This window comes from Amblyraja radiata, chromosome 5, assembly GCF_010909765.2.
Source record: "Amblyraja radiata isolate CabotCenter1 chromosome 5, sAmbRad1.1.pri, whole genome shotgun sequence".
Classification (NCBI taxonomy): Eukaryota; Metazoa; Chordata; class Chondrichthyes; order Rajiformes; family Rajidae; genus Amblyraja; species Amblyraja radiata.
In genome coordinates, this window is record NC_045960.1 from 108,589,320 (window position 1) to 108,733,498 (window position 144,179).

At 48.0% G+C, this 144,179-nt stretch overlaps 4 protein-coding genes and 1 pseudogene across 12 annotated transcripts; all 5 read left to right on the top strand.

The window, feature by feature from the left end:
- Positions 1-4,498: 4,498 nt before the first annotated feature.
- LOC116973671 (BEN domain-containing protein 3-like) lies at positions 4,499-29,775 on the top strand. The gene is made up of 5 exons (XM_033021951.1): positions 4,499-4,511; positions 11,590-11,595; positions 13,488-13,597; positions 15,808-16,013; positions 27,313-29,775. The coding sequence occupies exons 3-5, from the start codon at positions 13,495-13,497 to the stop codon at positions 29,458-29,460; spliced, it is 2,457 nt and encodes an 818-aa protein (XP_032877842.1). The 5' UTR covers positions 4,499-4,511; positions 11,590-11,595; positions 13,488-13,494; the 3' UTR covers positions 29,461-29,775.
- A 6,898-nt stretch (positions 29,776-36,673) lies between these two features.
- On the top strand, positions 36,674-53,176 carry LOC116973668 (annotated as a pseudogene).
- A 5,686-nt stretch (positions 53,177-58,862) lies between these two features.
- On the top strand, positions 58,863-101,400 carry LOC116973664 (BEN domain-containing protein 3-like). Of its 9 annotated transcripts, none has more exons than XM_033021938.1 (5): positions 58,863-59,029; positions 63,867-63,976; positions 66,242-66,450; positions 76,808-76,946; positions 99,198-101,400. In XM_033021938.1, exons 1-5 carry the CDS (start codon positions 58,890-58,892, stop codon positions 101,219-101,221), a joined length of 2,622 nt encoding a protein of 873 aa, XP_032877829.1. In that variant the 5' UTR covers positions 58,863-58,889; the 3' UTR covers positions 101,222-101,400. The 9 variants fall into 9 exon arrangements, with proteins under 9 accessions (XP_032877829.1, XP_032877830.1, XP_032877831.1 ...); XM_033021939.1 differs by having other exon boundaries at positions 66,245-66,450; XM_033021940.1 differs by having other exon boundaries at positions 66,248-66,450.
- On the top strand, positions 76,952-79,271 carry LOC116972881 (BEN domain-containing protein 3-like; the record flags this gene model as incomplete). The annotated part of the gene is made up of 1 exon (XM_033020468.1): positions 76,952-79,271. A coding segment is annotated over one exon (2,004 nt), but the record flags the coding sequence as incomplete, so codon positions are not given.
- A 10,507-nt stretch (positions 101,401-111,907) lies between the features above and the next one.
- Positions 111,908-125,918, top strand: LOC116973670 (BEN domain-containing protein 3-like). The gene is made up of 4 exons (XM_033021950.1): positions 111,908-112,106; positions 114,327-114,436; positions 118,124-118,323; positions 121,788-125,918. The coding sequence occupies exons 2-4, from the start codon at positions 114,334-114,336 to the stop codon at positions 123,993-123,995; spliced, it is 2,511 nt and encodes an 836-aa protein (XP_032877841.1). The 5' UTR covers positions 111,908-112,106; positions 114,327-114,333; the 3' UTR covers positions 123,996-125,918.
- Positions 125,919-144,179: the final 18,261 nt, after the last annotated feature.

The window sequence follows — 144,179 nt, forward strand, 5'->3', positions numbered from 1 at the left end:
GCCACATGCCGACCAATCCAGGCCCTCCAGCCCCCCCCCCCGCCGCTGTGGATTAAAGGCGCAGAGAGATCGAGAAACTTCTGCAGAACAAACGTTCTACAGCTCCGTTCCACTGTAGCTTGTTTGTTCTACACATCTCGGGGCAGCGACTCCTCGCGCGCTGAACCCTATCATCACTGTTGGCGCAGCTCGTGAAGCCTTGCGCGCTCATTCCAGCTGTGGGTTTACAGAGTCAGAAGCTGCTTCTCGCTCTCTTAATTTGGCAGCCCGGCTCTCCTCCACCCCCCCCCCGCTGCCTGCACCATGCCAAGTACGCTCGCGCCACGCCTCCCTCAGCTCGACTCCCGCCCGCCCGCTCACTCCAACCCACCCCTTCCCCCCACTTAACCTCTCTTCCCCATCCTCCCCTTCACCCCCACTCGCCCCCTCCCCCCAGACAGTGCAGAACGCCAGCTGTTGCCAGAACCGCAGCCGCAGTTTTTCAGCTTCTGGAAACTGTGCCCGACCGACCTGCTTCAGGGGAGAAATCGTGTGTGTGTGACTGTTTGTGGGGCGGGCACGCGCTCTCCATTCAAGCAGACGTTCTCATCTGTTTGTGGGGGCGGGTGCTTAGTGTGTGTGACGACACACGCTCCTCCCCCCGAACTCCAGAGTCTTCACTGACATGTTACAAAGGATCCGCTGTTTGTCTGGGCGGGTGCTTAGTGTGTGTGACGACGTACGCTCCTCCCCCCCCAACAGCTTTGGTGCACGAGACGTGCGGAGCATCTCCTCTCTCTTCCCCTCCACTCTCTCTCCACCTCTCCCCTCTCTCCTCCCTCTCCCCTTCTTCTCCCCCATCACTCTCTTCTCACATCACCCTCTTCCCCTCTTCTCTAGCGCTAGCGATTTCACTTTTATATTCGCTCATCCACTCATTAAATTTAGTCGTGTTCAAAAGGGAACTGCAGATGCTGGAATATCGAAGGTACACAAAATTGCTGGGGAAACTCAGCGGGTGCAGCAGCATCTATGGAGCGAAGGAAATAGGCGACGTTTCGGGCCGTCTGAAGAAGGGTTTCGGCCCGAAACGTCGCCTATTTCCTTCGCTCCATAGATGCTGCTGCACCCGCTGAGTTTCCCCAGCAATTTTGTGTACCATTAAATTTAGTCATTTTTCATAAAATCCTTCAACCCCCCCTCACTCATTTTTTCGCCTCACGCTGGGCACCTTCTCATCGCGTGTCCCGCGCGACTATAACGGCTGCTGCCGCCCGGCTCTCCTCCAAAAACACCGATATTTCTACCATTTCACTAGCGATTTTACTTCCTCCACTTCACCCCCCACCTTCCCAGGCCCGGCTCTGTCACGCTGGTTGAAGCCAAAGGTCGCCTGGTCCTCCTCGCTGGCGGCTCGTAGGCTTGCACTGTTCGAAAATGCCGCGCATCAACGGCCTGTCAGCCGTGGGCGCATTGAGGGCATACGCAGCGTCTCGACGGGCGTACGCAGCCTCTTGACGTCGTACGCAGCGTCTTGACGGCGTACGCCTAGCGCGTGGCGTTGCGCGATGACATCAAGCCGCCCCCTCCCCTTGCAACCACGCGTTGTGGGAACAGACCCAACGGGTCTGCACTTGGTCTAGTACATATATTGAGTATAGGAGCAGGGAGGTTCGACACCAGAGATGGGGCGATCGCTCTTTGCAGATGATGGCAGCCTATGGAGAAAGGGGAAGAATATAGATTTTATCGTGGGAAGAATGCAGCAAGGGATAGCCCAGGTGGAAGAGTGGGGAGTGAAATGGGGTTTTAAATTCTCTATAGAGAAGACAAAGACAATGGTTTTCACAAGGAAGGAAATTAAAGAGGATGTCCAGTTAAAACTATACGGCAACAATTTGGAAAGAGTAAAACATTTCCGTTTCCTGGGAGTCCATTTTGACTCCAGATTAACATGGAGGGTCCACATTACAAAAATAATTGGAAAATGCAAAAAAGCCATCAATGTAATGAGATGCTTAGCAGGTTTAGAGTGGGGAGCAGATATATTATCTCTTAAACATATCTATGTATCACTGATCAGATCCAGACTAGAGTATGGCAGTATAGCTTATGGATCAGCATCTAAGTCAGTGTTGTCTGAGTTGGACAAAGTCCAAGCGGAAGCTCTAAGAATCTGTATAGGAGGTGTGCGGACGTCACCTGTATGTGCACTACAGGTGGAAACTGGGGAGATGCCGTTGAGACTGCGCCGCAGACAACTAATGGCTAATTACTGGCTAAGCCTTAAGGGTCATGGAGAGAACCACCCAACAAAACAGGTAGTACAGGAGTGCTGGGAGAGAGGGGTGGCTCAGTCTGGAAGCTTCGGCTGGGTTGGAGGAGGTGTGGCAAGGGACATGGAAGTAGAGGACAAAGAGTTCTGCCCTGCAGTATTGTGGCCATCTGTCCCAATATGGTTACTAAACATCCCAAAAGTTGATCTGGAGATATGGGAGGCAAAAAGGAGGGGAAAAAATTCGGACCTAAAAACAGAATACCATAACCATATATATAATAGATACAGGGAACACCTCTTAATCTTCACAGATGGATCAAAGGACCCAGTAGCTGAAACAACAGGGGCAGCTGTGGTAGTGCAAGGGATGAATGTTGAGATTTGCAAAAGAACAAATAACTATTTGGCAGTGTATACAGTGGAACTGTACGCTATTTTTATGGCAGTTCGGTGGATAGAACAGGTGCAACCATGCAAAGTATTAATATGTAGCGACTCATTGTCTGCAATCCAGAGTATTGGGTCTGGTGCATCCCATAGGCGGCCTGACCTAGTGTATGAAATTCTACTACTATTAAGCCAAGTAACAAGGAAGGGCAGTGACGTGACTTTGTTGTGGGTCCCAGCACACATTGGTGTGCTAGGAAATGAAAAAGTGGATAAATTAGCAAAAGAGGCCGTTAAAAAAGAGAACATAGAGGTAAACTTACAATTATCCAAATCTGAAGGAAAACACATTGTGTGGAAGAAAATAAATCAGGAATGGCAACAATACTGGGAACAGGAGACAAAGGGGAGACACCTCTATTCGCTACAAAATAGAGTGGGCATTACAGCAAGAAGAGGGGGGAACAGGAGAGAACAGGTAGTATTAGCAAGATTGAGGATAGGACACACTCACCTGAACAGCACATTAAAAATGTTGGGAAACCCTACTGGGCTGTGTGAGGAATGCCATCAGCCGGAAACAGTTCAGCATGCTCTAGTTGCATGTAGAAGATATGAAACAGAAAGAAGAGTTTTGATCAGTGAAATGAAGAAAATTGGAATGACAGATATATCAGAAAAGAACATTCTGGAGGGGAAGGAAAAGGAGTAAATGTGTTGTTTAATTTCTTGAGGGCCTCTGGCCTTATAAAAAGGATATAATGTAAAGACATGAGGACTGTGGAGTGAAGCCAGAAGGTGGCAGCAATGCAACATTGTGGATGCCGGCTGCCGTAAAACTCCAAAGAAGAAGAAGAGAGGAAGGGAGGTTCTACTGCAGTTGTACAGGGTCTTGGTGAGACCACACCTGGAGTACTGCGTACAGTTTTGGTCTCCAAATCTGAGGAAAGAAATTCTTGCCATAGAGGGAGTACAGAGAAGGTTCACCAGACTGATTCCTGGGATGTCAGGACTTTCATATGAAGAAAGACTGGATAGACTCGGCTTGTACTCGCTAGAATTTAGAAGATTGAGGGGGGATCTTATAGAAACTTACAAAATTCTTAAGGGGTTGGACAGGCTAGATGCAGGAAGATTGTTCCCGATGTTGGGGAAGTCCAGGACAAGGGGTCACAGTTTAAGGATAAAGGGGAAATCCTTTAGGACCGAGTTGAGAAAAACATTTTTCACACAGAGAGTGGTGAATCTCTGGAACTCTCTGCCACAGAAGGTAGTTGAGGCCAGTTCATTGGCTATATTTAAGATGGAGTTAGATGTGGCCCTTGTGGCTAAAGGGATCAGGGGGTATGGAGAGAAGGCAGATACAGGATACTGAGTTGGATGATCAGCCATGATCATATCGAAGGGCCGAATGGTCTACTCTTGCACCTATTTTCTATGTTTGTTTCTATATATATGTGTGTATACTTGTGAGTATGTGTATACACACACTGAACTTTTATTTTCTCGTTTATTATATTGTTCACAGTGTACTATGTGTACACTGTGAACAATATATTTACATATTCTGTTGTACTGCAGCAAGTAAGAATTTCACAGTTCTATCTGGGACAAATAACAATAAAACACTCTTGACTCTCCACCTTTCTCTCACTCCCCCCCCCCCCCCCCCCATTCTCTCACTTCTTCCCTCCCTCCCAAGGCTGCGGAAATGACACAAAGCTACATCACGGAGCGGAAACCACGGAGAAAAAAAACAGGCAGAGAGAAAGAGAGAAACACAGAGACAGTGATCGCTGCGCTACAGGGAGCTCCCGCCCGCCCGTCCTCACCCACCCACTGTGGGACAGGTGTGCAGCAGGTAAGTGTCGGCCCCGCTCCGATGCACCTTTCAGGGGCCAGAGACAGAGGATTGTGTGCGACCAACGACACGTCCCGCAGCCTCATGGCGCCACGCACTACGTGTCACGGCATCGGCTTCCCTTCGCATTTCACCCGCTCCTGCCATCAGTTTGTGATCACAGTGCAGTCGGCTCACTCCCCCTCACCCTCTCACTCACTCTCACCTCCCCCTCACGCTCCCTCTACCCCGGGCAGACAGCCTTGGCGCTACCGTCGGGCACATGGTGTAACTATCTCCTCTATTCCTCCCAAAGACCTTATAGCGGAGCCCCCTCTCTTTCTCTCCCCCTCTCCCGCTGCCAGTCGGGGCGGTCACTAAACCAGCCCGCCCCCAGCACGTCGCATGAAAGGCCACACACACATTCACACACACACACTCGCATAAACACACACTCGCATAAACACACACACATTCACACACACACACTCGCGTAAACACACACACACACACACACTCGCATAAACACACACTCGCATAAACACACACACTCACACACACACACACTCACACACACACACACACACACACACTCGCATAAACACACACACACACATTCACACACTCACATTCACACACACACTCGCATAAACACACATTCACACACATTCACACACACGCATAAACACACACATTCACACAAACACACTCGCTTAAACACACACATTCACACACACACTGCATAAACACATACATACACTCGCATAAGCACGCACACATATACAGACAACACACAGGAATACACAGACACGCACAAACCCAAACACAGGCACCAACATATGTTGATGAGTGAAAATAAAGTTTTCCCTCAAAATAAAAAAGTTTCAAAAGAACAATATAACTCATTTGTTTATCTATCCATTTATTGATTGATCAAACGACCTATTTATTTATCTGTCTTTATTTATTTATTTATCTATTTATTTATGGGCCGAATGGCCTACTCCTGCACCCATTGCCTATTTGTTTAGTTATTTATTTATTAAACTGCCACCACGCCGCCTGAGTTCAAGAAACAACAGCATTTTCATTTTAGTTGATTAAAGGTTGACCAAGAGTCAGTTTACTCTCTTGGCTAAGTTACTCAAGGAGTGAGTTATCCTCCGGAAACCAATTTCTGAAGAGTTTCCATGTGGAAAATTTAGGGCTGTTTAGTATAGTTTAGACATACAGCGAAGAAACAGGCCCTGTGGCCCACCGAGTCCGCGCAAAACAGCGATCCTCGCACACTAACACTATCCTACACACTAGGAACAATTTACAATCTTTACCAAAGCCAATTAACCTACAAACCCGCATGTCTTTGGAGTGTGGAAGGAAACCAGAGTACCCGGAGAAAACCCACGTGGTCTCGGGGGGAATGTACAAACTCCGTACAGAGAGCACCCATACTCAGGATGGAACCCGGGTCTCTGGTTCTATAAGGCAGCAAGTCTACCGCTGCGCCACCAAGACTGTGTTGATTTTTAATCTGAAGAGTTTGATTGAGCTTTTTCAAGCACGTTTGATATGGCGCTGCGGACGGCTCGATTGGAATCATGTATTGTCTTTCCGCTGGCTGGTTAGCACACAACAAAAGCTTTTCACTGTATCTCGGTACACCTGACAATAAACTCAACTAAACCGAGTGTTTAAGAAGGAACTGCAGGAAAAATCGAAGGTAGACAAAAATGCTGGAGAAACTCAGCGGGAGAGGCAGCATCTATGGAGTGAAGGAATAGGTGACGTTTCGGGTCGAGACCCTTATTCAGATTGATGTGGAGGCGGAGGGGCGGGAAGAAGAAAGGAAGAGGTGGAGACAGTGGGCTGAGGGAGAGCTGGGAAGGGGTGGGGAAAGAGGGAGAAAGCAAGGACTACCTGAAATTGGAGAAGTCCAATTTAGGTGGGCCTCACTGTGGCCATGGAGGAGGCCTAGGCCAGAAAGGTCAGATTCGGAATGGGAGGGGGAGTTGAAGTGCTGAGCCACCGAGAGATCAGGTTGGTTAATGCGAACCGAGCGGAGGTGTTGGGCGAAGTGATCGCCAAGCCTACGCTTGGTCTCACCGATGTAGAGCAGCTGACACGTAGGGCGTGCAGGTGAACCTCTGCTGCACCTGGAAAGACAACTTAGACCAGGGATGGGAAACCTGCGGCCTTCTAGGCCGTTAAATGCGGCCTTTTGAATGAATCCAAATTTTGTAGGACAAATCCTTTTATTTTTTATTAATATGTTTTTGTTCATCTTTTATTATTTTTATTTTAATCTTAAAATGAACGTATTTAAAATACCAAAGAATAAAAGAAGATTCAACAAAATAATCCTCCCCGACTGACGGCCACAATTAGTGTCATGAGGGCTATTTTAACACCTGTTATGCTCATGATTTAGTTCTAATGCGACTCTAGAATGTACGTTAACCTCCCTGCCTGACTAGTGCCACCACTGCCTGAGGCTGGTTGACGAGAGGGAAAATGTCTTCAGTATTATCAACTTTTGATAGTGGTGCACGTGGCTTTCCGTTTGAAGTTGAATTTGAGAATAGTTAATGTAGATGATATATGCATGTGACCCTTAATATAGTTACCTCATCACTACTAACCACTCCCTATATCACAAGTATAATTACAACCTCCCCACCCACATATCGCTCTCTAGTTTCGTGACAGACCACGTACAGCTAGTGCTCTCTGTAATGCCACAGTATGAATAAAAGAAGTAAAGTCACAGTGTGTTGATAACTAATCTTTACATGGTGTCAGAAGTGGGATGCCTGCAATTGGACCAGGGACCTTCTGGTTTACGGTCTCCGTGATGAAAAGCTAAGGGCTGAACTTTTGCGCAAGCCCGACCTGTCTTTTAACGAGGCTATGCATGCCTGCCGTTTAGCCGAAGCCGTCACTTCGGCAGTGTCTCCGGCTGATCAGGACATTAACTTTGCCAGCGTTACCCGCCCTTGGCAGAACCCTACCCCGCCACGACCCCCGAGGTCCGGCACTGCTCCCGGGGGACGTACCCAGCTAAGGTGCCCCAATTGTAACTTTGCCACTCATCAGTACAATGTATGCCCTGCTTTGGGCAAAACGTGCAATTACTGCAAGAAACTAAACCATTTTTCTGCTGCCTGCCGTTCCCGTGGGAAGCCTCCTGCTGCTCCAAGGCGTATGTTAAACAACTTGGAGCAAACTGATAGCGAGCTCGGTTCCCAGTACCATCTCAACGAACTCCCTGTATCTGAATCTGGGTCCTCTCAGGGGGAGACCAGCATTTTTTCTGTGTTGGATGCACCTGCAGTGATAACAGACCCTTCAGTTCGTGTAACTGTGAACAACTCGACCTTCACCGCGAAGTTAGATACCGGAGCTGTTGCGAATGTTATGTCAACAATCCTCTTCAATAAGATTAGGTCTAATGAGCAAGTTACTTCTGATCGCTCCACTTTGCACGCATACGGGGGAGGGGTTCTTGTTCCTGTGGGAAAGGCAACTGCGCTGCAAGATACTGGAGACCTCTCGGCCCCTCACTTTCTATCTTCTCGATTCCAACTGCATTACCCTGTTGGGCAACCAAGCATGCCAGGACTTGGGCCTGGTCTCCTTCCACCGTGACATCCACAAGGTGCAAGCCCTAATGGACCCGTTGACTGAATATCCTGACCGCTTTGATGAAGAGCTGGGCAAGCTGCCCTACAACTACAAGATTGTAGTCGACCGCAAGGTCGAGCCAGTGGTCCGTGCGCCACACCGTGTTTCCTTCGCCATGAAGGACAAAGTAGAATCGACGCTGCACAGCATGGTAAAAATGGGCATCCTAAAGGCGGTCAGCGAACCCACCAAGTGGGTCTCCACCATGGTTGTTGCCGCGAAAAAGGACAAAAGCGAAATACGCATTTGCATCAACCCCAAAGACCTAAACCTTGCCATCAAACGCCCGCACTACCCCATGAGAACAGTAGAGGACGTCGCTGCACAGGTTGGTCCGGCCACAATCTTTTCTGTCCTCGATGCCAAGAGCTCCTTCTGGCAGATACCGCTTGACGAGCATTCCTCCAACCTGACAACTTTCAGCACCCCCTTCGGCAGATTTAAGTTCCTCCGAATGCCATTCGGAATCAACTCTGCCAGCGAGGTGTTCCAACGGACAATGGAGCAACTGTTTGCCGGTCTACCGTGTGCCATCATCGTTGACGACATCCTGGTCTACGGTAAGGATGTCGCTGAGCACGATTTCAACCTCCGCCAAGTCCTAGACCGGGCCCAGAAGATCAACTTGAAACTCAACCCCAAGAAGTGCCGATTCCGCGTCCCCGAGGTCACATATGTTGGACATGTATTCACAGCCTCAGGGCTGAAACCCAACCCACAGAAAACGGCTGCCATCTCCGAGATGTCATCACCCACTGATGTGCCCAGCCTGCAACATTTCCTGGGCATGGTAAACTACCTGGGGAAGTTCATCCCCGACCTCAGCGAGCTGAGTGCACCCCTGATGGATTTGATAAAGAAGGACACGGCCTGGGCTTGGTTCCCTCAACACCAAAAAGCTTTCGACATCCTTAAGTCCAAGCTGATCAGTACCCCCACACTTAAATTTTTTGACCTGCAACGTCCCATTATTATCACCTGCGACGCCTCTCAGTTCGGGCTCGGTGCCGCTTGTCTACAGCTCCATGACGGCCTGCAACTGCCAGTCTCCTACGCGTCCCGTACCATGACCCCTGCCGAACAGCACTACGCACAGATCGAAAAGGAACTACTGGCCGTGGTGTTTGCCTGCTCCAAATTCAAGGACTATATACTATGCAACACTTTCACCATTGAAACAGATCACCAGCCGCTTGTCACCATCCTCAACAAGTCGATCCATGTTGCCTCATCCCGACTGCAGCGCATGATGCTGCAGCTCCAGCGTTTCACTTTCAACGTCGTTTTCCGAAAAGGCAAAGACATGTTCGTGGCCGACACGCTATCCCGCGCCCCGCTAACATCCACCGATCGCCACCCCTATGAAATGTCTGACCTGATGGTGCTCAATGTCAATATTGTCCCTTCACAGCAGATGAAGTCCCTGGTCGAGCACACTGCCGATGATCCTGCCCTGCAACAGCTTGCTGCCATCATCCAGCAGGGCTGGCCCGACCGTTGTTCCGCTCTGCCGGCTGGCGCCGTGCCCTACTTCCTGGTCCGTGATGAGCTCGTACTCCACGACGGCGTGGTCGTGAAAGGACACAAGGTGGTGGTGCCTGCTGCTCTGCACGACCACTATTTTCAGGCCGCTCATAACGGTCATACTGGGGCTGAAGCCACCTTGTCTCACGCCCAGAGCCAGTTCTACTGGCCTGGTATGGCTCAATACATCCGGGAGAGGGTCTCCTCGTGTTCCACCTGCAACAGTCTCGCCCCCCACCAGCAACGACAGCCGCTTCTGCAGCAGCCTGCACCCGAACTGCCCTGGATGGCGGTTGCCACTGACATTTTCGAGTGGTGAGGCAAACACTTCCTGGTACTTGTCGACTCCTACTCCAACTGGTTCGAGGTTGACCAGCTGCACTCCCCTCACCTCTTAGGCCATTGTCGATAAGCTGCGCCGCCATTTCTCTACCTTTGGCACCCCGGCCAGCCTGCAGTCGGACAACGGCAGCCAATTCACGAGCTCCGAGTTTAGGGCTTTCGCAACCAGCTGGAACTTCCGCCACTTCACCAGCAGCCCTGAGTACCCGCAAAGCAACGGTCTGGCCGAGCGCGCCGTTCGTAGTGCAAAGAACTTACTGGAACAATGTCGTTTGTCCAACTCTGACTTCTTTCTAGCCCTCCTCAACCTTCGCAACATATCCCTGCCATGGGCTCCCCTGCTCAGCGGCTCATGTCTCGCACTACCAGACCTCCGATCCCGGTGGCCCAGCGCTCACTCATCCCCTCTGTCCTCAAGCCCGCTGCTGTTCAGGAGCGCATTGCCTTTAAGCGCGATGTCCAGAAAAACGTTCCCATGACAAGTCCTGCCGCCCCCTGCCGCGCCTTTTCCCTGGTCAGGTTGTCCGCATGCAGACCCCCACCGGTCACTCCCGGCTCGCTACCGTAGTCGCCTCTGCTGGGTCGCCTTGGTCCTATCTCGTCGACCATGCAGGAACCATCTACCGCCGGTCCCGCCAACATCTGCGCCTCGTCAACGAGCCGCGACCACCACCCGCAGATCCTTTTGCTCCCCCGCTGCAATTTCAGCCTCCAGGCGATGCTCGGCCCATCGCTCCTCGCATGCCACGGTCTCTACCCTCCCAGCTCTATCCGTCCGATCCTCCTCTGGTTCACCCTCCCTCGCCTGCCCGCGCGCAGTCCACTGCGAGCCCCGCATCCCCTCATGCCCTTCTACCCTTGTCTTCTCCGTCCCCTCCCGGCTCCCCTGTTCCAGTTCGGCCGTCTGCACCTGTTGCCGTACTGCCTCCACTTGTTCCTGCAGGGAGGGGAGATGGCGAGATGCGAACCCGGTCGGGACGTGTTGTCAAGCCGCCTGTCCGCTATGGCGATGTTGCTTAACCATTTCTAGCGCATGAGACGTGGTCGCCCTGTCACTACTTTGTTTGTCTTTCATTTCCAAGGGGAAGGATGTAGATGATATATGCATGTGACCCTTAATATAGTTACCTCATCACTACTAACCACTCCCCATATCACAAGTATAATTACAACCTCCCCACCCACATATCGCTCTCTAGTTTCCGTGACAGACCACGTACAGCTAGTGCTCTCTGTAATGCCACAGTATGAATAAAATAAGTAAAGTCTCAGTGTGTTGATAACACTTCTTTACAGTTAAGCAGCCTATTTGTTCAACTATTTTTTTTTAATTCTGTCTGACTAACAGCCCATCATGTCAAAGAAAACCAAGAGAACGCTGAGGGAAGAAAAAAGAGTTTTTAATGAGGATTGGGAATGAGAACTACAATGTTATCTTGTTTCTGTTAAAAATAAGACGATTTGCTAGCTTTGTGATACTGCAATATCAACATTGAAGAAATTCAATGCTCATCAGCATTATGCCACTCATAAGAACCACAAATATTTCAAATTCGAGAGTGAGGTGCGAAAGGTTGCATTGCAGAAATTAAAAGATGAAAAGCAAAAGCAGTTATTTCAAGCAGCAGTAAGACCCGGAAATAATGCTACTGTTGCTTAACATAAAGTAGCTTATATATGCGTGGAAAAAAGGGAAGCCATTTAGCGATGTAGAAATCGTAAAAGAATACATAGTCGCAGTTGTAGGATGCTTAGACCTCGATAGGTTTCAAAGTGCAAACAACTGCCCCTTTCAAGATGATCGGCAGCATGAATTAGCCCTCAATGTAACAGAACAACTTCACGCAATACTCCAAAAGGAAAATATATATTAATCGATCGCTTTGGATGAATCAACTGATACTACTGACTCAGCGCAGGTTTTATACTTCATTCGGGCCGAAACAGAAGATTTTCTTTGCTACGAAGAGTTACTCGCTTTGGGCACTCTTACGGGTAGAACAAGGAATAGATTTCTTCAACAACTTTCAAGATAAATGTCGTGAAGTTGGAGTGGATTTGGTTAATTTAGTGAGTGTATGTACAGACGGTGCACCTTCCATGACAGGAAAACATGAAGGGTTTATTGCACAGACAAAAAAGGTATTATCAGATCCAGATACTCATTTATTTTCATTGTACCTTACATCAGCAAAATCTCTGTGCTAATTGTAAGTGACACTTTGCAACAAGTTATAAGTACTGTTAACTATATTCGTGCAAATGCAACGTGGCATCGTCAGTTTCGTAATAAGCTAAAATTGGACGATGAGGCATAGAGTGTGGATTTGCAGTATCATTGTAAAGTGCGTTGGCTATCGCAGGGACAGGTGTTAGCAACATTTTTTATCTGCGAGAACATAGTTAAATTTCATGAAGAATAGAATCAGCCATGTGAATTATTGAAAGAAGATTTCTATAGAAATACTGCATTTCTCTGTGATATCATGTCAAAGCAAAACGACTTGAATGTTTCTTTGCAAGGCAAAACTAATATGTGGAAAAAAATACAAGCATTTCGAAAAAAGCTATCTTTTTTCAAAACTTCTTCAAAATGAAATTTCGGATGAACATTTTCCCCAGTTAGCGAAGGTCATTGATGAGCAGGAGGATTCTTGTAAATCATTTGAAGAATACGCAGCTGTTATAGACTTATTAATGAATGAATACAATGAAAACTTCAGACTTTGAGAATCATGACATCACACTCAAATTAGCATTTCAACCTCACCTAGTTGTTGTATCCAAGGCTCCTAATGAACTACAAATGGAATTGATTGAGCTCTCAGAAGATTACATTTTAAAGTCCTTATTTGACGCAAAGAAAGATCCGATTAAAATATGGGAAAATGCAGTAGAATACCCACGTCTTCGGCAACATGCATGAAAAATGCTTACTTGTTTTTCAACCACATTGCTGAGAACCTACATTCTCCGACCTAACCCAAATCAAGACGCCCTTAAGGTCACAAATGACGGATACCCATCTAGAAGATCAGCTGAAACTGCGTACCTCCATGTAGCAACCAAATTTTCAAATGCTTTCCCACAAAAGGCAGTCATAACAAACTCATTAAAAGTTTAGTTAACTTTAGAATCAACAAAATGTTTTCATTTACTTGAAGTTAGTACATAGTAGTTAGATTTTTACAAAATAATGTACATTTTGATGTATATCTAATTGAAGTTTCTTGGATGCGGCCTTATTAGATTACATGCGGTATTCCAACATGATAAGGTTCTCCACCCCTGGCTTAGGTCCTTGGATGGAGTCAAGGGGGGAGGTAAAGGGACAAGTGTAGCATTTCCTGCGGTTGCAAGGCAAAGTACCAGGGGAGGGGGTGGTTTGGGTGGGAAGGGACAAATTGACCAAGGAGTTACGGAGTTGTCGTTTATCTGTGGAATTCTTTATTGCAGGTTTACAATGAACAGCACAGAAAAGGATGATGAGAGTGAAATCAGAACACCGTTCAGAGGTCTAAACCCTTCAGTCAGTAAGGATGAAGAATTGGAAAATGGAAACACTGGTAAATCCCTTTACACACTTTGTTTTTAGATAAGGAGAATAATGAGTTTAGTTTATTGTCACGTGTAGTGAGGTACACTGAAAAGCTTCTGTTGCCTGCTAACCAGTCAGCGGAAAGACTATACATGATTACAATTAAACCATCCATAGTGTACAGATACATGTTGAAGTGAATAACATGAATAATATTTAGTGCAAAGTAAAGCCAGTAAAGTCCGATCAAAGATAGTCCGAGGGTCTTCAATGGGGTAGATAATAGCTCAGGACTGCTCTCAGTTGCTGATAGGATGGTTCAGTTGTCTGATAACAGCTGGGAAGAAACTGTCCCTGAATCTGGAGGTGTGTGTTGTCACACTTCTACACCTTTTGCCCAATGGGAGAGGGGAGTGGTCAGGGTGCGAATCATCCTTGATTATGCTGCTGGCCTTGCCAAGGCAGCGTGAGGTGCAGATATTCTCATTGAGAGAGACTCGGTAATGTGTGGGCATGGATTATGAGGCAGAGACATGAATGGCTTTATTTTCAGACTCCTTTTATTTGTCAGAGCTCAAAGTAACATGCAGTTACATTAGTCTTTCTTTGTACTGGCTTTAGGTTTATTATTGTCCAGTGTCATGAGGTAAAGTGAAAAGCTTTATTTTGCATAGAGTCATACATCGTGGAAACAGGCCCTTCAGCCCAACTTGCCCACACCGACCAACATGTCCCATCCACACTGGTCCCATCTGCCTGCGTTTGGCCCATATCCCTCCAATACTGTCTAATTGTTTCTTAAACGTTGCGATAGTCCCTGTCTCAACTACCTCCTCTGGCAGCTCGTAATAGGAACCTGAGAGGTAGGGACAATTTACAATCTTTACCGAAGACAATTAACCTACAAACATGTAGTTAACTACAAACATCTTTGAAGTGTGGCAGGAAACCAGAGCTCCTGGAGAAAACCCACACAGGTCACTTGGAGAATGTACAAACTCCATACAGACAGCACCTGAGGCATGTTGGTTGGTGTGGGCAATTTGGGCCGAAGGGTCTGTTTCCATGTTGTGTTGAAAGAGCTAATAGTCAAATCTAATAGTCAAATCTAAAATGGAGTTGTTCTTCTACAAAAGCATGGACTAGTAGAACAAAAGAATGGCTCGGTGCCTAGTCTGAATTACATTGTAAATTATATGGAACACAATATGGAGGACAGGTTGTCTTTTCAATAAAGACATTAAGATGGCAGCCTGTAGTAATAACATGTGCTTCTTTTCCAAGGCCATAAAGAAGCCAAGATTAATTTTTTAAAAGCTGACGCCCCAGAGATAAGTAACAACTTGTTATTGGATGAGCTGATTTGGACCCAGTTTTCCTATATTGTGAAAGGCTACAAAATCTTTCAGTCATGCCATATTCAGACTTGGTAGGAGTGTTTTACTGATAAGAAAAAAGTATAATTGAGCTAACTCTTCTTTGTTCTGTAAGTGGGAGCCCGAGAAGCACTGAGCAACGTTTGTGCTCATTGTACATCGCCACTCCCGTCTGACGATTTGATTAAAGATTGCCATGGTTTTACCTTTAACAATTTTGTTGCTATCTGCTTTTAAGAAACAAACTTTCTCAGTGTGACTACACTGTAAATGGATCGATTGTAATCATGTATAGTCTTTCCCCTGACTGGATGGTACGCAACAAAAAAGCTTTTCACTGTACCTCGGTACACGTGACAATAAACTAAGCTCAACTATCCAGAAGCCTCCACTGTAGCCTTCCTACGAGGCATCAGTATGAAGTGAAATCTGAATTGAATAATGGATATAACTGAGAAATCAATGCATGTTATAGTTTAGTTTAGAGATACAGCGTGGAAACAGGCCCTTCGGCCCATCGGGTCCGCGCCAACCAGGAATCCCCGCACGTTAAAACTATCCTACCTACACCAGGGACAATTTACATTTACACCAAGCCAATTAACCTACAAATCTGTACATCTTTGGAGTGTGGGAGGAAACCGAAGAGTTTGGAGAAAACCCACTAGGGTCACAGGAAAAATGTACAAACTCCGTACTGACAGCACCCGTAGTCAGAATCAAACCTGGGACTCTGGCACTGTAAGGCAGCAACTCTACTGCTGCGCCACCGTGCCGCCCTTATAGTGGAATGATCAGAATAATAGACTGGTGCTTTCTGTCTGTCTGTCTGACTGTCTGTCTCTCTCTCTCTCTCTTGCAGTAACAAACGTCAATATTGAGGTGGTCAAGACCGAAGTAAAGATGGAAGATGATGAAGATGAGGGTGGTTTTAGCCCAGACACAGCTGCAGAAAACAGCATTGTACCCAACGCACTAAAACGGAAGCAGATACACAATGGGTTTGGTGAGACGACCATGGACCATGAAAGCCCCATCATCTATAAATGGAGAAGACTTAACTGTGAGGTAATGTCATCCACACTGCAATCTAGCTTAACCGTACAAAGTTATTTTAATCTTAATGCTCTTTGACACGAACAAATGCAGCATCCACCTATCACTTGCCTGACTTTGTCCTGGCCTCGTCTCTTCCATCTTTTATTGCCCCACCACAATCACTGCAAACATGGGCGTCACGATGGTGCAGCGGTAGAGTTGCTGCCTCACAGCATCGGAGACCCGGGTTCCATCCTGACTACTGGTTCTGCCTATACGGAGTTTGTACATTCTCCCTGTGACCGCATGGGTTTTCTCCGGGATCTCCGGTTTCCTCCCACACTCCAAAGACGTACAGGTTTGTAGATTAATTGGCTTTGTTAAAGATTATAAATTGTCCCTAGTGTGTAATGTGGTGCTAATGTACGGGGATCGCTGGTTGGTGTGGATTTGCGCTGTATCTCTAAACTAACCTAAACTAAACAATCAGTCTGATGAAGGGTCCCGACCCAAATGGTCAGCTCTCCATGGTTTCTATTAGAGATACAGCAGGGAGACAGGCCCTCTGGCCACCGAGTCTGCACCGACCAGCGATCACCCCGTACACCAGCACTATCCTACACAATGGAGACAATTTAACCAAAACTAAATTAACCTACAAACCTGTACGTCATTGAAGTGTGGGAGCACCCGGAGAAAACACACATTGTCACGGGGTGAACGTGGAAACTCCACACAGACAGCACCTCTAAGACTTTACCAAACAAAGATCTTTTAGTCTTAATGTTCTTTGACACAAACAAATGCACTATCTTCCTATTATTTGCCAGAATTTGTCCTGCCATCACCTCTCTTCCAGCTTTCATTCCCCTACCATAATCAGTTGGAAGGGTCCCGACCCGAAACATCACCTCTCCATGTCCTTCAGTGATGCTGGTTGACGCATGGAGTTACTCCAGCACTTTGTGTGTTTTGTTTGATAACCAGCATCTGCAGTTCTTTATTTCACTGGTATTTGTTACTTTCTCATGTTCATAAGACACAGGGCAGAATTAGGTCATTCAGCTCATCAAGTCTACTCTGCCATTCAATCATGGCTGATCTATCTCTACCTCTCAACCCCATTCTCCTGCCTTCTCCCCATAACCCCTGACACCCGCACTACTCACGAATATGTCAAACCTTGCCTTAAAAATACCCATTGACGTCCTCCACAGCCGTCTGCGGCAATGAATTCACAGATTCACCACCGTCTGACTAAAGAAATTCCTCATCTCCTTTCAAAAGGCACGTCGTTTAATTCTTGGGCTATGACCTCTAGTCCTAGATTCTCTCACTAGTGGAAACATCTATATAATTAAGTCTCATCTTCACCTGTTTGCACTGTGCTTTGATTTTAGAAATAACGCTACCACATATGGCTGTGATTTTTTGGCCATCTTACTCAGAGTCCTCCCCTGTGCAGGCCCCAAGGATTTTTCCCATTGATGAAAAATAAATGACTTATTAGTGGTTAAAGAATCTTGAGATTCTCTCTCCTGTCAATCACTGCCATGAAGGCACGCCCCTTCTGATGGGAGGGGGGAGGGTCTGTAAGACCCGGAAGTGTGGGTGTGGCTCAATCTGTCTGCAAGATGGCGAGGGAGAGGTCACGACTCTCTGTCTGAGCTGGGAAACTACGGAACACTGAGTATGCAATGTACTGTACAATAAATGATTTGTTAGCCCTTAATGAAAATGAAATAATTTGTTTGGCCTGCCTTGTGCTTGAAACTGCAATGGCAATGGAAATGAAGTGAAAATCCAATGAGCTGTTTGGCTGGAGCCTGCCCTGTGCTTGAAAGTGCAATGGCAATGGAAGTGAAGTGAAAATGCAATCAACTGTTTAGCTTGAGCCTGCCATGTGCTTGTAACTGCAATGGAAATGTAGTAAAAATGCAATCAGCTGTTTGGCTTGAGCCTGCCCTGTGCTTGAAAGTGCAATGGCAATGGAAATGAAGTGAAAATGCAATGAGCTGTTTGGCTTGAGCCTGCCCTGTGCTTGAAAGTGCAATGGAAATTAAGTGAAAATGCAATCAGATGTTTAGCTTGGCCTGCCCTGTGCTTGAAACTGCAATGGCAATGGAAGTGAAATGAAAATGCAATGTGCTATTCGTCTTGCCCTGTGCTTGAAACTGCAATGCAATTGGAAATTAAATTAAATGAGTTGTTTGGCCTGCCTGAAACCACAAATATCGGCCCACAAGGCCCCTATTAGCCGAGAAACTAGTCACTTCTGTCTAAAATGCCCGTATTAGCCCAGGAGGAGCATTTTGCCCCAAAAGGCCCGTGCCAGGCCAGAAAAAGTCCAGAAAGAGTGCCTTTCACTGAGATTTCACTCTTTTCTTTTTTTTTAGAAGAGCCCCTTTGGCCCATCAGACCTGTACTAGCCCAGGGGTCTCTTTGGCCCATCGGTAAGTATTCCCCCTGCAAGTATTAAACCTCACCCCAGTATTTTTCTCCCTACCTTCATTTGCTCCATGTGAGATCCAGGTCAGGATAGACTTTCTTCCTTCATTGCTGTGATCTGCAGAAAAAGATGAAAAATGTCTAAAGTTGATTCTCCACCCTCTCCCCCTTCTCTCTCTCATTGAGTCTCTCACCTGTTTTGGGCAGAATTTCTGGCAGTGTCTGAGCTGCAAGCCCACCAGGCCTGAGTGACTGAGCTGCCAGCCCACCAGGCCTGAGTGACTGAGCTGCCAGCCCTCCAGGCCTGAGTGACTAAGCTGCCAGCCCAAGAATCCATTCGGCCCACAATCTCCATACTAGCCCTCTGGAAATCAGTCCCTTCGGCCCACAACATCCATACTAGTGCTCCAGAAAGCCTCCCCCCCCCCCCCCCCCCCACTGGCCAGCAATATTGAAATTGGTGGAGAGGTGGAATATTGTGTTGCGGGACCAGCCCTCTCGGGACTCAACGGGTCCCACATAATCTATTCCTCTTTACATCTGCTCTACCCAAGTCTTTTTTATGCGGCTGTGACGATTAAATATAATCAATGATTCAATTATACTTTATTGTCACATGTACTTGGGTACATTGAAATGCTTTGTTTTGCGTACAATGGTAAAATCATATAGCAGACCTTATATACTCTTCCAGGCCAAATGCAAATTGGAGGAACAGCACTTCATATTACAGCCCAGCGGTATGAATAATGACTGCTAACTTCATACAAGCCTTGCCTTCCCTCTCTCTCCATCCCTCCTGACCCTAGTTCTCTGACTAGTTTCACTATCCTTCTGATTAATTTTACTGTTTGTTTGCCACGTTGTCACCTTCCCCTCAGCCAACAATGACCATTGTACATTTCCTTGAGCAGCATCTGCTTTGATCTGTCCTTTTCACATCTTACTCTTCCATATCTCTAGACTCTGCCTGTCCCGCTGAGTTACTCCACCATTTTGCGTCAAGCTTTAGTGAATATTGGGAAGCAGTGGCTGCACGTATGAGAAGATAGACACAAAATGCTGGAGTAACTCGGCGGGACAAGCAGTATCTCTGGAGAGAAGGAATGGGTGACGTTTCGGCTCGAGCCCCTTCTTCAGACTGGTTAGGGATAAGGGAAATGAGAGATATAGATGGTGATGTGGAGAGATAAAGAATAATGAATCAAAGATATGCAAAAAAGTAATGATGATAAAGGAAAGGAAGGAATAGGTGACGTTTCGGGTACGTATGAAAAGAACAAATCAAAGCCATCAAGGATGATCAAGAAAAGGTGGAGCCCACAATGGTCTATTGTTGGCTGTGGAGAAGGTGATAACGAGGGGGTAGGAACAGTGAAACTAAGCAGGACAGCAGTGAAACTAGCAAGATGACTAGGGTGGGGCAGAGACGGAGTGAGAGGGAATGCAAGGGTTATTTGAAATTCAAGAAATCAATATTCATACCGAAGATAGACACAAAATACTGGTGTAACTCAGCGGGACAGGCAGCATCTCTGGAGAGTATGAATGGGTGACGTTTCAGGTCGAGACCTTTCAGACTGAGAGCCAGGGGAGACGTGTGAAAACCTGAGATCAAAGGGGATGAAGCTCAAATAAGATGTAGAATAGATCATTGTTAGCTAAGGGAAGGTGACAACGAGGGATACAAACATTAAATTTAATCAGGAGACAGTCAAACGTCGGAGAACTAGGATGGAGAGAGAGGGAAAGCAAGGATTACATGAAGTTGGAGAAATCTGTACTAAAACTGTCATCTTGTCCTCTTCGAGTTTACGTTTTTAAATTTGCGCAAAAACGTTACCATATATCGCAAGGATTTTTTTCACCACCTTACTCACCGTTCTCCTCTGCTCCAAGTGCACCAGGTTTTGTTCCGATCGGTGGAATATTACAAATGTTATGAAGGTTTATAAATCGTGAGATCAGCAGATTGGTCTTCTCGCCTGTCAGTCACAATGAAGGTAACGCTCCTTCCGGCAGCGGCTGTCAATCACTGGGGCGAGGAGAATATAACCGCGGAGGCCGGGCGTGAGTCCAGACGTCGGGCGTGAGTCAGTCAGCCCGTAAGCCGCGAGTGAAAGTCGAGTCCTGCAGCCGTGAGTGAGTGAGCTGTGAGTCACAAAGTCGAGTGAGTGAACTTTGAGTCCATAAGCCGTGACTGAGTGAACTGTGTCCAGAAGCCGTGAGTGAGTGAACTGTGAGTCCAGAAACCGTGAGTGAGAGAGAGTCGAGTCCAGCAGCCGTGAGGGAGTGAACTGTGTGTCCAGAAGCTGTGTGCAGAAGCCGTCAGTGAATGAACTGTAAGTCCAGAAGCCATGAATGAGTGAAGTGTGAGTCCAGAAGCCTTGAGGCAATGAACTGAGTCCAGAAGCTGTGAGTCAGTGAACTGTGAGCCCAGAAGCCGTGACTGAGAGAACTGTGAGTCCAAAGGCCGTGTGTCAGTGAACTGTAAGTCCAGAAGCCCTGACTGTGAGAACTGAGTCCAGAAGCCCTGAGTCAGTGAACTGTTGAGTCCAGAATCCGTGACTGAGTGAACTGTGAGTTCAGAAACCGTGAGTGAGTGAACTGTCCAGAAGCCGTGTGAGTGAACTGTGTGTCCAGAACCCGTGAGTGAGTGAACTGTGAGTCCAGAAGCCGTGACTGAGTGAACTGTGAGTTCAGAAGCTGTTACTGTGAACTGTGAGCCCAGAAGCAGTGACTGAGTGAACTGTGAGTCCAGAAGTCGTGACTGTGTGAACTGTGAGTCCAGAAGATGTGAGTCAGTGAACTGTGAGTTCAGAAGCTGTGAATGAGTGAACTGTGAGTCCAGAAGCTGTGAGTGAACTGTGAGTCCAGGAGCCATGAGTGAGTGCACTGTGAGTCCAGAAGCCATGACTGAGTGAACTGTGAGTCCAGAAGCCGTGACTGAGTGAACTGTGAGCCCAGAAGCCGTGACTGAGTGAACTGTGAGTCCAGAAGCCGTGACTGTGTGAACTGTGAGTCGAAAAGCTGTGAGTCCAGAAGCCTTGAGTCAGTGAACTGTGAGTCCAGAAGCCGCTAATGAGAATTGTGAGTCCACAAGCCCTGAGTCCGAAAACTGAGTCCAGAAGCGGTGAGTGAGTGAACTGTGAGTCCAGGAGCCGTGAGTGAACTGTGAGTCTAGAAGCCCTGACTGTGAGAACTGTAAGTCCAGAAGCCCTGAGTCAGTGAACTGTTGTGTCCAGAATCCATGACTGAGTGAACTGTGAGTTCAGAAGCCGTGAGTCAGTGAACTGTGAGTCTGGAAGCCGTGAATGAGAACTGTGAGTCCAGAAGCCCTGTGTACGTGAACTGTGAGTCCAGAAGCTGTGAGTGAGTGAACTGTGAGTCGAAAAGCTGTGAGTCAGTGAACTGTGAGTCCATGAGCCGTGAGTGAGTGAATTTTAAGTCCAGGAGCCATGAGTGCGTGCACTGTGAGTCCAGACGCCGTGAGCCAGTGAACTGTGAGTCCAGAAGCTGTGATTGAGTGAATGTGAGTCCAGGAGCCATGAGTGAACTGTGAATTTAGAAGCCGTGACTGAATGAACTGTGAGCCCAGAAACCGTGAGTGAGTGAACTGTGAGTCCAAAAGTCGTGAGTGAGTGCACTGTCAGTCCAGAAGCTGTGAGTGAACTGTGAGCCCATAAGCCATAACTGAATGAACTGTGAGCCCAGAAACCGTGAGTGAGTGAACTGTGAGTCCAGAAGCCGTGACGGTGAGAACTGTGAGTCGAGAAGCCCTGAGTCAGTGAACTGTGAGTCCAGAATCCGTGACTGAGTGAACTGTGAGTTCAGAAACCGTGCGTGAGTGAACTGTGAGTCCAGAAGCCGTGAGTGAGTGAACTGTGAGTCCAGAAGCCGTGACTGAGTGAACTGTCAGTCCAGAAGCTGTGAGTCAGTGAACTGTGAGTCCAGAAGCCGTGAGTGAGTGAGTGAACTGTGAGTCCAGATGCCGTGACTGTGTGAACTGTGAGTCGAAAAGCTGTGAGTCAGTGAACTGTGAGTTCAGAAGCCGTGAATGAGAACTGTGAGTCCAGAAGCCTTGATTCCGTGAACTGTGAGTCCAGAAGCCGTGAGTGAGTGAACTGTGAGTCCAGGAGCCGTGAACTGTGAGTCCAGAAGCCGTGACTGTGAACTGTGAGTCCAGAAGCCGTGACTGTGTGAACTGTGAGTCAGTGAACTGTGAGTCCAGATGCCGTGAGTGAGTGAACTGTGTCCAGGAGCCGTGAATGAGTGAACTATGAGTCCAGAAGCCGTGAGTGAGTGAACTGTGAGTACAGAGGCCGTGAGTCAGTGAACTGTGAGTCCAGAAGCCGTGACTGAATGAACTGTGAGCCCAGAAACCGTGAGTGAGTGAACTGTGAGTCCAAAAGTCGTGAGTGAGTGCACTGTCAGTCCAGAAGCTGTGAGTGAACTGTGAGCCCATAAGCCATAACTGAATGAACTGTGAGCCCAGAAACCGTGAGTGAGTGAACTGTGAGTCCAGAAGCCGTGACGGTGAGAACTGTGAGTCGAGAAGCCCTGAGTCAGTGAACTGTGAGTCCAGAATCCGTGACTGAGTGAACTGTGAGTTCAGAAACCGTGCGTGAGTGAACTGTGAGTCCAGAAGCCGTGAGTGAGTGAACTGTGAGTCCAGAAGCCGTGACTGAGTGAACTGTCAGTCCAGAAGCTGTGAGTCAGTGAACTGTGAGTCCAGAAGCCGTGAGTGAGTGAGTGAACTGTGAGTCCAGATGCCGTGACTGTGTGAACTGTGAGTCGAAAAGCTGTGAGTCAGTGAACTGTGAGTTCAGAAGCCGTGAATGAGAACTGTGAGTCCAGAAGCCTTGATTCCGTGAACTGTGAGTCCAGAAGCCGTGAGTGAGTGAACTGTGAGTCCAGGAGCCGTGAACTGTGAGTCCAGAAGCCGTGACTGTGAACTGTGAGTCCAGAAGCCGTGACTGTGTGAACTGTGAGTCAGTGAACTGTGAGTCCAGATGCCGTGAGTGAGTGAACTGTGTCCAGGAGCCGTGAATGAGTGAACTATGAGTCCAGAAGCCGTGAGTGAGTGAACTGTGAGTACAGAGGCCGTGAGTCAGTGAACTGTGAGTCCAGAAGCCCTGACTGTGAGAACTGTGAGTCCAGAAGCCTTGAGTCAGTGAACTGTGAGTCCAGGAGCCATGAGTGAACTGTGGGTCCAGAAGCCATGACTGAGTGAACTGTAGGTTCAGAAGCCGTTACTGAGTGAACTGTAGCTTCAGAAGCCGTTACTGAGTGAACTGTGAGTCCAGAAGCCGTGACTGAGTGAACTGTGAGTCTAGATGCCGTGAGTCAGTGAACTGTAAGCCCAGAAGCTGTGAGTTAGTGAACTGTGAGTCCAGAAGCCGTGAGTGAACTGTGAGTCCAGAAGCCATGAGTGAGTGCTCTGTGAGTCCAGAAGCCGTGAGTGAGTGCTCTGTGAGTCCAGAAGCCGTGAGTGAGTGCTCTGTGAGTCCAGAAGCCATGAGTGAGTGAACTGTGAGTCCAGAAGCCGTGACTGTGAACTGTGAGTCCAGAAGCCGTGACTGTGTGAACTGTGAGTCGAAAAGCTGTGAGTCAGTGAACTGTGAGTACAGAAGCCGTGAGTCAGTGAACTGTGAATCTAGAAGCCATGAGTGAGTGAACTGTAAGACCATGAGCCTGTGAGTTAATGAACTTTGAATCCAGGAGCCATGAGTGAGTGAACTGTGAGTCCAGATGCCGTGACTGAACTGTGAGTCCAGAAGCCGTGACTGTGTGAACTGTGAGTCAGTGAACTGTGAGTCCAGAAGCCGTGAGTGAGTGAACTGTGAGTCCAGGAGCCATGATTGAGTGAACTATGAGTCCAGAGCCGTGACTGAGTGAACTATGAGCCCAGAGGCCGTGTGTCAGTGAACTGTGAGTCCAGAAGCCCTGACTGTGAGAACTGTGAGTCCAGAAGCCCTGAGTGAACGTTGAGTCCAGAAGCCGTGAGTGTGAACTGTGAGTCCAGAAGCCATGACTGAGTGCACTGTAGGTTCAGAAGCCGTTACTGAGTGAACTGTGAGTCCAGAAGCTGTGATTGAGTGAACTGTGAGTCCAGGAGTCATGAGTGAACTGTGAGTCCAGAAGCCGTGACTGAATGAACTGTGAGCCCAGAAACCATGAGTGAGTGAACTCTGAGTCCAGAAGCTGTGAGTGTGAACTGTGGGTTCAAAAGTCGTGAGTGAGTGCACTGTCAGTCCGGAAGCCGTGAGTGAACTGTGAGTCCAGAAGCCATCAATGAATGAATTGTGAGTCCAGAAGCCATCAGTGAGTGAACTGTGAGTCCAGAAGCCGTGAGTGAGTGAAATGTGAGTCCAGAAGCCGTGAGGCAATGAACTGAGTCCAGAAGCCGTCAGTGAACTGAGTCCAGAAGCCGTGACTGAGAGAACTGTGAGTTCAGAAACCGCGAGTGAGTGAACTGTGAGTCCAGAAGCCGTGAGTGAACTGTGAGTCCAGAAGCCATAACTGAATGAACTGTGAGCCCAGAAACCGTGAATGAGTGAACTGTGAGTCCAGAAGCCGTGACTGAGAGAACTGTGAGTTCAAAAGCCGTTACTGAGTAAACTGTGAGTCCAGAAGCCGTTACTGAGTGAACTGTGAGTTCAGAATCCATGACTAAGTGAACTGTGAGTCCAGAAGTCGTAAGTGAGTGAACTATGAGTCCAAAAGCCGTGAGTGAGTGAACTGTGTCCAGAAACCGTGAGTGAGTGAACTGTGAGTCCAGAAGCCGTGAGTGAACTGTGAGTCCAGAAGCCGTGAGTGAGTGAACTGTGAGTCCAGAAGCTGTGACCAAGTAAACTGTGAGTTAAGAAGCCATGACTGAGTGATCTGTGAGTCCATAAGCCGTGACTGAGTGAAATGTTAGTCCAGAATCCGTGACTGAGTGAACTGTGTTCAGAAACCGTGAGTGAGTGAACTGTGAGTCCAGAAGCCGCGACTGAGTGAACTGTGAGTCCAGAAGCCGCGACTGAGAGAACTGAGTTCAAAAGCCGTTACTGAGTAAACTGTGAGTCCAGAAGCCGTTACTGAGTTAACTGTGAGTTCAGAATCCATCACTAAGTGAACTGTGAGTCCAGAAGTCATGACTGAGTGAACTGTGAGTCCAGATGCCGTGAGCCAGTGAACTGTGTCAGTGATCTGTGAGTCCAGCAGCCATGATTGAACTGTGAGTCCAGAAGCCATGAGTGATGGCACTGTGAGTGCAGAAGCCGGACTGAATGAACTGTGAGCCCAGAAACCGAGAGTGAGTGCACTGTCAGTCCAGAAGCCGTGAGTGAACTATGAGTCCAGAAGCCGTGACTGAATGAACTGTAAGCCCAGAAGCCGTGAGTGAGTGATCTGTGAGTCCAGAAGCCATGAGTGAGTGAACTGTGAGTCCAGAAGACGCGAGTCAGTGAACTGCGAGTCCAGAAGCCGTGAGTCAGTAAACTGAGTCGAGCCGTGAGTGAGTGAACTGTGAGTTCAGAAGCCGTGAGTGAGTGAGAGTCAAGTCCAGCAGCCATGTATGAGTGAACTGTGAGTCCAGAAGTCGTGAGTGAGGGAACTGTGAGTCCAGAAGCCGTGAGTGAGTGAACTGTAAGTCCAGAAGCCGTGACTGAGTGAACTGTGAGTTCAGAAGCCATGAGGCAATGAACTGTGAGTCCAGGAGCCGTGAGTGAGTGAACTGTGAGTCAAGAAGTCGTGAGTGAGTGAACTGTGAGTCCAGAAGCCGTGAGTGAGTGAACTGTGAGTCCAGAAGCCGTGAGTGAGTGAACTGTGAGTCCAGCAGCCATGACCGAGTGAACTGTGAGTTAAGAAGCCGTGACTGAGTGATCTGTGAGTCCATAAGCCGTGACTGAGTGAACTGTGAGTCCAGAAGCCGTGAGCCGGTGAACTGTGAGTCCAGATGCCGTGACTGAGTGAACTGTGAGTCCAGAAGCCGCCCGCTGCACGGAGGCAGCCCGGAGTGCGGAGCCTGCCCGATTGCTGCAAACTCGAGATCCTGGGGAATTGAGGAGTGAGAGTTGGGGGATTGAGGGAGCCGGGGGCTGGCGTTGCCAGGCCGTCCCCACCCCCAGGAAAAGAACGCTCCCTACGGCCCCCAACTGAAGACTCCCCATCCCCAGCTGCAGGACTAGCCGAAGAATCCATTCGGCCCACAATGTCCATACTAGTCCTCTGGGACCCAGTCCCTTTGGCCCACAACACCCATAGTAGCACTCCAGAAAGCCCCCCACTGGCCACCGCCGGCTGCAGGACGCTCCCCCCTCACCCACCGGCCCCTGACAGCCCTGCCTCAAGCTGTGAGTTCAGAATCCATGACTAAGTGAACTGTGAGTCCAGAAGTCATGACTGAGTGAACTGTGAGTCCAGATGCCGTGAGCCAGTGAACTGTGTCAGTGATCTGTGAGTCCAGCAGCCATGATTGAACTGTGAGTCCAGAAGCTATGAGTGACGGCACTGTGAGTCCAGAAGCCGGACTGAATGAACTGTGAGCCCAGAAACCGAGAGTGAGTGCACTGTCAGTCCAGAAGCCGTGAGTGAACTATGAGTCCAGAAGCCGTGACTGAATGAACTGTAAGCCCAGAAGCCGTGAGTGATCTGTGAGTCCAGAAGCCATGAGTGAGTGAACTGTGAGTCCAGAAGACGCGAGTCAGTGAACTGCGAGTCCAGAAGCCGTGAGTCATTCAGTTCCTCCAGTTTGCGCTGGGCCTCACTCTGACAGTCGAGGAGGCCCAGAACAGGAAGGTCAGTGTGGGAATGGGAGGTGGAGTTAAAATGTTTAGCAACGTGAAGATTGTGTAGGTCGAGGTTCATTGAAGCTTTTTCATGTTATTTCCCCAAGGACATGCTTGCCAGTTTGAGGGGCTCCAGCTCTTCCCAGAGGTTCCTGGAGGGTACAAGCAGGATGAGGGAAACCAGCGGTGCTCCGTTGCTGGAGAACGACGAGACTGTGGGAGAGCAGCAGTCGGCCACTGATGGAGGTTTCTCCAACAGCCTCCTCCAACAACACCACCTGCCCGACGGCCACAAGAACTACTCTAGCAACCTGTCGCCCCAGGCCACTGGAGCCGAGCCCACCCCTTACTCCCTGATCCACAAGATGTCCTTCACCCTCAACACGCTGAACTCCACCATGACCCAGCTCCACAGCAAGATCGACCTACTGTCGCTGGAGGTGGACCGCATCAGGAGGCACGTCAGCCCAGGTGAGTCGGTGCTGGACTTCCCACCGCCGGCCAAGTACCGCCTGAACAACAGTGAGCTGAAGCAACTCTTGGAGCAGAGCTCATCCCCGGGGGACCTCTCCTGCCGCCTGCTCCTCCAGCTCTTCCCGGAGCTCTTGGCCGAAGACCAGGCTGACGTGCGTTGCCGAGCGTGCAGCGCCGCGCCCAAGAGGAAGCTGGACACCCTCCACCTCCAGCTCATCCGAAACTACGTGGAGGTTTGCTACCCGTCGGGCGGGAATGGCGACGTGTGGAGGGCGGACTGCCTCCCGCAGCTCAACGACTTCTTCAACAGCTTCTGGGCACAGAGGGAGATGGAGAGCAGTCAGCAGAACTACAAGGTGGTCAGCATCGACTGGGAAGACCATGACATGGGGCAAGCCCAGTCTAACAGCTATGTGGAGGACAACCCGCATGAGGAAGCCCTGTCCTTGGACTCCCCCAGCAGCGTCAACTCGGACTTGGTGCTGGAAGCCCAGGAGATCAGTGAGTACCTAGAGGGGGCCTCGTCGCCCGGTGAATTTGCTGCCTTGCTCCTCCACCGCCTCTTTCCGGAGCTCTTTGACTCCAGGCGCTTGGCGTCACAGTACAGCTGCCGCGGCTCTCCGGGCAAGCTAGCCCTGGACCCCCAGAAGATGCAGGTGGTGAGGAGATACTGTGAGATCTACTACCCCGAGGTGCGGGACGAGGAGGCATGGACGGAGCTGGTGGAGCGACGGCTCGACCAGGAGCTGGAGTGCATCCACTCTGACGACAGTGACTCGGACAGGCAGAGGGACCAGAGCATTGGGACCTCCAATGCCTCAATGGTGGGCAGTCAAGAGGACCTCGAAAGGTCCACGCCAAATTTCTGGCTTGTGGACATCAAACCGTTGGAGATACCTCCTCCGGACTTCGAAGTGCCCTGCCCGCAACACATCCTCGAAAAACACCAGTTGAAGAACATCTACGATAACAGCCGGTCCTTCGGCAACTTTGCCTCCCGCCTGTTAGTGCAGTTTTTCCCCAAGCTCTTCACGCCGGAGAATCTGAGGCAGCAGTACAACTGCACCGGGTCCCTGGGCAAGAAGCAACTGGACCCCGTGAGGATCAAGCTCATCCGCCACTACGTGCAGCTGATTTGCCCCAGGGCGAAATGCGACAAGACCTGGAACCAAGAGTTTGTGCCCAAGTTGAATGAACGCTGCCGTCGATGGGACATGGCGCAACGGCGCGTCTACCACTTGGACATAAAGAAGCCCACCTCCTACAGCGACGGAGTGAAGGAAGAGCAGATGCTTGCAGCAACCCAGTCAGAGCAGGCCAAGAGGGACTCCGTTCATCCACAACCACAGGCAGCACAAGACCGGGCAGAACGCTCCAAGCAAAACTTCCGTAAAGTCCCCCTCCACCAACTCAACATCCCCACTGTCGATTTCCGCGTGGCCACCAAGTATCTACTGTCCACTGAGGATCTAATGGACATAGTCGAGGACAGTCAGTCTGTCGGGAACTTCAGCGCCCGGCTTCTGGTCAGGATCTTCCCTGAGCTGTTTACGTCCGAAAACCTCAGGCTGCAGTACAACCATTCGGGGGCGTATTACAAGAAGCAACTGGACCCAGTGCGCCTGAGGCTGATCCGCCACTATGTGAAGGCAGTTTACCCTCAGGCCAAGAGTGATCGGGTGTGGCGCCTGGAATGTATTTCCAGCATCAACAGGAGGTGTGGAAGACCCAACAGGAGGAAGTCCAAGGTGACCGCAGACTCCAAGGATAAGAAACGCTAAACGTGACACAGACACAAAAAGCTGTAATAACTCAGCGGGACAGGCAGCATCTCTGGAGAGAAGGAATTGGTGATATTTCAGGTCGAGACCCTTCTTCAGACTTTCAAACATTAAAAGTTTCTCCCTCAGCCCTATCCTTCGAAATATCAAACTGGGGTTTTCTCTTCTCTATGAGGAGGTTCACCACAAAATAGTGACTCATTTGTAAAGTTGACCGCAGGGCAGATAAGTTACGAATATCTTCTATACTATTACTAAAACTCTCATCTTGACTACTCTGGTCTTCGTTGTAAATACATTTGCGCAAAAACGCTACTGTATATTGCTTGGATTTTTTCGCCATCTTACTCACCATTCTGCTCTGCTCAAATCGCCCCAAGTTTTGTTCCGATCGGTGGAATATTAGAAACGTTATGAAGGTTTAAAAAAATCATGAGATCAGCAGATTGGTCTTCCCGCCTGTCAGTCACTATGAAGGTAACGCCCCTTCCGGCACCCGCTGTAGAATAATGACCCGCAGGCGTGGCTGAGTCCATGGCCGTGCACCTGCTGGGAGTCCCTATCGCACCCCCAACCCCTTCCCCTCTGGTCCCCCTCGCTGGCTCCTGCCCCCCTCCCCCGTAATACCGCAAAACCCCCATGGCTCTTCCACCGTCTTTTCTCCGAACTCTCTCCCCTTTGCTCCCACACCGCTCCCTTCGCCCCACACTGCCCCCTCTGCCCCACACTCCTCCCCCCCCACACCTCAACCCCCCTCTCACACACCCCCTCCACAACCCCTCTTCCCATACACATCCCAACACCTCACCCCGCCCTCTCCCCCACGACCCCCCTCTCCCCACGACACCCTTCTCTCCCCACGACACCCTTATCTCCCCCACGACCCCCCCCTCCCCCAACACAACGCCCCTCCCCCAACCCCTCCCTCACCCACAAACCCCATCCTCCACAACACCCTCTGCCCATAACCCCCCGCCCACATCCCCCTCCCCACACAACTCCACTGTCCACATACCTCCCCTCCACACACACCACTCCCCCGCACACATACCCCTCCCCCAAACCACCACCAACATCCCCCCCTCCCCGTCCACACCACATCTCTCCTCCCCCCCACATCCCTCGTCTTCCCGCCCCCTCGCAAACCCCTCCAGCCCAAATACACACTTCCTTCGCACCCCACTCCCCCCCACCACACACCCCCCATGGTGACTGGGATCCAACAGGTCCCACAGTCTAGTATGTTTTAAACTTCAAAAGAACCATGAGTGCCGGCTCTATAGAGACCCCGCAGAGGGAGTTACCACCCACCTGATTGTTTCACCTTAGATTAGTTTAGAGATACAGCACGGAAAAAGGCCCTTCAGCCCACTGAGCTCACGCCGACCCTGTACATTAGCACTATACTACACACTAGGGACAATTTACAATTTACTGATGCTAATTAGCCTATAAACCTGTACGTCTTTCGAGTGTGGGAGGAAACCAGTGCACCTGGTGAAAACCCACGTGGTCACAGGGAGAATGTACAAACTCTGTACAGACAGCACCCGTAGTCAGGATCGTACCCAGGTCTCCGGCGTTGTAAGGCAGCAACTCCACTGTTGTGCCACCTTGCCACACTGTTTAGTTTAGTTTGGAGATACAGCCCCTTTGGCCCACCGAATCTACGCCAACCAGTCATCACCCTGTACACATTAGTTCTATTCTACACACTAGGGACAATTTACAGAAGCCAATTCACCTCCAAACCCCACGTCTTTGGGATATGGGAGGTAACCGGAGCATCTGGAGAAACCCAGGTTACTGTTTGGGTTTGGAGATCTGGTTTCAGATACAAGAGGGAAAGATGGGAGTGAAGCTGGTCCCTCAATGGGACTTTAATGCTCATGTTCATACATTCTATGAGCAGAATTAGGCTCCCAGACAGCCCATCAATGTCTACTCCATTCAATGATGGCTGATCCACCATTCCCTCTTAACACCATTCTCCTGCCTTCTCCCCATAACCCGACGACTGTACGAATCAAAAATCTGTCAATCTGCGCCTTAAAAATATCCATTAACTTGGTCTCCACAACCTTCTGTGGCAATGAATTCCAGATTCACCACCCTCTAACTAAAGAAATTCCTCCTCATCTGCTCTCTAAAGGCATGTCCTTTTATTCCGAGGCTATGACCTCTAGCCTTAGACTCTCCCACTGGTGGAAACATCCTCTCCACATTCACTTCATCCAGGCCTTTCACTATTTGGGAGTGGGGTCTGTTGGAAGAGATGGAGTGGAATTGGTTCCTCAATGGAATGAGGTCATCTGGGAGAGATGAAGTGGAGTTAGTCCCTCAATGGAATGGGGTCTTGTGGAAGAGATGGAGTGGAGTTGGTTCCTCACTGGGAGTAGGGACCACTGAGCAATGGGTGAGCTTGGTCCTCTTCCCACCAAGCAGGGCTGCTCATTTCCCTCGATGGGAGTGGGGACCAGGGTCTGGTATAGTTGGCATGTCAAGGTCCTCATACTGGAATTGGAAAATGGTTCCCACTATACTGGGATGAAAGAGCATGAGAGCTTATAGTAGACACAAAGTGCTGGGGTAACTCAGCGGGTCAGGCAGCATCTCAGGAGAGAAAGGGTAAGTGACAATTCGAGTCAAGACCCTTTGTCTGAAGAAGTGTTGTGATCTGAAACATACATGATACAATATGATATGATACAATTTATTTGTTGTCATTTGAACCTCATTGAGGTTCAAAAGAAATTTGGTTTCTGCAGTCATACAAACAAGTAGAAGAACCAAGACACAACACAATTTACACAAACATCCATCACAGCGAATCTCCTCCTCGCTGTGATGGAAGGCAAAGTCTTACCTGCACTCCCCATTCTCCACCCGATGTCAGTGTACAAGCCCCCGGCGGGCGATGGTAAATAAGTCCCGCGGTCATTAAAGAAGCGCCGGGCGATGTAAGGCCACGCTCCAGGTCTTGGTGTTGGAGCCCCCGGCGGGAGCTGGCAAGTCCCGCGGCCATTTAAAGCCGCGCGGGGCGATGTAAGGCCCCGCTCCAGGTCATCCTCAAGCCCGCAACTCGGGCAGGACAAGTCGCCGTTGCGGATGCCCCGAAAAGCGGTCTCCCACCAGGGCTGGAGCCCTCTGAATCACCGGGGTCGGGCGGCAGCAACGCGCTACCACAGCTCTCCACACTCCGAACTCGGCCAGCTCCGCGATGGTAAGTAGTTCGCAGGCTCCGCGACTGGAGCCCAGGTCGTTCCGGTTGGAGGCCACTCCACGAGGCAAGGCCCCAACGACAACGGAGACCCGAAAACCCCCCCCCCCCCCCACACACACACACTCAGTTAAAAAAAAACTATAACTACACTCTTAAACGAGACTAAAAATAAAAAAAGACAGACCGACTGCAGAGGCCATTGAGTCGCGCCGCCCACCCACTTTGTGCCCATCTTTGCTCTAAAGCAGCATCTGCAGTACTTTGCTCCGATGAGAATGAGAGTGTAACTGTTCATTTCTGAGATACTTGAATGTTTCTCAGTTGATAAACTCATCGCGTTTGGCCTCATTGTTTACTCAGAGGAAACATTTTGAATGCATAAATATATAAAAATTATCATGTACCAAAGCTACCAGTAACAAATCAGCACCCTTGAGACTAGTTTGTCGATTTTTGTACTGAAAGAGTTCAATTTTAGTGATTTTAAAAAGACTTGTAATCTGAATGTTCATGTTCAAGGATCAGAATTAGGCCACTTGGCCTATCAAATCTACTCCACCATTCAATCATGGCTGATCTCTCTCCCCTAACCCCATTCTCTTGCCTCCCTATAACCCCTGACACCCGTACTAATCAAGAATCTGTCAATCTGCATCTTAAAAATATCCATTGGCCTCCACAGCCTCCTGTAGCAATGAATTACACAGATTCACCACCCTCTGACAAAAGAAATTCCTCCTCATCTCTTTTCTAAAGGTATGTTCTTTTATACTGAAACTATGTCCTCTGGTCTTGGCTCTCCCACTAGTGGAAACATCCTCTCCACATCCACTCTATCCGGGCCTTTTTCTTTTTAATTTTATACAGTTTATGCATTTTGACTGCCAAAACCAGCACAAATTTTAGGATTTGATTATCACGACACTTGGATATAGTCACAGAATGCTGTAGTATCTCAGCGGGTCAGGCAGCATCTCTGAAGAGAAGGAATGGATGACGTTTTGGGTTATAACTCTCCAGTTATGCTGCCTGTCATGCTGAATTACTCCAGTATTTTGTGTCTATCTTCGGTGTAAACCAGCATGAATGAATGAATAAGTTTATTGGCCATGTATTCACACACAAGGAATTTGCCTTGGTGCTCCTCCCGCAAGTGACAACATACAGTGACAGTTAGGAATGACACATAAAACATTAAACATTAAAAATATAACATTATTGATTAAACATGTGAATTAAATAAAATACCAGAGCAAAAGGAGGCTGCAGATTTTTGGTTATTGAGTCAAGCTACTACTCGTGGAAAAAAAGCTGTTTTTATGTCTGGCTGTGGCAGCTTTGACAGCCTGGAGTCGCCTTCCAGAGGGAAGCAATTTGTGGCCAGGGTGAGAGGGGTCAGAGATGATCTTAACCGCTCGCTTCCTGGCCCTTGCAGTGTACAGTTCGTCAATGGAGGGAAGGTTGCAGCCAATAACCTCAGATGATCGGACGATTCGCTGCAGCCTCCGGATGTCGTGCTTGGTGACTGAGCCAAACCAGACCATGATGGAGAAGGTGAGGACAGACTCTACGATGGCCGTATAGAATTGGACCATCATTGCCTGTGGCAGATTGTGCTTCCTCAGCTGCCGCAGGAAGTACATCCTTTGTTGTGCCTTTTTGACTGTGGAGTCGATGGTAGCAACCTATTTAAGGTCCTTGGAGATGATGGTTCCCAGGAACTTAAAAACTCCACAGATGTGACTGGTGTTGTTGATGGTGAGGGGAGGGGGAGCTCTCCTAAAGTATATAATCAATTCCACTGTCTTAAGAGCATTGAGCTCCAGGTTGTTGCGATGGCACCAGGCCGCCAGCTGTGTCACTTCCTGTCTGAAGGCAGATTCTTCCCCATCCTGGATCAGTCCAATCAGGGATGTGTCATCCGCAAACTTGAGAAGCTTGACAGAGGAGTCAGTGGAGGTGCAGTCATTGGTGTAGAGGAGAGGGGAGAGTACGCAGCCTTGCAGCTCTCCTATGCTGAGCATCTGCGGGTCCGAGATGTGCTTTCCCAGCCTCACATGCTGCTTCCTGTCTGACAGGAAGCTGGTGATCCACCGACAGAGGGGTTCAGGCACAGTTAACTGGGAGAGTTGAGTGCAGTAGCTCTGGCACAATGGCGTTGAATGCAGAGATAAAATCAGCAAACAAAATCCTCGCATACGTCCCCTGGCGGTCTAGGTGCTGGAGGATGAAGTGCAGGCCTGGGTTGACTGCGTCATCCACAGATCTATGGGCCCGATATACAAACTGCAGAGGGTCCTGCAGGGGGTTTGTGATATTTTTCAGCTTGGTCAGCACAAGCCTTTCAAGGAACCGCAGTTTCTTCCGACACATGACACTTGGATATGCTATATAGCTATATATCGTTTAAGTATATTTATGTGTGTCAGTTATCTATAACCAACTCACACAGATAATGTTTAAAATAGATTTATTGCCTATATAGAAAAATCTGTATTAAAAAATAGACATTAAATTGTACATCTTCTCGTGGAACTGTGAACAGTTGCCAAAATCCTTCAAATTTTTCTCAATATTAAACTATGGCATTCAGTATTAAAGATCGTCAAATGTAACTTGACATTATATTGAGTGCTTTCCTTTATACAAAATAATTAAATATGCCTGAATAAAAAAATAATTGTAGTTTCGAAGGGCCAAATGGCCTCCTCATGCACCTATTTCTTAGTTTTATGCTTCACCTTGCCCTCCCTCCCTCCCTTAATTCCCCTTTCCTCTCTTTTCACCCTCCCTCCCTTCAGCTCTCGATTTCACAGAGAGTGGTGAATCTCTGGAATTCTCTGCCACAGAAGGCAGTTGAGGCCAGTTCATTGGCTATATTTAAGAGTTAGATGTGGCCCTTGTGGCTAAAGGTATCAGGAGGTATGGAGAGAAGGCAGGTACAGGATACTGAGTTGGATGATCAGCCATGATCATATTGAATGGTGGTGCAGGCTCGAAGGGCCGAATGGCCTACTCCTGCACCTATTTTCTATGTTTCTCTCCTTTCCTCCCTCTCCCTCCCTCCCTCCTTGAACACTGCCCAGTCCATCATCAGCTCTGACCTCTCCACCATCGAAGGGATTTATCGGAGTCGCTGCCTCAAAAAGGCAGCCAGCATCATCAGAGACCCACATCACATTGGCCACGCTCTCATCTCACCCCTGCCACCGGGAAGGTACAGGAGTCTGAAAACTCTAACAGCCCAGGACAAGAAGGCTCTGCAAAGAGTAGTGCATTTGGCCGAACGCACTATGGGAACTTCACTCGCCCCTCTGCAGGAACTATACATCAGGAGGTGCAACTCCAGAGCCAATAAGATCATGGGAGACCCCATCCACGGACTCTTCCAGCTGCCACGGTCAGGCAAACGCCTCCGTTGCCATGCTGTGAGAACGGAGAGGTTGAGAAGGAATTTCTTCCCAGAGGCCATTAGGACTGTAAACTTCTATCTCACCAGGGACTAACTTTACTGTAACACTACTGGGTTTTTTTTTAATTGCTGTTTTTGGGGGGGGTTTTCCCTTTTTCCTTCCGCCCACAATATGTAAAATAATATGTGATTCTGTTCCATTCTGTTTGTAGTTTTTTTTTTTTGCACAAAGTCCGCGAGCATTGCCATTTTTTATTTCATTGCACATCTTGTATGTGTATGTGACGAATAAACTTGACTTGGCTTGTGAGTATGTGTATATACACTGAACTTTTCTTTTCGTATATTATATTGTTTACAGTGTACTATGTTTACATATTCTGTTGTGCTGCAGCAAATAAGAATTTCATTGTTCTATCTGGGACAAATGACAACAAAACACTCATGACTCACTCTCCCCCTCTCTCTCCTTCCCTACCTCTCTCTTCTGTCACTCTCTTCCTTCTTTCACCCTCTCCCTCCCTCCTTCCTTCCTTCCCTCCCTGCCAAGGCTGCGGAAATGACACAAAGTCACGTCACGGAACGGACACCACGGAGGAAAAAACCACGCAGAGAGAGAAAGAGACAAACACAGAGACAGTGATCGCTGCGCTACAGGGAGCTCCTGCCCGCCCGTCCTCACCCACCCACTGTGGGGCAGGTGTGCAGCAGGTAAGTGTCGGCCCCGCTCCGATGCACCTTTCAGGGGCCAAAGACAGAGGATTGTGTGCGACCAACGACACGTCCCGCAGCCTCATGGCGCCACGCACTACGTGTCACGGCATCGGCTTCCCTTCGCATTTCACCCGCTCCTGCCATCAGTTTGTGATCACAGTGCAGTCGGCTCACTCCCCCTCACCCTCTCACTCTCCCTCTACCCCTCTCTCTTACTCGTATTCTCCCCTTGTCTCTCACTCTCCTTCTCTTCCCCCTCCCCCGCGCAGTCAGAAATCTCCTCTATTTCTCCTCTCCTCTCTTTCTCTCCCCCTCCCCTCCCGCTGCCAGTCGGGGCGGACACAGAACCAGCCCGCCCCCAGCTCTGCATTTAGCCCGCAGCACGAATCGTGATCACTCACAAAGATCTTATAGCTCCGCTATAGGATCTTTGTCACTCACAGGCAGCGTCACATGAAAGGCCACACACACACACATAGACACACATAGACACACACACACACATAGACACACACACAGGAATACACAGATACGCACAAACAGACACAAACACAGGCAGCAACTTATGTTGATTGAGTAGAGAAAATAAAGTTGTTCTCTCAAAAGAAAAAAGTTTCAAAAGAACAAAATAACTAATTTGTTTATCCATCCATTTATTGATTGATTAAGCGATTTATTTATTTATCTTTAGTTATTTAGCTATCTTTATTTATTAAACTCTGCCACTTCTGCCTGAGACCAAGAAACAACAGCAGAATTGTTTCAGATTTCATTGGAAATCATTTTCAAGGAATGCATTTAGTGTGATCATCTGACCACTGTGCTGACATCTTTAGACAGCTCAGGCAACAGTTTTGATGTTATTTACTGTTGTCAGGCACCCTGAAATCTTGAGATGCACTGAGAGCAAGTTTAGATTTATTACTGTTACATGACCATTGTACAGGGTGTGTTTTGCATTCTATTCACTCAGATCAGATAAAACCATACATAAATACAATCAAGTCAAACTCAAGTACAATAGGTAGATCAAATAAGTTCATAAGGTCATGTGATAGGAGCAGAATTAGGCCATTTGGCCCATCGCATCTACTCCGCCATTCAATGATTTATCTTTCCCTCTCAACCCCATTCTCCTGCCTTCTCCCCATAACCCTTGACACCAGCACTAATCAAGAATCTATCAATCTCTGTTTTAAAACTATCCATTGAATTGGCCTCCACAGTCGTCTGTGGCAATGAATTCCACGGATTCACCACCCCGACAAAATAAATTCCTTCTCATCTCCATTCTAAAGGTACGAATGGTTACAAAGGGGAAGATACAGAGTGCAGAATATAGTTCTCAGCATTGTAGCGCATTAGTTCCACAGACAAAGTCCAATGTCCCCAATGAGGTGAATCTGACAGTACCCTAGCTTATGGAAGGACCGTTCAGAAGCCTGATAACAGAGGGGAAGAAACGTTTCCTGTCTGGTTTCCAGCTTCTGTACCTTCTGCCGGACGGGAGCGGGGAGAAGAAGAAATAACCGTAGTGGGACAAGTCTTTGATGATGTTGTCTGCTCTCCCGAGGCAGCGTGAAGTGTAGATGGAGTCGATGGGGGGGGGGGGGGGAGTCTGGTCTGTGTGATGGACTGGGTTACATCCACAACTCTCTGCAGTTTCTTGCGGTCTTGGACAGATCTGTTCCCTGCAAAGCAGTGACTAGTGAGCAGTAGTTTCATGTCCATTGACGTTTTTTTCTCAGACATTCGTAATTCATTTTAGTTGATTAAAGGTTGACCAAGAGTCAGTTAACTCTCTTGGCTAAGTTACTCAAGGAGTGAGTTATCCTCTGGAAACCAATTTCTGAAGAGTTTCCATGTGGAAAATTTAGGGCTGTTTAGTATAGTTTAGAGATACAGCGCAGAAACAGGCCCTGTGGCCCACTGAGTCCGCGCAAAACAGCGATCCCCGCACACTAACACTATCCTACACACTAGGAACAATTTACAATCTTTACCAAAGCCAATTAATCTACAAACCCGCATGTCTTTGGAATGTGGAATGAAACCAGAGCACTCGGAGAAAACCCACGTGGTCACGGGGAGAATGTGCAAACTCTGTACAGACAGTCAAGATGGAACCAGGGTCTCTGACGCTGTAAGGCAGCAACTCTCAAGCTGTGCCGCCACGACTATGTTGATATATAATCTGAAGAGTTTGATTGAGCTTTTTCAAGCACGTTTGATATGGCACTGAAGACGGCTCGATTGTATCATGTATTATCTTTCCGCTGGCTGGTTAGCACGCAACAAAAGCTTTTCACTGTACCTCGGTACACCTGACAATAAACTCAACTGAATGGAGTTGTCGTTTATCTGTGGAATTCTTTATTACAGGTTTACAATGAACAGCACAGAAAAGGACGATGAGAGTGAATTCAGAACAACGTTCAGAGGTCTAAACCCTTCATTCAGTAAGGATGAAGAATTGGAAAATGGAGACACTGGTAAATCCCTTTACACACATTGTTTTTTGATGAGGAGAATAATGAGTTTAGTTTATTGTCACATGTACCGAGGTACAGTGAAAAGCTTTTGTTGCCTGCTAACCAGTCAGCGGAAAGACTATCGATGATTACAATTAAACCATCCATAGTGTACAGATACGTGATGAAGGGAATAGAATGAATAACATTTAATGCAAGGTTAAGCCAGTAAAATCTGATCAAAGATAGTCCGAGGGTCTTCAATGGAGTACATGGTAGCTCAGGACTGCTCACTAGTTGTTGATAGGATGGTTCTGTTGTCTGATAGCAGCTGGGAAGAAACTGTCCCTGAATCTGGAGGTGTGTGTTTTCACACTTCTACACCTTTTGCCCGATGGGAGAGGAGAGAAGAGGGAGTCGTCCTTGATTATGCTGCTGGCCTTGCCGAGGCAGCGTGAGGTGCAGATGGAGTCAATGGAAAGGAGTTTTTTGATGTAATGGGACTCGTGCCAAGCAAGGGCAGAGAGAAAATAGAGATTTTCGGACATTCTCATTGAGAGAGACTTGGTAATGTGTGGGCATGGATTATGTATGGGCTTTATTTTCAGACTCCATTTATTTGTAAGAGCTCAAAGTAACATGCAGTTACATTAGTCTTTCTTTGTACTGGCTTTAGGTTTATTATTGTCCAGTGTCATGAGGTAAAGTGAAAAGCTTTATTTTGCATAGAGTCGTACATCGTGGAAACAGGCCCTTCAGCCCAACTTTCCCACACCGACCAACATGTCCCATCCACACTAGTCCCATCTGCCTGCGTTTGGCCCTTATCCCTCCAAAACTGTCATATCCACGCACCTGTCTAATTGTTTCTTAAACATTGTGATAGTCCCTGTCACAACTACCTCCTCTGGCAGCTCGTGATAGGAACCTGAGAGGTAGGGACAATTTACAATCTTTACTGTCGACAATTAACCTACAAACTTGTAGTTAACTACAAACATCTTTGAAGTGTGGGAGGAAACCGGAGCTCCCGGAGAAAACCCACACAGTTCACTTGGAGAATGTACAAACGCCATACAGACAGTACCTGAGGCATGTTGGTCTGTGTGGGCAATTTGGGTGAAGGGTCTGTTTCCACGCTGTGTAACTACACTGTAAATGGATCGATTGTAATCATGTATAGTCTTTCTCCTGACTGGATGGTACGCAGCTAAAAAGCTTTTCACTGTACCTCGGTACACGTGACACTAAACTCAACTTCCAAAGCCTCCACTGTAGCCTTCCTTTGAGGCATCAGATTGAAGTGAAATCTGAATTCAATAATGGATATCTGAGAAATGCATGTTATAATTTAGTTTAGAGATACAGCGAAGAAACAGGCTCTTCGGCCCATCGGGTCCGAGCCAACCAGCAATCCCCGCACGATAAAACTATCCTACCCACACTAGGGATAATTTACATTCATACCAAGCCAATTAAGCTACAATTCTCTACATTTGGAGTGTGGGAGGAAACCGAAGAGCTTGGAGAAAACCCACGCCTGTCACGGGAAACATAGAAAATAGGTGCAGGAGTAGGCCATTTGGCCCTTCAAGCCTGCACCGCCATTTAATATGATCATGGCTGATCATCCAACTCAGTATCCTGTACCTGCCTTCTCTCAATACCCCCTGATCCCTTTAGCCACAAGGGCCACATCTAACTCCCTCTTAAATATAGCCAATGAACTGGCCTCAACTACCTTCTGTGGCAGAGAATTACAGAGATTCACCACTCTCTGTGTAAAAAATGTTTTTCTCATCTCGGTCCTAAAAGATTTCCCTCTTATCCTTAAACTGTGACCCCTTGTTCTGGACTTCCCCAACATCGGGAACAATCTTCCTGCATCTAGCCTGTCCAACCCCTTAAGAATTTTGTAAGTTTCTATAAGATCCCCCCTCAATCTTCTAAATCCTAGCGAGTACAAGCCGAGTCCATCCAGTCTTTCTTCATATGAAAGTCCTGACATCCCAGGAATCAGTCTGGTGAACCTTCTCTGTACTCCCTTTATGGCAAGAATGTCTTTCCTCAGATTTGGAGACCAAAACTGTACGCAATACTCCAGGTGTGGTCTCACCAAGACCCTGTACAAATGCAGAACTTCCCTGCTCCTATATTCAAATCCTTTTGCTATGAATGCTAACATACCATTCGCTTTCTTCACTGCCTGCTGCACCTGCATGCCTACTTTCGATGACTGGTGTACCATGACACCCAGGTCTCGTTGCATCTCCCCTTTTCCTAATCGGCCACCATTCAGATAATAGTTTACTTTCCTGTTTTTGCCACCAAAGTGGATTATCTCACATTTATCCACATTATACTGCATCTGCCATGCATTTGCCCACTCACCCAGCCTATCCAAGTCACCTTGCCGCCTCCTTGCATCCTCCTCACAGCTAACACTGCCCCCCAGCTTCGTGTCATCCGCAAACTTGGAGATGTTGCATTAAATTCCTTCGTCCAAATCATTAATATATATTGTAAATAGCTGGGGTCCCAGCACTGAGCCTTGCGGTACCCCACTAGTCACTGCCTGCCATTCTGAAAAGGACCCGTTTACTCCAACTCTTTGCTTCCTGTCTGCCAGCCAGTTCTCTATCCACATCAATACTGAACCCCCAATACCGTGTGCTTTAAGTTTGTATACTAATCTCTTATGTGGGACCTTGTCGAAAGCCTTCTGAAAGTCCAGATATAACACATCCACTGGTTCTCCCTTATCCACTCGACTAGTTACATCCTCTAAAAATTCTATAAGATTCGTCAGACATGATTTACCTTTCGTAAATCCATGCTGACTTTGTCCAATGATTTCACCACTTTCCAAATGTGCTGCTATCCCATCTTTAATAACTGACTCTGCTAGTTTCCCCACTACCGATGTTAGACTAACTGGTCTGTAATTCCCTGTTTTCTCTCTCCGTCCCTTTTTAAAAATTGGGGTTACATTCGCTACCCTCCAATCCTCAGGAACTACGCCAGAATCTAAAGAGTTTTGAAAAATTATCACTAATGCATCCACTATTTCTGGGGCTACTTCCTTAAGTACTCTTGGATGCAGCCTATCTGGCCCTGGGGATTTATCGGCCTTTAATCCATTCAATTTACCTAACACCACTTCCCGGCTAACCTGGATTTCACTCAGTTCCTCCATCTCATTTGACCCGCGGTCCCCTGCTATTTCCGGCAGATTATTTATGTCTTCCTTATTGAAGACAGAACCAAAGTAGTTATTCAATTGGTCTGCCATGTCCTTGTTCCCCATGATCAATTCACCTGTTTCTAACTGCAAGGGACCTACATTTGTTTTAACTAATCTTTTTCTCTTCACATATCTATAAAAACATTTGCAGTCAGTTTTTATGTTCCCTGCCAGTTTTCTTTCATAATCTATTTTCCCTTTCCTAATTAAGCCCTTTGTCCTCCGCTGCTGGACTCTGAATTTCTCCCAGTCCTCTGGTAGGCTGCTTTTTCTGGCTAATTTGTACGCTTCATCTTTTGTTTTGATACTATCCCTGATTTCCCTTGTTATCCATGGATGCACTACCTTCCCTGATTTATTCTTTTGCCAAACTGGGATGAACAATTGTTGTAGGTCATCCATGCATTCTCTAAATGCCTTCCATTGCATATTCACCGTCAACCATTTAAGAATCAATTGCCAGTCTATCCTGGCCAATTCACGTCTCATACCCTCAAAGTTCCCTTTCTTTAAGTTCAGGACCCTTGTTTCTGAATTGACAATGTCACTCTCCATCCTAATGAAGAACTCAACCATATTATGGTCACTCTTGCCCAAGGGGCCACGCACAACAAGACTGCTAACTAACCCTTCCTCATTACTCAATACCCAGTCTATAATAGCCTGCTCTCTCGTTGGTTCCTCTACATGTTGGTTTAGAAAACTATCCCGCATACATTCCAAGAAATCCTCTTCCTCAGCACCCCTGCCAATTTGATTCACCCAATCTATATGTAGATTGAAGTCACCCATTATAACTGTTTTACCTTTGTTGCACGCATTTCTAATTTCCTGTTTGTGGTCTGTACACAACTCCCTAGCTTTTTCTGCCCCTTAGTGTTTCGCAGCTCTACCCATATCGATTCCACATTCTCCAAGCCAATGTCCTTCCTTTCTATTGCGTTAATCTCCTCTCTAACCAGCAACGCTACCCCACCTCCTTTTCCTTTCTGTCTATCCCTCCTGAATATTGAACATCCCTGGATGTTCAGCTCCCAGCCTTGGTCACCCTGGAGCCATGTCTCCGTGATCTCAACTATATCATAGTCATTAATAGCTATCTGCACATTCAACTCATCCACCTTATTACGAATGCTCCTTGCATTGAGACACAAAGCCTTCAGGCTTGTTTTTACAACACTCTTACCCCTTATACAATTATGTTGAAAAGTGGCCCTTTTTGATTTTTGCCCTGGATTTGTCTGCCTGCCACTTTTACTTTTCACCTTGCTACCTATTGCTTCTACCCTCATTTTACACCCCTCTGTTTCTCTGCTCATGCATTTAAGAAACCCACCACCTCTTATTCTCTGTTTATTATTTTTTTCTTCTTTCCCCCCTACATGTTGGTTCTGAGTGCTTCCCTTCTCTGCCTCCTGCCTCACACACTGTCTACTAGCTTTCTCTATTTGAGTCCCTCCCCCAACCGTTCTAGTTTAAAGTCTCCGCAGTATCCTTTGCAAATCTCCCCGCCAGGATATTGGTCCCCCTTGGGTCCAAGTGCAACCCGTCCTTTTTGTACAGGTCACACCTTCCCCAAAATAGGTCCTAATGATCCAGAAACTTGAATCCCTGCCCTCTGCACCAGTCCTTCAGCCACGCATTTATCCTCCACCTCGCACCATTCCTACTCTCACTGTCGCGTGGCACAGGCAGTAATCCTAAGATTATTACCTTTGCGGTCCTTCTCCTTAACTCTCCTCCTAACTCGCTAAATTCTCCTTTCAGGACCTGTTCTCTTTTTCTACCTATGTCATTGGTACCTATATGTACCACGACCTCAGGCTCCTCTCCCTCCGATTTCAGGATATCTTGGACACGTTCAGACACATCCCAGACCCTGGCACCAGGGAGGCAAACTACCTGCGGGTCACCTGACTGCGTCCACAGAATCGCCTGTCTGACCCCCTAACTATCGAGTCCCCTATTACTACTGCCCTCCTCTTCTTTTCCTTACCCTTTTGAGCAACAGGGCCGGTCTCTGTACTGGAGGCCCGGCCGCTGTTGCTACCCCCAGGTAGGCTGTCTCCCCCAACAGTACTCAAACAGGAGTACTTATTGCCAAGGTGTACAGCCACCGGGGTACTCTCTAGTCCCTGCCTCTGCCCCTTGCCCCTCCTAACCGTGACCCACTTGTCTGCCTCCTGTGGTCCTGGAGTGACCACCTCTCTATAACTCCTCTCTATGACCTCCTCGCTCTCCCTGACCAGACAGAGGTCATCGAGCTGCTGCTCCAGGTTCCTAATACGGTCCCTTAGAAGCCCCATCTCGATGCACCTGGCGCAGATGTGGACGTCTGGAAGGCTATCAGACTCCTTGACCTCCCACATCTGACATCCAGAACAGTAAACTGCCCTGGCCCTCATTCTCCCCCCTTATCCTGGCTACAATACAAAGTACAATACAAACAGCTGGAAGCAATCAGCCGGGATCTGACTCCCAATCAGCTGCTTCCTCTAGTCTGCTTACACCAATCATCGGCTTCCTCAAGCCCATTTGTTTTGAAATGCGAATGGAACGTTGGAACATTACAGATTTGGGTTCTCCTCCTTCTGTGACCGCTCCAACGGCTCCTGGGCCTCTGTAAAAACAAAGCTCCGCTCTCGGGTTTTAAGCCTACCGCTCGGACGTTGCTCCTCCCTCTGCGACCACTCCAACGGCTCCTGGGCGTCTGTACTGTACGTAAAAACGTACTAACTCTGTACTGACAGTATCCGTGGTCAGAATCGAACCCGCGACTCTGGCACTGTAAGGCAGCAACTCTACCGCTGCGTCACCGTGCCGCCCTTATAGTGGAATGATCAGAATAATGGACTGGTGCTTTCTGTCTGTGTCTCTCTCTCTCTTGCAGTAACAGACGTCAATATTGAGGTGGTCAAGACCGAAGTAAAGATGGAAGATGATGAAGATGAGGGTGGTTTTAGCCCAGACACAGCTGCAGAAAACAGCATTGTACCCAATGCACTAAAACGGAAACAGATACACAATGGGTTTGGTGAGACGACCATAGACCATGAAAGCCCCATCATTCATAAATGGGGAAGAGTTAACTGTGAGGTAATGTCATCCACACTGCAATCTAGCTTAACCGTACAAAGTTATTTTAGTCTTAATGCTCTTTGACACGAACAAATGCAGCATCCACCTATCACTTGCCTGACTTTGTCCTGGCCTCACCTCTATTCCAGCTTTTATTGCCCCACCACAATCACCACAAACATGGGTGGCACGGTGGGCAGCGGTAGAGTTGCTGCCTCACAGCATCGGAGACCCGGGTTCCATCCTGACTACTGGTTCTGCCTGTACGGAGTTTGTACGTTCTCCCTGTGACCGCATGGGTTTTCACTGGGATCTCCGGTTCCTCCCACACTCCAAAGGCGTACAGGTTTGGTGATTAATTGGCTTCGGTAAAGATTGTAAATTGTCCCTAGTGTGTAAGGTGGTGCTAGTGTACGAGGATCGCTGGTTGGTGTGGATTTGCGCTGTATCTCTAAACTAACCTAAACTAAACAATCAGTCTGATGAAGGGTCCCGACCCAAATGGTCAGCTCTCCATGGTTTATTTTAGAGATACAGCACGGAGACAGGCCCTCTGGCCATCGACTCTGCACCGAGCAGCGATCACCCCGTACACCAGCACTATCCTACACAATGGAGACAGTTTTATCAAAACTAAATTAACCTACAAACCTGTACATCATTGAAGTGTGGGAGCACACGGAAAAAACACACATTGTCACGGGGAGAACGTGCAAACTTCACACAGACAGCACTCCTAAGACTTGATGTAGATCATGAACATTGCAATGTATTTTAACTGTACAAAGATCTTTTAGTCTTAATGTTCTTTGACACAAACAAATGCAGTATCTTCCTATTACTTGCCAGAATTTGTCCTGCCCTCAACTCTCATCCAGCTTTCATTCCCCCACCACAGTTGGAAGGAATGTTAGGTCATTCGGCCCATCATGTCTACTCTGCCATTCAAACATGGCTGATCTATCTCTCCCTCTCAATCCTATTCTCCTGCCTTCTCCCCATAACCCCTGACACCCACACTACTGAAGAATGTGTCAAACCTTGCCTTAAAAATACCCATTGACGTCCTCCACAGCCGTCTGTGACAATGAATTCCACAGATTCACCACCCTCTGACTAAAGAAATTCTTGCTCATCTCCTTTCAAAAGGCATGTCCTTTAATTCTGAGGCTATGACCTCTGGTCCTAGACTCTCTCAATGGTAGAAACATCCTCTCTACATTTGCTCTATTATTGGCTGTGGAGAAGATGATATCGAGAGGGTAGGAACAGTGAAACTAAGCAGGACAGCAGTGAAACTAGCAGGATGACTAGGGTGGGGGAGGGACGGAGAGAGAGGGAATGCAAGGATTACTTGAAATTAAATAAATCAATATTCATACCGAAGATAGACACAAAATACTGGTGTATCTCAGCGGGACAGGCACCATCTCTGGACAGAAGGAATGGGTGACGTTTCAGGTCGAGACCCTTCAAACTGAGAGTCGGGAGAGGGAAACAAGAAATATGGAAAGGCAAGGTGTGAAAACGAGATCAAAGGGGATGAAGCTCAAAGAAAATGTAGAATAGATCATTGTTAGCTAGGGGAAGGTGACAACGGGAGGAGGCCCAGGACAGACAGGTCAGTGTGGGAATGGGAGGGGGAGTTAAAATGTTTAGCAACGTGAAGATTGTGTAGGTCGAGGTTCATTGAAGCTTTTTCACTTTGTTTCCCCAAGGACATGCTTGCCAGTTTGAGGGGCTCCAGCTCTTCCCAGAGGTTCCTGGAGGGTACAAGCAGGATAAGGGAAACCAGCGACGCTCCGTTGCTGGAGAACGACGAGACTGTGCGGGCTGGACCCTCCTTCAGGAAGCCCCTGTACGGCATCACGCACAAGATCTCGGACCGACGGAGCCTGCTAAAGGGAGAGCAGCAGTCGGCCACTGAAGGAGGTTTCTTCAACAGCCTCCTCCAGCAACACCACCTGACCGACGGCCACAAGATCTACTCTAGCAACCTGTCGCCCCAGGCCACTGGAGCCGAGCCCACCCTCTACTCCCTGATCCACAAGATGTTCTTCACCCTCAACACGCTGAACTCCACCATGACCCAGCTCCACAGCAAGATCGACCTAATGTCGCTGGAGGTGGACCGCATCAAGAGGCACGTCAGCCCGGGGACGAGCTCTGCTCCAGGAGCCAGCTCGGTGCTGGACTTCCCACCACCGGCCGAGTACCGGCTGAACAACGGTGAGCTGAAGCAGCTCCTGGAGCAGAGCTCGTCCCCGGGGGACCTCTCCTGCCGCCTGCTCCTCCAGCTCTTCCCGGAGCTCTTGGCCGAAGACCAGGCTGACGTGGGTTGCCGAGCGTGCAGCGCCACTCCCACGAGGAAGCTGGACACACACCACCTCCAGCTCATCCGAAACTACGTGGAGGTTTGTTACCCGTCGGGCGGGAATGGCGACGTGTGGAGGGCGGACTGCCTCCCGCAGCTCAACGACTTCTTCAACAGCTTCTGGGCACAGAGGGAGATGGAGAGCAGTCTGCAGAGCTCCAAGGTGGTCAGCATCGACTGGGAAGACCATGACATGGGGCAAGCCCAGTCCAACAGCTATGTGGAGGACAACCCGCAAGAGGAAGCCCTGTCCTTGGACTCCCCCAGCAGCGTCAACTCGGACTTGGTGCTGGAAGCCCAGGAGATCAGTGAGTACCTAGAGGGGGCCTCGTCGCCCGGTGAATTTGCTGCCTTGCTCCTCCACCGCATCTTCCCGGAGCTCTTTGACTTCAGGCGCTTGGCGTCGCAGTACAGCTGCCGCGGCTCTCCGGGCAAGCAAGCCCTGGACCCCCAGAAGATGCAGGTGGTGAGGAGATACTGTGAGATCTACTACCCCGAGGTGCGGGACGATGAGGCATGGACGGAGCTGGTGGAGCGATGGCTCGACCAGGAGCTGGAGTGTGTCCACTCTGACGACAGCGACTCGGACAGGCAGAGGGACGAGAGCATTGGGACCTCCAACGCCTCAATGGTGGGCAGCCAAGAGGACCTCGGAAGGTCCACGCCCTGGTTGAAGAAGTTCTGGCTGAAGCCCGTGGACTTCAACCGGATGGAGACACCTTCTCTGCACTTCAAGGTGCCCTGCCCGCAACACATCCTCGATAGACACCAGTTGAAGAACATCTACGAGAAAAGCCAGTCCATCGGCAACTTTGCCTCCCTCCTGTTGGTGCGGCTCTTCCCCGAGCTCTTCACGCCGGAGAACCTGAGGAAGCAGTACAACTGCAGTGGGTCCCTGGGCAAGAAACAACTGGACCCCGTGAGGATCAAGCTCATCCGCCACTACGTGCAGCTGATGTGTACTACAGTACGATTGTTACACCTAAGGTACTGGAAGAGAGAAGGTGGGAGAATGTGAGAACGGGAGGGAAGCATGGAATGCCAACGTCCCCGGGTGTTGTACCTCTTGTGAACAGGTTCACCCACTTAGAAGCTGTCGGGACAGAAGAGGTGTTTACACTGGGCGACGGACTGGCTTGTGATGCGAATAGGGCTGTTGAGCCAAAACCAAAAAGGCCTAAGGCAGGCAACACCATTGCAGTGGGAGACTTCATTGTGAGAGGTACCGACACGGGGTTTCTGCGGCAACAGACGGGATGCGAGGATGGTGTGCTGCCTTCCTGGTGCCAGGATCCAGGATGTCACGGACAGAGTGCAGAAAATCCTCAAGGGCGATGGTGAACATCCGGAAGTGGTAGTGCATGTCGGCACAAACGATGTCGGAAAGAAGGAGATGAATATCCTGCAGCGTGACTTTAGAGAGCTCGGAAAAATGCTGAAAAGCAGGACCTCCAGGGTTGTTATCTCCGGTTTGCTTCCAGTTCCTCGTGCTGGCGAGAGCAGGAACAGGGAGATACGGGACCTGAACGTGTGGCTGAGGAACTGGTGCACGGGGCAGGGATTTATATTCTTAGATCACTGGGATCTGTTTTGGGGTAAGGGGGAACTGTACAAAAGGGACGGATTGCATCTTAACAGGTGGGGGACCAGCATTCTGGCAGGCAGGTTTGCCACTGCTACACGGGTGGTTTTAAACTGAATAAGGGGGGTGGGGCGTCGAATGGGATAGTGGAGGATGGAGTTAAAGGGAAAGGGTTTCTTAAAGAGAGAAAGGAAAAGGAGGTGGGGTAGCGTTGCTGATTAGAGAGGAGATTAACGCAATGGAAAGGAAGGACATTAGTTTGGAGGATGTGGAATCGGTATGGGTAGAGCTGCGAAACACTAAGGGGCAGAAAACGCTGGTGGGTGTTGTGTACAGGCCACCTAACAGTAGTAGTGAAGTTGGAGATGGTATCAAACAGGAAATTAGAAATGCGTGCGACAAAGGCAAAACAGTTATTAAGGGTGACTTCAATCTACATATAGATTGGGTGAATCAAATTGGCAGGGGTGCTGAGGAAGAGGATTTCTTGGAATGTATGCGGGATAGTTATCTAAATCAACATGTAGAGGAACCAACGAGAGAGCAGGCTATTTTAGACTGGGTATTGAGTAATGAGGAAGGGTTAGTTAGCAGTCTTGTTGTACGTGCCCCCTTGGGCAAGAGTGACCATAATATGGTTGAGTTCTTCATTAGGATGGAGAGTGACATTGTTAATTCAGAAACAATGGTTCTGAACTTAAAGAAAGGTAACTTTGAGGGTATGAGACGTGAATTGGCCAAGATTGACTGGCAATTAATTCTAAAAGGGTTGACGGTGGATATGCAATGGAAGACATTTAAAGACTGCATGGATGAACTACAAAAATTGTTCATCCCAGTTTGGCAAAAGAATAAATCAGGGAAGGTAGTATATCCGTGGATAACAAGGGAAATCAGGGATAGTATCAAAGTGAAGGATGATGTGTACAAATTAGCCAGAAAAAGCAGCATACCGGAGGACTGGGAGAAATTCAGAGACCAGCAGAGGAGGACAAAGGGCTTAATTAGGAAAGGAAAAATAGATTATGAAAGAAAACTGGCAGGGAACATAAAAATTGACTGCAAAAGTTTTTATAGATATGTGAAAAGAAAGAGATTAGTTAAAACAAATGTAGGTCCCTTGTAGTCAGAAACAGGTGAGTTGATCATGGGGAACAAGGATATGGCGGACCAATTGAATAACTACTTTGGTTCCGTCTTCACTAAGGAAGACATAAATAATCTGCCGGAAATAGCAGGGGACCGTGGGTCAAAGGAGTTGGAGGAATTGAGTGAAATCCAGGTTAGCCGGGAAGTGGTGTTGGGTAAATTGAATGCATTAAAGGCCGATAAATCCCCAGGGCCAGATAGGCTGCATCCCAGAGTACTTAAGGAAGTAGCTCCAGAAATAGTGGATGCATTAGTAATAATCTTTCAAAACTCTTTAGATTCTGGAGTAGTTCCTGAGGATTGGTGGGTAGCAAACGTAACCCCACTTTTTAAGAAGGGAGGGAGAGAGAAAACGGGGAATTACAGACCAGTTAGTCTAACATCGGTAGTGGGGAAACTGCTAGTCAGTTATTAAAGATGGGATAGCAGCACATTTGGAAAGTGGTGAAATCATTGGACAAAGTCAGCATGGATTTACAAAAGGTAAATCATGTCTGACGAATCTTATAGAATTCTTCGAGGATGTAACTAGTAGCGTGGATAGGGGAGAACCAGTGGGTGTGGTGTATCTGGACTTCCAGAAGGCTTTCGACAAGGTCCCACATAAGAGATTAGTATACAAACTTAAAGCACACGGCATTGGGGGTTCAGTATTGATGTGGATAGAGAACTGGCTGGCAAACAGGAAGCAAAGAGTAGGAGTAAACGGGTCCTTTTCACAATGGCAGGCAGTGGCTAGTGGGGTACCGCAAGGCTCAGTGCTGGGACCCCAGCTATTTACAATATATATTAATGATCTGGATGAGGGAATTGAAGGCAATATCTCCAAGTTTGCGGATGACACTAAGCTGGGGGACAGGGTTAGCTGTGAGGAGGATGCTAGGAGACTGCAAGGTGACTTGGATAGGCTGGGTGAGTGGGCAAATGTTTGGCTGATGCAGTATAATGTGGATAAATGTGAGGTTATCCATTTTGGTGGCAAAAACAGGAAAGCAGACTATTATCTAAATGGTGGCCGATTAGGAAAAGGGGAGATGCAGCGAGACCTGGGTGTCATGGTACACCAGTCATTGAAAGTAGGCATGCAGGTGCAGCAGGCAGTGAAGAAAGCGAATGGTATGTTAGCTTTCATAGCAAAAGGATTTGAGTATAGGAGCAGGGAGGTTCTACTGCAGTTGTACAGTGTCTTGGTGAGACCACACCTGGAGTATTGCGTACAGTTTTGGTCTCCAAATCTGAGGAAGGACATTATTGCCATAGAGGGAGTGCAGAGAATGTTCACCAGACTGATTCCTGGGATGTCAGGACTGTCTTATGAAGAAAGACTGGATAGACTTGGTTTATACTCTCTAGAATTTAGGAGATTGAGAGGGGATCTTATAGAAACTTACAAAATTCTTAAGGGGTTGGACAGGCTAGATGCAGGAAGATTGCTCCCGATGTTGGGGAAGTCCAGGACAAGGGGTCACAGCTTAAGGATAAGGGGGAAATCCTTTAAAACCGAGATGAGAAGAAATTTTTTCACACAGAGAGTGGTGAATCTCTGGAACTCTCTGCCACAGAGGGTAGTCGAGGCCAGTTCATTGGCTATATTTAAGAGGGAGTTAGATGTGGCCCTTGTGGCTAAGGGGATCAGAGGGTATGGAGAGAAGGCAGGTACGGGATACTGAGTTGGATGATCAGCCATGATCATATTGAATGGCGGTGCAGGCTCGAAGGGCCGAATGGCCTACTCCTGCACCTAATTTCTATGTTTCTATGTGCCCCAGGGCCAAGTGCGACAAGATCTGGAAACACGAATTCATGTCCAAGCTGGACGAACGCTGCCGCTGCGTGGACATGGAACAACGGCGCGTCTACCACCAGCAGAGGAAGAAGTCCATCGCCTACAACGAAGGAGTGAAGGAAGAGCAGATGCTTGCAGCAACCCAGCCTGAGCAGGCCAAGAGTGACTCCATTCAACCGCAACCACAGGCAGCACAAGACCAGACAGAACGCTACAACTGAAACTTCTGCAAAGTCCCCCTCGAACAACTCAACATCCCCACTGTAGATTTCCCCGTGGCCACCAAACATCTACTGTCCACCAAAGATCTAAAGGAGATAGTCCAGGACAGTCAGTCGGTCGGGAACTTCAGCGCCCGACTTCTGGTCAGGATCTTCCCTGAGCTGTTTACGTCCGAAAACCTGAGAGTGCAGTACAATCATTCGGGGGCGTGCAACAAGAAGCAACTGGACCCAGTGCGCCTGAGGCTGGTCCGCCACTATGTGAAGGCAATTTACCCTCGGGCCAAGAGTGATCAGGCGTGGAACTTGGAGTGTATTCCCAGCATCGACGAGAGGTGTAGAAGACCCAACAGGAGGAAGTCCAAGGTGACTGCAGACTCCAAGGATAAGAAACGCTAAACGTGACACAGACACAAAAAGCTGGAGTAACTCAGCGGGACAGCCAGCGTCTCTGGAGAGAAGGAATGGTTGACGTTTCAGGTCGAGACCTTTCTTCAGACTTTCAAACATTAAGCGTTTCTCCCTCAGCCCTCTCCTTCGAAATATCAAACTGGTGTTTTCACTTCTCTATAATGAAGTTCACCACAAAATAGTGACTCGTTTGTAAAGTTGACCACAGGGCAGATAAGCTGTGAATATTTGTTTTAAACTTCAAAAGATCAATGAGTGCCGGCTCTATGGAGGACCCACAGAGGGAGTTACCACCCACCTGATTGTTTCATCTTAGTTTAGTTTAGAGATACAGCGCGGAAATAGGCCCTAGGGCCCATAGAGCCCACGCCGACCAGCGATCACTCCATACATTAGCACTATCCAACACAATTTACTGAAGCTAATTAGTCTGCAAACCTGTACGTCTTTAGAGTGTGGGAGGAAACCAGAGCACCTGCAGAAATCCCAGGCCACTGTTTGGGTTTGGACATCTGGTTTCAGATACAAGAGGGAAAGATGGAGTAAAGCTGGTCCCTCAATGGGAATTTCCTTAATGCTCATGCTTAATGTTCATAAGTCCTAGGAGCAGAATAAATTTTCTAGACAGCCCATCAAGTCTACTCCGCCATGCAATCATGGCTGATCCATCTTTCTCATTCAATCATAGCTAATCCATCTTTCCCTCTTAACCCATTCTCTTGCCTTCTCCCCATAACCCCTGACACCTGTACTAATCAAGAGTGGAAGGTAAGACCTTTTTTTCACCCAGTTTTATTCCACCAGGGAGGTCTTACCTTCCAACTGGCTTCGACTAAAAAATTACCGATTTTTAAAACGGCAACATATTTTTAGTCGCGGCCGGTTTCGAATTTTTTGAAATAATCACCGGAACATAGAAGAAGCGGAAACCACTTTCGACCATTAGGGAGACTGACAAAAACCTCCGGGAACTTCCGGAAACCTCCGGGAACCGCACGGAAACCTTGGGTGGGGCGCAAAGTCTCCAGAGGTTTCCATTCAGGTCTCCTAAGTGGGACAGGGGCATAAAGGTATGTCCTTTTATTCCGAGGCTATGACCTCTAGACTTAGACTATCCCATTAGTGGAAACATCCTCTCCAAATTCACTCAATCCATGCCTTTCACTATTTGGGAGTGGGGTCTACTGGAAGAGGTGGAGTGGAGTTGGTTCCTCATGGGAGTAGACCACTGAGCAATGGGTGAGCTTGACCCTCTTCTCTTCCCTTCCCACCAAGCAGGGCTGCCCATTTCCCTCGATGGGAGTGGAGACCAGGGTCTGATACAGTTACGATGTCAAGGTCCTCATATGCTGGCATTGGAAAATGGTTCCCACTATACTGGGATGAAGGAGCATGAGAGGATAGACACAAAATGCTGGAGTAACTCAGCGGGTCAGGCAGCATCTCAGGAGAGAAAGGGTAAGTGACAATTCGAGTCAAGATCCTTTGTATGAAGAAGCGTTGCGACCTGAAACATCACCTATCCTTTCCAGAGCTGCTGCCTGTCCCGCTGAGTTACTCCAGCACTTTGTGCCCATCTTTGGTATAAAGCAGCATCTGCAGTGCTTTGCTCCTACGAGAATGAAAGTATAACTGCTAATTTCTGAGATACTTCAATATTTCTCCGTTGACAAACTCATTGCGTTTGTCCTCATTGTTTACTCAGAGGAAACATTTTGAATGGATAAATATACAAAAATTATTATGTACCAAAGCTATCAGTAACAAACCAGCTCCCTTGAGACTAGTTTGTCGATTTTTGTACTGAAAGAGTTCAATTTTAGTGATTTAAAAAAGACTTGTAATCTGAATGTTCATAAGTTCAAGGAGCAGAATTAGGCCATTCGGCCCATCAAGTGTACTCTGCCATTCTATCATGGCTCAACATTAACTCAATCCAGGCCTTTTTCTTTTTAATTTTATACAGTTTATGCATTTTGACTGCTAAAACCAACACAAATTTTAGGATTTGATTATCACCTGACACTTGGATATAGATAGTCACAAAATGGTGGAGTAACTCAACGGGTCAGGCAGCATCATTGGAGAGAAGGAAGAGGTGACTTTTTGGGTCGACCCGAAACGTCACCCATTCCTTCTCTCCAGTCATGCTGCCTGTCCCACTGAATTACTCCAGCAATTTGTGTTCATCTTCGGTGGACACCAGCATCTGCAGTTCCTTCCGACACATGACACTTGGATATTCTATATAGCTATATTTCCTTTAGATATATTTGTGTATGTCAGTTATCTATAACCAACTCACACAGGTTTTAAATAGATTTATTGCCTATCTAGAAAAATCTGTATTATAAAAGACGTTAAATTGTACATCTTCTCGTGGAATTGTGAACATAGTTGCCAAAATCCTTCATATTTGTCTCAATATTAAAGTATGACATTCAGTAATAAAGACCGCCAAATGCAACGACATTATATTGAGTGGTTTTTACTTTATAAAAAATAATTAAATATGCCTGAATTAAAAATTCATTGAAATATTGTTTCGAAGGGCCAAATGGCCTTCTCCTGCACCTATTTCTTTATGTTTCACCCTCTCCCTCCCTCCCTCTCTCCTTTCCTTGCACTTTACCCTCTCTCCCTCACTCCATCTCCTTCCCTCCCTGGCTCCTTTCACCCTCTCTCCCTCTCTCTCTCTCACCCTCCCTTCCTCTCTCCCTCCCTTCCACTCTCTCACCCTCTCCTTTCCTCCTTCCCTCTCCCTCCCTCCCAGTTGTGAACACTGCCCAGTCCATCATCGGCTCTGACCTCCCCACCATCGAAGGGATTTATCGGAGTTGCTGCCTCAAAAAGTCAGCCAGCATCATCAGAGACCCACATCACCCTGGCCACGCTCTCGTCTCACCACTGCCATCGGGAAGGTACAGGAGTCTGAAAACTGTAACGTCCAGGTTCAGGAACAGCTTCTTCCTTGCAACCATGAGGCTATGAAACACAACAACCTCAAATAAGCTCCAAACTACAGGAGACTTATTATTGCACTACTATTGTTTTTTTGAGTTTGAGTATGTGTATGTATCTATCTATATATTAAAACTCTGTGTGTGTTTGTGGGTTTATGTCAGATTCGATTTTCAGATATTTTTTCAATTAGATTTTTGCCTTTGATTCCTTGGTCCGCCAAAACCACACGCTGAAACTCCAAGATTTTTTCCATTTCGCTAGCGATTTCGCTTTTACATTTGCTAATCCACTCCTCATTACATTTAGACATTTTTATGTACACATTTTCTATTAAAATTCTTCTCCCCCCCCCCCCAAACTCACTCATTTTAAAATCTAATCGGGACTCACGAGCTGCTGACGTCACAATGCCACATGCCGACCAATCCAGGCCCTCCAGCCGCCCCCCCCGCCGCTGTGGATTAAAGGCGCAGAGAGATCGAGAAACTTCTGCAGAACAAACGTTCTACAGCTCCGTTCCACTGTAGCTTGTTTGTTCTACACACCTCGGGGCAGCGACTCCTCGCGCGCTGAACCCTATCATCACTGTTCGCGCAGCGCGTGAAGCCTTGCGCGCTCATTCCAGCTGTGGGTTTACAGAGTCAGAAGCCGCTTCTCTCTTCATTTGGCAGCCCGGCTCTCCTCCACCCACCACACCCCCCCGCTGCCTGCACCATGCCAAGTACGCTCACGCCACGCCTCCCGCAGCTCGACTCCCGCCCGCCCGCTCACTCCAACCCACCCCTTCCCCCCACTTAACCTCTCTTCCCCATCCTCCCCTTCCTCTCCCCTTCACCCCCACTCGCCCTCTCCCCCCAGACAGTGCAGAACGCCAGCTGTTGCCAGAACCGCAGCCGCAGTTTTTCAGCTTCTAGAAACTGTGCCCGACCGACCTGCTTCAGGGGAGAAATCGTGTGTGTGTGACTGTTTGTGGGGCGGGCACGCGCTCTCCATTCAAGCAGACGTTCTCATCTGTTTGTGGGGGCGGGTGCTTAGTGTGTGTGACGATACACGCTCCTCCCCCCGAACTCCAGAGTCTTCACTGACATGTTACAAAGGATCCGCTGTTTGTCTGGGCGGGTGCTTAGTGTGTGTGACGACGTACGCTCCTCCCCCCCAACAGCTTTGGTGCACGAGACGTGCGGAGCATCTCCTCTCTCTTCACCTCCACTCTCTCTCCGCCTCTCCCCTCCCCCCCCTCTTCCGCCCCCTCCCCCTCTCCTCTCCCCTTCTCCCCCACCACTCTCTTCTCACATCACCCTCCTCCCCTCTTCTCTAGCGCTAGCGATTTCACTTTTATATTCGCTCATCCACTCATTAAATTCAGTCATTTTTCTGTACATATTTTTCATAAAATCCTTCAACCCCCCCTCACTCATTTTTTCGCCTCACGCTGGGCACCTTCTCATCGCGTGTCCCGCGCGACCATAACGGTTGCTGCCGCCCGGCTCTCCTCCAAAAACACAGAGATTTCTACCATTTCGCTAGCGATTTTACTTCCTCCACTTCACCCCCCACCTTCCCAGGCCCGGCTCTGTCACGCTGGTTGAAGCCAAAGATCGCCTGGTCCTCCTCGCTGGCGGCTCGCAGGCTTGCACTGTTCGAAAATGCCGCGCATCAACGGCCTGTCAGCCGTGGGCGCATTGAGGGCATACGCAGCGTCTCGACGGGCGTACGCAGCGTCTCGACGTCGTATGCAGCGTCTTGACGTCGTACACAGCGTCTTGACAGCGTACGCCTAGCGCGTGGCGTTGCGCGATGACATCAGGCCGCCCCCTCCCCTTGCAACCACGCGTTGTGGGAACAGACCCAACGGGTCTGCACTTGGTCTAGTACATATATTGAGTATAGGAGCAGGGAGGTTCTACTGCAGTTGTACATGGTCTTGGTGAGACCACACCTGGAGTACTGCGTACAGTTTTGGTCTCCAAATCTGAGGAAAGAAATTCTTGCCATAGTGGGAGTACAGAGAAGGTTCACCAGACTGATTCCTGGGATGTCAGGACTTTCATATGAAGAAAGACTGGATAGAATCGGCTTGTACTCGCTAGAATTTAGAAGATTGAGGGGGGATCTTATAGAAACTTACAAAATTCTTAAGGGGTTGGACAGGCTAGATGCAGGAAGATTGTTCCCGATGTTGGGGAAGTCCAGGACAAGGAGTCACAGTTTAAGGATAAAGGGGAAATCCTTTAGGACCGAGTTGAGAAAAACATTTTTCACGCAGAGAGTGGTGAATCTCTGGAACTCTCTGCCACAGAAGGTAGTTGAGGCCAGTTCATTGGCTATATTTAAGAGGGAGTTAGATGTGGCCCTTGTGGCTAAAGGGATCAGGGGGTATGGAGAGAAGGCAGATACAGGATACTGAGTTGGATGATCAGCCATGATCATATCGAAGGGCCGAATGGCCTGCTCTTGCACCTATTTTCTATGTTTCTGTTTCTATATATATATGTGTATGTGTGTGTATTTGTGAGTATGTGTATACACACTGAACTTTTATTTTCTCGTTTATTATATTGTTTACAGTGTACTATGTTTACATATTCTGTTGTACTGCAGCAAGTAAGAATGTCATTGTTCTATCTGGGACAAATAACAATAAAACACTCTCGACTCCACCTCTCTCCATGCGTCTCTCTCTCCTTCCCTACCACTCTCTCCTTTCACCCTCCTTCCCTTCGTCTCTTTCTTTCTCTCACTCCCCCCCCCCCCCCCCCCCCATTCTCTCACTTCTTCCCTCCCTCCCTCGGCTGCGGAAATGACACAAAGTTACATCACGGAGCGGAAACCACGGAGAAAAAAAAACAGGCAGAGAGAAAGAGAGAAACACAGAGACAGTGATCGCTGCGCTACAGGGAGCTCCCGCCCGCCCGTCCTCACCCACCCACTGTGGGGCAGGTGTGCAGCAGGTAAGTGTCGGCCCCGCTCCGATGCACCTTTCAGGGGCCAGAGACAGAGGATTGTGTGCGACCAACGACACGTCCCGCAGCCTCATGGCGCCACGCACTACGTGTCACGGCATCGGCTTCCCTTCGCATTTCACCCGCTCCTGCCATCAGTTTGTGATCACAGTGCAGTCGGCTCACTCCCCCTCACCCTCACCCTCACTATCCCTCTCACTCTCACTCACTCCCCTCTCACGCTCCCTCTACCCCGGGCAGACAGCCTTGGCGCTACCGTCGGGGTAGAGGGAGATATCTCCTCTATTCCTCCCAAAGACCCTATAGCGGAGCCCCCTCTCTTTCTCTCCCTCTCCCGCTGCCAGTCGGGGCGGTCACTAAACCAGCCCGCCCCCAGCACGTCGCATGAAAGGCCACACACACACACACACACACACTCGCATAAACACACACTCGCATAAACACACACACACACACACACACACACATTCACACACACACACACACTCGCTAAACAGACACACACACACTCGCATAAACACACACACACACACACATTCACACACACACACACACTCGCGTAAACACACACACACACATTCACACACACACTCGCATAAACACACACACACACTGCATAAACACATACATACACTCGCATAAGCATGCACACATATACAGACAACACACAGGAATACACAGACACGCACAAACCCAAACACAGGCACCAACATATGTTGATGAGTGAAAATAAAGTTTTCCCTCAAAATAAAAAAGTTTCAAAAGAACAAAATAACTCATTTGTTTATCCCTCCATTTATTGATTGATCAAACGACCTATTTATTTATCTGTCTTTATCTATTTATTTATGGGCCGAATGGCCTACTGCTGCACCCATTGCCTATTTGTTTAGTTATTTATTTATTATACTGCCATCACGCCGCCTGAGATCAAGAAACAACAGCATTTTCATTTTAGTTGATTAAAGGTTGGCCAAGAGTCAGTTTACTCTCTTGGCTAAGTTACTCAAGGAGTGAGTTATCCTCCGGAAACCAATTTCTGAAGAGTTTCCATGTGGAAAATTTAGGGCTGTTTAGTATAGTTTAGACATACAGCGAAAAAACAGGCCCTGTGGCCCACCGAGTCAGCGCAAAACAGCGATCCTCGCACACTAACACTATCCTACACACTAGGAACAATTTACAATCTTTACCAAAGCCAATTAACCTACAAATTCGCATGTCTTTGGAGTGTGGAAGGAAACCAGAGTACCCGGAGAAAACCCACGTGGTCACGGGGGGGAATGTACAAACTCCGTACAGAGAGCACCCATACTCAGGATGGAACCCGGGTCTCTGGCGCTGTAAGGCAGCAACTCTACCGCTGCACCACCACGACTGTGTTGATTTTTAATCTGAAGAGTTTGATTGAGCTTTTTCAAGCACGTATGATATGGCGCTGCGGACGGCTCGATTGGAATCATGTATTGTCTTTCCGCTGGCTGGTTAGCACGCAACAAAAGCTTTTCACTGTATCTCGGTACACCTGACAATAAACTCAACTGAACCGAGTGTTTAAGAAGGAACTGCAGGAAAAATCGAAGGTAGACAAAAATGCTGGAGAAACTCAGCGGGAGAGGCAGCATCTATGGAGTGAAGGAATAGGTGACGTTTCGGGTCGAGACCCTTCTTCAGACTGATGTGGAGGCGGAGGGGCGGGAAGAAGAAAGGAAGAGGTGGAGACAGTGGGCTGAGGGAGAGCTGGGAAGGGGTGGGGAAAGAGGGAGAAAGCAAGGACTACCTGAAATTAGAGAAGTCCAATTTAGGTGGGCCTCACTGTGGCCATGGAGGAGGCCTAGGCCAGAAAGGTCAGATTCGGAAAGGGAGGGGGAGTTGAAGTGCTGAGCCACCGAGAGATCAGGTTGGTTAAAGCGAACCGAGCGGAGGTGTTGGACGAAGTGATCGCCAAGCCTACGCTTGGTCTCACCGATGTAGAGCAGCTGACACGTAGGGCGTGCAGGTGAACCTCTGCTGCACCTGGAAAGACAACTTAGACCAGGGGTGGGGAACCTGCGGCCTTCTAGGCCGTTAAATGCGGCCTTTTGAATGAATCCAAATTTTGTAGGACAAATCCTTTTATTTTTATTAATATGTTTTTGTTCGTCTTTTATTATTTTTATTTTAATCTTAAAATGAACGTATTTAAAATACCAAAGAATAAAAGAAGATTCAACAAAATAATCCTCCCCGACTGACGGCCACAATTAGTGTCATGAGGGCTATTTTAACACCTGTTATGCTCATGATTTAGTTCTAATGCGACTCTAGAATGTACGTTAACCTCCCTGCCTGACTGGCGCCACCACTGCCTGAGGGTGGTTGACGAGAGGGAAAATGTCTTCAGTATTATCAACTTTTGATAGTGGTGCACGTGGCTTTCCGTTTGAAGTTAAATTTGAGAATAGTTAATGTAGATGATATATGCATGTGACCCTTAATATAGTCACCTCATCACTACTAACCACTCCCCATATCACAAGTATAATTACAACCTCCCCACCCACATATCGCTCTCTAGTTTCCGTGACAGACCACGTACAGCTAGTGCTCTCTGTAATGCCACAGTATGAATAAAAGAAGTAAAGTCACAGTGTGTTGATAACACTTCTTTACAGTTAAGCAGCCTATTTGTTCGACTATTTTTTTTAAATTCTGTCTGACTAACAGCCCATCATGTCAAAGAAAACCAAGAGAACGCTGAGGGAAGAAAAAAGAGTTTTTAATGAGGATTGGGAATGAGAACTGCAATGTTATCTTGTTTCTGTTAAAAAATAAGACGATTTGCTAACTTTGTGATACTGCAATATCAACATTGAAGAAATTCAATGCTCATCAGCATTATGCCACTCATAAGAACCACATATATTTCAAATTCGAGAGTGAGGCGCGAAAGGTTGCATTGCAGAAATGAAAAGATGAAAAGCAAAAGCAGTTATTTCAAGCAGCAGTAAGACCCGGAAATAATGCTACTGAAGCAACTTATAAAGTAGCTTATATATGCGTGGAAAAAAAGGGAAGCCATTTAGCGATGTAGAAATCGTAAAAGAATACATAGTCGAAATTGTAGGATGCTTAGACCCCGATAGGTTTCAAAGTGCAAACAACTGTCTCTTTCAAGGAGATCGGCAGCATGAATTAGCTCTCAATGTAACAGAACAACTTCACACAATACTCCAAAAGGAAAATATATATTAATCGATCGCTTTGGATGAATCAACTGATACTACTGACTCGGCGCAGGTTTTATACTTCATTCGGGCCGAAACAGAAGATTTTCTTTGCTACGAAGAGTTACTCGCTTTGGGCGCTCTTACGGGTAGAACACAAGGAATAGATTTCTTCAACAACTTTCAAGATAAATGTCGTGAAGTTGGACTGGATTTGGTTAATTTAGTGAGTGTATGTACAGACGGTGCACCTTCCATGACAGGAAAACATGAAGGGTTTATTGCACAGACAAAAAAGGTATCAGATCCAGATACTCTCATTTCTTTTCATCGTACCTTACATCAGCAAAATCTCTGCTAATTGTAAGTGACACTTTGCAACAAGTTATAAGTATTGTTAACTATATTCGTGCAAATGCAACGTGACATCGTCAGTTTCGTAATATGCTAAAATTGGACGATGAGGCATAGAGTGTGGATTTACAGTATCATTGTAAAGTGCGTTGGCTATCGCAGGGACAGGTGTTAGCAACATTTTTTATCTTTGCGAGAACAGATAGTTAAATTTCATGAAGAATAGAATCAGCCATGTGAATTATTGAAACAAGATTTCTATAGAAATACTGCATTTCTCTGTGATATGTCAAAGCAAAACGACTTGAATGTTTCTTTGCAAGGCAAAACTAATATGTGGCAAAAAATCCAAGCATTTCGAAAAAAGCTATCTTTTTTCAAAACTCTTCTTCAAAATGAAATTTCAGATGAACATTTTCCCCAGTTAGCGAAGGTCATTGATGAGCAGGAGGATTCATGTAAATCATTTGAAGAATACGCAGCTGTTATAGACTTATTAATGAATGAATACAATGAAAGCTTCACTGACTTTGAGAATCATGACATCACACTCAAATTAGCATTTCAACCTCACCTAGTTGTTGTATCCAAGGCTCCTAATGAACTACAAATGGAATTGATTGAGCTCTCAGAAGATTACATTTTAAAGTCCTTATTTGACGCAAAGAAAGATCCGATTGAAATATGGAAAAATGCAGTAGAATACCCACGTCTTCGGCAACATGCATGAAAAATGCTTACTTGTTTTTCAACCACATTGCTGAGAATCTACATTCTCCGACCTAACCCAAATCAAGACGCCCTTAAGGTCACAAATGACGGATACCCATCTAGAAGATCAGCTGAAACTGCGTACCTCCATGTAGCAACCACATTTTCAAATGCTTTCCCACAAAAGGCAGTCATAACAAATTCATTAAAAGTTTAGTTAGAATCAACAAAATGCTTTCATTTACTTGAAGTTAGTACATAGTAGTTAGATTTTTACAAAATAATGTACATTTTGATGTATATCTAATTGAAGTTTCTTGGATGCGGCCTTATTAGATTACATGCGGTATTCCAACATGAAAAGGTTCTCCACCCCTGGCTTAGGTCCTTGGATGGAGTCAAGGGGGGAGGTAAAGGGACAAGTGTAGCATTTCCTGCGGTTGCAAGGCAAAGTACCAGGGGAGGGGGTGGTTTGGGTGGGAAGGGACAAATTGACCAAGGAGTTACGGAGTTGTCGTTTATCTGTGGAATTCTTTATTGCAGGTTTACAATGAACAGCACAGAAAAGGACGATGAGAGTGAAATCAGAACACCGTTCAGAGGTCTAAACCCTTCAGTCAGTAAGGATGAAGAATTGGAAAATGGAGACACTGGTAAATCCCTTTACACACTTTGTTTTTAGATAAGGAGAATAATGAGTTTAGTTTATTGTCACGTGTAGTGAGGTACACTGAAAAGCTTCTGTTGCCTGCTAACCAGTCAGCGGAAAGACCATACATGATTACAATTAAACCATCTATAGTGTACAGATATATGTTGAAGTGAATAACATGAATAATATTTAGTGCAAGGTAAAGCCAGTAAAGTACGATCAAAGATAGTCCGAGGGTCCTCAATGGGGTAGATAATAGTTCAGGACTGCTCTCAGTTGCTGATAGGATGGTTCAGTTGTCTGATAACAGCTGGGAAGAAACTGTCCCTGAATCTGGAGGTGTGTGTTATCACACTTCTACACCTTTTGCCCGATGGGAGAGGGGAGTGGCCAGGGTGCGAGTCGTCCTTGATTATGCTGCTGGCCTTGCCGAGGCAGCGTGAGGTGCAGATGGAGTCAATGGAAAGGAGTTTTTGATGTAATGGGACTCGTGCCAAGCAAGGGCAGAGAGAAAATAGAGATTTTCGGATATTCTCATTGAGAGAGACTCGGTAATGTGTGGGCATGGATTATGAGGCAGAGACATGAATGGCTTTATTTTCAGACTCCTTTTATTTGTCAGAGCTCAAAGTAACATGCAGTTACATTAGTCTTTCTTTGTACTGGCTTTAGGTTTATTATTGTCAAGTGTCATGAGGTAAAGTGAAAAGCTTTATTTTGCATAGAGTCATACATCGTGGAAACAGGCCCTTCAGCCCAACTTGCCCACACCGACCAACATGTCCCATCCACACTAGTCCCATCTGCCTGCATTTGGCCCATATCCCTCCAAAACTGTCTAATTGTTTCTTAAACGTTGAGATAGTCCCTGTCTCAACTACCTCCTCTGGCAGCTCGTAATAGGAACCTGAGAGGTAGGGACAATTTACAATCTTTACCGAAGACAATTAACCTACAAACATGTAGTTAACTACAAACATCTTTGAAGTGTGGCAGGAAACCAGAGCTCCTGGAGAAAACCCACACAGGTCACTTGGAGAATGTACAAACTCCATACAGACAGCACCTGAGGCACGTTGGTCGGTGTGGGCAATTTGGGCCGAAGGGTCTGTTTCCATGTTATGTTGAAAGAGCTAATAGTCAAATCTAAAATGGAGTTGTTCTTCTACAAAAGCATGGACTAGTAGAACAAAAGAACGGCTCGGTGCCAAGTCTGAATTACATTGTAAATTGTATGGAACACAATATGGAGGACAGGTTGTCTTTTCAATAAAGACATTAAGATGGCAGCCTGCAGTAATAACATGTGCTTCTTTTCCAAGGCCATAAAGAAGCCAAGATTAATTTTTAAAAAGCTGACGCCCCAGAGATAAGTAACAACTTGTTATTGGATGAGCTGATTTGGACCCAGTTTTCCTATATTGTGAAAGGCTACAAAATCTTTCAGTCATGCCATATTCAGACTTGATAGGAGTGTTTTACTGATAATGAAAATGTATAATTGAGCAAACTCTTCTTTGTTCTGTAAGTGGGAGCCCGAGAAGCACTGAGCAACGTTTGTGCTCATTGTACATCGCCACTCCCGTCTGACGATTTGATTAAAGATTGCCATGGTTTTACCTTTAACAATTTTGTTGCTATCTGCTTTTAAGAAACAAACTTTCTCAGTGTGACTACACTGTAAATGGATCGATTGTAATCATGTATAGTCTTTCCCCAGACTGGATGGTACGCAACAAAAAAGCTTTTCACTGTACCTCGGTACACGTGACAATAAACTAAGCTCAACTCTCCAGAAGCCTCCACTGTAGCCTTCCTACGAGGCATCAGTATGAAGTGAAATCTGAATTGAATAATGGATATAACTGAGAAATCAATGCATGTTATAATTTAGTTTAGAGATACAGCGTGGAAACAGGCCCTTCGGCCCATCGGGTCCGCGCCAACCAGGAATCCCCGCACGTTAAAACTATCCTACCTACACCAGGGACAATTTACATTTATACCAAGCCAATTAACCTACAAATCTGTACATCTTTGGAGTGTGGGAGGAAACTGAAGAGTTTGGAGAAAACCCACTAGGGTCATGGGGAAAAACATTCAAACTCCGTACTGACAGCACCCGTAGTCAGAATCAAACCTGGGACTCTGGCACTGTAAGGCAGCAACTCTACTGCTGCGCCACTGTGCCACCCTTATTGTGGAATGATCAGAATAATGAACTAGTGCTTTCTGTCTGTCTGTCTCTCTCTCTCTCTCTCTCTTGCAGTAACAGACGTTAATATTGAGGTGGTCAAGACCGAAGTAAAGATGGAAGATGATGAAGATGAGGGTGGTTTTAGCCCAGACACAGCTGCAGAAAACAGCATTGTACCCAACGCACTGAAACGGAAACAGATACACAATGGGTTTGGTGATACGACCATGGACCATGAAAGCCCCATCATCTATAAATGGAGAAGACTTAACTGTGAGGTAATGTCATCCACACTGCAATCTAGCTTAACCGTACAATGTTATTTTCATCTTAATGCTCTTTGACACGAACAAATGCAGCATCCACCTATCACTTGCCTGACTTTGTCCTGGCCTCGCCTCTCTTCCAGCTTTTATTGCCCCAACACAATCACCACAAACATGGGCGTCACGATGGTGCAGCGGTAGAGTTCCTGCCTCACAGCATCGGAGACCCGGGTTCCATCCTGACTACTGGTTCTGCCTATACGGAGTTTGTACGTTCTCCCTGTGACCGTATGGGTTTTCTCCGGGATCTCCGGTTTCCTCCCACACTCCAAAGACGTACAGGTTTGTAGATTAATTGGCTTTGTTAAAGATTATAAATTGTCCGTAGTGTGTAATGTGGTGCTAGTGTACGGGGATCGCTGGTTGGTGTGGATTTGCGCTGTATCTCTAAACTAACCTAAACTAAACAATTAGTCTGATGAAGGGTCCCGACCCAAATGGTCAGCTCTCCATGGTTTCTATTAGCGATACAGCACGGAGACAGGCCCTCTGGCCACCGAGTCTGCACCGACCAGCGATCACCCCGTACACCAGCACTATCCTACACAATGGAGACAATTTAACCAAAACTAAATTAACCTCCAAACCTGTACATCATTGAAGTGTGGGAGCACCCGGAGAAAACACACATTGTCACGGGGTGAACGTTGAAACTCCACACAGACAGCACCTCTAAGACTTTACCAAACAAAGATTGATAGATATTTTGATTTGATAGAATTTATTTGCCACACAACCAGGGTCGGTGGAATTTGGGTTGTCTGCAGCGGTACAATAATAAAGAACACACAACCACAATAAAAATGTAACACAAGCATCCACCACAGCATTCATCACTGTGGTGGAAGGCACAAAGGCCAGTCCTCCTCCATTTCCCCCCCGTGGACAGGACCAGAGTCCAGAGTCAGTCCAGGATCGGCTCTTCCTCACCGGAGACCGCGGCTTTAAGTTGGTGTAGGCCGCAGGCCGGCGGTGGAGATTTAAAGTCTCCGCCGCAGCCAGAAGCACCGTAGACTGCAGGGCCGGCGGTCGAAGCCCCCCTCCAGGGGTGATGTTAAGTTCACGCCGGGCCCGCGGTAGAAGTTGGCTGCGGGCCGGCAGTGGTGGCTTCTTCTTCCCCCGGGTTCCCCACGAGGGATCCCGGGCTGTAGACGCCGCACCAGCTGCAGCTCTGCAGACCGCGACTTTCAGGCTGCCGGCTGCCCCGGGCCAGCGAAACGGAGCGCTCCTCTCCAGCGAGGGCTCACCCGCTCCACGACGAGAGTCCACGCTGCGCCCGCCGCTGAAGCCTCGAGCGCGTCTCCGGGAAAGACCGCGCCGATCCTTGATGTTCGGCCACGGGGGAGGCGACCTGGAAAAAGTCGCCTCTCCATGGAGGAGGCGACCGAAGCGGTTTCCCCCTTACCCCCCCACACCACCCCCCACACAAAACACACCGAGAAACATCAAACACATACTTTAAAACATACTAAAAAAATAAAAAAAGTTGGAAAAAAACTAACGCGCTGCTGACATGGCTGCTGCCAGAGCAGCGCCCCCTACATTCAAGGTATTTTAGTCTTAATGTTCTTTGACACAAACAAATGCACTATCTTCCTATTATTTGCCAGAATTTGTCCTGCCGTCACCTCTCTTCCAGCTTTCATTCCCCTACCACAATCAGTTGGAAGGGTCCCGACCTGAAACATCACCTCTCCATGTCCTTCAGTGATGCTGGTTGACCCATTGAGTTACTCCAGCACTTTGTGTCTTTTGTTTGATAACCAGCATCTGCAGTTCTTTATTTCACTGGTATTTGTTACTTTCTCATGTTCATAAGACACAGGGGCAGAATTAGGTCATTCAGCTCATCAAGTCTACTCTGCCATTCAATCATGGCTGATCTATCTCTACCTCTCAACCCCATTCTCCTGCCTTCTCCCCATAACCCCTGACACCCGCACTACTCAAGAATATGTCAAACCTTGCCTTAAAAATACCCATTGACGTCCTCCACAGCCGTCTGCGGCAATGAATTCATAGATTCACCACCATCTGACTAAAGAAATTCCTCATCTCCTTTCAAAAGGCACGTCGTTTAATTATTGGGCTATGACCTCTAGTCCTAGATTCTCCCACTAGTGGAAACATCTATATAATTAAGTCTCATCTTGACCTGTTTGCACTGTGCTTTGATTTTAGAAAAAACGTTACCTCATATGGCTGTGATTTTTTGGCCATCTTACTCAGAGTCCTCCCCTGTGCAGGCCCCAAGGATTTTTCCCATTGATGAAAAATAAATGACTTATTAGTGGTTAAAAAATCTTGAGATTCTCTCTCCTGTCAATCACTGCCATGAAGGCACGCCCCTTCTGATGGGAGGGGGGAGGGTCTATAAGACCCGGAAGTGTGGGTGTGGCTCAATCTGTCTGCAAGATGGCGAGGGAGAGGTCTCGACTCTCTGTCTGAGCTGGGAAACTACGGAACACTGAGTATGCAATGTACTGTACAATAAATGATTTGTTAGCCCTTAATGAAAATAAAATAATTTGTTTGGCCTGCCTTGTGCTTGAAACTGCAATGGCAATGGAAATGAAGTGAAAATCCAATGAGCTGTTTGGCTGGAGCTTGCCCTGTGCTTGAAAGTGCAATGGCAATGGAAGTGGAGTGAAGTGAAAATGCAATCAGCTGTTTAGCTTGAGCCTGCCATGTGCTTGAAACTGCAATGGAAATTAAGTGAAAATGCAATGAGCTGTTTGGCTTGAGCCTGCCCTGTGCTTGAAAGTGCAATGGCAATGGAAATGTAGTGAAAATGCAATCAGCTGTTTGGCTTGAGCCTGCCCTGTGCTTGAAAGTGCAATGGAAATTAAGTGAAAATGCAATCAGATGTTTAGCTTGGCCTGCCCTGTGCTTGAAACTGCAATGGCAATGGAAGTGAAATGAAAATGCAATGTGCTATTCGGCTTGCCCTGTGCTTGAAACTGCAATGCAATTGGAAATTAAATTAAATTAGTTGTTTGGCCTGCCTGAAACCACAAATATCGGCCCACAAGGCCCCTATTAGCCGAGAAACCAGTCACTTCTGTCTAAAATGCCCGTATTAGCCCAGGAGGAGCATTTTGGCCCAAAAGGCCCGTGCCAGGCCAGAAAAAGTCCAGAAATAGTGCCTTTTGCTGAAATTTCACTCTTTTTTTTTTTTTTTTTTAAGAAGAGCCCCTTCGGCCCATCAGACCTGTACTAGACCAGGGGTCTCTTTGGCCCATCAGTAAGTATTCCCCCTGCAAGTATTAAACCTCACCCCAGTACTTTTCTCCCTACCTTCATTTGCTCCATGTGAGATCCAGGTCAGGATAGACTTTCTTCCTTCATTGCTGTGATCTGCAGAAAAAGATGAAAAATGTCTAAAGTTGATTCTCCACCCTCTCCCCATTCTCTCTCTCTCTCTCATGGAGTCTCTCACCTGTTTTGGGCAGAATTTCTGGCAGTGTCTGAGCTGCAAGCCCACCAGGCCTGAGTGACTGAGCTGCCAGCCCACCAGGCCTGAGTGACTAAGCTGCCAGCCCAAGAATCCATTCGGCCCACAATCTCCATAACTAGCCCTCTGGAAACCAGTCCCTTCGGCCCACAACATCCATACTAGTGCTCCAGAAAGCCCCCCTCCCCCCCCCACTGGCCAGCAATATTGGAATTGGTGGAGAGGTGGAATATTGAGTTGCGGGACCAGCCCTCCCGGGACTCAACGGGTCCCACATAGTCTATTCCTCTTTACATCTGCTCTGCCCAAGTCTTTTTTTATGCGGCAGTGACGATTAAATATAATCAATGATTCAATTATACTTTATTGTCACATGTACTTGGGTACAGTGAAATGCTTTGTTTTGCGTACAATGGTAAAATCATATAGCAGACCTTATATACTCTTCCAGGCCAAATGCAAATTGGAGGAACAGCACTTCATATTACACCCCAGCGGTATGAATATTGACTGCTAACTTCATACAAGCCTTGCCTTGCCTTCCCTCTCTCTCCATCCCTCCCGACCCTAGTTCTCTGACTAGTTTCACTATCCTTCTGATTAATTTTACTGTTTGTTTGCCACGTTGTCACCTTCCCCTCAGCCAACAATGACCATTGTACATTTCCTTGAGCAGCATCTGCTTTGATCTGTCCTTTTCACATCTTACTCTTCCATATCTCTAGACTCTGCCTGTCCCGCTGAGTTACTCCACCATTTTGCGTCAAGCTTCAGTGAATATTGGGAAGCAGTGGCTGCACGTATGAGAAGATAAGACACAAAATGCTGTTGTAACTCGGCGGGACAAGCAGTATCTCTGGAGAGAAGGAATGGGTGACGTTTCGGTTCGAGACCCTTCTTCAGACTGGTTAGGGATAAGGGTAACGAGAGATATAGATGGTGATGTGGAGAGATAAAGAACAATGAATATGATGATATGCAAAAAAGTAACGATGATAAAGGAAAGGAAGGAATGGGTGACGTTTCAGGTACTTTTGAAAAGAACAAATCAAGGCCATCAAGGATGATCAAGAAAAGGTGGAGCCCACAATGGTCTATTGTTGGCTGTGGAGAAGGTGATAACGAGGGGGTAGGGAGAAGGTGATAGCCAGGGGAGAGGGAAACAAGAGATATGGAAAGGCAACGTGTGTAAACCAGAGATCAAAGGGGATGAAGCTCAAATAAGATGTAGAATAGATCCTTGTTAGCTAGGGGAAGGTGACAACGAGGGATACAAACATTAAATTTAATCAGGAAACAGTCAAACGTCGGAGAACTAGGATGGAGAGAGAGGGAAAGCAAGCATTACATGAAGTTGGAGAAATCTGTACTATAAACTCTCATCTTGTCCTCTTCTAGTTTGCATTTTTAAATCTGCGCAAAAACGTTACCATATATCGCAAGGACTTTTTTCACCACCTTACTCACCGTTCTCCTCTGCTCCAAGTGCACCAGGTTTTGTTCCGATCGGTGGAATATTACAAATGTTATGAAGGTTTATAAATCGTGAGATCAGCAGATTGGTCTTCTCGCCTGTCAGTCACAATGAAGGTAACGCTCCTTCCGGCAGCGGCTGTCAATCACTGGGGCGAGGGGAATATAACCGCGGAGGCCGGGCGTGAGTCCAGAAGTCGGGCGTGAGTCAGTCAGCCCGTAAGCCGTGAGTGAAAGTCGAGTCCTGCAGCCGTGAGTGAGTGAACTGTGAGTCACAGTCGAGTGAGTGAACTTTGAGTCCAGAAGCCGTGAGTGAGTGAACTGTGAGTCCTGAAACCGTGAGTGAGAGTCGAGTCTAGCAGCCGTGAGGGAGTGAACTGTGTGTCCAGAAGCTGTGTCAGTGAACTGTGAGTCCAGAAGCCGTCAGTGAGTGAACTGTAAGTCCAGAAGCCATGAATGAGTGAAGTGTGAGTCCAGAAGCCTTGAGGCAATGAACTGAGTCCAGAAGCTGTGAGTCAGTGAACTGTGAGCCCAGAAGCCGTGACTGAGAGAACTGTGAGTCCAAAGCCCGTGAGTCAGTGAACTGTAAGTCCAGAAGCCCTGACTGTGAGAACTGAGTCCAGAAGCCCTGAGTCAGTGAACTGTTGAGTCCAGAATCCGTGACTGAGTGAACTGTGAGTTCAGAATCCGTGAGTGAGTGAACTGTGTCCAGAAGCCGTGTGAGTGAACTGTGTGTCCAGAACCCGTGAGTGAGTGAACTGTGAGTCCAGAAGCCGTGACTGAGTGAACTGTGAGTTCAGAAGCTGTTACTGAGTGAACTGTGAGTCCAGAAGCAGTGACTGAGTGAACTGTGAGTCCAGATGCCGTGAGCTAGTGAACTGTGAGTCCAGAAGCTGTAAGTGAGTGAACTGTGAGTCCAGGAGCCATGAGTGAACTGTCAGACAAGAGCCGTGAGTGAGTGTACTGTGAGTCCAGAAGCCATGACTGAGTGAACTGTGAGTCCAGAAGTCGTGACTGTGTGAACTGTGAGTCCAGAAGCCGTGAGTCAGTGAACTCTGAGTCTAGAAGCCATGAGTGAGTGAACTGTAAGTCCAGGAGCCGTGAGTGAGAGAACTGTGAGTCCAGAGGCCATGAGTCAGTGAACTGTGAGTCCAGAAGCCGTGAATGAGAACTGTGAGTCCAGAAGCCTTGATTCCGTGAACTGTGAGTCCAGAAGCCTTGTGTGAGTGAACTGTGAGTCCAGGAGCCGTGAACTGTGAGTCCAGGAGCCGTGAACTGTGAGTCCAGAAGCCGTGACTGTGAACTGTGAGTCCAGAGGCCGGGAGTCAGTGAACTGTGAGTCCAGAAGCCGTGAATGAGAACTGTGAGTCCAGAAGCCCTGTGTACGTGAACTGTGAGTCCAGAAGCCGTAAGTGAGTGAACTGTGAGTCGAAAAGCTGTGAGTCAGTGAACTGTGAGTCCATGAGCTGCGAGTGAGTGAACTGTCAGTCCAGAAGCTGTGAGTCAGTGAACTGTGAGTCCAGAAGCTGTGACTGTGTGAACTGTGAGTCGAAATGCTGTGAGTCCAGAGGCCGGGAGTCAATGAACTGTGAGTCCAGAAGCCGTGAATGAGAACTGAGTCCAGAAGCCTTGATTCCGTGAACTGTGAGTCCAGAAGCCTTGTGTGAGTGAACTGTGAGTCCAGGAGCCGTGAACTGTGAGTCCAGGAGCCGTGAACTGTGAGTCCAGGAGCCGTGACTGTGAACTGTGAGTCCAGGAGCCGTGACTGTGAACTGTGAGTCCAGAAGCCGTGACTGTGTGAACTGTGAGTCAGTGAACTGTGAGTCCAGAAGCCGTGAGTCAGTGAACTGTGAGTCCAGAATCCGTGACTGAGTGAACAGTAGGTTCAGAAGCCGTTACTGAGTGAACTGTGGGTCTAGATGCCGTGAGTCAGTGAACTGTAAGCCCTGAAGCTGTAAGTTAGTCAACTGTGCCAGTGAACTGTGAGTCCAGAAGCCGTGAGTGAGTGAACTGTGAGTCCAGGAGCCATGAGTGAACTGTGAGTCCAGAAGCCGTGAGTGCTCTGTGAGTCCAGAAGCCGTGAGTGGGTGAACTGTGAGTCCAGAAGCCGTGACTGTGAACTGTGAGTCCAGAAGCCGTTACTGTGAACTGTGAGTCCAGAAGCCGTGACTGTGTGAACTGTGAGTCGAAAAGCTGTGAGTCAGTGAACTGTGAGTACAGAAGCCGTGAGTCAGTGAACTGTGAGTCTAGAAGCCATGAGTGAGTGAACTGTAAGACCATGAGCCGTGATGAGTGAACTTTGAATCCAGGAGCCATGAGTGAGTGAACTGTGAGTCCAGACGCCGTGAGCCAGTGAACTGTGAGTCCGGAACCTGTGATTGAGTGAACTGTGAGTCCAGGAACCATGAGTGAATTGTGAGTCCAGAAGCCATGACTGAATGAACTGAGAGCCCAGAAACCGTGAGTGAGTGAACTGTGAGTCCAAAAGTCGTGAGTGAGTGCACTGTCAGTCCAGAAGCCGTGAGTGAACTGTGAGTCCAGAAGCCATAACTGAATGAACTGTGAGCCCAGAAACCGTGAGTAAGTGAACTGTGAGTCCAGAAGCCGTGACTGAGAGAACTGTGAGTTCAGAAACCGCAAGTGAGTGAACTGTGAGTCCAGAAGCCGTGATTGAACTGTGAGTCCAGAAGCCGTGACTGTTCGAACTGTGAGTCAGTGGACTGTGAGTCCAGAAGCCGTGAGTGAGTGAACTGTGAGTCCAGGAGCCGTGATTGAGTAAACTATGAGTCCAGAAGCCGTGACTGAGTGAACTGTGAGTCCAGAGGCCGTGTGTCAGTGAACTGTGAGTCCAGAAAACCTGACTGTGAGAACTGTGAGTCCAGAAGCCCTGAGCCAGTGAACTGTGAGTCCAGAATCCGTGACTGAGTCAACTGCGAGTTCAGAAACCGTGAGTGAATGAACTGTGAGTCCTGAAGCCGTGAGTGAACGTTGAGTCCAGAAGCCTTGAGTGTGAACTGTGAGTCCAGAAGCCATGACTGAGTGAACTGTAGGTTCAGAAGCCGTTACTGAGTGAACTGTGTCCAGAAGCTGTGATTGAGTGAACTGTGAGTCCAGGAGTCATGAGTGAACTGTGAGTCCAGAAGTCATGAGTGAACTGTGAGTCCAGAAGCCGTGACTGAATGAACTGTGAGCCCAGAAACCGCGAGTGAGTGAACTGTGAGTCCAGAAGCCGTGCGTGAACTGTGAGTCCAGAAGCCGTGTAAGTGAACTGTGAGTCCAGAAGCCGCGACTGAGTGAACTGTGAGTCCAGAAGCCGTTACTGAGTTAACTGTGAGTTCAGAATCCATGACTAAGTGAACTGAGTCCAGAAGTCATGACTGAGTGAACTGTGAGTCCAGATGCCGTGAGCCAGTGAACTGTGTCAGTGAACTGTGAGTCCAGCAGCCATGATTGAACTGTGAGTCCAGAAGCCATGAGTGAGGGCACTGTGATTCCAGAAGCCGGACTGAATGAACTGTGAGCCCAGAAACCGAGAGTGCACTGTCAGTCCAGAAGCCGTGAGTGAACTATGAGTCCAGAAGCCGTGACTGAATGAACTGTAAGCCCAGAAGTCGTGAGTGAGTGATCTGTGAGTCCAGAAGCCATGAGTGAGTGAACTGTGAGTCGAGAAGACGTGCGTCAGTGAGCTGCGAGTCCAGAAGCCGTGAGTCAGTAGACTGAGTTGAGAAGCCGTGAGTGAGTGAACTGTGAGTTCAGAAGCCGTGAGTGAGTGAATTGGGAGTCCAGAAGCCGTGAGTGAGTGAGAGTCAAGTCCAGCAGCCGTGTATGAGTGAACAGTGAGTCCAGAAGCCGTGCATGAGTGAACAGTGAGTCCAGAAGCCCTGTCAGTGAGTGAACTATGAGTCCAGACGCCGTGAGTGAGTGAACTGTGAGTCCAGACAATGTGAGTCAGTGAACTGCAAGTCCAGAAACCGTGAGTCAGTCAACTGTAAGTCCAGAAGTCGTGAGTGAGGGAACTGTTAGTCCAGAAGCCGTAAGTGAGTGAACTGTGAGTCCAGAAGCCGTGAATGAGTGAACAGTGAGTCCAGAAGCCGTGAGTGAGTGAACTGTGAGTCCAGAAGTCGTGAGTGAGAGAAATGTGAGTCCAGAAGCCGTAAGTGAGTGAACTGTGAGTCCAGAAGCCGTGAGTGAGTGAACTGTGAGTCCAGAAGCCGTGAGTGAACTGTGAGTCCAGAAGCCGTGAGTGAGTGAACTGTGAGTCTAGAAGCCGTGAGTGAGTGAACTGTGAGTCTAGATGCCGTGACCGAGTGAACTGTGAGTTAAGAAGCCGTGGCTTGAGTGATCTGTGAGTCCATAAGCCGTGACTGAGTGAACTGTGAGTCCAGAAGCCGTGAGCCGGTGAACTATGAATCAAGATGCCGTGACTGAGTGAACTGTGAGTCCAGAAGCCGCCCGGTGCACGGAGGCAGCCCGGAGTGCGGAGCCTGCCCGATTGCTGCAAACTCGAGATCCTGGGGAATTGAGGAAAGTTGGGGGATTGAGGGAGCCGAGGCCCCGGCCCCCAACTGAAGCCTCCCCATCCCCAGCTGCAGGACTAGCCGAAGAATCCATTCGGCCCACAATGTCCATGCTAGCCCTCTGGGACCCAGTCCCTTTGGCCCACAACACCCATACTAGCACTCCAGAAAGCCCCACACTGGCCACCGCCGGCTGCAGGACGCTCCCCTCTCACCCATCGGCCCATGACAGCCCTGCCTAAAGCCGTGCCCCTCCCCAGGCTGCAGGACGCACCCCTCGCCGGCTCCTGACAGGCCCCGCCTGAAGCTGACCCCCTCCCCTGGCTGCGCAGTAATACCTGCGTGTTCTACGTTACAATGGGAACCCAATGGGAGTGAATGGCTGCGCCGCTGGAGAGCCGCTAGGAGTGGATGGGGGGTGGGGGGGGAATGGAGTGAGTGGGGGCGTTGAAGGGAGGGGAAGGGCAAGGGGTGGAGTGGGGGGTTGAGGAGAGCAGGGGAGATCAGGTGCGTCAAAACGGGAACACGTCAGCCGCGCCAGCGCAGTTGGGGGCTGTGCGTGAGTGGTGAAATATTGGAATTGGTGGCGAGGTGGGGGAGAACAGGTTGCGTTGGGGGACCAGGCCTCCAGTGTGAGAACGGGTCCCACTTAGTCCAGTCAATATTCATACCACTGGGGTGTAAACTGCCCAAGCGAAATATGACATGCTGTTCCTCCAATTTGCGCTGGGCCTCACTCTGACAGTCGAGGAGGCCCAGAACAGGAAGGTCAGTGTGGGAATGGGAGGTGGAGTTAAAATGTTTAGCAACGTGAAGTTTGTGTAGGTCGAGGTTCATTGAAGCTTTTTCACTTTATTTCCCCAAGGACATGCTTGCCAGTTTGAGGGGCTCCAGCTCTTCCCAGAGGTTCCTGGAGGGTACAAGCAGGATGAGGGAAACCAGCGGTGCTCCGTTGCTGGAGAACGACGAGACTGTGGGAGAGCAGGAGTCGGCCACTGATGGAGGTTTCTCCAACAGCCTCCTCCAACAACACCACCTGACCAACTGCCACAAGAACTACTCTAGCAACCTGTCGACCCAGGCCACTGGAGCCGAGCCCACCCCTTACTCCCTGATCCACAAGATGTTCTTCACCCTCAACACGCTGAACTCCACCATGACCCAGCTCCACAGCAAGATCGACCTGCTGTCGCTGGAGGTGGATCGCATCAAGAGGCACATCAGCCAAGGAGAGTCGGCGCTGGACTTCCCACCGCCGGCCAAGTACCGCCTGAACAACAGCGAGCTGAAGCAACTCCTGGAGCAGAGCTCATCACCGGGGGATCTCTCCTGCCGCCTGCTCCTCCAGCTCTTCCCGGAGCTCTTGGCCGAAGACCAGGCTGACACGGGTTGCCGAGCGTGCAGCGCCGCGCCCAAGATGAAGCTGGACACCCTCCACCTCCAGCTCATCCGAAACTACGTGGAGGTTTGCTACCCGTCGGGCGGGAATGGCGACGTGTGGAGGGCGGACTGCCTCCCGCAGCTTAACGACTTCTTCAACAGCTTCTGGGCACAGAGGGAGATGGAGAGCAGTCAGCAGAACTACAAGGTGGTCAGCATCGACCGGGAAGACGACGACTTGGGGCAAGCACAGTCTAACAGCCATGTGGAGGACAACCCGCATGAGGAAGCCCTGTCCTTGGACTCCCCCAGCAGCGTCAACTCGGACTTGGTGCTGGAAGCCCAGGAGATCAGTGTGTACCTAGAGAAGGCCTCGTCGCCCGGTGAATTTGCTGCCTTGCTCCTCCACCGCCTCTTCCCGGAGCTCTTTGACTCCAGGCGCTTGGCGTCACAGTACAGCTGCCGCGACTCTCCGGGCAAGCAAGCCCTGGACCCCCAGAAGATGCAGGTGGTGAGGAGATACTGTGAGATCTACTACCTTGAGGTGCGGGACGAGGAGGCATGGACGGAGCTGGTGGAGCGACGGCTCGACCAGGAGCTGGAGTGCATCCACTCTGACGACAGCGATTCGGACAGGCAGAGGGACGAGAGCATTGGGACCTCCAATGCCTCAATGGTGGGCAGTCAAGAGGACCTCGAAAGGTCCATGCCGAATTTCTGGCTTGTGGACATCAAACCGTTGGAGATACCTCCTCCGGACTTCGAAGTGCCCTGCCCGCAACACATCCTCGAAAAACACCAGTTGAAGAACATCTACGATAACAGCCGGTCCTTCGGCAACTTTGCCTCCCGCCTGTTAGTGCAGTTTTTCCCCGAGCTCTTCACGCCGGAGAATCTGAGGCAGCAGTACAACTGCACCGGGTCCCTGGGCAAGAAGCAACTGGACCCCGTGAGGATCAAGCTCATCCGCCACTACGTGCAGTTGATTTGCCCCAGGGCCAAGTGCGACAAGACCTGGAACCAAGAGTTTGTGCCCAAGTTGGATGAACGCTGCCGTCGATGGGACATGGCGCAACGGCGCGTCTACCACTTGGACATAAAGAAGCCCATCTCCTACAGCGACGGAGTGAAGGAAAAGCAGATGCTTGCAGCAACCCAGTCAGAGCAGGCCAAGAGGGACTCCGTTCAACCACAACCACAGGCAGCACAAGACCGGGCAGAACGCTCCAAGCAAAACTTCCGTAAAGTCCCCCTCCACCAACTCAACGTCCCCACAGTCGATTTCCGCGTGGCCACCAAGTATCTACTGTCCACTGAGGATCTAATGGACATAGTCGAGGACAGTCAGTCTGTCGGGAACTTCAGCGCCCGGCTTCTGGTCAGGATCTTCCCTGAGCTGTTTACGTCCGAAAACCTCAGGCTGCAGTACAACCATTCGGGGGCGTATTACAAGAAGCAACTGGACCCAGTGCGCCTGAGGCTGATCCGCCACTATGTGAAGGCAGTTTACCCTCAGGCCAAGAGTGATCGGGTGTGGCGCCTGGAATGTATTTCCAGCATCAACAGGAGGTGTGGAAGACCCAACAGGAGGAAGTCCAAGGTGACTGCAGACTCCAAGGATAAGAAACGCTAAACGTGACACAGACACAAAAAGCTGGAATAACTCAGCGGGACAGGCAGCATCTCTGGAGAGAAGGAATTGGTGATATTTCAGGTCGAGACACTTCTTCAGACTTTCAAACGTTAAAAGTTTCTCCCTCGGCCCTCTCCTTCGAAATATCAAACTGGGGTTTTCTCTTCTCTATGAGGAGGTTCACCACAAAATAGTGACTCATTTGTAAAGTTGACCGCAGGGCAGATAAGTTACGAATATCTTCTATACTATTACTAAAACTCTCATCTTGACTACTCTGGTCTTCGTTGTAAATAAATTTGCGCAAAAACGCTACTGTATATTGCTTGGATTTATTCGCCATCTTACTCACCATTCTGCTCTGCTCAAATCGCCCCAAGTTTTGTTCCGATCGGTGGAATATTAGAAAAGTTATGAAGGTTTAAAAAAATCATAAGATCAGCAGATTGGTCTTCCTGCCTGTCAGTCACTATGAAGGTAACGCCCCTTCCGGCACCAGCTGGAGAATAATGACCCACAGGCGTGGCTGAGTCCACGGCCGTGCACCTGCTGGGAGTCCCTATCGCATCCCCAACCCCTTCCTCTCTGGTCCCCCTCGCTGGCTCCTGCCCCCCTCCCCCGTAATACCGCAAAACCCCCATGGCTCTTCCACCGTCTTTTCTCCGAACTCTCTCCCCCTTGCTCCCACACCGCTCCCTCCGCCCCCTCTGCCCCACACCCCTCCCCCCCACACCTCAACCCCCCTCTCACACCCCCTCCACAACCCCTCTTCCCATACACATCCCAACGCCTCACCCCGCCCTCTCCCCCACGACACCCTTCTCTCCCCCACGACCCCCCCCAACACAATGCCCCTCCCCCAACCCCTCCCTCACCCACAAACCCCTCCTCCACAACACCCTCTGCCCATAACCCCCCGCCCATACTCCCTCCCCACACAACTCCCGTCCACATACCTCCCCTCCACACACACCACTCCCCCGCACACATACATTTCCCCCAAACCACCACCAACATCCCCCCCACACCACATCTCTCCTCCCCCCCCACATCCCTCCTCTTCCCGCCCCCTCGCAAACCCCTCCCGTCCAAATACACACTTCCTTCCCACCCCACTCCCCCCCACCACACACCCCCCATGGTGACTGGGTCCCACAGTCTAGTATGTTTTAAACTTCAAAAGAACCATGAGTGCCGGCTCTATAGAGACCCCGCAGAGGGAGTTACCACCCACCTGATTGTTTCATCTTAGATTAGTTTAGAGATACAGCACGGAAAAAGGCCCTTCAGCCCACTGAGCTCACGCCGACCCTGTACATTAGCACTATCCTACACACTAGGGACAATTTACAATTTACTGATGCTAATTAGCCTATAAACCTGTACGTCTTTGGAGTGTGGGAGGAAACCAGTGCACCTGGTGAAAACCCACGTGGTCACAGGGAGAATGTACAAACTCTGTACAGACAGCACCCGTAGTCAGGATCGTACCCGGGTCTCCAGCGTTGTAAGTCAGCAACTCCACTGTTGTGCCACCTTGCCACACTGTTTAGCTTAGTTTGGAGATACAGCCCCTTTGGCCCACCGAATCTACGACAACCAGTCATCACCCTGTACACATTAGTTCTATTCTACACACTAGGGACAATTTACAGAAGCCAATTCACCTCCAAACCCCACGTCTTTGGGATATGGGAGGTAACCGGAGCATCTGGAGAAACCCAGGTTACTGTTTGGGTTTGGAGATCTGGTTTCAGATACAAGAGGGAAAGATGGGAGTGAAGCTGGTCCCTCAATGGGACTTTAATGCTCATGTTCATACATTCTATGAGCAGAATTAGGCTCCCAGACAGCCCATCAATGTCTACTCCATTCAATGATGGCTGATCCACCATTCCCTCTTAACACCATTCTCCTGCCTTCTCCCCATAACCCGACGACTGTACGAATCAAAAATCTGTCAATCTGCGCCTTAAAAATATCCATTAACTTGGTCTCCACAACCTTCTGTGGCAATGAATTCCAGATTCACCACCCTCTAACTAAAGAAATTCCTCCTCATCTGCTCTCTAAAGGCATGTCCTTTTATTCCGAGGCTATGACCTCTAGCCTTAGACTCTCCCACTGGTGGAAACATCCTCTCCACATTCACTTCATCCAGGCCTTTCACTATTTGGGAGTGGGGTCTGTTGGAAGAGATGGAGTGGAATTGGTTCCTCAATGGAATGAGGTCATCTGGGAGAGATGAAGTGGAGTTAGTCCCTCAATGGAATGGGGTCTTACGGAAGAGATGGAGTGGAGTTGGTTCCTCACTGGGAGTACTGACCACTGAGCAATGGGTGAGCTTGGTCCCCTTCCCACCAAGCAGGGCTGCTCATTTCCCTCGATGGGAGTGGGGACCAGGGTCTGGTATAGTTGGCATGTCAAGGTCCTCGTATACTGAAATTGGAAAATGGTTCCCACTATACTGGGATGAAAGAGCATGAGAGCTTATAGTAGACACAAAGTGCTGGGGTAACTCAGCGGGTCAGGCAGCATCTCAGGAGAGAAAGGGTAAGTGACAATTCGAGTCAAGACCCTTTGTCTGAAGAAGTGTTGTGATCTGAAACATACATGATACAATATGATATGATACAATTTATTTGTTGTCATTTGAACCTCATTGAGGTTCAAAAGAAATTTGGTTTCTGCAGTCATACAAACAAGTAGAAGAACCAAGACACAACACAATTTGCACAAACATCCATCACAGCAAATCTCCTCCTCGCTGTGATGGAAGGCAAAGTCTTATCTGTCCCCTGCACTCCCCATTCTCCTCCCGATGTCAGAGTCAAAGCCCCCGGCGGGCAATGGTAAATAAGTCCCGCGGTCATTAAAGCCGCGCCGGGCGATGCAAGGCCACGCTCCAGGTCTTGATGTTGGAGCCCCCGGCGGGCGCTGGCAAGTCCCGCGGCCATTTAAAGCCGCGCCAGGCGATGTAAGGTCCCGCTCCAGGTCATCCTCAAGCCCGCAACTCGGGCGGGAGAAGTCGCCGTTGCGGATGCCCCGAAAAGCGGTCTCCCACCAGGGCTGGAGCCCTCCGAATCACCGGGGTCAGGCGGCAGCAACGCGCTACCACAGCTCTCCACACTCCGAACTCGGCCAGCTCCGCGATGGTAAGTAGTCCGCAGGCTCCGCGACTGGAGCCAAGGTCGTTCCGGTTGGAGGCCACTCCACGGGGCAAGGCCCCAACGACAACGGAGACCCGACAGAATAGGTCGGGTCCTCCGTACAGGGAAAAGATTTTAAAAGTCCCCCCCCCACACACACACATACCCAGTTAAAAAAAAAAAAACTATACAAACGAGACTAAAAATAAAAAAAGACAGACCGACTGCAGAGGCCATTGAGTCGCGCCGCCCACCCACTTTGTGCCCATCTTTGCTCTAAAGCAGCATCTGCAGTACTTTGCTCCGATGAGAATGAGAGTGTAACTTCATTTCTGAGATGCTTGAATGTTTCTCAGTTGACAAACTCATCGCGTTTGTCCTCATTGTTTACTCAGAGGAAACATTTTGAATGCATAAATATATAAAAATTATCATGTACCAAAGCTACCAGTAACAAATCAGCACCCTTGAGACTAGTTTGTCGATTTTTGTACTGAAAGAGTTCAATTTTAGTGATTTTAAAAAGACTTGTAATCTGAATGCTCATGTTCAAGGATCAGAATTAGGCCACTTGGCCTATCAAATCTACTCCACCATTCAATCATGGCTGATCTCTCTCCCCTAACCCCATTCTCCTGCCTCCCTATAACCCGACACCCGTACTAATCAAGAATCTGTCAATCTGCACCTTAAAAATATCCATTGGCCTCCACAGCCTCCTGTAGCAATGAAATACACAGATTCACCACCCTCTGACAAAATAAATTCCTCATCTCTTTTCTAAAGGTATGTTCTTTTATACTGAAACTATGTCCTCTGGTCTTGGCTCTCCCACTAGTGGAAACATCCTCTCCACATCCACTCTACCCCGGGCCTTTTTCTTTTTAATTTTATACAGTTTATGCATTTTGACTGCCAAAACCAACACAAATTTTAGGATTTGATTATCACGACACTTGGATATAGTCACAGAATGCTGTAGTATCTCAGCGGGTCAGGCAGCATCTCTGAAGAGAAGGAATGGATGACGTTTCGGGTTATAACTCTCCAGTTATGCTGCCTGTCATGCTGAATTACTCCAGTATTTTGTGTCTATCTTCGGTGTAAACCAGCATGAATGAATGAATGAATAAGTTTATTGGCCAAGTATTCACACACAAGGAATTTGCCTTGGTGCTCCTCCCACAAGTGACAACATACAGTGACAGTTAGGAATGACACATAAAACATTAAAAATATAACATTATTGATTAAACATGTGAATTAAATAAAATACCAGAGCAAAAGGAGGCTGCAGATTTTTGGTTATTGAGTCAAGCTACTACTCATGGAAAAAAAGCTGTTTTTATGTCTGGCTGTGGCAGCTTTGATAGCCTGGAGTCGCCTTACAGAGGGAAGTGATTCAAAGAGTTTGTGGCCAGGGTGAGAGGGGTCAGAGATGATCTTAACCGCTCGCTTCCTGGCCCTTGCAGTGTACAGTTCGTCAATGGAGGGAAGGTTGCAGCCAATAACCTCAGATGATCGGACGATTCGCTGAAGCCTCCGGATGTCGTGCTTGGTGACTGAGCCAAACCAGACCATGATGGAGAAGGTGAGGACAGACTCTACGATGGCCGTATAGAATTGGACCATCAATGCCTGTGGCAGATTGTGCTTCCTCAGCTGCCGCAGGAAGTACATCCTCTGTTGTGCCTTTTTGACTGTGGAGTCGATGGTAGCAACCCATTTAAGGTCCTTGGAGATGATGGTTCCCAGGAACTTAAAAACTCCACAGATGTGACTGGTGTTGTTGATGGTTATGGGAGGGGGAGCTCTCCTAAAGTCTATAATCAATTCCACTGTCTTAAGAGCATTGAGCTCCAGGTTGTTGCGATGGCACCAGGCCGCCAGCTGTGTCACTTCCTGTCTGAAGGCAGATTCTTCCCCATCCTGGATCAGTCCAATCAGGGATGTGTCGTCCGCAAACTTGAGAAGCTTGACAGAGGAGTCAGTGGAGGTGCAGTCATTGGTGTAGAGGAGAGGGGAGAGTACGCAGCCTTGCAGCGCTCCTATGCTGAGCATCTGCGGGTCCGAGATGTGCTTTTCCAGCCTCACATGCTACTTCCTGTCTGACAGGAAGCTGGTGATCCACCGACAGAGGGGTTCAGGCACAGTTAACTGGGAGAGTTGAGTGCAGTAGCTCTGGCACAATGGCGTTGAATGCAGAGATAAAATCAACAAACAAAATCCTCGCATACGTCCCCTGGCGGTCTAGGTGCTGGAGGATGAAGTGCAGGCCTGGGTTGACTGCGTCATCCACAGATCTATGGGCCCGATATACAAACTGCAGAGGGTCCAGCAGGGGGTTTGTGATATTTTTCAGCTTGGTCAGCACAAGCCTTTCAAGGATCTGCAGTTTCTTCCGACACATGACACTTGGATATGCTATATAGCTATATATCGTTTAAGTATATTTATGTGTGTCAGTTATCTATAACCAACTCACACAGATAATGTTTAAAATAGATTTATTGCCTGTATAGAAAAATCTGTATTAAAAAATAGACGTTAAATTGTACATCTTCTCGTGGAACTGTGAACAGTCGCCAAAATCCTTCAAATTTTTCTCAATATTAAACTATGGCATTCAGTATTAAAGACCGTCAAATGCAACTTGACATTATATTGAGTGCTTTCCTTTATACAAAATAATTAAATATGCCTGAATAAAAAATTCATTGAAAATAGTTTCGAAGGGCCAAATGGCCTCCTCATGCACCTATTTCTTAGTTTTATGCTTCACCTTCCCCTCCCTCTCCCCTTTCCTCTCTTTTCACCCTCCCTCCCTTCAGCTCTCGATTTCACAGAGAGTGGTGAATCTGTGGAATTCTCTGCCACAGAAGGTAGTTGAGGCCAGTTCATTGGCTATATTTAAGAGGGAGTTAGATGTGGCCCTTGTGGCTAAAGGTATCATGGGGTATGGAGAGAAGGCAGGTACAGGATACTGAGTTGGATGATCAGCCATGATCATATTGAATGGTGGTGCAGGCTCGAAGGGCCGAATGGCCTACTCCTGCACCTATTTTCTATGTTTCTCTCCTTTCCTCCCTCTCCCTCGCTTCTTTCATCCTCTCCCTCCCTCCCTCCTTGAACACTGCCCAGTCCATCATCAGCTCTGACCTCTCCACCATCGAAGGGATTTATCGGAGTCGCTGCCTCAAAAAGGCAGCCAGCATCATCAGAGACCCACATCACACTGGCCATGCTCTCATCTCACCCCTGCCACCGAAGGTACAGGAGTCTGAAAACTCTAACGTCCAGGAAATATTACAATTTGGTTTGGGAACTGCTCAGCCCAGGACAGGAAGGCTCTGCAGAGAGTAGTGCATTTGGCCGAACGAACTATGGGAACTTCACTCGCCCCTCTGCAGGAACTATACATCAGGAGGTGCAATTCCAGAGCCAATAAGATCATGGGAGACCCCTTCCACGGACTCTTCCAGCTGCTACGGTCAGGCAAACGCCTCCGTTGCCATGCTGTGAGAACGGAGAGGTTGAGAAGGAATTTCTTCCCAGAGGCCATTAGGACTGTAAACTCCTATCTCACCAGGGACTAACTTTACTGTAACACTACTGGGTTTTTTTTAATTGCTGTTTTTTGGGGGGGGGGGGTTTCCCTTTTTCCATCCGCCCACAATATTTAATATGTAAAATAATGTGATTCTGTTCCATTCTGTTTGTAGTTTTTTTTTTTTGCACAAAGTCCGCGAGCATTGCCATTTTTCATTTCATTGCACATCTCGTATGTGTATGTGACGAATAAACTTGACTTGGCTTGTGAGTATGTGTATGTGCAACGTTCTGCCGCTGCACCACAGAGAGCATGCTAACGTATGGCATCTCTGTGTGGTATCTCAGCTGCACGGAGGCGGAGAGGAGAGCTCTTCAGCGCGTCGTCAACAGAGCGCAGCGGATCATCGGGACAGAGCTACCAGCCTTGGAGGGCATCTACCACACGCGGTGCCTCAGGAAGGCCCTCAGCATCCATAAGGACTCATCACACCCCTGCCACGGTCTGTTTCAACTACTTCCCTCCGGCAGACGTTACAAGGCCTTCTACGCCCGAACCTCCAGACTCAGGAACAGTTTTATCCCAAGAGCTATAGCGGCTCTGAACCGGCCCTAATGAGTGCCCCCCCCCCATCCACCCCCTTTGGACAGTCTCCCTCAGATGGTCACGTCAATCAATTCAGCTTGTTTATTTATGTATTGTATTTATTTACCTTTCTTGTACATCAGTGGAGCTGCACACTAAATCTCGTTGCACTGACGTGCAATGACAATAAAATATATATTATTATTATTATTATTATTATTATTATATACACTGAACTTTTCGTTTCGTTTATTATATTGTTTACAGTGTACTATGTTTACATATTCTGTTGTGCTGCAGCAAATAAGAATTTCATTGTTCTATCTGGGACAAATGACAACAAAACACTCATGACTCACTCTCCCCCTCTCTCTCCTTCCCTACCTCTCTCTTCTTTCACTCTCTTCCTTCTTTCACCCTCTCCCTCCCTCCCTCCTTCCTTCCCTCCCTCCTTCCTTCCCTCCCTGCCAAGGCTGCGGAAATGACACAAAGTCACGTCACGGAACGGACACCACGGAGGAAAAAAACACGCAGAGACAAACACAGAGACAGTGATCGCTGCGCTACAGGGAGCTCCCGCCCGCCCGTCCTCACCCACCCACTGTGGGGCAGGTGTGCAGCAGGTAAGTGTCGGCCCCGCTCCGATGCACCTTTCAGGGGCCAGAGACAGAGGATTGTGTGCGACCAACGACACGTCCCGCAGCCTCATGGCGCCACGCACTACGTGTCACGGCATCGGCTTCCCTTCGCATTTCACCCGCTCCTGCCATCAGTTTGTGATCACAGTGCAGTCGGCTCACTCCCCCTCACCCTCTCACTCACTCTCACCTCCCCCTCACGCTCCCTCTACCCCGGGCAGACAGCCTTGGCGCTACCGTCGGGCACATGGTGTAACTATCTCCTCTATTTCTCCTCACCTCTCCTCCTCTCCCCCTCCCCTCCCGCTGCCAGTCGGGGCGGTCGCAGAACCAGCCCGTCCCCAGCTCTGCATTTAGCCCGCAGCACGAATCGTGATCACTCACAGGCAGCGTCACATGAAAGGTCACACACACACACACACACACACACACTCGCATGAACACATAGACAGACAAACACACACAGGAGTGCACTCACACACAGACACACACACAGGAATACACAGACAGGCACAAACAGACACAAACACAGGCACCAACTTATGTTGATTGAGTAGAGAAAATAAAGATGTTCTCTCAAAAGAAAAAAGTTTCAAAAGAACAAAATAACTAATTTGTTTATATATCCATCCATTTATTGCTTAATCAAGCGATCTATTTATTTATTTATTTATTTGTCTATCGTTATTTATCTCTATTCATTTATTTATTTATTAAACTCTGCCACTTCTGCCTGAGACCAAGAAACAACAGCAGAATTGTTTCAGATTTCATTGGAAATCATTTTCAAGGAATGCATTTAGTGTGATCGCCTGACCACTGTGCTGACATCTTTAGACAGCTCAGGCAACAGTTTTGATGTTATTTACTGTTGTTAGGCACCCCAAAATCTTGAGATGCACTGAGAGCAGGTTTAGATTTATTACTGTTACATAACCATTGTACAGGGTGTGTTTTGCATTCTATTCACTCAGATCATAGAAACATAGAAAATAGGTGCAGGAGTAGGCCATTCGCCCCTTCGAGCCTGCACCGCCATTCAATATGATCATGGCTGATCATCCAACTCAGTATCCCGTACCTGCCTTCTTTCCATACCCCCTGATCCCTTTAGCCACAAGGGCCACATCTAACTCCCTCTTAAATATAGCCAATGAACTGGCCTCAAATACCTTCTGTGGCAGAGAGTTCCAGAGATTCACCACTCTCTGTGTGAAAAAGCTTTTCTCATCTCGGTCCTAAAGGATTTCCCTCTATCCTTAAGCTGTGACCCCTTGTCCTGGACTTCCCAACATCGGGAATAATCTTCCTGCATCTAGCCTGTCCAACCCCTTAAGAATGTTGTAAGTTTCTATAAGATCCCCCCTCAATCTCCTAAATCCTAGCGAGTACAAGCCAAGTCTATCCAGTCTTTCTTCATATGAAAGTCCTGACATCCCAGGAATCAGTCTGGTGAACCTTCTCTGCACTCCCTCAGATTTGGAGACCAAAACTGTACGCAATACTCTAGGTGTGGTCTCACCAAGACACTGTACAACTGCTGTAGAACCTCCCTGCTCTTATACTCAAACCCTTTTGCAATTAATGCTAACATACCATTCGCTTTCTTCACTGCCTGCTGCACCTGCATGCCTACTTTCAATGACTGGTGTACCATGACACCCAGGTCTCGTTGCATCTCCCCTTTTCCTAATCGGCCACCATTTAGATAATAGTCTGTTTTCCTGTTTTTGCCACCAAAGTGGATAACCTCACATTTATCCACATTATACTGCATCTGCCATGCATTTGCCCACTCACCCAGCCTATCCAAGTCACCTTGCAGCCTCCTAGCATCCTCCTCACAGCTAACACTGCCCCCCAGCTTAGTGTCATCCGCAAACTTGGAGATGTTGCATTCAATTCCCTCGTCCAAATCATTTATATATATTGTAAATAGCTGGGGTCCCAGCACTGAGCCTTGCGGTTCCCCACTAGTCACTGCCTGCCATTCTGAAAAGGACCCGTTTACTCCTACTCTTTGCTTCCTGTTTGCCAGCCAGTTCTCTATCCACATCAATTCTGAATCCCCAATGCCGTGTGCTTTAAGTTTGTATACTAATCTCTTATGTGGGACCTTGTCGAAAGCCTTCTGAAAGTCCAGATATAACACATCCAATGGTTCTCCCCTATCCACTCTACTAGTTACATCCTCGAAAAATTCTATAAGATTCGTCAGACATGATTTACCTTTCGTAAATCCATGCTGACTTTGTCCAATGATTTCACCACTTTTCAAGTGTGCTGCTATCCCTTCTTTAATAACTGACTCTATCAGTTTCCCCACTACCGATGTTAGACTAACTGGTCTGTAATTCCCCGTTTTCTCTCTCCCTCCCTTTTTAAAAAGTGGGGTTACATTAGCTACCCTCCAATCCTCAGGAACTACTCCAGAATCTAAAGAGTTTTGAAAAATTATCACTAATGCATCCACTATTTCTGGAGCTACTTCCTTAAGTACTCTGGGATGCAGCCTATCTGGTCCTGGGAATTTATCGGCCTTTAATCCATTCAATTTACCTAACACCACTTCCCGGCCCACCTGGATTTCACTCAGTTCCTCCATCTCCTTTGACCCCGCGGTCCCCTGCTATTTCCGGCAGATTATTTATGTCTTCCTTAGTGAAGACGGAACCAAAGTAATTATTCAATTGGTCCGCCATATCCTTGTTCCCCATGATCAATTCACCTGTTTCTAACTGCAAGGGACCTACATTTGTTTTAACTAATCTCTTTCTCTTCACATATCTATAAAGACTTTTGCAGTCAGTTTTAATGTTCCCTGCCAGTTTTCTTCCATAATCTATTTTCCCTTTCCTAATTAGCATACATAAATACAATCAAGTCAAACTCAAGTACAATAGATAGATCAAATAAGTTCATAAGGTCATGTCCAAGGAACAGAATTAGTTCATTCGGCCCATCGAGTCTACTCCGCCATTCAACCATGGCTGATTTATCTTTCCCTCTCAACCCCATTCTCCTGCCTTCTCCCCATAACCCCTGACGCACGCACTAATCAAGAATCTATCAATCTCTGCTTTAAAAGTATCCATTGAATTGGCCTCCACAGCCGTCTGTGGCAACGAATTCCACAGATTCACCACCCCCTGACTAAAGAAATTCCTTCTCATCTCCATTCTAAAGGTACGAATGGTTACAAAGGGGAAGATACAGAGTGCAGAATATAGTTCTCAGCATTGTAGCGCATCAGTTCCAGAGACAAAGTCCAATGTCCACAATGGGGTAGAGGTGAATCTGACAGTACCCTAGCTTATGGAAGGACCGTTCAGAAGCCTGATAACAGAGGGGAAGAAACTTTTCCTGAGTCTGGTGGTGCGCGCTTTCAAGCTTCTGTATCTTTTGCTGGACGGGAGCTTGGAGAAACATAGAAACATAGAAAATAGGTGCAGGAGTAGGCCATTCGCCCCTTCGAGCCTGCACCGCCATTCAATATGATCATGGCTGATCATCCAACTCAGTATCCTGTACCTGCCTTCTCTCCATACCCCCTGATACCTTTAGCCACAAGGGCCACATCTAACTCCCTCTTAAATATAGCCAATGAACTGGCCTCAACTACCTTCTGTGGCAGAGAATTCCACAGATTCACCACTCTCTGTATAAAAAATGTTTTTCATCTCAGTCCTAAAAGATTACCCCTTCATCCTTAAACTGTGACCCCTTGTTCTGGACTTCCCCAACATCGGGAACAATCTTCCTGCATCTAGCCTGTCCAACCCCTTAAGAATTTTGTACGTTTCTATAAGATCCCCCCTCAATCTTCTAAATTCTAGTGAGTACAAGCCGAGTCTATCCAGTCTTTCTTCATATGAAAGTCCTGACATCCCAGGTATCAGTCTGGTGAACCTTCTCTGTACTCCCTCTATGGCAAGAATGTCCTTCCTCAGATTAGGAGACCAAAACTGTACGCAATACTCCAGGTGTGGTCTCACCAAGACCCTGTACAACTGCAGTAGAACCTCCCTGCTCCTATACTCAAATCCTTTTGCTATGAATGCTAACATACCATTCGCTTTCTTCTTGAGAAGAAGGAATGACTGTGGTGGGACAAGTTTTTGATGATATTGGCTGGTTTCCAGAGGCAGCGTTAAGTGTAGATGGAGTCAATGGGGGGGGGGGGGGGGGGGGGGGGGGGGGGGGTTGTATGTGATGGACTGGGCTACATTCACAACTTATTGCGGTCTTGGACAGATCTGTCCCTGCAAAGCAGTGATTAGTGAGTAGTGGTTTTATGCCCATTGACATTTGTAATTCATTTTAGTTGATTAATTTCTGAAGAGTTTCCATGTGGAAAATTTAGGGCTGTTTTGTATAGTTTAGAGATACAGCGCAGAAACAGGCCCTGTGGCCCACCGAGTCCGTGACAAACAGCGATCCCCGCACACTAACACTATCCTACACACTAGGAACAATTTACAATCTTTACCAAAGCCAATTAACCTACAAACCCGCATGTCTTTGGAGTGTGGAAGGAAACCAGAGCACCCGGAGAAAACCCACGCGGACATGGGGAGAATGTGCAAACTCCGTACAGAGAGCACCCATAGTCAGGATGGAACCCGGGTCTCTGGCGCTATAACTACCGCTGCGCCACCACGACTGTTTTGATTTTTAATCTGAAGAATTTGATTGAGCTTTTTCAAGCACGTTTGATATGGTGTTGCAGACGGCTCGATTGTATCAGGTATTATCTTTCCGCTGGCTGGTTAGCACGCAACAAAAGCTTTTCATTGTACCTCGGTACACCTGACAATAAACTAAACTGAATGGAGTTGTCGTTTATCTGTGGAATTCTTTATTGCAGGTTTACAATGAACAGCACAGAAAAGGACAATGAGAGTGAAATCAGAACACCATTCAGAGGTCTAAACCCTTCAGTCAGTAAGGATGAAGAATTGGAAAATGAAGACACTGGTAAATCCCTTTACACACATTGTTTTTTGATGAGGAGAATAATGAGTTTAGTTTATTGTCACGTGTACCAAGGTACAGTGAAAAGCTTTTGTTGCGTGCCAGCGGAAAGACTATACATGATTACAATTAAATCATTCATAGTGTACAGATACATGATGAAGGGAATAACGTGAATAACATTTAGTGCAAGCCAGTGAAGTTCGATCAAAGATAGTCCGAGGATCGTCAATGCGGGTAGACAATATCTCAGGACTGCTCACTAGTTGTTGATAGGATGGTTCTGTTGTCTGATAACAGCTGGGAAGAAACTGTCCCTGAATCTGGAGGTGTGTGTTTTCACACTTCTACATCTTTTCCCTGATGGAAGATGGGAGAAGAGGGAGTGGCCAGGGTGCGAGTCGTCCTTGATTATGCTGCTGACCTTGCCGAGGCAGCGTGAAGTGCAGATGGAGTCAATGGAAAGGAGTTTTTAATGTAATGGGATTCGTGCCAAGGGCAGAGAGAAAATAGAGATTTTCGGACATTCTCATTGAGAGAGACTCGGTAATGTGTGGGCATGGATTATGAGGCAGAGACATGAATGGCTTTATTTTCAGACTACTTTTATTTGTAAGAGCTCAAAGTAACATGCAGTTACATTAGTCTTTCTTTGTACTGGCTTTAGGTTTATTATTGTCAAGTGTCATGAGGTAAAGTGAAAAGCTTTATTTTGCATAGAGTCATACATCGTGGAAACAGGCCCTTCAGCCCAACTTTCCCACACCGACCAACATGTCCCATCCACACAAGTCCCATCTGCCTACGTTTGGCCCATATCCCTCCAAACCTGTCCTATCCACGCACCTGTCTAATTGTTTCTTAAACGTTGCAATAGTCCCTGTCTCAACTACCTCCTCTGGCAGCTCGTAATAGGAACCTGAGAGGTAGGGACAATTTACAATCTTTACTGTCGACAATTAACCTACAAACCTGTAGTTAACTACAAACATCTTTGAAGTGTGGGAAGAAACCGGAGCTCCCGGAGAAAATCCACACAAGTCTCTTGGAGAACGTACAAACTCCATAGAGACAACACCTGAGGCACGTTGGTCTGTGTGGGCAATTTGGGTGAAGGGTCTGTTTCCACGCTGTGTGACTACACTGTAAATGGATCGATTGGAATCATGTATAGTCTTTCCCCTGACTGGATGATACGCAACAAAAAAACTTTTCACTGTACCTCGTTACACGTGACAATAAACTAAACTCAGCTCTCCAAAGCCTGCACTGTAGACTTTCTACGAGGCATCAGAGTGAAGTGAAATCTGAATTCAATAATGGATATAACTGAGAAATCAGTGCATGTTATAGTTTAGTTTAGAGTTACACCGAAGAAACAGGCTCTTCGGTCCATCGGGTCCGCGCCAACCAGCAATCCCCGCACATCCTATCCTACCTACACCAGGGACAATTTACATGTATACCAAGCCAATTAATCTATAAATCTGTACATCTTTGGAGTGCCAGAGGAAACCAAACAGCTTGGAGAAAACCCACTCAGGTCACAGGAAAAATGTACAAACTCCATACTGACAGCACCCATAGTCAGAATTTAACCTGGGACTCTGGCACTGTAAGGCAGCAATTCTACCACTGTGCCACTGTGCCGCCCTTATAGTGGAATGATCAGAATAATGGACTAGTGCTTTCTGTCTGTCTGTCTGTCTCTCTCTCTCTTTTGCAGTAACAAACGTCAATATTGAGGTGGTCAAGACCGAAATAAAGATGGAAGATGATGAAGATGAGGGTAGTTTTAGCCCAGACACAGCTGCAGAAAACAGCATTGTACCCAACGCACTAAAACGGAAACAGATACACAATGGTTTTGGTGAGACGACCATAGACCATGAAAGCCCTATCAGCCATAAATTAGGAAGAGTTAACTGTGAGGTAATGTCATCCACACTGCAATCTAGCTTAACCGTACAAAGATCTTTTAGTCTTAATGCTCTTTGACACAACAAATGCAGCATCCACCTATCACTTGCCTGTTTTTGTCCTGGCCTTACCTCTCTTCCAGCTTTCATTGCCCCACCACAATCACCACAAACATGGGCGTCACGGTGGTGCAGCGGTAGAGTTGCTGCCTTACAGCATCGGAGACCCGGGTTCCATCCTGACTACTGTTTCTGCCTGTACGGAGTTTGTACGTTCTCCCTGTGACCGCATGGGTTTTCTCCGGGACCTCCAGTTTCCTTCCACACTCCAAAGAAGTACAGGGTTGTAGATTAACTGGGTCCTGTAAAGATTGTAAATTGTCCCCAGTGTGTAAGGTGGTGCTAGTGTACGGGGATCACTGGTTGGTGTGGATTTGCGCTGTATCTCTAAACTAACCTAAATTAAACAATCAGTCTGATGAAGGGTCCCGACCCAAATGGTCAGCTCTCCATGGTTTCTATTAGAGATACAGCACGGAGACAGGCCCTCTGGCCACCGAGTCTGCACTGACCAGCGATCACCCCGTACACCAGCACTATCCTACACAATGGAGACAGTTTTACCAAAACTAAATTAACCTACAAACCTGTACGTCATTGAAGTTCAAGATGGCGGCGCTGCCTTAGCAGCTGCGGCTCGCCTGCAGTCCGTCTGTTTTTTTTCTTTTTTGTGTTGTTCTTTTGTCCTGTTTTAGGTTTATTGTGTATGTGTGTGGGTGGGGGGGAGAAAACATTTTTGGTCTCTTATTTCGGGGGGATGCGACTTCTCTTGTCGTATCCCCCGTCTCCGCCTGCGCCGAGGCCTAATAGCGGAGCTGGCGGCCTCGGAGCTGGGGCAGCGGCGACCCGCCCTCGGAGCGGGCAGCGGCTGTGGCGACCCGACCCCGGAGCGGGAGCGGCAGCGGCGACCCGAACCGAGCGGGCAGCGTGCAGTGGCGACCCGAACTCCGGAGCGGGCAGCGGCAGCGGCGACCCGAACTCGGAGCGGGCAGCGGCAGTGGCGACACCCGAAACATCGGAGTGGGGCAGCGGCAGTGGCGACACTCCGACCCCGGGAGCGGGCAGCGGCAGTGGCGACCGAGGAACTCGGAGCGGGCAGCGGCAGTGGCGACCCGGACCCCGGAGCGGGCGAGCGGCAGTGGCGACCCGGGAACTCTGGAGCGGGCAGCGGCAGTTGCCGACCGTTCGAACTCGGAGCGGGCAGCGGCAGTGGCGACCCGACCCCGAGCGGGCAGCGGCAGTGGCGACCGGGAAACTCGTAGCGGGCAAGCGGGCAGTGGCGACCCGACCCCCAGCCCGGGAGCGGGCAGCGGCAGTGGCGACCCGAACTCGGAGCGGGCAGCGGCAGTGGCGACCCGAACTCGGAGCGGGCAGCGGCAGTGGCGACCCGAACTCGGAGCGGGCAGCGGCAGTGGCGACCCGAACTCGGAGCGGGCAGCGGCAGTGGCGACCCGACCCCGGAGCGGGCAGCGGCAGTGGCAGCGGCGACCCGACCTCAGAGCGGGCAGCGGCAGCGGCGACCCGACCTCGGAGGATCGGCCGCGGGCCCGATGGACGACATTGTCGGGAGCTCGCAGGTTGGTGACCTGTTCTCTGGAGCTCCCGCAACAACAGCTGTGTCCTCTGGACTGGAGGGCCGCAGCTTCGGCGGCTTCGACCACCCCGGGCCGCGAGGTTGAACCGGCCCGTTCGCGGAGCTTGGATTCAGCCGCGGGACTGACATTACTTACCATCACCCGGCGGGGTCACAACATCCGACGCCTGGATCGCCTCGGCGCAGAGGGAGAATAAGAAGGGAAGAGACAAAGACTTAAGACTTTTGCCTTCCATCACAGTGAGGACTATTCAACTCACTGTGGTGGATGTTAATTTGTGTTTTTTGTGTGTTTTTGCCATTTTTTACTATATGTAGGACTGCAAGGCAACGAAATTTCGTTCAGACCACAAGGTCTGAATGACAGTAAAGGCTACTTTGACTTTGACTTTGACTTGAAGTGTGAGAGCACCCGGAGAAAACACACATTGTCACAGGGAGAACGTGCAAACTCCACAGACAGCACCCCTAGATCATGAACATTGTAATGTATTTTAACCGTACAAAGATCTTTTAGTCCTAATGTTCTTTGACACAAACAAATGCAGTATCTTCCTATTACTTGCCAGAATTTGTCCTGCCCTCAACTCTCATCCAGCTTTCATTCCCCCACCACAATCAGTTGGAAGGAGGGTCCCGACCCGAAACATCACCTATCCATGTCCTTCAGTGATGCTGCTTCGCCCGCTTAGTTACTCCAGCACTATGTCTTTTTTTGTTAACCAGCATCTGCAGTTCTTTATTTCTACGTTTAACACTGGTGTGTGTTACTTCCTCATGTTCATAAGACACAGGGGCAGAATTAGGTAATTCAGCCCATCAAGTCTACTCTGCCATTCAATCATGGCTGATCTATCTCTCCCTCTCAAACCCATTCTCCTGCCTTCTCCCCATAACCCCTGACACCCGCACTATTCAAGAATATGTCAAACCTTGCCTTGAAAATACCCATTGATGTCCTCCACAGCTGTCTGTGGCAATCAAATTCACAGATTCACCACCGTCCATCCAGAACTTTTTTTTATGCGTGTATGACGATTAAAAATAATCAATGATTCAATTATACTTTATTGTCATATGTACCTTGGTACAATGAAATGCTTTGTTTTGTGTACAATGGTAAAATCATATAGCTGACATTATATACTCCTCCAGGCCAAATGCAAATTGGAGGAACAGCACCTCATATTTCGCTTGGGCACTTTACACCCCAGCGGTATGAATATTTCATCTCTAACTTCATACAAGCCTTGCCTTCCCTCTCTCTCCATCCCTCCCCCAACCTAATGCTCTGACTAATTTCACTATCCTTCTGATTAATTTTACTGTTTGTATGCCACGTTGTCACCTTCCCCTCAGCCAACAATGACTATTGTACATTTCCTTGAGCAGCATCTGCTTTGATCTGTCCTTTTCACATCTTACTCTTCCATATCTCTAGATTCTGCCTCTCCAGCCGAGTTACTCTGGAGGACATGGCAGCCTCCGGCATACACTGTTAACACACGAAATGCGTACTTTCATACCTGTTAAAAACCGCCTAAATGGTCAATTTTTGCGCTGTAAATAATTGACAGCGCTCTGAACCAAATGCTCTAGTATCTTTGCTCTGAAACCGAGCACCAAGGTGTATGCGGCCGAAGGAGCGTTACCCTCGGGACAGCCCCCACATTCACCCCCCCACGGGGTCAGCGCTGTCAGGCCACGGCCGCCCTCCGCCCACCCTCCCCCTGTGCGGCCGCACTGTCACGGGCTGTGGGTTGGCAGCGCTCACACACGGGCCGGGTGGAGCGGGGCCGTGGCTTCGGGCAGAGGACACACAGGGACAAAAACCTGGCAACGTCCCCGGCAGCTGCAGCAGAGTTGGGGACAGTCTGGTCCCTCCACCCACCCAGAGTCACTGACTGCGCTGCACCGGCACCCCAATTCCTCCTGAGAGTCAGGGGAGAGGGAAACAAGAGATATGGAAAGGCAAGGTGTGAAAAGGTGAGATCAAAGGGGATGCAGCTCAAAGAAAATCTATATAATTAAAAGTCTAAACTTGACCACTTTCTGTTTGCACTGTATATTGATTTTAGAAAAAACACTACCACTTACGGCTGTGATTTTTGGCCATCTTACTAAGAGTCCCCCTCCAGCTGTCAGGGCCAGAGGATTTTTCCTATCGATGAAAAATAAAAGACTTATTAAGGTTTAAAAAATGTTCAGATTCTTTCACGCCATGAAGGCCACGCCCCATCTAGTAGGAGGGGAGGGACTATAAAACCTGGAAGTGTGGACATGCCCCAGTATCTGCAAGATGGGGGAGCGAGAGGTCACGACTCTCAGTCTGAGCTGTGAATAACACAACACATGTCTACTTAACTGTGAGTGTGGTTTTACTGACCTGTGTGGTTTGAATATGATGTTTGAAAATGAAAATGTGGTTTGAAAATGAAGTTTGAAATTGAAAATGTGGTTCGTTTGCAAATGTGGTTCGTTTGAAAATGGAAACTGGTTTGTTTGAAAATGGAAACTGTTTGGTTTGAAAATGAAAATGTGCTTGGTTCGAAAATGAATAGGTGCTTGGTTTGAAAATTAAAATGTGGTTGGTTTGAAAATCTATATCATTAAAAGTCTAATCTTGACCACAGTTTGCGCTGTATATTGAGTTTGAAAAAACGAATTTGGAGGCCTTGCACCCTGCTTGAAATTGTATGAAACGGCACTTGAATTTGGTGGCCTTGCACCCTGCTTGAAGTGGCAGGAAACTGCAAGAGTTTGGTGGCCTTGCACCCTGCTTGAAGTGGCAGGAAACTGCACTTGAGTTTGATGACCTTGCACCCTGCTTGAAGTGGTATGGAACTGCATTTGAGTTTGGTGGCCTTGCACCCTGCTTGAAGTGGTATGGAACTGCATTTGAGTTTGGTGGCCTTGCACCCTGCTTGAAGTGGTATGGAACTGCATTTGAGTTTGGTGGCCTTGCACCCTGCTTGAAGTGGTATGGAACTGCACTCTAGTTTGGTGGAGTTCCCTGCCACCGAGTGCAGTGAAGGCCAAATCACTGGATGGATTTAAGAGAGTTAGATAGAGCTCGAGGGGCTACTGGAATCAAGGGATATGGGAAGGGAGGCAGGGGTTATTGATTGGGGACGATCAGTCATGATCACAATGAATGGCGGTGCTGGCTCGAAGGGCCGAATGGCCTCCTCCTGCACCTACTTTCTATGTTTCTATTATTGTTAGCTAGGGGAAGGTGACAACGAGGGAGACAAAGTTAAATTTTAATTGGGAGACAATCAAACGTCGGAGAACTAGGATGGAGGAGGGATGGAGAGAGACGGAAAGCAAGGATTCCATGAAGTTGGAGAAATCAATATTCATACCACTGGGGCGTAAGCTGCCCAAGCGAAATATGAGCAGCTGTTCCTCCAATTTGTGCTGGGCCTCACTCTAACAGTGGAGGAGGCCCAGGATTGAAAGGTCAGTGTGTGAATGGGAGGGGAAGTTAAAATGTTTAGCAACGTGAAGATTGTGTAGGCCGAGGTTCATTGAAGCTTTTTCACTTTATTTCCCCAAGGACATGCTTGCCAGTTTGAGGGGCTCCAGCTCTTCCCAGAGGTTCCTGGAGGGTACAAGCAGGATAAGGGAAACCAGTGACGCTCCGTTGCTGGAGAACGACGAGACTGTGCGGGCTGGACCCTCCTTCAGGAAGCCCCTGTACGGCATCACGCACAAGATCTCGGACCGACGGAGCCTGCTAAAGGGAGAGCAGCAGTCGGCCACTGAAGGAGGCTTCTTCAACAGCCTCCTCCAGCAACACCACCTGACCGATGGCCACAAGAACTACTCTAGCAACCTGTCGCCCCAGGCCACTGGAGCCGAGCCCACCCTCTACTCCCTGATCCACAAGATGTTCTTCACCCTCAACACGCTGAACTCCACCATGACCCAGCTCCACAGCAAGATCGACCTGTTGTCGCTGGAGGTGGACCGCACCAAGAGGCACGTCAGCCCAGGAGAGTCGGTGCTGGACTTCCCACCGCCGGCCGAGTACCGGCTGAACAACAGCGAGCTGAAGCAACTTCTGGAGCAGAGCTCATCCCCGGGAGACCTCTCCTGCCGCCTGCTCCTCCAGCTCTTCCCAGAGCTCTTGGCCGAAGACCAGGCTGACGTGGGTTGCCGAGCGTGCAGCGCCACGCCCACGAGGAAGCTGGACACTCTCCACCTCCAGCTCATCCGAAACTACGTGGAGGTTTGCTACCCGTCGGGCGGGAATGGCGACGTGTGGAGGGCGGACTGCCTCCCGCAGCTCAACGACTTCTTCAACAGCTTCTGGGCACAGAGGGAGATGGAGAGCAGCCAGCAGATCTCCAAGGTGGTCAGCCTCGACTGGGAAGACCACGACTTTGGGCAAGCCCAGTCTAACAGCTATGTGGAGGACAACCCGCAAGAGGAAGCCCTGTCCTTGGACTCTTTCAGCAGCATCAACTCAGACTTGGTGCTGGAAGCCCAGGAGATCAGTGAGTACCTAGAGGAGGCCTCGTCGCCCAGTGAATTTGCTGCCTTGCTCCTCCACCGCCTCTTCCCGGAGCTCTTTAACTTCAGGCGCTTGGCGTCGCAGTACAGCTGCCGCGGCTCTCCGGGCAGGCAAGCTCTGGACCCCCAGAAGATGCAGGTGGTGAGGAGATACTGTGAGATCTACTACCCCGAGGTGCGGGACGAGGAGGCATGGACGGAGCTGGTGGAGCGACGGCTCGACCAGGAGCTGGAGTGCGTCCACTCTGACGACAGCGACTCGGACAGGCAGAGGGACGAGAGCATTGGGACCTCCAATGCCTCAATGGTGGGCAGCCAAGAGGACCTCGGAAGGTCCACGCCCTGGTTGAAGAAGTTCTGGCTGAAGCCCGTGGACTTCAACCGGATGGAGATACCTTCTCCGCACTTCAAGGTGCCCTGCCCGCAACACATCCTCGATAGACACCAGTTGAAGAATATTTACGAGAAAAGCCAGTCCAATGGCAACTTTGCCTCCCGCCTGTTAGTGCAGTTCTTCCCCGAGCTCTTCACGCCGGAGAACCTGAGGAAGCAGTACAACTGCAGCGGGTCCCTGGGCAAGAAACAACTGGACCCCGTGAGGATCAAGCTCATCCGCCACTACGTGCAGCTGATGTGCCCCAGGGCCAAGTGTGACAAGACCTGGAAACACGAGTTTATGTCCAAGTTGGACGAACGCTGCCGCCGCAGGGACATGGAGCAACGGCGCGTCTACCACCAGCAGAGGAAGAAGTCCATCGCCTACAGCGAAGGAGTGAAGGAAGAGCAGATGCTTGCAGCAACCCAGCCAGAGCAGGCCAAGAGGGACTCCGTTCAACCACAACCACAGGCAGCACAAGACCGGTCAGAACGCTACAATCGAAACTTCTGCAAAGTTCCCCTCCACCAACTCAACGTCCCCACTGTCGACTTCCCCGTGGCCACCAAGCATCTACTGTCCACCAAGGATCTAAAGGAGATAGTCCAGGACAGTCTGTCAGTCGGGAATTTCAGCGCCCGGCTTCTGGTCAGGATCTTCCCTGAGCTGTTTACGTCCGAAAACCTGAGAGTGCAGTACAACCATTCGGGGGCGTGCAACAAGAAGCAACTGGACCCAGTGCGCCTGAGGCTGATCCGCCACTATGTGAAGGCAATTTACCCTCGGGCCAAGAGTGATCAGGTGTGGAACTTGGAGTGTATTCCCAGCATCGACGAGAGGTGTAGAAGACCCAACAGGAGGAAGTCCAAGGTGACCGCATACTCCAAGGATAAGAAACGTTAAAATTGACACAGACACAAAAAGCTGGAGTAACTCAGCGGGACAGGCAGCATCTCTGGAGAGAAGGAAGGGTCGAGACCCTTCTTCACACTTTCAAACGTTAAACATTTCTCCCTCAGTCCTCGCCTTCGAAATATCAAACTTGCATTTTCTCTTCTCTATAAGGAAGTTCACCACAAAATAGTGACGTTGACCGCAGGGCAGATAATCTGTGAATATTTGTTTTAAACTTCAAAAGATCAATGAGTGCTGGCTCTATGGAGAACCCACAGAGGGAGTTACCACCCACCTTATTGTTTCATCTTAGTTTAGTTTAGAGATACAGCGCGGAAATAGACCCTTCGGCCCACTGAGCCCACGCCAACCAGCGATCACTCCGTACATTAGCACTATCCTACATAATTTACTGAAGCTAATTAGTCTGCAAACCTGGTAGACAAAAGTGCTGGAGAAACTCAGCGGGTGCAGCAGCTTCTATGGAGCGAAGGAAATAGGCAACGTTTCGGGCCGAAACCCTTCAGTCTGAAGAAGGGTTTCGACCCGAAACGTTGCCTATTTGCTTCGCTCCATAGATGCTGCTGCACCCGCTGAGTTTCTCCAGCACTTTTGTCTACCTTCGATTTTCCAACATCTGCAGTTCCTTCTTAAACAGTCTGCAAACCTGTACGTCTTTAGAGTGTGGGAGGAAACCAGAGCACCTGGAGAAATCCCAGACTACTGTTTCGGTTTGGAGATCTGTTTTCAGATACAAGAGGGAAAGATGGAGTGAAGCTTTATCCATAATGTGGATAAATGTGAGGTTATCCACTTTAGTGGCAAAAACAGGAAAGTAGACTTTAATCTGAATGGTGATTCAGGAAAAGGTGAGATGCAACGAGACCTGTGTGTACTGGTACACCAGTCATTGAAAGTAGGCATGCAGGTGCAGCAGGCAGTGAAGAAAGCGAATGGTATGTTAGCATTCATAGCAAAAGGATTTGAGTATAGGAGCAGGGAGGTTCTACTGCAGTTGTACAGGTAGGCTGTGGGCCGAGCATCAAAAATGTGTCTAGAAATCAGTTTTCGTGACCCAAGTCACCAAACTACATGAAATTTTCCACAGGTTTAGATGAAATATAATCGAGAAGGATGTCATAACTCGTCATTGCCGAAAGTTGCACATTAATTAATTAAACTAATTAGAAAATGAGATCAGGAAAGTAAGCGCCATCTAGTGGCCAATGCCCATATTACACGATGGGCAGCCTATTTCCGTGTTGGAGTCCATTTATATCATTATACCTATATTCCAGATAGATATATTCCTTCGTTTTCTGAAAAACGGCCGCTATGGGCGGCACTATGTATACCCCCCCCTCCCCCCGCCGAGAAGATCCGCGGCTCCGCGTTCGCGAATCGGCCACTTTTTAATTGAGACCGCGGCTTCACTATGTTAAATATAGGCCCCGCGATCGGAGCACCGTGAATGAGTGAGTGAGTGAGTGAATGAAGGGATGAATGAGTGAGTGAGTGAGTGAGTGAGTGAGTGAGTGAGTGAGTGAGTGAGTGAGTGAGTGAGTGAGTGAGAGAATGAAGGAAGGAAGGAGTGAAGGAGTGAATGAATGTACAGCCTCCAAATCTCATTTTTTCACATTATAAAGGTGCAATTAAATTAATTAAATCCATACAGATTAATTTTCATAAATTCAGACTTTAGATCTTACCTTTCAGTTTGAGTTGATTCACAAAGTTTCACAACTTTGTGTTGCAGGGACTTTGCTTTCAAGACTATAATAAAATGTGCAAGTCTTGTTCTATTTAATAAAAATGTGCAAGTCTTGTTCATGACAAGTTTCAGGGGTGATTTATATAAATTTTTTACACAATTTGTGAAAATGTCATGTAGTTCTGTGACTTGGGTCACGAAACACTGGAATAAAGCTCCTCAGCCCACAGCCTAAGGGTCTTGGTGAGACCACACCTGGAGTATTGCGTACAGTTTTGGTCTCCTAATCTGAGGAAGGACATTCTTGCCATAGAGGGAGTACAGAGAAGGTTCACCAGACTGATTCCTGGGATGTCAGGACTTTCATATGAAGAAAGACTGGATAGACTCGGCTTGTACTCGCTAGAATTTAGAAGATTGAGGGGGGATCTTATAGAAACGTACAAAATTCTTAAGGGGTTGGACAGGCTAGATGCAGGAAGATTGTTCCCGATGTTGGGGAAGTCCAGAACAAGGGGTCACGGTTTAAGGATGCAGGAGAAATCTTTTAGGACTGAGATGAAAAACATTTTTTACACAGAGAGTGGTGAATCTCTGGAATTCTCTGCCACAGAATGTAGTTGAGGCCAGTTCATTGGCTATATTTAAGAGGGAGTTAGATGTGGCCTTTGTGGCTAAAGGGATCAGGGGGTATGGAGAGAAGGCAGGTACAGGATACCGAGTTGGATGATCAGCCATGATCATATTGAATGGCGGTGCAGGCTCGAAGGGCCGAATGGCCTACTCCTGCATCTATTTTCTATGTTTCTATGTAAGCTGGTCCCTCAATGGGAATTTCCTTAATGCTCATGTTCATAAATTCTAGGAGCAGAATTAGGCTCATAGACAGCCCATCAAGTCTACTCCGCCATTCAATCATGGCTGATCCATCTTTCCCATTCAATCATGGCTGATCCATCTTTCCCTCTTAACCCATTATCCTGCCTTCTCCCCATAACCCCTAACACCCGTACTAATTAAGAATCTGTCAATCTCTGCCTTAAAAGTATCAATTGACGTCCTCCACAGCCTTCTGTGGCAATGAATTCCAGATTCACCAACCTCTGACGAAAGAAAATCCTCCTCATCTGCTCTCTAAAGGTATGTCCCTATATTCCGAGGCTATGACGTCTAGCCTTAGACTGTCCCACTAGTGGAAACATCCTCTCCACATTCACTCTATCCAGGCCTTTCACTATTTGGGAGTGGGGTTTGTTGGAAGAGATGAAGTGGAGTTTGTTCCTTTATGGAATGGAGTCTTCTGGAAGAGGTGGAGTGGTGTTTATCCCTCAATGGAATGGAGTCTTCTGGAAGAGATGGAGTGGAGTTGGTTCCTCCCTGGGAGTAGGGACCACTGAGCAATGGGTGAGCTTGCTCCTCTTCTCTCCTCTCTTCCCACCAAGCAGGGCTGCTCATTTCCCTCGATGAGAGTGGAGACCAGGGTCTGATACAGTTGAGATGTCAAGGTCCTCATATGCTGGCATTGGAAAATGCTATACTGGGATGAAAGAGCATGAGAGGATAGACACAAAGTGCTGGAGTAACTCAGTGGCAAAGGGTAAGTGACAATTTGAGTCAAGACCCTTTGTCTGAAGAAACGTTGCAATCTGAAACATCACCTATCCTTTCCAGAGCTGCTGCCTGTCCCGCTGAGTTACTCCAGCACTTTGTGCCCATCTTTGGTATAAAGCAGCATCTGCAGTACTTTGCTCCTACGAGAATGAGAGTGTAACTGCTAATTTCTGAGATACTTGAATGTTTCTCCGTTGACAAACTCATCGCGTTGTCCTCATTGTTTACTCAAGGGGAAACATTTTGAATGGATATACAAAAATGATTATGTACCAAAGCTACCAGTAACAAACCAGCTCCCTTGAGACTAGTTTGTTGATTTTTGTACTGAAAGAGTTCAATTTTAGTGATTTTAAAAAGACATATTCTGAATGTTCATAGGTTCAAGGAGCAGAATAAGGCCATTCGGCCCATCAAATGCACTCTGCCATTCAATCATGGCACCACATCCACTCATTCCAGGCCTTTTTCTTTTTAATTTCAGGCAGTTTATGAATTTTGACTGCTAAAACCAACACAAGTTTTAGGATTTGATTATCACCGGACACTTGGATATAGATAGTCACAAAATGCTGGAGTAATTTAGCGGGTCAGGCAGCATCTCTGGAGAGAAGGAAGAGGTGACGTTTTGGGTCGACCCAAAACGTCACCCATTCCTTCTCTCCAGTTATGCTGCCTGTCCCACTGAATTACTCCAGCAATTTGTGTCTATCTTCGGTGTAAACCAGCAACTGCAGTTCCTTCCGACACATGACACTTGGATATGCTACATAGCTATATATCATTTAGGTATATTTGTGTATGTCAGTTATCTATAACCAACTCACACAGATAATGTTTTAAATAGATTTATTGCCTATCTAGAAAAAGCTGTAATAAAAAAATTGACATTAAATTGTACATCTTTTCGGTGAACTGTGAACATAGTCGTCAAAATCCTTCAAATTTATCTCAATATTAAAGTATGACATTCAGTAATAAAAACCGTCAAATGCAACTTGACATTATATTGATTAAATATGCCTGAATGAAAAATGCATTGAAAATATTGTTTCGAAGGGCCAAATGGCCTCCTCCTGCACCTATTTCTTTATGTTTCACCCTCTCCCTCCCTCTCTCCTTTCTTCTCTTTTCACCCTCTCCCCCTCCCTCCCACACTCCCTCCCTTCCGCTCTCTCCTTTCACCCTCTCCCTCCCTTTCCTCTCTATCCTTTCCTCCCTCTCTCTCTCCTTTCCTCCTTCCCTCTCCCTCCCTCCCAGTTGTGAACACTGCCCAGTCCATCATTGGCTCTGACCTCTCCACCATCGAAGGGATTTATCGGAGTCGCTACCTCAAAAAGGCTGCCAGCATCATCAGAGACCCACACAGCGCTGGTAACATTGGGTGAGAGTTGGGAGTGAGAAATTGCGAGAGACCAAACTCGAAGGAGCGCAGCGACCGAGGGGGGGGCTTGGGGTTTGGGAGGGGGGTTTGGGGTTTGGGAAGGGGGTGCCCCCCCTCCCATTGGTATGGAGCTTTTGCATTTTTCAGCTTAAAATTGCGCAATCTGGTGCATACTGTAGCTAATCTTTTAACTTACTCTTGAATGCAATATTTATGCTTTAAATTGGATTAGCTATGAATAAGGTTCAGCTAAATTACATTCCTAAATACATTCCACAGTAGAGCCAGGCTCTGATCAACAGATGCAGCACATGAATGATCGTAGTATATTCATGTATGGAAATCAGATTATAATCAAACACTTGGCCCACATTGACCAACCTGGGTCTCACTGCACAGCTGGTACTACTCCTGACCCTGACTCCAGTTGCATACCTTCTCTCAGTCCTGACCCGAGTCCAGCCTTACACCTGGACACCTATTCTATCCTGATCATAGCAGCTGACCTGCTGAGGTTTCTAGCGCTGAACACTCCCATTGTCCCAGCTTTGACTGCACACCTAGTACTATTCCAGATCTTGACTCTGGATGCACACTTGGCCTTGCTCCTAGCCCCTCTGCACTGACAATATATCTGGCCCACGCATAAAGCCCCATATCTGACCCTCTGGACAACCTATTATGTTCAAGTCCACAGGAGCTTATCTAATGCGGTAATCTATTATGGGGCACTTCATGGACCAAATTTTGTATAACATAAAATTGCTACATCCATTGGCTTCCTTGTTATCTAACATGCTAGTTACTTTGTCAAAGAAGTCATCAATTGGTTGAACATAATTTCTCATCCATAAAATTATAATCACTCAGCTGTATAAGTATTCTGTTACAATTTCCATAATTTTCCTAACAAGGAAGTCATTTTCACCCCCAGTATTTTCAGTATTTTGCCGTCTTCCTCACAGCTGGGACTTTTCCGAAATGCAAAGTCCAATAACTATATATTTAAGCAATATTATTCTATTAAATGTGATCTTGAGAGTATTTCATATTTTCTGTGGTATTCATAACACAACAATGATAAAAAATATCTTTGTTTTGATTGCACCTACCAACATGCATACATTATTATATTACAGTTAATATGTACCGAGGGCACATTTTTGATCCAATGCCCAGTTCCCAATTACTTTTACATTGAAGTGATTGAAATCCAAGTGAAGTTTAAATGGCATCAGAAAAATAAAACCTCCGGAATGGATGATATTCATTATGTGGTTGGTTGGAGTCATTATCAGCACAATTGCTAAATTAAACTTTGAATCTTCAGATGTCCTGGTTCAAGCTAAAACTAAAGGCAAATAATAACCTCCTCACACATTCCCCTGCAAAATATGCCCCTTCTTTGAACAAGCTCTTAAATATCGCACCCGAATCAGTTTCCATCTGATTACACTCCTTGAGGATGTTCATCTATGTGTTCAATTAATAAAACAACGAGATTGGGGACATTTCTATTCAACCTGTCAAAGGAATTTGGGGGGGAGGGGGGGGGTGGTTAGAAATAGTCAGTGAGGTAAACAAACATAATAGTTGAGTGGCAAATGACAATAGTACTACCTTCCCAATATTTAACTGAAGGAAATAATGGGTTATCGGGGCAGTAAGTTGTGACAGACAGCCTGACACCTTGCATGTCATTTTAATATTACACTTATCCCATCCCCCTGGATATTCCTGATTAATGAATTGAGGTTTTGTCAACCAATTACATCAGGCAAATTAAAAATCAATAACATTAGCCAACTCCGAAACACGAAGAGCTGAGCATTGGGATCCAGACATCACGGACAACTGGCCTCAGTTCCCTGCTCACATCTGGCAGGGTTCTGTCTGAACCAGGGGACACGGAGTGTTTTTGAAAGTGGGATGGCTGAATGATCACTGGCCTTCGGGGCATCCGGCGAGGGAGTGGAGCAACCGAGTGGGGGGAGGGTGTGGGAGGGGGTGTCAATCGGCGAAATCAACTAATTTCCCCAATTGAGTATGAATATCGATTTCTTTAACATCCCCTCTCTCTCCGTCCCTCCGCCACCTGACTACTACCTGGTACTAGCTGCAAAGTCGTCTTGTTGGGTCTCATTGTGTGAGAAAGAACTGCAGATGCTGGTTTAAACCGAAGAGAGACACAAAATGCTGGAGCAGCTCAGCGGGACAGGCAGCATCTCTGGAGAGAAGGAATGGGTGACGTTTCGGGTCGAGCCTGATCCATGCCGGTCACCAGCACAGAGACTAAAGGCAGCGACACATCGCTTCCGCCCGGGGCTCTTGCACTGAGGCTACTCCATGGCCGGAGCTGCAGCGAGTGACTCGCCAGCCCCGGCACACTCGCCCCTCTGTCCCCGCCGCTGCTTCTGCTTCCACCCCTCCCTCAGCCCCGGCTCTCAAACGCCCCTGGCCCATGCACTTAATATGAGTTTTGAAATTCTCGTTGATCACAGAATTTCACACGGCAGGGCGCGAGAAATTTGTGATCAGCGTGAGAATTTGTCGAAATGCGTGAGAGTTGGCAGCCATGTGACCCACACCACCCTGCCCACGCTCTCATCTCACCTACAACCTCAAATAAGACCGCCGAAGATGCCGCCGCCGCCGACCTCCACGCCGATGCTGCCGCCCACTTTCACCTGCCCACCGACCCTCGCTACCTCCCCAATTCCTCCGACTATCGCCACCATAACGTGACCATCCCCCCACCCCTCCCCCTCCACCGGGGCCTACTCACCCCGCCCCCCCCCCCCCCCCCCCCACCGGGGCCTACTCACCCCGCCCTCCACCGGGGCCTACTCACCCCGCCCTCCACCGGGGCCTACTCACCCCGCCCCCCCGCCCCCCACCGGGCCCGCCAAACCTCGACGCCTCACCGACCATCCGCCCGCCGGGACCTCCCACGCTTCGCCCGCTGACCCGGACTCCACTCCCCGCGGGCTTCCACCATCGACTCCACCGCCCGTCGCCACTCCACCGGCCTCCAGCAGGCCGCAGCCGTCGCCTTTACCTGAATCCTGGGCTCAGCACCGGGCCCGAAGCCTCCACGCTGCTGACTGCAGCTCCAAGGGGTTTGACTGCGCTGGGTCCTAATGCTCGTCCCCCTTATCAGGGGACCTCAGTGGCTGTTCCACTGGGTTCTTGGTCCTCCAAAATATTCCAAATGGAATTTAAACTGGAGGTGGGTCTTCCCCTTCCCCCTCAAACCATGTGACCCCAGCTCTATCCCACCCCCACTATAATCCTCATCCTCCCCTCCCTCCCTGACCACCCACCACCCCCCACCACTAGACATCGCCTCGGCCTCAGTCCACTCACCTGCCTTCCTCCAGCCCCAACCCCCATCCTTTCTGTGTGTTCACCATCACCACTGACCTCCCCCTCTCTGATACCGAATGGTCTGTCCTCAGCAGAGGTCTTACCTTTGTCCCCCTCCGTCCCCACCTCAATGAGTTCCACGCCCGCCACGATGTGGAGCTCTTCTTCCGTCGCCTCAGCCTCAAAGCATTCTTCCATGGGAAGGAGTCCTCGCCCCCCCAGTGATGACCCCTTCTCCCGTCTCCAACGAACCCCCTCCTCGTGGACTCCCCCTCATGGCCATCTTCCGGCTTTACACCTTTTTATTTCAAACTACCGGCGGGACATCAACTGCCTCAACTTCTCCATTCACCTGTCTCACTCTAACCTCTCCCCCCTGAACGTACAGCCCTCCACTCACTCTGTAACAATCCAGACTGGGGTGATCAAACCTGCCGACAAGGGAGGTGCCGTGGTAGTCTGGCGCGCTGATCTCTACAAGGCTGAGGCCACGCGCCAATTCTCAGACACCTCCTCCTACTTATCCTTGGACCATGACCCCACAGATGAGCAGCCAGGCCACTGATCTCCAGCACCATCACTGACTTCATCAACTCCGGTTCCTGCTCCACAAAGCCTCCAACCTCATCGTCCCAGCCCCACACGGCCCCGATTACCTTTCACCAAAATCGCAAACCTGACTTTCCTGTAGACCATTGCTCTGCCTGTTCGTGAAAACCGGACTTTATTTAAAATACGTCGACTCCATCCTATCCCCCCCGGTTAAATCCCTCCTTACTATGTCAAGCCACTCACACGTTCCTACTCAGGCCTCCCTATCCATCCTCATCTTCACCATGGATGTCCAGTCTCTTACACCTCCATCCCCCACCAGGAGGGTCTTAAAGCCCTCTTTTCTTCCTGACGCAGAACAACAATCCCCGTCTACTGATACTCTCCTCCGCCTAGCGGAGCTGGTCCTTACCCGTAATAACTTTTCGTTATTGAGTCCTCCCATTACCACCAAATACAAGGCATAGCTATGGGCAAGCACATGGGCCCTCGCTATGCCTGCCTCTTTGTAGGGTACGTCGAACAATCCTTGTTCGAGACGTACCGTGGCCCAATCCCCAAACTCTACCTCCGCTACATCGACGACTGCATTGGTGCTACCTCCTGCACCCACACACAACTCACTGACTTCATCCATCCCGCCACTAACTTCCATCCGGCATTCAAATACACCTGGACCATTTCCGACACTTCCCTACCATTTCTTGCACCTCACTATCTCCATCACAGGTGATAGACTACTGACCGGCATCCACTATAAACCCACTGACTCCCATGGCTATCTGGACTACACTTCTTCCCACCCTGCTTCCTGTAACGACCATCCCCTACTCCCAATTCCTCCGTCTACGCCGCATCTGCACCCACGATGAGGTGTTCCACACCAGGGCATCGGAGATGTCCTCATTCTTCAGGGAACGGGGGTTACCCTCTTCTACCGTAGATGAGGCTCTCACCAGGGTCTCATCTATACCCCGTGACTCTGCTCTCTCTTCCCATCCCCCCACTCGTAACAAGGGCAGAGTCCCCCGCGTCCTCACCTTCAACCCTACCAGCCGTCATGTACAACAAATAGTCCTCCGACATTTTCACCACCTCCAACGTGACCCCAACACTTGCCACGTCTTCCCATCTCCTCCCCTGTCTGCTTTCCGCAGAGACCGCTCCCTGCGTAACTCGCTGGTCAATTCGTCCCTTCCCACCCGTACTGCCCCCCTCCTGGCACTTTCCCTTGCAACCGCAGGAAATGCTACACTTGTCGCTTTACCTCCCCCCTTGACTCCATTCAAGGACCCAAGCGGTCTGTCCAGGTGCGGCAGAGGTTCACCTGCATCGCCTCCAACCTCATCTATTGCATCCGCTGCTCTAGATGTCAGCTGCTCTACATCGGTGAGACCAAGCTTAGGCTTGGCGATCGTTTCGCCGAACACCTCCGCTCGGTTCGCATTAACCAACCTGATCTCCCGATGGCTCAGCACTTTAACTCCCCCTCCCATTCCGAATCCGACCTCTCTGTCCTGGGGCAGTTTGCACCCCAGCGGTATGAACATTGAGCTCTAATTTCAGGTAGTCCTTACTATCTCCTCCCCTTCTCAGCTCTCCCTCAGCCCTCTGGCTCAGCCTCTTCCTTTCTTCTTCCCTCCCCCCACCCTCACATCAGTCTGAAGAAGCGTTTTGGCCCGAAACGTTGCCTATTTCCTTTGCTCCATAGATGCTGCCTCACCCGCTGAGTTTCTCCAGCATTTTTGTCTACCTTCGATTTTCCGGCATCTGCAGTTCCTTCTCAAACAAGAGACTATTATTATTGCACTACTATTGTTTTTTTGAGTATGTGTATGTATACATATACATATATATGTGTGTGTGTATTTGTGAGTATGTGTATACACACTGAACTTTTATTTTCTCGTTTATTATATTGTTTACAGTGTACTATGTTTACATATTCTGTTGTGCTGCAGCAAGCAAGAATTTCATCGTTCTATCTGGGACAAATTACAATAAAACACTCTTGACGATCCACTTTTTCTCTTTCTTTCACTCCCTCCGTCTCTCACTCCTTCCCCTCTCTCCTTCCCTCCCTCCCCTCTCTCCTTCCCTCCCTCCCTCGGCTGCGGAAATGACACAAAGTTACATCACGGAGCGGAAACCACGGAGAAAAAAAACCACGCAGAGAGAAAGAGAGAAACACAGAGACAGTGATCGCTGCGCTACAGGGAGCTCCCGCCCGCCCGCCCTCACCCACCCACTGTGGGGCAGGTGTGCAGCAGGTAAGTGTCGGCCCCGCTCCGATGCACCTTTCAGGGGCCAGAGACAGAGGATTGTGTGCGACCAACGACACGTCCCGCAGCCTCATGGCGCCACGCACTACGTGTCACGGCATCGGCTTCCCTTCGCATTTCACCCGCTCCTGCCATCAGTTTGTGATCACAGTGCAGTCGGCTCACTCCCCCTCACTCACTCTCACCTCCCCCTCACTATCTCCCTCCGTGACTCTCACGCTCTCTCTCTCTCTCACGCTCCCTCTACCCCGAGCAGACAGCCTTGGCGCTCCCGTCGGGCACATGGTGTAACTATCTCCTCTATTCCTCCCCTCCCCTTCTCTCTCTCCCCTCCACTTCTCTCTCCCCCTCCCCTCCCGCTGCCAGTCGGGGCGGTCACAGAACCAGCCCGCCCCCAGCTCTGCATTTAGCCCGCAGCACGAATCGTGATCACTCACAGGCAGCGTCACATGAAAGGCCACACACATCAGTCTGAAGAAGGGTTTCGGCCCGAAACGTTGCCTATTTCCTTCGCTCCATAGATGCTGTTGCACCCGCTGAGTTTCCCCAGCATTTTTGTCTACCTCACATTCACATACAGACTCGCATGAACACACACTCGCATAAACACATACACACACTCGCATAAGCACACACACACAGACAGGGAATACACAGACACGCACAAACACCCACATGTTGATTAGAGAAATTAAAGTTGTTCCCTCAAAATAAAAAAGTTTCAAAAGAACAAAATAACTCATTTGTTTATCTATCCATCCATTTATTGATTGATCAAGTGATCCGGTTATTTATTTGTCTTTATTTATTTATCTTTATTTATTTTTTATTTATTAAACTGCCACCACGCCGCCTGAGATCAAGAAACAACAGCATTTTCATTTTAGTTGATTAAAGGTTGACCAAGAGTCAGTTTACTCTCTTGGCTAAGTTACTCAACGAGTGAGTTATCCTCCAGAAACCAATTTCTGAAGAGTTTCCATGTAGAAAATTTAGGGCTGTTTAGTATAGTTTAGAGATACAGCGCAGAAACAAGCCCTGTGGCCCACCGAGTCCGCACCAAACAGCGATCCCCGCACACTAACACTATCATACACACTAGCAATTTACAATCTTTACCAAAGCCAATTAACCTACAAACCCGCATATCTTTGACGTGTGGAAGGAAACCAGAGCACCCGGAGAAAACCCACGTGGTCACGGGGAGAATGTGCAAACTCCGTAAAGACAGCACCCATACTCAGGATGGAACCCGGATCTCTGGTTCTGTAAGGCAGCAAGTCTACCGCTGCGCCACCACGACTGTGTTGATTTTTAATCTGAAGAGTTTGATTGAGCTTTTTCAAGCACGTTTGATATGGCGCTGCGGACGGCTCGATTGGAATCATGTATTGTCTTTCCGCTGGCTGGTTAGCACGCAACAAAAGCTTTTCACTGTATCTCGGTACACCTGACAATAAACTCAACTGAACCGAGTGTTTAAGAAGGAACTGCAGATGCTGGAAAAATCGAGGTAGACAAAAATGCTGGAGAAACTCAGCGGGTGAGGCAGCATCTATGGAGTGAAGGAATAGGTGACGTTTCGGGTTGAGACCCTTCTTCAGACTGATGTGGGGGTGGGGGAGGCGGGTAGAAGAAAGGAAGAGGCGGAGACAGTGGGCTGAGGGAGATCTGGGAAGGGGTGGGGAAAGAGAGAAAGCAAGAACTACCTGAAATTAGAGAAGTCAATTTTCATACCGCTGGGGTGTAAACTACCCAAGCAAAATATGAGGTGCTGCTCCTCCAATTTACGGTGGGACTCACTGTGGCCATGGAGGAGGCCCAGGACAGAAAGGTCAGATTCGGAATGGGAGGGGGTGTTAAAGTGCTGAGCCACCGGGAGATCAGGTTGGTTATTGCGAACTGAGCGGAGGTGTTGGGCGAAGCGATCGCCAAGACTACGCTTGGTCTCACCGATATAGAGCAGCTGACACCTAGAGCAGCGGATACAATAGATGAGGTTGGAGGAGGTGCAGATGAACCTCTGCCACGCCTGGAAAGACTGCTTATGTCCTTGGATGGAGTCAAGGGGGGAGGTAAAGCGACAAGTGTAGCATTTCGTGCGGTTGCAAGGAAAAGTAACAGGGGAGGGGGTGGTTTGGGTGGGGAGGGACAAATTGACCAAGGAGTTACGGAGTTGTCGTTTATCTGTGGAATTCTTTATTGCAGGTTTACAATGAACAGCACAGAAAAGGACGATAAGAGTGAAATCAGAACACCATTCAGAGGTCTAAACCCTTCAGTCAGCAAGGATGAAGAATTGGAAAATGAAGACACTGGTAAATCCCTTTACACACATTGTTTTTGATGAGAATAATGAGTTTAGTTTATTGTCACGTGTACCGAGGTACAGTGAAAAGCTTCTGTTGCGTGCTAACCAGTCAGCGGAAAGACTATACATGATTACAATTAAACCATCCATAGTGTACAGATACATGATGAAGTAAATAACATGAATAACATTTAGTGCAAGGTAAAGCCAGTAAAGTTCGATCAAAGATAGTCTGAGGGTCTTCAATGGGGTAGATAATAGCTCAGGACTGCTCACTAGTTGTTGATAGGATGGTTCAGTTGTCTGATCACAGCTGGGAAGAAACTGTCCCTGAATCTGGATGTGTTGGTTTTCACACTTCTACACCTTTTGCCCGATGAGAGAGGGGAGTGGCCAGGGTGCGAGTCGTCCTTGATTATGCTGCTGACCTTGCCGAGGGAGCGTGAGGTGCAGATGGAGTCAATGGAAAGGAGTTTTTTTAATGTAATGGGACATGCAAAGCAAGTGCAGAGAGAAAATAGAGATTTTCGGACATTCTCATTGAGAGAGACTCCTTATTTTCAGACTCCATTTATTTGTCAGAGCTCAAAGTAACATGCAGTTACATTAGTCTTTCTTTGTACTGGCTTTAGGTTTATTATCGTCAAGTGTCATGAGGTAAAGTGAAAATCTTTATTTTGCATAGAGTCATACATCGTGGAAACAGGCCCTTCAGCCCAACTTGCCCAAACCGACCAACATGTCCCATCCACACTAGTCCCATCTGCCTGCGTTTGGCCCTTATCCCTCCAAACCTGTCCTATCCACGCAACTGTCTAATTGTTTCTTAAACATTGTGATAGTCCCTGTCTCAACTACCTCCTCTGGCAGCTCGTAATAGGAACCTGAGAGGTAGGGACAATTTACAATCTTTACCAAAGACAATTAACCTACTAACCTGTAGTTAACTACAAACATCTTTGAAGTGTGGGAGGAAACCGGAGCTCCTGGAGAAAACCCACACAGGTCACTTGGAGAATGTACAAACTCCATACAGACAGCACCTGAGACATGTTGTTCGGTGTGGGCAATTTGGGCCGAAGGGTTTGTTCCCATGCTGTGTTGAAAGAGCTAATAGTCAAATCTAAAATGGAGTCGTTCTTCTACAAAAGCATGGACTAGTAGAACAAAAGAACGGCTCGGTGCCAAGTCTGAATTACATTGTATAACGATGTTACAAAACTTACCTTCAGCGGCGCTGCAGTTCTTCCACTGGCCATGTGCTCGACTTTGGCGCCTTTGAGGGGGGGGCGGGATTAAAATGCCGTTTTCTCCTGCTTATCAGAGGCTGAAGAACAATCGATCGGACTTCCGTTCCCGATTTTATAATTTATTTAATCTCAAGACAATTTAATAATTACATTAAAATAAAAGGCGACTTCTAACGCCTTCAATGCCTACAACATGATGGATCGCATGAAGGGGACAAAACATAATGTAAGTCGTCTATTTTACATGTAAACATTGCGAAAATGAGATTTGGGCCCCATACGAACCGGCAGTGTTTTTCCTGCCGATATGGGGTTCAAATTCACCGCAAATGCAACGTTCCAATCGATTGCGTTCCAGAAAAACCCACTCGCAAGATGATTTTAATGCTTTTTTTTTGGACAATCATGTCATAAGAGCATCTAAATCGTCTATATTTTGTGTTATTGTCTACCATTAGTCAATATTTTTATACTAAATATCAGTTTGTCCCATGTATTGAGTGGATGTTTCTAGATTAATTTATGGGAATTAAACATTAAATTGCTTCCAACTGGCATATAAATTCATGACAGTGAGATTTAAAAATCATGTTATATTGTGAGTTCTTGTGTGAATGGGATTAGTTTGTTATTTGGATGCAGGCTATTTAAAAAAAATATCCTTTTCTTAAGAAATAGAATCTACAGGACATTCTTAATGGGAAAGTAGTGGGCAGAAAGGCATGTCATGCATGGTTTGAAGAGCAAAATACAATGCCAAAATTGAAAAGTTGAGCAAAAACAAGGTGTACAGAGTTGCTTATTGGTTACAATCTGAGGAGTATGATGATGCTACTGATTATGATATGCCAATGTACCAGCTAGCAACTGATCTTCTCCATAAAGACTTGGTCTATTGCTAGAAATTGTAATTTATTTACCTATCTGTTATGGATTTACATCATATAATACAATAATATTAAAGTTCTGATCTGGAGAATATCACATTTTTGAATTTTCATGGCAGTCTGGGTGTTTATTATTATTTCCATCACAAAGGTCAATTTTGTAATTAACTACAATTAGGTAATTAACCAATTATATGCTTTAATTTCAGGTCATCCAAGTAAGATGTTTTATATTTGTTTCAGAATGCTTCAATCTATAATAACTGAAAATTTCATTCAGTTCTCTTGATTTTGAAGAAAGTATGGGCTTCTGACTGTCCTCCATCACAGCTTTTGTGTTAAGTCAATGGAAAAGCAAAAATGAACAAGATGCTAATTTCCGAGTATGAAAATGGCCATAACTTTTTTAATACTGAAGATATGAAAGTGAATTAGGTGTCAAATTAAACTTCTTTTTATGCTTTATCTGATGGGATAAATTGCAGACTTGATTATTAAAATCTCAAAATTTTGTAACATTGCTACATTGTAAATTATATGGAACACAATATGGAGGAAAGGTTGTCTTTTCAATAAAGACATTAAGATGGCAGCCTGCAGTAATAACATGTGCTTCTTTTCAAGGCCATAAAGAAGCCAAGATTGGAAAAAAAAGCTGACACCCCAGAGATAAGTAATAACTTGTTATTGCATGAGCTGATTTGGACCCAGCTTTCCTATATTGTGAAAGGCTACAAAATCTTTCAGTCATGCCATATTCAGACTTGGTAGGAGTGTTTTACTGATAAGGAAAATGTATAATTGAGCTAACTCTTCTTTGTTCTGTAAGTGGGAGCCCGAGAAGCACTGAGCAACGTTTGTGCTCACTGTACATCGCCACTCCCGTCTGACGATTTGATTAAAGATTGCCATGGTTTTACCTTTAACAATTTTGTTGCTATCTGCTTTTAAGAAACGAACTTTCACAGTGTGACTACACTGTAAATGGATCAATTATAATCATGTATAGTCTTTCCCCTGACTGGATGGTACGCAACACAAAAGCTTTTCACTGTACCTCGGTACACGTGACAATAAACTAAGCTCAACTCTCCAAAGCCTCCACTGTAGCCTTCCTACGAGACATCAGAGTAAAGTGAAATCTGAATTGAATAATGGATACAACTGAGAAATCAATGCATGTAGTTTCCACGCTGTCGAGATACAACGTGGAAACAGGCTCTTGGGCCCATCAGGTCCGCGCTAAACTGCAATCCCCACACATTAAAACTATCCTACCTACACCAGGGATAATTTACATTTATATCAAGCCAATTAACCTACAAATCTGTACAACTTTGGAGTGTGGGAGGAATCCAAAGAGCTTGGAGAAAACCCACTCAGGTCATGGGGAAAAATGTACAAATTCCGTACTGACAGCACACGTAGTCAGAATTGAACCTGGGACTCTGGCACTGTAAGGCAGCAACTCTTCTGCTGCGCCACTGTGCCGCCCTTATAGTGGAATGATCAGAATAAAGGACTGGTGCTTTCTGTCTGTCTCTCTCTCTCTTGCAGTAACAGACGTCAATATTGAGGTGGTCAAAGTAAAGATGGAAGATGATGAAGATGAGGATGGTTTTAGCCCAGACACAGCTGCAGAAAACAGCATTGTACCCAACGCACTAAAACGGAAACAGATACACAATGGTTTTGGTGAGACGACCCTAGACCATGAAAGCCCCATCATCTATAAATGGAGAAGACTTAACTGTGAGGTAATGTCATCCACACTGCAATCTAGCTTAACCGTACAAAGTTATTTTAGCCTTAATGCTCTTTGACACGAACAAATGCAGCATCCACCTATCACTTGCCTGACTTTGTCCTGGCCTCACCTCTCTTCCAGCTTTTATTGCCCCACCACAATCACCACAAACATGGGCGTCACGATGGTGCAGCGGTAGAGTTGCTGCCTCACAGCATCGGAGACCCGGGTTCCATCCTGACTACTGGTTCTGCCTGTACGGAGTTTGTACGTTCTCCCCGTGACCGAGTGGGTTTTCTCCGGGATCTCCAATTTCCTTCCACACTCCAAAGAAGTACAGGTTTGTAGATTAACTGGGTTTGGTAAAGATTGTAAATTGTCCCTAGTGTGTAATGTGGTGCTAATGTACGGGGATCGCTGGTTGGTGTGGATTTGCGCTGTATCTCTAAACTAACCTAAACTAAACAATCAGTCTGATGAAGGGTCCCGACCCAAATGGTCAGCTCTCCATGGTTTCTATTAGAGATACAGCAGGGAGACAGGCCCTCTGGCCACCGAGTCTGCACCGACCAGCGATCACCCCGCACACCAGCACTATCCTACACAATGGAGACAATCTTACCAAAACTAAATTAACCTAAAAACCTGTACGTCATTGAAGTGTGGGAGCACCCGGAGAAAACACACATTGTCACGGGGAGAACGTGCAAACTCCACACAGACAGCACCCTAGATCATGAACATTGCAATGTATTTTGACCATACAAAGAACTTTTAGTCCTAATGTTCTTTGACACAAACAAATGCAGTATCTTCCTATTACTTGCCAGAATTTGTCCTGCCCACACCTCTCATCCAGATTTCATTCCCCCACCACAATCAGTTGGAAGGAGGGTCCCCACCCGAAACATCACCTATCCATGTCCTTCAGTGATGCTGCTTCACCCGCTGAGTTACTCCAGCACTTTGTGTCTTTTTTTTTATAACCAGCATCTGCAGTTCTTTATTGCTACATTTAACACTGGTATGTATTACTTTCTCATTTTCATAAGATACAGGGGCAGAATTCGGCCATTCAGCCCATCAAGTCTACTCCGCCATTCAATCATATCTGATCTATCTTTCCCTCACAACCCCATTCTCCTGCCTTCTCCCCATAACCCCTGACACCCGTATTACTCCAGAATATGTCAAACCTTGCCTTAAAAATACCCTTTGACATCCTCCACAGCCGTCTGTGGCAATTAATTCCACAGATTCACCACCGTCTGACTAAAGAAATTCCTCCTCATCTCCTTTCAAAAGGCAGGTCCTTTAATTCTGAGGACCTCTGGTCCTAGACTCTCCCACTAGTGGAAACATCCTCTTTACATCTGCTCAACCCAGAACTTTTTTTATACGGCTGTGACGATTAAATATAATCAATGATTCAATTATACTTTATAGTCACATGTACCTTGGTACAGTGAAATGCTTTGTTTTGTGTACAATGGTAAAATCATATAGCTGACCTCATATACTCCTCCAGGCCAAATGCAAATTGGAGGAACAGCACCTCATATTTCGCTTGGGCAATTTACACCCCAGCGGTATGATTATTGACTTCTCTAACTTCATACAAGCCTTGCCTTCCCTCTCTCTCCATCCCTCCCCCATTACTGTTTGTTTCCACGTTGTCACCTTCCCCTCAGCCAACAATGACCATTGTACATTTCCTTGAGCAGCATCTGCTTTGATCTGTCCTTTTCACATCTTACTCTTCCATATCTCTAGACTCTGCCTGTCCCGCTGAGTTACTCCACCATTTTGTGTCAAGCTTCAGTGAATATTGGGAATCAGTGGCTGCAAGTATGAGAAGATAGACACAAAATGCTGGAGTAACTCGGCAGGACAAGCAGTATCTCTGGAGAGAAGGAATGGGTGACGTTTCGGGTCGAGCCCCTTCTTCAGACTGGTCAGGGATAAGGGAAACTAGAGATATAGACGATGATGTAGAGATAAAGAACAATGAGTGAAAGTTATCAAAAAAGTAACGATGATAAATGAAAGGAAGGAATGGGTGACGTTTCGGGTATGTATGAAAAGAACAAATCAAGGCCAGCAAGGATAATCAAGGAATGGTGGAGCCCACAATGGTCTATGTTGGCTGTGGAGAATGTGATAACGAGGGGGTAGGAACAATGAAACTAAGCAGGACAGCAGTGAAACTAGCAGGATGGTAGAAGGACGGAGAGAGAGAGGGAATGCAAGGATTACTTGAAATTAAGGAAATCAATATTCATACCGAAGATAGACACAAAATACTGGTGTAACTCAGCGGGACAGGCAGCATCTCTGGAGAGAAGGAATGGGTGATGTTTCAGGTCGAGACCTTTCTGACTGAGAGCCAGGAGAGAGGGAAACAAGAGATATGGAAAGGCAAGGTGTGAAAACCTGAGATCAAAGGAGATGCAGCTCAAATAAAATGTAGAATAGATCATTGTTAGCTAGGGGAAGGTGACAACGAGGGATATAAAGATAAAATTTAATCAGGAGACAGTCAAACGTCGGAAAACTTAGATGGAGGGATGGAGAGAGAGGGAAAGCAAGGATTACATGGAGTTGGAGAAATCTGTATTAAATCTCTCATCTTGTCCTCTTTTGGTCTGCGTTTTTAAATTTGCGCAGAAATGGTACCATATATCGCTGATTTTTTTTGCCACCTTACTCACTGTTATCCTTTGCTCCAAGTGCACCATGTTTTGTTCCGATCGGTGGAATATTACAAAAGTTATGAAGGTTTATAAATCGTGAGTTCAGCAGATTGGTCTTCTCAATTGTCAGTCACCATGAAGGTAACACCCCTTCCGGCACCCGCTGTCAATCACAGGGGCGAGGAGAGTATAGCCCCGGAGGCCGGGCATGAGTCCAGAAGTCGGGCGTGAGTCAGTCAGCGGAGCCATGAGTGAGTCGAGTCCAGAAGCCGTGAGTGAGTGAACTGTGAGTCCAGAAGCCGTGAGTGAGTGAACTGTGAGTCCAGAAACCGCGAGTGAGTGAACTGTGAGCCCAGAAGCCGAGACTGAGTGAACTATGAGTCCAGAAGCCGTGAATCAGTGAACTGTGAGTCCAGAAGCCGTGAATCAGTGAACTGTGAGTCCAGAAGCCGTGACTGAGTGAACTGTGAGTCAGGGGCGTCACAACGGGAACCCGTCAGCCACGCCAGCGCAGTTGAGGCTGTGCGTGAATGGTGGAATATTGGAATTGGTGGAGAGGTGGGGGTGAACGGGTTGTGTTGGGGGACCAGGCATCCAGTGTGAGAACGGATCCCACTTGAGATACTGTTCCTCCAATTTGTGCTGGGCCTCACTCTGACAGTGGAGGATGCCCAGGACAGACAGGTCAGTGTGGGAATGGGAGGGTGAGTTAAAATGTTTAGCAACGTGAAGATCGTGTAGGTCTAGCTTCATTGTAGCTTTTTCACTTTGTTTCCCCAAGGACATGCTTGCCAGTTTGAGGGGCTCCAGCTCTTCCCAGAGGTTCCTGGAGGGTACAAGCAGGATGAGGGAAACCAGCGATGCTTCGTTGCTGGGGAACGACGAGACTGTGCGGGCTGGACCCTCCTTCGGGAAGCCCCTGTACGGCATCACGCACAAGATCTCGGACCGACGGAGCCTGCTAAAGGGAGAGCAGCAGTCGGCCACTGAAGAAGGCTTCCTCAACAGCCTCCTCCAGCAACACCACCTGACCGACGGCCACAAGAACTACTCTAGCAACCTGTTGCCCCAGGCCACTGGAGCCGAGCCCACCCTCTACTCCCTGATCCACAAGATGTTCTTCACCCTCAACACGCTGAACTCCACCATGACCCAGCTCCACAGCAAGATCGACCTGCTGTCGCTGGAGGTGGACCGCATCAAGAGGCACGTCAGCCCAGGAGAGTCGGTGCTGGACTTCCCACCACCGGCCGAGTACCGGCTGAACAACGGTGAGCTGAAGCAACTCCTGGAGCAGAGCTCGTCCCCGGGGGACCTCTCCTGCCGCCTGCTCCTCCAGCTCTTCCCGGAGCTCTTGGCCGAAGACCAGGCTGACGTGGGTTGCCGAGCGTGCAGCGCCACACCCACGAGGAAGCTGGACACCCTCCACCTCCAGCTCATCCGAAACTACGTGGAGGTTTGCTACCCGTCGGGCGGGAATGGCGACGTGTGGAGGGCGGACTGCCTCCCGCAGCTCAACGACTTCTTCAACAGCTTCTGGACACAGAGGGAGATGGAGAGCAGTCAGCAGATCTCCAAGGTGGTCAGCATCGACCGGGAAGACCATGACATGGGTCAAGCCCAGTCTAACAGCCATGTGGAGGACAACCCGCATGAGGAAGCCCTGTCCTTGGACTCCCCCAGCAGCGTCAACTCGGACTTGGTGCTGGAAGCCCAGGAGATCAGTGAGTACCTAGAGGGGGCCTCGTCGCCCGGTGAATTTGCTGCCTTGCTCCTCCACCGCCTCTTTACGGAGCTCTTTGACTCCAGGCGCTTGGCGTCACAGTACAGCTGCCGCGACTCTCCGGGCAAGCAAGCCCTGGACCCCCAGAAGATGCAGGTGGTGAGGAGATACTGCGAGATCCACTACCCTGAGGTGCGGGACGAGGAGGCGTGGACGGAGCTGGTGGAGCGGCGGCTCGACCAGGAGCTGGAGTGCGTCCACTCTGACGACAGCGACTCGGACAGGCAGAGGGACGAGAGCATTGGGACCTCCAATGCCACAATGGTGGGCAGCCAAGAGGACCTCGAAAGGTCCATACCGAAGTTCTGGCTGGAGCCCGTGGACTTCAATCAGTTGGAGATACCTCCTCCGGACTTTGAGGTGCCCTGCCCGCAACACATCCTCGATAAACACCAGTTGAAGAACATCTACGAGAAAAGCCGGTCCTTCCGCAACTTTGCCTCCCGCCTGTTGGTGCAGTTCTTCCCCGAGCTCTTCACTCCGGAGAACCTGAGGAAGCAGTACAACTGCAGCGGGTCCCTGGGCAAGAAGCAACTGGACCCCGTGAGGATCAAGCTCATCCGCCACTACGTGCAGCTGATTTGCCCCAGGGCCAAACGCGACAAGACCTGGAAACGCGAGTTTATGTCCAAGTTGGACGAACGCTGCCGCCGATGGGACATGGAGCAACGGCGCGTCTACCACCAGCAGATAAAGAAGTCCATCCCATACCGCGACAGAGTGAAGGAAAAGCAGATGCAAAAGCAGGCCAAGAGGGACTCCGTTCAACCACAGGCAGCACGAGACCGGACAGAACGCTATTACGGAAACTTCTGCAAGGTCCCCCTCCAACAACTCATCTTCCCCACTGTCGACTTCCCCGTGCCCACCAAGCATCTAGTGTCCAACAAAGATCTAAAGGAGATAGTCCAGGACAGTCTGTCGGTCGGGAACTTGTGCGCCCGGCTTCTGGTCAGGATCTTCCCTGAGCTGTTTACGTCCGAAAACCTGAGAGTGCAGTACAACCATTCGGGGGCGTGTAACAAGAAGCAACTGGACCCAGTGCGCCTGAAGCTGATCCGCCATTATGTGAAGGCAGTTTACCCTCCGGCCAAGAGTGATCAGGTGTGGAACTTGGAGTGTATTCCCAGCATCGACGAGAGGTGTAGAAGACCCAACTGGAGGAAGTCCAAGGTGACCGCAGACTCCAAGGATAAGAAACGCTAAACGTGACACAGACACAAAAAGCTGGAGTAACTCAGCGGGTCAGGCAGCATCTCTGGAGAGAAGGAATGGATGACGTTTCAGGTCGAGACCCTTCTTCAGACTTTCAAACGTTTCTCCCTCAGCCCTCCTTCGAAATATCAAACTGGTGTTTTCACTTCTCTATAAGGAGGTTCACCACAAAATAGTGACTCGTTTGTAAAGTTGACCACAGGGCAGATAAGGTGTGAATATTTGTTTTAAACTTCAAAAGATCAATGAGTGCCGGCTCAATAGAGAACCCACAGAGGGAGTTACCACCCACCTGATTGTTTCATCTTAGTTTAGTTTAGAGATACAGCGCGGAAATAGGTCCTTGGGCCCACGGAGCCCACGCCGACCAGCGATCACTATCCTAGAAACTAGGGACAATTTACTTAAGCTAATTAGCCGACACTGCCCTACTTTGACAAAAGGAAGCAACTGACAGAAAGGCGTTTTTGTTGTAAATGAGGAAAACGTGTTTTTCTTGCAGCTCTTTGTGATGGAATTTCTTATTTCTCTGGTATAAATATTTTCAAATTGTACTCATTGAAGACTTATTTTGTTCACCATTGTGTAGAGCATATCTCAAATGTCCTAAAACAAGCAATAATTCGATTTTGACAAAATTGTCAGTTGCTTCCTTTTGTCAAATTAGGGCAGTACAAACCTGTATGTCTTTTGAGTGGGAGGAAACCAGAGTACCTGGAGAAAACCCACGTGGTCACAGGGAGAATGCACAAACTTCGTACAGACAGCACCCGTAGTCAGGATCAAACCCGGGTCTCCAGCGCTGTAAGGCAGCAACTCCACCGTTGTGCCACCTTGCCACACTGTTTAGCTTAGTTTGGAGATACAGCCCCTTTGTCCCACCAAATCCGTGCCAACCAGCCATCACCCTGTACACATTAGTTCTATTCTACACACTAGGGACAATTTACAGAAGCCAATTCACCTCCAAACCCCCATGTCTTTGGGATATGGGTGGTAACCGGAGCATCCGGAGAAATCCCAGGCTACTGTTTGGGTTTGGAGATCTGGTTTCAGATACAAGAGGGAAAGATGGAGTGAAGCTGGTCCCTCAATGGGAATTTTCTTAATGCTCATGTTCATACGTTATAGGAACAGAATTAGGTTCCTAGACAGCCCATCAAGTCTACTCCATTCAATCCTGGCTGATCCATCTTTCCCTCAACCCCATTCTCCTGCCTTCTCCCCAAAACTCCTGACACCCGTACTAATCAAGAATCTGTCAATCTGCGCCTTAAAAAATATCCATTGACGTGGCCTCAACACCTTCTGTAGCAATGAATTCCAGATTCACCACCCTCTGACTATAGAAATTCCTCCTCATCTCTTTTCTGAAGGTATGTCCTTTTAATGTGAGGCTATGTCCAATGGTCCTAGACTCTCCCACTAGTGGAAACATCCTCTCCACATCCACTCTATCCGGGCCTTTTTCTTTTTAATTGTATGTAGTTTATGCATTTTGACTGGCAATCAAGCACATATTTTAGGATTTGTTTATCACCTGACACTTGAATATAAATAGTCACAAAATGTTGGAGTAACTCAGCGGATCAGGCAGCATCTCTGGAGAGAAGGAATGGGTGATGTTTCGGGTCGACCAGAAACGTCACCCAATCCTTATCTCCAGTCATGCTGCCTGTCCCACTGAATTACTCCAGCAATTTGTGTCTATCTTCGGTGTAAACCAGCATCTGCAGTTCCTTCCTACACACCACACTTGGATATGCTATATAGCTATATATCATTTAGGTATATTTGTGTATGTCAGTTATCTATAACCCAACTCACACAGGTAATGTTTTAAATAGATTTATTGCCTATCTAGAAAAATCTGTATTAAAAAATAGACATTAAATTGTACATCTTCTCAAGATTCAAGATAGTTTATTGTCATGTGTCCCAGATAGGACAATGAAATTCTTGGTTTGCTTCAGCACAACAGAATATAGTAGGCATAAATAAATACAGAACAGATCAGTGTGTCCAGATACCATAGAATATATATATACAAATAAATAAACAGATAAAGTGCATTGGGCTATTAATGTTAAGAGTTTTGTTTGAGGAGTTTAATAGCCTGATGACTGTGGGGAAGCAGCTATTCCTGAACCTGGATGTTGCAGATATCAGGCTCCTGTACCTTCTACCTGAAGGTAGCGGGGAGATGAGTGTGTGGCCAGGGTGGTATGGGTCCTTAATGATGCTGCCAGCCTTTTTGAGGCAGCAACTGCGGTAGATCCTCGTGATGGTAGGGAGGTCAGAGCCGATGATGGACTGGGCAGTGTTTACAACTTTTTGTAGTCTTTTCCGCTCCTGGGCGCTCAAGTTGCCGAACCAAGCCATGATGCATGTCAGCATGCTCTCTACTGTGCACCTGTAGAAGTTTGAGAGAATCCTCCTTGACATACCGACTCTCCGTAATCTTCTCAGGAAGTAGAGGCGCTGATGTGCTTTCTTTATAATTGCGTCAGTGGTCTCGGACCAGGAGAGATCTTGAGAGATGTGCATGCCCAGGAATTTGAAGCTCTTGACCCTTTCCACCATCGACCTGTTGATATAAACGGGACTGTGGGTCCCCATCTACCCCTTCCAAAGTCCACAATCAGTTCCTTGGTTTTGCTGGTGTTGAGAGCCAGGTTATTGTGCTGGCACCATTTGGTCAATCGGTCAATCTCTCTTCTATACTCTGACTCATCTCCATCAGTGATATGTCCCACAACAGTGGTGTCGTCAGCGAACTTGATAATGGAGTTCTCACTACGTCTACACAGTCATGAGTATAGAGTGAGTACAGCAGGAATCTGAGCACGCAACCTTGAGGTGCTGATTGTTATCGAGGCTGACACATTTCCACCAATACGAACAGACTGGTCTGTGGATGAGGAAGTCGAGGATCCAATTGCAGAGGGATGCGCAGAGACAGTTCTGAGAGTTTGGTAACCAGCTTGGAGGGGATGATTGTATTAAATGCCGAGCTGTAATCAATGAATAACAGCCTGACATATGAGTTTTTGTTGTCCAAGTGGTCCAGAACGGAGTGGAGAGCCAGCGAGATCGCATCCATCGTTGATCTGTTGTGGCGGTAAGCGAACTGCAGTGGGTCCAGGTTTTTGTCGAGGTAGGAGTTGATTTGCTCCATGATCAACCTCTCAAAGCACTTCATCACCACCGACATTAGTGCCACTGGTCGATAGTCATTGAGGAATGTCACCCTGCTTTTCTTGGGCACCGGTATTATTGATGCCCTTTTAAAGCCGGTGGGAACCTCAGACCACAGAAGTGAGAGGTTGAAAATGTCCGTAAAAACTCCAGCCAGTTGGTCCGCACAGGTTTTCAAAACACGACCGGGTAAACCATCAGGTCCAGGTGCTTTTCGAGGGTTCACCCCTCTGGAGGATTTTCTGACATCGACCTCTGTGACCAAAATACCATCACAGCTAATGGGGGCTTGGGAAGGCACATCAGTGTTTTCCCTATCAAAGCGCGCGTAAAACATAGCAGCACCGCGGTATGGTCGGATTTACCGAAGTGAGGGTGGGGGATAGTGCAATAGGCATCCTTGATGGTGGTGTAGCAGTGGTTGAGGGTGTTTGGTCCTCTGGTGCAGCAGGAGACATATTGGTGGAAGTCAGGGAGCGATTTTTTAAGGTTTGCTTTATTGAAGTCTCCAGCTATGGTGGTAAATGCCTCGGAGTAAGACGTCTGGTGTTTGTTGACCACGGCGTGCAGTTCCTCCAGTGCCAGGCGGATGTCTGCCTGAGGTGGGATGTAGACCGCGGTAAGGATGATGGCGGTGAATTCCCTCGGAAGGTAGAAGGGATGGAACTTCACTGCCAGATGTTCGAGGTGTGGGAGCAGGAGTTGGAAAGGACTGCCACGTCTAAACACCACGTAGAGTTGACCACGAGGCAGACGCCCCCTCCTCTCTCTTTCCCAGATGTCTGCGTATGGTCCATACGGTGGATTGAGGACCCTTCAGGCTGGACTGCTGAGTCAAGTCAAGTTTTATTCGACACTTGCACATAAATTGCAAGTGAAATGAATTTGCCAGCAGCGGTACAATAAAAAAAGAACACACCATACACAATAAAAATATAACACAAGCATCCACCACAGCATTCATCACTGTGGTGGAAGGCACAAAATGTGGCCAGTCATCCATTTTCCCCCGTGGTCGGGTCCTCAACCCTCCGCAGCTGCCGCTGCAGGCAAGGTAAGTCCAGGTAAGTCCTGAATCGATGCCTCCCCCACCAGAGACCGCAGCTTCAAATTGGTGGCGGTCGCAGATTTAAAGTCCCCACAGCAAGAAGCACCGCAGACTGCAGGGCCGGCGGTCGGAGCTCCTCTCCATGGATCCCCGTCGAGGGACCCCGCTCCGGATGGTAAGTCCCCGCCGCGCTCGCGGTAGAAGTTGGCCGCGGGCCGACGGTCGGAGCTCTTCTCCCCGGTCCCCAACGAGGGATCCCAGGCTGCGGACGACGCGCCAACTGGAGCTCTGCAGACTGCGGCTTCAGCCTGCCGGAGAACGGCGAACAGAGCGCTCCCCTCTGGCGAACCCCGGCGAGGGCTCCCCTGCTCTGTGACGAAAGCGTCCTCACTGTGCCCGCTGTTGAAGCCCCGGGCACGTCTCCGGGAAAGGCCGCTCCAATCCTCGATGTTAGGCCACGGAGGAGGCGACATGGAGTAAGTCACCTCTCCGTGGAGGAGGCGACCATAACCACCCCCCACACAAGACACACAGAGAGACATTAAAAACAGTGGGGAGCTGGGGGTGAGCCATGTCTCAGCTCCATTTGGTAAAGCAGCCTTGCCCTTAAGTCCTCCACTTTATTTTCAAGGGACTACATTGGCCAGTAGGTAGAGGCTGCCGAAGTCACCTGCGCTTCAGTCTGACCTGAAGTCCTGCCCGACGGCCACGTTTCCGGACACAGTGGAGGCCTCCCCGTAGTTTCCAGGTACTGTACTTGCTGTTTCTGCGAACCTGCGCTGGAACTGGGATTCCCTCACAGTCGGCAGCTCCAGCTCCGTTGCGATTGGGGATTCCCTCATAGACGGCAGCTCCATTGCTCCTCGGAAATCCTGCTCGTTGGCTCCGGAGGGCTTCCCGGTGTTTCCAGGTACAGTACCTGTGATTCCCAGTCGGGTCGGGTTCTCTCCAGCGGTCCAGGGAAAGCTTGCAGTCGGAGGCTTCCACAGCTGCGGGAGATCGCGAAATTGCTAGTGCTTTCAGATGCACTAGCAGCTGAAAACAGGTGACAGACTATGTGAGAGAGAGATGGGGGGGGAGAGTGGACAATCAATTTGAGACATTTTCATCTTTTTTTACAGATCACAGCAATGAAGTAGGTAAGTTTATCCTTGCGTGGAACTGGAGCGCTAGTATGGGTGTTGTGGGCTGAAGGGACTGGTTTCCAGAGAGCTAGTATGGACATTGTGGACTGAATGGATTCTTGGGCTTGCAGTTCAGTGAGTCATGGCTGGTGGGCTGGCAGTTCACTAAGTCATGGCTGGTGGGCTGGCACTTCAGTCACTTACAGCTGATGTGGTGGCAGCTCACTCAGTTACCCCTCCTCCCTTCACCCCCAACTCTGCTCCTTGCCATTCCCCTTCCCCCACGCATTCAGTCCATCTCCCCTCAACCTCCCCCCCCCCCCCCATGCACTCTTAGTGGCTCTCCGACAGTGCAGCCATTCCTACCTATTCTGAAGAAGGGTTTCAGCCCGAAACGTTGCCTATTTCCATAGATGTTGCTGCACCCGCTGAGTTTCTCCAGCACTTTTGTGTACCTCCTACCTATTAGGTACCCATTGTGATGAAGAACACGCAGACATGGCAAGTGGAAAAAGGATTTATTAAAGTTTAAAATGTGAATGAGTCTTGTGTGCACTCCAAGCAGAGTGCAGGTAGCAAGTCCAACCTCACAGCAAGCAGAGTGCGGGCAGCAAGTCCAATTCCACAGCACTCCAACAACGCACACACGGACGCACACACAGGGACGCTCACAGACTTATACACACAAAAAGACACACACACAGACACACTCACACACAGCACCAATACTAAAATGCCAAGTAACTTCAGAACGTGGTAAGCATACTGAATCCTGCTACTAACCATATACTCTATGTAAGTAGTTTGAAAATAAGAACACAGGTGTGTCTAAACCAAATGTTTAAAGCCTTTTTTATTCTGAAACTCTCCTCCAGAGCTGCTGCTACTGCAAACACGTGCTTTAAATAACTTTCAACAAACACACACACACTCACCATATGTATGGCAGTAAGCTCTCTTGAATTACTCAAACAGTTCAGGGCGGCGTCTCCACTCGGGGCCTTCTGCACTCACCGCCACCTCTGAACTCACCGGAAATTACGCAATCAGCACCACCTCTCCACTGTGGAAATGACGCAATCAGCGCCACCTCTCCACTAAGAGGAAGTCACGGAATGAGCGGCAATTTTGCATTAAACACAGTTCTGATATAATACAACATTTATTCATGGTTTTTCCTTCCATAACCTGTTGCACAGCAAGCCACGTTTAAAACGCAAGCCACATTTAAAAAGTAAAACGCATTTAAAAATAAAGGCACAGTCAATAGCCACACTTTTCTATTAGCCACACCTTTCAACAAGGCATAGTTAAACATTTATTCCTTCCAAACACAGTTCCAAATAAACCACATAAAACCACACTCAGTTTAGTAGACATGTGTTTAGTGTTCAGTTGAGTCACAGCTCAGACTAAGAGTCGTGACCTCTCCATCCCCCATCTTGCAGCGACTGAGGCACGTGCACACATCCGGGTTTTATAGCCCCTCCCCCTCCCACCGGAATGGGCGTGGCCTTCATGGCATGATTGACAGGAGAGAGAATTTCAACATTTTTAAAACATTAATGTCTTTTATTTTTCACCAATGGGAAAAATCCTCTGGCCCTGACAGCTCTAGGGGGACTCTGAGTAAGATGGCCAAAAATCATAGCTGTAAATGGTAGCGATTTTTCTAAAGTCAATTTACAGCGCAAACAGGAAGTGGTCAAGGTTTGACTTTTAATTATATGGATTTTCAAACTTGCTTTTCAAAGCAACCACACCGTGCTTGCTTTCCAAACCAACCACACCGTGCTTGCTTTCCAAACCAACCACACCTTGCTTGCTTTTCAAACCAACCACACCTTGTGCAGGAGTGGGCGCCGTCTGTGTATGGCAGCCTGCCCGCAGTCCGTCTCTTCACCTTTTTTTTATTTTAAGTCCTGTCATAAAATGTCATAAAATGTTAGTTGGAGGTCTTTTATGTGGTGGGGAGGGGGAAACTTTATTTCTTAGTCCCCTACCTGGTCGGAGAGGCAGCATCCCTCCGAGCTGCTTCTTCGCCCCGTCCTCGCGACCTACCATCGAGAATGGGGCGGCGTTTCCTGTCGGGACCGGCCGTGACTACAGCTTCGGCGGTGGCGCAGCGCTGGGACACCATCATGGAGCGGGTGATGCCTTACCGGGTCGCCGTGCGGTAAGCTCCGGAGCGCTGTGGCCGCCGACTCCCAACATCGCGGAGCTGTGGCTGCGGGCGTCCGGCCGCGGGCAGCGCTGGATTTGGAGCGCCGCGGAGCCTGGGATCGAGTTCGCCGGGGTCGGAGCTCCAACCGGCGCGGCCTGAGGACTATGAGTGCCCCGGTCTCCGGGGAGGAGGCAGCCGCTCCAGACTTTCCAAGCCGCTGAGGAATGTTTCACCCGACGCCGGAGTTCTATCTTCACGGCAAGAGGGCCCTGAAAATTATCGGACTGACTGCAAGGCCACAAATGGGCCCCGACCTCGGGTGTTTCACAGAGGAAGAGGACTTAACTTTCTGGTGCCTTTCCCCACAGTGGAAATTTTTGATTCTGCTGTGGGGGCACGTTTGTGTTGAACTCTATAATGTGTTGTGTCCATTTTCTTTATTTTTTTAACCTTTTCCTATGGTTTGTATGGAAACTTATCTATTTTATGTAAAGCACTTTGGTGTCAATGCGACTTAAAACGTGCTATATAAATAAAACTTACTTTCAGATTCAGATTCAGATTCAGATTCAGAAAACTTTATTGTCTGTCGCAACAGAAAATCTTCTTTGACGCGGCTCCACATACAAACATACGGGAGCAACGCGCCGCGAGTCGCTCACAGAGTAGCGCCCCGCCCCTTGGGTTGTCAGCAGCGATACAATAATAAAGAACACACAAAATGCAACACAAACATCCACCACAGCATTCATCACTGTGGTGGAAGGCACAAAAATTTGGCCAGTCCTCCTCCTACTTACTACTTACCTAGCTTGCTTTTCAAACCAACCACACCTTGCTAGCTTTTCGAACGAACCACACCTTGTTTGCTTTTCAAACAAACCACACCTTGCTTTTCAAACCAACCACAATTTTTCAAACCAACCACATTTTCATTTTCAAACCACATTATGGCCCCTCACAGGTCAGTAAAACCACACTCACAGTTTAATAGACATATGTTCAGTGTTATTCACAGCTCAGACTGAGAGTCATGACCTCTTGCTCCCCCATCTTGCAGAGACTGAGGCACATCCATACTTCCAGGTTTTATAGTCCCTCCCCTCTCCCACCGGAAGGGGCGTGGCCTTCATGGCATGATTGATAGGAGAGAGAATCTCAACATTTTTTAAACATTAGTAAGTCTTTTATTTTTCATCAATGGGAAAAATCCTCATCCTGCACAGCGGAGGGGGTCTCTGAGTAAAATGGCCAAAAATCACAGCCGTAAAAGGTAGATTTTTTTTTCTAAAATCAATATGCAGTGCAAACAGGAAGTGGTCAAGATCAGACTTTTAATTATATAGATATGTGTGTTTGCGTGTGTGTACTTGTGAGTATGTGTGTACACACACTGAACTTTTTCTCGTTTATTATATTGTTTACAGTGTACAATTATTAATTTTTAACTGTTAATTATTGGTCTTTTTAAGTATTTATTGCTCTCAGGTAGTGTCCACATTGTATTCTATGTATTTTCTGTATGCGTTCGTTTTGAATCTGTGGGTTTGTTGGTTGGGAGCTTCTGGACATCTGAATTTCCCTGAGGGGATCAATAAAGTATTTATTATTATTATTATTATTATTATGTTTACATATTCTGTTGTGCTGCAGCAAGTAAGAACGTCGGTGTTCTATCTGGGACATACGACAATAATACACTCTTGACTCTTGAGCCTCAAAATTCCACGTCAATCAGGGATCCTTGATCCTGCCAGCTTCACCCTTCCAGTTTCGGTCTAGGTCCAGGAGACCATCAAACTATCTTTAATCGGACTTAACTGGGCTTTATCTTGCACTAAATGCAAAACCCTTTATCATGTATCTACACTGTGGACAGCTTGATTGCAATCATGTCTAGTCTTTCCACTGACAGGATAGCACGCAACAAAAAGCTTTTCACTGTACCTCGGTACACGTGACAATAAACTAAACTCAACTAGTTTTATTTTTGTCACATGTACCAAGGTAAAGTGAAATGTTTTGCTCTGTCCGCTGTCAAAGCAATCTGACATCCCATACATAAATACAATCTCACGTACAGTAGGTAGAGCTTCACATTCTCATCCACTCCCTACACACAAAGGGGAACTTTACAGAGAGCCAACTAACCTGCAAACTTGAACATCTTGGGGATGTGGGAAGAACAAAAGTTGAATGGGTGATCGATGGCCAGCATTGTCTTGGTGGATTGAACGGCTTGCACTGAATCCTTTGCTTTGTGGACGGCTTGATTGTAATCAAGAATAGTATTTTCTCTGACTGATTAGCACGCAAGCAAAGGCTTTTCACTGTATCTCGGTACACGTGACAATATTAAAATAAACTTCCTTGCTCTATCTATAAAAAAAACAAAAACAAAAATGAAAGAATAGAGTAATCTATCCTGCATCATTGTTTCTAACATTGGATTGTTGGGTTGGCAAGGTGGCACAGCGGTGTAGTTGCTGCCTCACAGCTCCAGAACCCCGGGTTTGATCCTGACTACGGGTGCTGTCTATATAGAGTTGGTACTTTCTCCCTGTGACCAAGTGGGTTTTCTCCTGATGCTCCAGTTTCCCCCCCCACAGACGTACAGGTTTGTAGGTGAATTGGCCTTTGTAAATTATGAATTATCCCTAGTGTGTGTAGGATAGCGCTAATGTACGGGGATCGTGGTTGGCGCGGACTTGGTGGGCGGAAAAGCCTGTTTCCGCGCTGTATCTCTAAAGCCTAAGTCTAATGTTTAAAGACTGCTTACTGGCTGCAGTGATATGCATTTGCCTGCAGAGTGCGCTCTAAGTTTGTGTGCCAACTGCACTGGGCTCTGTGTGTGTTGGTCGCATTAGACAAGCCAGTATTTACCAGGAGGTATGATAATGATGATGACGACACTTTATTGTTACATGTACCTATGTACGTAGGCACAGTCAAAATCCTTGTTTTGCATACAATCCAGTAAATCATTCTATAGATGAGCACGGTGGAACAGCAGTAGTTGCTGCCTTACAGCATTAGAGACCAGGGTTCCATCCTGACCACGGGTGCTGTCAGTACTGACTGAGTTTGTACGTTCTCCCCGTGACCTGCATGGGTTTTCACCGGATGCTCCGGTTTCCTCCCACACTCCAAAGACGTACAGGTTTGTAGGTTAATTGGCTTGGTATATTTGTAAATTGTCCCCAGTGTGTGTAGGATGGTGTTAATGTGCAGGGATCGCTGGTCGGCGCGGACTCGGGTGGGCCGAAAGGCCTGTTTCCACGCTGTATCTCTAAACTAAACTAAAGTACACAACCTTAGATAAGTACCAAAGTGCAACGATTGTAGTGTAATAGTCGACTTCACCGAGACAGTACACAAAAAGTCGCCACGTTTCTGGCACCCACAAAGTTCTTAAGAGTCTTATCTTGGCTTTGACGGCCTGTTATCCTGACCCTAATAACCCTCTCGTTCATCTGCCACCATCTTGAAACACAGCCCTTTGTCCAGCACCAACTCCCTCCTGGTATTTTTGTGTTATATAAAGTAAAGTAAAGTAAAGTAAAGTAGCATTTATTGTCATTCAGACCTTGCGGTCTGAACGAAATTTTGTTGCCTTGCAGTCCTACATATAGTAAAAAATGGCAAAAACATACACAAAAAACACAAATTAACATCCACCACAGTGAGTTGAATACTCCTCACTGTGATGGAAGGCAAAAGTCTTAAGTTTTTGTCTCTTTCCTTCTTATTCTCCCTCTGCGCCGAGGCGATCCAGGCTTCGGATGTTGTGACCCCGCCGGGCGATGGTAAGTAATGTCAGTCCCGCGGCTGAATCCAAGCTCCGCGAACGGGCCGGTTCAGCTCCGCGGCCCAGGGTGGTCGAAGCCGCCGAAGCTGCGGCCCTCCAGTCCAGAGGACACTTTTTGTATTATATATAATACCTCTTCTGGTATATTTGGTGATACCTTTGATCAAAGATCAAAGATAGTCCAAGGGTCAGCAATGAGGTAGATTGTAGTTCAGCCCATTTAGATGGTTCAGAGAGACATGGACCTAATGCGGGCAAATTGATCTTAGATACGCCACCTTGGTCAGCATGGACCAGTTGGACCAAAGGATGTTTTAATGCTGTACGGCTCCATGGCTCTATGTTTTAGCAATGCAGACATTTTCAATGGAAATCATGTGAATGCTTTAAGGCAGGGGTTCCCAACCTTTTTCGTCCCGTTTACCCCTGGCAACTTTAATAGCACATAACAATGTTATTTCACTTATTTATGAGCAACTAATGATGAACAGATACCGGTCTACCAGAACCAAACGCAGTCAGTCAATGAGAAAACATATGTACAAATCCAGAATTAACAAATTTACCCCCTGGGGGGTGAATTTACCCCAGGTTGGGAACCCTTGCTTTAAGGTTTTTTGTTAGAATAATGATGTAGACAGGATATTTTTTGAAATCCTGCTTCTGAGAATCTTTAGAGCAAAGATATAAATTGTCCCTAATGTGTAGGATACAAAAATGGGATAAGATAGATACACGGGCTGATCAATGGTCGGCACGGGCTGAAGGGCCTGTTTCCACGCAGTATCTCTAAACTCCAAATGAAGTTTCCGTTTCAGTGGGGCGGCACAGTGGTGCAGCGTGTAGAGCTGCTGCCTCACAGCGCCATGGACCCGGGTTCGATCCCGACCTGACCTCGGGTGCTGTCTGTGTGGAGTTTGCAGGTTCTCCCTGTGACCGCATGGGTTGTCTCCGGTTGCTCCGGTTTCCTCCCACATCCCAAAATACGTGCAGGTTTGTAGGTTAATTGACCCTCTCTGTAAATTGTCCCCCTAGTGTGTTGCAAATGGACGCAAAAGTGGGATAACATAGAACTAGTGTGAAAGGGTGATCGATGGTCGGCGTGGACTCGGTGGGCCGAAGGGCCTGTTTCCACGCTGTATCTTTCAATCAATCAACCAGCCATATTGTGCTCACTCACAAAAAAGCAAATGATTCTGCCAATCTGTCTATCCCCCCCATTAAACCCTTGTTTCCTCTGTGAAAGCTGTCTTCTCTAATTAACACCCTGCTTCTATAATTTACCTGTCACTGTCAATCACGTGAACTCATTAATTCAGTTCTCTTTATGGAATCATTTATGTTCAGGTCTAAAAGACTGCGCTGATTGAAGGACAATGAAGATTGGGTGCCCGTGTGTAGAATTACAATACTTTCACTAACATATAGTTTTATTCTAAATGTGCGGAGCAGATTTACGAGGATGTTGCCAAGACTCGAGGGCCTGTGCTATAGGGAGAGGTTGAGCAGGCTGGGACTCTGTTCCTTGGAGCGCTGGAGGATGAGGGGTGATCTTGTGGTCCTGTACAAAACCGTGAGGTTTTTTACCTAGAGTAGGGGAATCAAGACCAGAGGACAGGTTTAGAGGGCTATGGGCCAAACACATAATGGTGGGACTGGTGTAGATGGGACTTGTTGGTCGGTGTGGGCAAGTTGGGCCGAAGGGCCTGTTTCCACGCTGTATCACTCTACGAGAGGTTTAAGATGATGGGGGGGGGGGGGGAGGGAGGGAAGATTTAATAGCAATCTGAGGGGAAACTCAAATTTCACTGTACCTTCATTAGTTAAGTGACAATAAACTCAAAGATGAACTTTAACTTTTTTACACAATGGATGGTGGGTGTATGGAACGAGTTGCCAGAGGAGGTAGTTGAGGCAGCGACTATCGAAACGTTTAAGAAACAATTAGACAGGTACAGATAGGTTAAGAGGGATAGACACAAAAAGCTGGAGTAACTCAGCGGGACGGGCAGCATCTCTGGAGAGAAGGAATGGGTGACATTTCAGGTGGAGACTCTGTTAAATGTCTCAATGCATTTCATACAAGTAAATTAACTTTGGACTTGCAGTGCGTTGGCAAACGTAATCATCAGTTTATGGGGCATGAGTTTTACAACTGCAATGAGAGAAATTATCACTATATCTGGTTATTGTTAGCAACGGCAGCTGGAGCCCTGGTCTTGGCAGAGGCAGCCACGGGAGACCCTACAGTAAAGTCTGTTTGCAAGAGATTAGTTAGTTACAGATACATCATGGAAACAGGCCCCTCGGCCCAACGAGTCCATGCCGACCATCGATCACCCGTTCACACGAGTTCCATGTTATCCCAATCCCCATCCACTCCCTAAACACCAGGGGCAATTTACGGAGTGCCAAATTAGCTACAAAATCGCATGTTTTGGTATGTGGGAGGAAACCGGAACACCCGGAGGAAACCCACGAGGTCAAGGGGAGATCGTGCAAACTCCACACACAGACAGCACCCGAGGTCAGGATCGAACCCGGGTCTCTGGCGCTGTGAGGCAGCGGCTCTACCAGATGAACCACCGTGCTGGATATATAAGAAATATGTCTTCTTAGGCATAGATCGGTCGTTTCAGGGGCTTGGACGTTGCAAGATAGCGTTGAGTGTGGCAACTCACTACGTGCAGTTTCTAAAGACGATCTAAAGGATGGATATAGTCACCTCCAGTGTCCACCTATCACTAGGCTATTAAATACTGTAACCTCCATTAAGCTTTTAAATACATAGACTATTATTGTTGTTATTGCACTGTTTGTTACGTGTGTGTGTATATATATATATACACCGAGACTAAGTGGGACCCGTTGGGACTGTTTTTACTTGTGTTTTAATGTTGCTGTTTTTACCTGCACTTTTTAACTATTCGTACTGTTTTATCAGGGACTGGATTGTTTTTATTGTTTTTATTTTATGTGTAAATGTTTAAGTTTTATGTGCGATGCTCCGGTATTCCCTGGGAAACGTCTTCTCATTTTGCACTGTACACTGTTGCTTTGCAAGATGACAATAAAGGTTGATTGATTGATTGATGTTCACACGGGAGGGCTGGTCCCCCAATGCAATATTCCACCTCTCCACCAATTCCAATATTGGTGGCCAGTGGGCGGGGGGGCTTCCTGGAGCGCTAGTATGGGTGTCGTGGGCCGAAGGGACTGGTTTCCAGAGGGCTAGTATGGACATCGAGGGCTGAATGGATTCTTGGGCTGGCAGCTCAGTCACTCATACCTGGTGCGCTGGCAGCTCAGTCACTCAGGCCTGGTGCGCTGGCAGCTCAGTCACTCAGGCCTGGTGGGCTGGAAGCTCCGTCACTCAGGGCTGGTGGGCTGGCAGCTCAGAAACTGCCAGAGATTCTGCCCAAAACAGGTGAGAGACTCTGTGAGAGAGAAGGGGAAGAGGGTGGAGAATCAATTTTAGACATTTTTCATCTTTTTCTGCAGATCACAGCAATTGAGGAGGAAGGTCTAAGAGATCCCTGGCCATGATATCACTGGGAGCCAATGAAGGGAGGGAGACAAATACTGGAGTGAGGTTTCATACTTGCAGGGGGAATACTTACAGATGGGCCAAAGGGACTCCTCCTCCATTTCAATTTCATGCACAGGGCAGGCCAAACAACTCATTTCCATTTCCATTTCAATTTCAAGCACAGGGCAGGGCAAACAATTAATTTCATTACAAGATACAAGATACATTTATTTGTCACATGTGCCAATTGGAACAGTCAAATGTAATCACCATACAGCCATACAGTAAAAATAAAGAACATAACATAGAGTTGATAGAATTCAACATAAAACATTCCCACACGGCAGAATCAAAGTTTCCCACTGTGAGGGAAGGCACCAAAGTCAGTTTCTTCCTCTAATGTTCCCCAATGTTCACCCGTGGTCGAGGCCTCCCAGAGCCCTCCACAGTCGCTGCTACGGGCGGCCCGATGTTCAGGCCCGCTCGCCGGGGTGATGTAAGTCCGACGTCGGGGCTGGGGGACATCCTCAGCGGCTTGGATATCAGATTCGGCCACCTCCTACCGGAGTCCGCGGCTTCCAAAGTCCGCTGGCCGTGCTGGGCGGAGATGCAGCGTTGGCGGCCCTCGGCAAAGGGCCTTAGGACTCTGCAGTGACAGTTAGCGCTGCCCGCATTGGAAGCTCTCCCAAACCACAGCTCCACGATGTTGAAGTAGCGGCCCAACGCTCCGGAGCTCCAAACGGCGATCCAGGTAGGCATCCCCCGCTCCGCGGTGAATCCAGCGCCGCGCTGAGACGCTGTTGAAGATCTGGTCCGGTTCCTGGTCCCCGGCAGGAAAGGCCGTTCTGATCCAGCTGGTAGGCCGCGAGGAGGGGGGCGAGGACGCGACTCGGAGAAATAGTCGCGTCCCCGCCATTCCATTTCATTTCCATATCCATTTCAATTTCAAGCACAGGGCAGGCCAAACAACTCATTTCATTTCATTTCCATTTCAATTTCAAGCACAGGGCAGGCCAAACAACTCATTTCATTTCATTAAGGGCTAACAAATCATTTATTCCAAGCACATTGTGGACTCACAGTTCAGTAGACTCACAGTTCAGTTGACTAACAGCGTAGAATCACAGTTGTGGACTCTCTCTCACGATCCTCCAGTGACTGACTCATGTCCGGCCTCCAGGGCATTATAGTCCTGGCCACCCGGAAGGAGCGTTTTGGTGATTGACAGGCGAGAGGACCAATCAGCTGATCTCATGATTTTTTTAATTCATAAGTCTTTTATTTTTCAGCGATCGGAAAAAACCTTGGGGTGGCTGGAGCGGAGTAGGACTGAGTGAGATGGCAAAAAAATCATAGCGATATGGCGTAGCGTTTTTTTCTAAAATTTATCTACAACGTAGACAGGAAGTGGTCAAGATGGGACTTTTAGTATAATATATATGTGTGTATGTGCGTGTGTTTCTGTAAATACAGCACTCAGTAGTGAATCTGAAGGTCTCCAAACGTCCAGGTTATTTTGTTTAAGAAGGAACTGCAGATTCTGGAAAATCGAAGGTAGTCCAGGTTATTTTCCTGTTTTTTATGTAATATTCCCATTTTCATATCCTGTATTTTAAGTAGTACTAGACAAAGTGGGGTCTGTTGGGTCCCTGTCACACGGGAGGCCTGGTCCCCAACACAACCCGTTCCCCAATGCAATATTCCACCACTCACCCATTCGACCAATGCAACCCGTCCTCCCAATGTAATATTGAGCCACTAATGGGCCACAGTTTAAGAATAAGGAGTAAGCCATTTAGAACGGAGACGAGGAAACACTTTTTCTCACAGAGTGATGAGTCTGTGGAATTCTCTGCCTCAGAGGGGGGTGGAGGCAGGTTTTCTGGATGCTTTCAAGAGAGCTAGATAGGGCTCTTAAAAATAGCGGAGTCAGGGGATATGGGGAGAAAGCAGGAACGGGGTACTGATTGGGGATGATCAGCCTTGATCACATTGAATGGCGGTGCTGGGTCGAAGGGCCGAATGGCCTACTCCTGCACCTATTGTCTATTGTCATGCATAGCCCCCAACTGTGCAGGCACGGCTCATTTCCCCTCATCCCCCAGCACTCCCTCGCTCTCCTCTTCTTTCCCATCTCCTCCTCCCCTCCACAATCCCTCCCTCACCTCTCCCTCCCACTCCTTTCCCCTACCCTCAGTCACTCCCTCCCTCCCTCGATAACTCCTCTCCCCTATCGCATACATTTTTTACGCAAATAGAAAAAATGCGCAAACCGGAAGAGCATAAGATCAGAGTTTTAGAGATAGATAGATAGATAGATAGATAGATAGATAGATAGATAGATAGATAGATAGATAGATAGATAGATAGATAGATAGATAGATAGATAGATAGATAGATAGATAGATAGATAGATAGATAGATAGATAGATAGATAGATAGAACATGGTGTGCAGCAAAAATAATGAGATGAAGCAAAAATAAATATATCTGTTTTTACCAAGAAACATATCAGATACTAGACTAAGTGGGCCCCGTTGGTTCCCGTCCCCTCGGGGGGGGGGGGGGCCTGCGGCGTCACACACACACTAACTACCCCCCACACACACACACTAATCACCCCCCTTGATATTATATATTATATTAATATTTTTAATTCGCTCCTTTTACACCATCCCCCGTCCTATCCACTCAAGCATAGCCGCCAACTCACACTCGGCTAGAGAGCGAGGGCAGAGGCAGGCAGAGGGCAGGGGCAGGAGCAGAGGCAGAGGGCAGAGGACAGAGGTAGCAGGTAGAGGCAGAGTATAGAGGGCAAAGGACAGAGGCAGTAGGTAGAGAGCGGCAGCAACCTCCCCACCATGCACCAACCAGGGGGTGTGGTGGCGTGGCGGCGAGCGAGCAAGCATCGACCAAAGGATCGTGAGTTGGGCCGCCGCAGTCTTCAGCTATGATCTTTGGTCTTCAGTCGACGGCCCAATTTCATCTCCGGCTGCGCCTTTTGAATAACGGGGGCAGGAGGGAGGGGTCGGGGGGGTGACATCACTCGCAGCACAAAGAAGAAGGCACGTGGACTCATTGTGACATCATCAGCAAGACAATCGTTTTTAAATTCAAATTTTTGTCAGATTTTTGAACATTTTCATTAATTACTCGAGAAATAAAGCATGACATTTTCAGATAAGGTGATTTTGGACTCCAGGGGGAAAATGTCTACCGGAATATGTAAAACTTTTACCGTTACCGCATCGTTTTTTTGCAAAGATGTGATTACACACAAACACACACACATAAATAAATACACATCCAAGATCAGAGTTTTATGTATAGAGATGTCCCTGTGTTTTCTTGTCTTTTTTGTGACATTTTGCAAGCAAGATTTCACCAAATCCTTAGGCTAATTTACACCAGAAAGATTACATTAATTTTGCAATTAAGTAACTCTATATAAGCCAAGAATCCCCCTCCGCTCATCAGGTGCCAAGGATTTTTCCTATCGATGAAAAATAAAAGAGTAATTAGTGTTACTAAAATAGTAATCATATGTCTACTAAACTGTGAGTGGTTTTACTGACTTGTCAGTGCCCTTAATGTGGTTTGATAATGCAACAGTGTGTTTTAGTTTGCAAGTGCTAAAGCTGTGTTGCCTTTGGTTTTGAAAGTGTTAAAGCAAGCTGTGTTGCCTTTGGTTTTGAAAGTGCTAAAGCAAGCTGTATTGCCTTTGGTTTTGAAAGTGCTAAACAAAGCTGTGTTGTCTTTGGTTTTGAAAGTGCTAAAGCAAGCTGCATTGCCTTTGATTTTGAAAGTGCTAAAGCAAGCTGCCTTGCCTTTGGTTTTGAAAGTGCTAAAGCAAGCTGCATTGCCTTTGGTTTTGAAAGTGCTAAAGCAAGCTGCCTTCCCTTTGGGTTTGAAAATGCTAAAGCAAGCTGCCTTGCCTTTGGGTTTGAAAGTGCTAAAGCAAGCTGCCTTGCCTTTGGGTTTGAAAGTGCTCAAGCAAGCTGCCTTGCCTAATTAGAGATGCCTTGCCTAATTAGAGCTGCCTTGCCTTCTATATAATTAAAAGCCAAATCTTAACCTAATTCGAGCTGCCTTGCCTTTGGTTTTGAAAGTGCTAAAGCGAGCTGCGTTGCCTTTGGTTTTGAAAGTGCTAAAGCAAGCTGTGTTGCCTTTGGTTTTGAAAGTGCTAAAGCAAGCTGTGTTGCCTTTGGTTTTGAAAGTGCTCAAGCAAGCTGCCTTGCCAATGGGTTTGAAAGTGCTAAAGCAAGCTGCCTTGCCTAATTAGAGATGCCTTGCCTAATTAGAGATGCCTTGCCTAATTAAAGATGCCTTGGCTAATTAGAGCTTCCTTCTATATAATTAAAAGCCAAATCTTGACCACTTCCTGATCGCGTTTTATATTGATTTTAGTAAAAGCGCTACCACGTACAGCTGTGATTTTTGTCCATCTTACTCAGAGTCCCACTCCCCTCATCAGGTGCTGAGGATTTTCCCCATCGATGAAAAATAAAAGAGTTATTAGTGTTTAAAAAATATTGAGGTTCTCTCTCCTGTCAATCATGCCATGAAGGCCATGCCCCTTCTGGTGGGAGGGACTATAAAAAATCCGGAAGTGTTGGCGTGGCTCAGTCTCTGCAAGATGGGGGAGGGAGCGGTCACGACTCACCATCTTTAGTGGCCTTGCACCATGCTTGAAATGGTATGAAACTGCACTTGAATTTGATGCCCTTGCAACCTGCTTGAAATGGAATTTCAAGGAATAGCCGTGAGCCAACTGTGAGCCCACCAGCTGTGAGTGAGTGAGCTGCCAGCCCAATAATCCATTCGGCCCACAATGTCCATACTAGCCCTCTGGAAACCAGTCCCTTCAGCGCACAACACCCATACTAGCGCTCCAGAAAGCACCTCCCCTGGCCACCTATATTGGAATTGATGGAGAGGTGGAATATTGCGTTGGGGGACCAGCCCTCCCCTGTGATGCTGGGACCCAACGGGTCACACTTAGTATAGTATGTCTTATAAATTAAAAAAATGTTCTCGTTTCTTCTTCAAATTTTGAAAGTATTACATTTTGGTCGATTTTGATCAAAAATTAGCTCAAAAGGATCATAGGTAGGCCCATTTTAAATCCTGTGGTATTTCATTATGATTCAATAACTTTCAAATTTGGCCACCCATATTACAGGTTGGTACCCTTATTTATGGAAACACCCATATATACAATGTGAGTGTGTGTACATGTATGCACACTGAACTTTTTTTCTTGTACACTATGTTGTCTGCAGTGTACTATGTTTACATATTCTG

Excerpts from the sequence above, each read along its gene's own strand:
- LOC116973671 (XM_033021951.1), top strand. The coding sequence starts at position 13,495 with ATGAACAGCACAGAAAAGGATGATGAGAGTGAAATCAGAACACCGTTC. Across the intron at positions 13,598-15,807 it reads ATTGGAAAATGGAAACACTG|TAACAAACGTCAATATTGAG; the intron begins GTAAATCCCTTT and ends TCTCTCTTGCAG. Across the intron at positions 16,014-27,312 it reads GGAGAAGACTTAACTGTGAG|GACATGCTTGCCAGTTTGAG; the intron begins GTAATGTCATCC and ends TATTTCCCCAAG.
- LOC116973664 (XM_033021936.1), top strand. The coding sequence starts at position 58,890 with ATGACACAAAGTTACATCACGGAGCGGAAACCACGGAGAAAAAAAAAC. Across the intron at positions 63,977-93,577 it reads ATTGGAAAATGGAGACACTG|TAACAAACGTCAATATTGAG; the intron begins GTAAATCCCTTT and ends TCTCTTTTGCAG. Across the intron at positions 93,784-98,983 it reads TAGGAAGAGTTAACTGTGAG|GACATGCTTGCCAGTTTGAG; the intron begins GTAATGTCATCC and ends TATTTCCCCAAG.
- LOC116973670 (XM_033021950.1), top strand. The coding sequence starts at position 114,334 with ATGAACAGCACAGAAAAGGACGATAAGAGTGAAATCAGAACACCATTC. Across the intron at positions 114,437-118,123 it reads ATTGGAAAATGAAGACACTG|TAACAGACGTCAATATTGAG; the intron begins GTAAATCCCTTT and ends TCTCTCTTGCAG. Across the intron at positions 118,324-121,787 it reads GGAGAAGACTTAACTGTGAG|GACATGCTTGCCAGTTTGAG; the intron begins GTAATGTCATCC and ends TGTTTCCCCAAG.